Below are 142,987 nucleotides of genomic sequence, written 5' to 3' on the forward strand. Positions count from 1 at the left end.
CATGCCACATCATATATGACATATCCCTTGGAGAACACTTTAATGTCTTTTAATCCTATTTGGCATATTTGACATCTTCTTTGGAGATGGTCTAAGAGCATCTCCAATAGAGATGTCAAAAAATAAATGTCAAATGTTAATTTGATGGTAACATGGCAATGTCAGTTTTTCTCTTTTTCCAATCGATATATTTTTTTTGTTATAAATGATATTTGTTGGACCTATTTTAAAAATAAATCAATTAAAATAAACTTTCAAGTTCTATAATTGGTGCATAAATGAGATCCATACAATAAAAAATTAAAAATTATTTGACATCACATTTTCTCATATGTCAATCCATATAGGATTGACATATCTGTTGAAGGTTACCCCTGACTTCAAATTTGATTACATGATTTTCCACTTAAGATTTGACATTAGAGATGATCTAATTCTCAAATTAATGTAGTGACAATCTGACAGAAGGTGGATTTGGAAAAGGCTCAGATATTGTGCTAGCAAGATTTACCTCGCTTATTGTGCTTTTGATTATTTATAATGTTAATGAGAGAAACGTTTAAACGACCCAAACTATACAAGAGAAAATTTTCTCTCACTTATAGTGCAATAATAATTGCTATGAGATGCACTTACTGGCGTGTGGAGATGAGAGCGATGAGAGAAAATCCAGTCAAAAGAATTTGCACTAGACAATGTTTGTGGTGGGATGAACGAGCAATTTGGCTTGCAAAGACAACTATATAATTAAGCAAGGTATTTTAGACATTTTCTATCCTCCGCCTCTATCATTCAATTGTTCATATCTCTCTTTCTATTTTAGCAACCAAATAATGAAAGGGTGGTGCTATTCACACATATTTTTTAATCTATCACGCATTCTTCTGAATTTTTAACCGTTGAATTAATGAATTGAAAATGATTAAATGATAGAAATTAATTGTATTCCCACAAGGCATGCCTGGGCGGCCTTAGAGGCGGGGCGGCAACAGTTTCGCCTTTGTTTTGTGGGAGTATGCGGAAACTCACCTAGGCTTCGTTAGGGCACGCCTAAGCGGCCGAGGAGTGCTTGAGGCATTTGACTGGGCGTTCTCAGGACCCTTCAGTGATCCAAAATCTTGCTTGAAAATTGAAATTTTCTGGGAAACGTCTTCTCTGGTTCTGTTTGCAGAAGCGTCTTCGCAAGAAGACGACCGCGCGAAGATAAAGAAGGGTTTTTTAATTAATTTATTTATTTATAAAGACTTGGCCCAAAATGACAGCTCCAAATCTTTTTTTTTTTAAATGACTTGACCCAAGACGATGTCGTTTTGGCCAAGTCTTTTTATTTTTTATTTTATTTTATTTATAATCATAGCAGTTCCCCTCCTTCTTCCGTACCCAACACATGATTCTCTCTGCTATATTTCACCCAATCCCTAATTCCTCAAACCTTAAATTCTCAATCTCAATCTCATACCTCAATTTGTTTCAAAATTTTTCCCACCACCATAATTTGTTTCAGAATCATGTAAGCTTTTTAGTACTCTAATCTCAATTTGGTCTGGTCATTTTGATTGCTTGTTTTATTGCTGATTAATTTGTTTTACAAAGCATTATATATTTTTAGGGTTTTTTTTTTTTAACTTTAATCCTTCAAGAAGATTGTAATTTAAAATAATTATGGTGTTATATTATATATTGATTATAATCCCTTGATGTGTCCTTAATTCAAAATAATTAATGAGCATTTTATTTAATGTCTCCCATTAAATATTTAAATTTATTAATATACAAATTTAATTTAACTTTTGACCAAAAAAGAGTTTTTTAATTTATTAATTTTATTTAACATTCTTCAAACTTGAAAAACTCAATTAATGTACCTAAATGTTAGTACCGAAATATGTGTACCGAAATTTATTATATTGAACTAATGTATTTAAATGTTAGTACCGAAATGTATGTACCAAAATATATGCACCAAAATGTATTATATTAAATTAATGTACCTAAATGTGTGTACCGAAATGTATGCACCGAAATGTTAGTACCGAAATGTATTATATTGAATTAATGTACCCAAATGTTTGTATCGAAATGTATATACCGAAATGTGTGTACCTAAATGTATGCACCGAAATGTATTATAATGAATTTAATGTACCTAAATGAAGAAGACAAAGTACATCGAAATATATTGTATAACAAAAATTAGTTTATCTAAATGTTTACAACAAAATATATTACAATAAATGAAATGAAAATGAAAATTATAATGAAATAAAATTAATACATTAAAAATTAGGAAGAAAAAGAGAAATAATTAATAAATGACGTTATTAATGTATCAAGGGACTAAAATTAGATTTTGATCTTACTCATGGTTTTAATCTAAAAGTCATCTTTGCCAAGGATTAAAATGATTTTTTTTGTATTTTTTACATATATTAAAAAAATTTAGGTCCCGTGAGGCTTTACCTCACGCCCCAAGGCTTTCGCCTAGACGGGGCTATCCATGAAACGTCTCACCTATGCAAAACGTTATGAACCCCGCTCTTGGACAGCTATTTTGTTCTTTATTGTAAATAGAGTTGTAAATAATTTCTACATGTATGCAAATAGTTCCTACCGTATATATATCTAGAAATTTCTACATATTTTATACCATTTTAAAACCCACAGCATTTACATATTTTATAGTGTACAAAGATTTCTCTTTCTCATGACGCTTGCTAGGATCTTAACCTTATAGGGATTGAATTGAAGTGATGCCAAACCCAACTACTTTTACCGTCTAGGAGAGGAGAATCACTTACATCATCTTTTTCACCATCTTCTTCACTTTTAAGTTCAGCCTCACTTTTGGCTGGCATCACTATTTGTTCCATATCCATTGGCTCCTCCACGGGGTCCGAAGCCTGCAACAACAATACAGCATAAGCTTCATACCATCCATATATTAGGCCTAAGTGTTTAACTGAAGACAATATTGGTGCGTACTTGTACTTAATAATGGACACTTATAAAACTGAAACATATTAAAACAGCCAAACTATTCAACTAAAAGACATTAAGAAGAAAGCTGCAACATTCCCTTAACTGGTAAATATGAAACGAAAAGCTTCAAAACTGTGGATCTGTGCAAACATAGCAATGAAGAAGAAACAAGCCAGATGAAATTAAGATTATAAATTGAAAAGTGAGTTGTTATTGGTTAAATAAGTCGTCTACCACGTTTTGAAGTGAAATTTATTATTTTTAGAATGAGTGCATGATAATTTTTTAAAGTATCAATGACAATACTTTTCATCGAAAATGGGAAGAAAAAAAATTGAGGTGAGTTTGCACCTACTTTGTGTACAGGAAAACAAGCAATTTTGTACGGTCAAGTTGCCTCTTGTAGATGACTAAGAAAACTCAATACATATTACTTGCTCTCCTCTGGTAGATGAAAAATAAATATTTTTTTAACAATAGCACAATGATAGGCTGGCTATATATAACCATTTCTTCTTCAATATGCTTTTGCAGAACGTGTTTAATTGGCCATATTAAATTAATGTCGACACTCGTGTATCTACCTACCCTTTATCTTTCCTCGACTAAAAACATAAATGGTTGATACTAATTCTCAAACTAATGTAGCAGTGACAGTCTCATAGAACGTGGATTTGGAAAAGTCTCGATATTGTTCTAGTCAGATTTATCTCACAGTGCTTGATTACTTTAACTTCCTCATAACTTATAATGTTCACGAGAGAAATGTTTAAACGACTAAAAGTATAAAAAAAAATAAAATAAAAAATTCACTCACTTAAAAGCGCAATAATAATTGCCGTGAGGTGGGTTACTGGCCTGGGCGATGAGAGAAAATCCAATCAGAAAGAATTTTCCCCAGACAATGCTTGAAGTGGAATGAATGACCAACCTCAATTTGACTTGCAAAGACAACTATATAATTAAGCAAGGGTACTTTAGGTATTTTATATCATCCGCCTCTTTCATTCAATCATTCATATCTTTCTTTCTATTTCAGCAACTAAATAATGAAGCGCTGGTGCTATTTACACATTTTTTTATCTATCACACGTTCTTCTCAATTTATAATCGTCAGATTGAATAAATTGAAAATATTTAAATCATAGAAATTAATTTTCTTATAGCTAATTTTCCAATAATTTTTAGCGTAGCACTGTTAGATTATTTTAATAAAAACAATCAACCAGTTTGAATAAATCAGTATATCTAAGTTGTCCACAAATTGATGGAATGTGATATTCATTCAAGCAATCAATCCGTGAAGTTTTTTGAGTGGCTGGAAAATTATACGTGTTGGAAGATTTTTGGTTTGGGGTATAACAATCTATAAACATGAGTCTTCTTAACGAGAAATTTTCAGTTGTGACAGGAATACGGATGATACATTACGTGTTTTTATCTAAATGGTGAAATTTTTTAATTTTTAAGTTATTAACCTTTTAACACACATATTCCACTATTTATATAGGAACACGTGATGTACGATCTCGTATGACGGACACACTGAAAAATCCTTCCTTCTTAACCTTTGGCTGGTGAGTCGTGACTACAATCAATAACAGAGTGACATCACCAAGGTTACGTCATCCGGTAATAATGGTCTCTTCACGTGGAAATGGATGAACTTTCATTTAACGGACATAAATAATTGGGGGCCATGAGGCCAATAATTGTAGAACAGAGGCATACAGTATACTGCACCATCAGTGAGTTGTTGAATATTTAGTTTGTGGGTTAAGGCTTACTGGCTTAGGTACGAAAGTTGAAATGCTTCAGGAGGAAGAAAGAATGCTTCAACGTACATGGAAACTATTTGTTTTTAGACTTTATTTGCCCCATATTTGTGCACAATGTGCAAGTGCAAATAAGTTTTTTGGATACAATAAAATCTGAAACTATCAAAGTTAAACCAAACACAAAAAGAGAGAGACAGATATATACACGTATGTTTAGACCATCTCCAACCCTGGGCTAAAAGCCAAATTACCCCCCAAATTATCCCCCCAAACACTCTCCAACCCATGCTAAAATTTTAGGCTAAATGCCAAATGCTATTTCTGGGCCAAATACCCCCCAGCTTTCCCCCCGGGCTAAATGCGAAATGTTTATCGGAATTTAAATTTTTTTAGATTAAAATGTTCATAAAATTAATTTACAATAATCTACATATTTATTTTTTAAAAAAAAATTGATTTAAGAAAAAAATTTAGGCTAATTCCATTCTTTAATAATTCCGGGCTAAAATTTTAAGGTAGAAGGGTTGGAGCAGAAAAGATGTTTCTGGGCTAAAAGCTAAATTTTCCGGGCTAAAAAATTTGGCTTTTAACCCAAGGGTTGGAGATGGTCTTAGAAACTAAATAGTTTCTAGACTTTTGTCATGTTGATATTGTATAGAATATCAGAACTTGAATGTGAATAAACATAAATACGTGCAGACGAATCCGACCGGCAGCTCGATAGAGCCGATCGGTCTCCTCTTATCGGAGAGCGCACTTTCATTCTTTTAAGCCTAACCAACTTGTTGCCCATGTCAGATCCTCTAGACTTGAGGTTTTGCTTTCCATCATATCGGTCACCCAATACGGCAGACTAATAGGATCGTTCTAGATTTTTCCTTTCCCAATTTACAACGATGAATTAAATTGAGTATATTGTGGTGTGAACATGAAAATTCATGAAACTTATAAGACAAATGCATGTGTATAAAATAGTATTTGTATTAATGAATGTTTACTTGTTTGGAATTGTTATGCTTTAAAAAAAAAGTAGCTTATTAAAATTTTTGAAACATCATGTGCTTGGTAAAATTAAAAAAAAAAAATATATATATATATATATTTTATATATTGTTTTTTATGAAAAAATACTTTCAATGATAGTAGAAAATCATATAAAAGCAAAAACAGGATCTACCATGATTCTAAAAAAAAAAATTTCTTCAAATGGGTGTTTTAATATAGGCATCTCAGTTTTGAAATTCTTAGATTTAACATCCATATCTTTTAGACTTTTAATCAAACATTATTATCTAATTTTTAATACCAAAATTACATATATTTGGTTTACCAATCAAATGACAAATCAATATCACCTAAATCCTAAAATCTAGGAGATATATTATCCGATAATTCATTTCAAACGATACTTTTCATTACTCAAATAAAAAAGATCATTAAAATTATAAAAATACAACTAACATCCTATTAAACATAACGTACCAATTATGGACATGATATATGAATGCACATATGTATTAAACATAACGTACCAATAACTTGGTACATAACTGGTACATTATATAATCTTAAGTTTGGTACATATTAATATTTTGGTACATTGCAGATGACTAATTTTGGTACGTTATGTGATTCTTGTTTTAGTATGTACCAAGGTATTGATACAATGTGTTAACCTAACTTTGGTACGTACAATCTAGTGGTATGTTATGACCCTTAAAAAAATAGAGAATTTTTCATATTAAAACTTTGTACTGAAAATTACTTATATCAAATTCTTAACAATTAATTATTAGGATAATGACTCAATCAAAATTTTCAAACTTATTTTCTTTCCACGAATTTAGGGATTTTATATTTGATCAGTTTCAATATAAATAACTCTTATTTTCATTTTTTTTTGTTTTCTTTAAAATTTACTTAAAATGATGAGTTGGAAATTAAAAAAGGGAACTTTAACGAAAAGCACCAAGTACTGTTCACTTTAACGAAAAACCACATTTTTACACTAAAAAGTCAATCCTGGTACTATTCACTTTACCCTTTATTTTGTCCTTATCATTAAAACTCAAAGTTTTCAAACCCTTTTCATTAGTTTTCCTATTAAAAAATGACATGGATAAAGATGGAAGCACCTTAATCAAAATACAAAGCGTTTTAATAAAAAGTTGAAAACCCACAAATGTTTAATTAATAAGATGTAGAATTGGAGCGCTTTTATCCAATTAATCATTTTTCTAAACATAGTAATCAGTGCTCATTTAATAAGCTTTTCAAATGACAAGGAGACCCCCACATATTTTACAAAATTGCAATATTTGCAAATACATTATTGTCTTTGGCAATTATTATATCACATTAAGAGCATCTCCAATGGGAGTTCCTAAGTAGGAACTCCCACCAATACCCTTGAGGACTCATTTAGGAGCTTTAGAGGAATATTCGAGTTCCTAAAAGAATATTTTCTACAATGAAAATTCCTTATAGTATAATCCCTAAATATAGGGACTAAAATATTAACAAATTATTATTCATTTCATTGAAATTTTGTAACCATTGATAAAAATAAAAAACCATCTCTACCATTGATTTTTCAAGAATTAAAAAAAAAAGGCAAATGAGAAGTTGCCCCACTTGGGTGAGTTCAAAAAACAAGGTAAAAAATATTAAAAACAACACCATTCCCACTCAAAATTAATATAGGGTCCATTATTTGAGTCCTTATATGTAGTTCTCATATTTGAAAATTCTTTGAAGGTATCTAGCGAGTCCTTATATATTGAGATACTTTGAGGACTTCAATTTCGCCCCGTTAGAATGACCCTATATTTAGGGACTATACGGTTGTAGGGACTCCATTTGGGATTTCCATTGGAGATGCTCTAAGTACCATATCTTTTTAAGCCATTTAACGTATTAACAACATTTTATATAAAAGTTTACCAAATACTAAGACATTGTTTTTTTTTTTAAAGCACTTTTACAAAAAAAAAGTTTATCAAATACCCAACAACTTTATTTTACAACTGTTTTTTCTCATAGCACATCAGAATCAAATTTTTTTTTTTATTTTAAACACAACAATACCAAATTAGCCCTAACTAAACCACTTTGTTTTCAGAGAGGTGGTTTTCACTCACTAAAATTTTGATAACTCAATCTTTCAGGTGCCCCTCTGCATATCCCAATTACATATACAAATGAAATGAAGAGATGTGCGATAAAACTCGACTATGTTTTGGTAACTAGGTAGAGTGTTAACCTCACGTCGGAAAATTAAGAAACCTTTCGTGTTATATATACTTATGAGAAAAGTTTGTCCACATATACAGTTATCTTTTGCAATGGGCTACCTGCAGTGAAATTTAAACAACTCTTTTGACATTATACTCCCAAGAAATCAAGCAGAGACCAGGGCAATCAATATAGTTGGATAGACATGCATGCACAAATCATAAAACAAACCGTACAGCTCTTAGTAGCGACAGGGTTTACAAATATCTACAACACAAACATATCCCACTGTAGAACAACCAGACAAACAATGTAGGATGTAGTGACAGAAAGTGGATTTGGAAGAGTCTCCACATTATTTGTGTACATAAAGACCCCACGGAGACCTTCCATTATTTGTAATTATAAAGATTTTAGATCCAGTGTCACATCTGAAAAGAAAAAAAAATCCCGCACCCCATGTGAGATCATCTTTAGTGGGATCCAAACTTCTTTCCTTGAGTAGAACTCACACTTACATTTCCGAAACTGTAAAAAATGAAATGAAAATATAGAAAAATAAAATGTAAATATAGTTTTTGTATTTATGACCCTGCCACATGTTTTAACTTCTCTACAGGATGTCGAGTATATAGATTTACGACATTATATATTTCATGTAAGTCGAAACAAGAGAAAAGCGGGCGGCTATGGAGTTTTTAAATCTAGGGTTTTGATAATGAAGGGAGAGAACGGCTATGTGTGCTCCTTCTTAGATTTGAAGCTTCCAATCAAAATATGCAATAGACAAAATAAAATTCTACTGAAAGTTAAAATAACAGGTAATGTTAGAGCATCTTTAAAGGAGATATCAAAATCTTAGGTGGAATGTCACCGTTCACATTTGACGTCAAAAGTCTCTCCAACCAAAATGTTATTTGCTGACTGAATTTGAAGACTTTGTGATTTGGAGTCAAATGTGACACCAATGTCAAATTTAGTTTAATGATGGGTCCCTTATTCCATTAGCATTCAACCAATACAAATTTTGCGTCAATATTTTTTTAATAATTACAATCATTTAAAGTTCTATTTAAATAATAAAATAATATTTCACAATTCAGTTGGAAATGTACAAAAATTGACATAAGGCTTCATATTGCTACATTAGCCCTCAATTGCAATTTGACATTTCTTTTTGAGATGGTCTTAGGAAGACTAAATTTGAAGACTAAATTTGCAAATTAAATAATGTCATCAATAAGAATGAGTACGTTTATCAACGCTTAAGTAATAAACCAATTGTCATTTGGTACTACGGTCTAGTGGTATTCCTCTTCACTTATAAATGAGAGGCCTTAGGTTCGATTCTCGCCAAAAGCCAATTTAAACCACATTATTGCTAGTCCATTGTGAGGCTAAACTCATCCCTCCCCCTTAGTGTAAATAATATCGTTTGTTAAAAAAAAAAGTAATAAATCAATCATCAACTTTCATGTTCTTTAGTTTCTGAAATTTTGTCTGCAAATTTAATCTCTCTAGCATTACTCTAACCATCTAATATACATTTCATTATAAATTCCAATTTCCAACGACCATTCAAACATTATCTCTATACTAAAACCCAAGCAAAAAAACATTGTTCATTAACAGTGCACGGGCGGAAATGCCCTTCTATTCCTTAGTGTTCTGATTTTTTTTTACCAATTTATCCTTACACTAACAATTTTCAACAAGAAATACCCTTTGATTCTTTTGTACTCTGATTTTTTTTTTACCATTTTACCCTTTCATTCCACGCGTCTAGTTTTCCTTTTGCTTCAGTCGTGCATGCCCTCCAACTGGATCTCTGGAATTTTCCTTTGGTTTCTATCACCCATCCAATCTATCTGACTCACCATTACACACCTCCCTCCCACGCCTCATTCACTCAACGTTCACTTCTCTCTCTACCCAACTCGGACTCTCCAATTTCCCAACACTGTCACTCTTTCTCATCTCCCAACGTTCAAACCAAAAAGCTGAAGACGGTTACCTGAATTAAATGAAAATTAAAATATAATGAATTTACTCTTAACCATAGTTTTTTTTTCCAAGAATCAGAAAAACCTTAAAATATCATGAGTGATCTTTGAAAAAGGTTGCTTCTTGAATATTTTTATTTATGTCCTTTAGGTCTTTTGAATGGACTTCCTATAATCTAAATAAAGCTAAATTGAATATCTGTTTTTGTATACTGTATTTGCTTTGTTAAATTAGTTTTTTTGTTGAAAATTGTTATTTGGTTTTGTAGATCAAAGGGGTCAAGGCGGTGGAGGAGTGGGTTAATGGTTTTGTATTCTTCTTGATAATTGTATGTGTTTATGCGCTCATGATATTGTGAGACTGATTAAATGCATAGTATGCTTTTCAACATTATTACATGCTTCGGTTTTTTTGGAACTCATAGATAATTAGCTTTTCTATATTTGTTGATGCATTGAGTAGCTTATTTGATTTTAGTTTTCCTATGCCGGTGAATATGTTATTTACTACATTCTCGGCCTTAATATTATTTTAAAAAAAAATATTTGGGTGAATTAATAATAAATAAAAAACTGAGCGCAGAAATTTAGGAAATAACAACGAGTGTCAATCTACAACTTATATTATTAATTGTATGTAAAAATTGATTAAAAAACTATGAATGTTGTTTGTACCATACTTGACCAATCCCGAAACTACCGAACACCGGCCAACGCTATACTGTCAAGGACCCAGAAGAGTTCCCCTCCGACCAGGAGGCCAATCACTACTCGACACGTGTCAAGATTAGAAGCCAATCAGAGCGCAGCACGTGTCGACATCAAGAACCAATCATAACATGACACATGTCAATGTGACAAAGCTACAAGTTTTTCTATAAATAGGGGTCATTCCCCCACAATATTGGCTAATGCCATTTGTGTTAAATCATTCACAAGAACTCACTAAATTGAGAGCTTGATCCTTTGTACTTGTGTAAGCCCTTCACTACTAATAAGAACTCCTCTACTCCGTGGACGTAGCCAATATGGGTGAACCACGTACATCCTGTGTTTGCTTCTCTGTCTCTATTCATTTACGTACTTATCCTCACTAGTGACCGAAGCAACCAAGCGAAGGTCACAAAACCTGACACTTTCTGTTGTACCAAAGTCTTCGCTGATTTTGTGCATCAACATTTGGCGCCGTCTGTGGGAAACGACACTTATTCCTACTCTCTTCAGCTGTGTCAAGCTGGTTTCTATCATTCGTACACTTTCTTTTGACCAGGCATCCCTCTCCAGCATGGGAAGCGAAGGAAGCCACAGCACACAGAATGACACCCCCCTTGCACATAGTGCGAAACAACGAAAGAAGGAAGGAAAACGAGTTCTTCTTCAAGCTAAAGTCGATGAGTTGGAAGCTCAGAACAACAAGATGGCAATGAGGAATGAGGTCCTCCAGGAGCAATATGAGAAGCTCTTCGAGACACTCCACGAAGCTAGGCAAGCTCAGACACGCGAGCTTGTTGCCCCCGTGGAAGTCAACCATCAACTGGGTGCCCTCCAACATGGAGGGTCACATGCATTCGACATAGATATCCCTGATAGGGAACAGATTACCCCTCGACTTGATAATCAACATGAGGCTTCTCTTAACCCAGTTGCTTCGACCCGAACCATGAGAAGTGGAGGGAGACACCTCTTTGCTGAAGGGGCAGAAGGATCGAAAGCCGTCTTTCGCGATTGTCGGGATTTCCTGAAGCAACGTCGAGAGAATTCCATCCATATAAGCTCAAAGATTAATGACCCAAGGATTTCTGAGAGACTCGGTCCCCTGCCACGGCCCAAGCCGACCACCAATTTGGGGAAGGGGCAACAAGTCCCAGAGAGACATGAGGGTACAGGGGACTCAGAGGTGTTCCGACAGACATACCCTGGAAGCCAGTACAGCGAGTCCAGGGAAAAATCACATGCCCTTGATCAAACCTTCCTAATTCCAAAAGGAGATGGAGATTTACGAAAGAAAGCTCCAGTGACACATAACTCCGCTCAGGACCCCCTTGTCCTACAACTTCTTGAGGAAGTAAACAAGTTGAAGGCTGAACGTCAGGCTGAAATACCTGACTGGAACCAACCCAGGCCTGGCCCTCTTACAAGGAGGATCCTCAACACCCCCCTTCAAGCAAAGACAAAGTAAAAGCTTGGCTTGCAACTTTATACTGGAAAAGAGGACCCGATTGAGCACCTTAACCTCTTTGAGTCCACCATGGCATACCGGATGCACACCGACGAAGAGCGATGTCTTCTCTTCCCCTCCACCCTCTCTGGTGGAGCTCTAAATTGGTATTGTCGTCTTACACCTGAGACGGTAGACTCATTTGAGGAATTGAGGAAACTATTTGTTTCCCAACACATTTTCCAAACCGATCGCTTGCACTCTGCAGATGACCTGTACACTATCCGCCAGAAGCCAGACGAGTCATTACGTATGTATGCTGGCCGCTTCAGCCATGAATACTCCCGGTGTGCCGAGGCAGACGACAAGACTGCCCTCAAAGCCTTCACGGCAGGCCTACGTGATTGTTTCTTTAAATACATGATCAATGCCAATACTTGGAAGACTTACTCTGAGGTGATGGCGCAGGCTTATAACCATGCCTCCGCCGAGGCAAAGACATATCAGGAGAAACCCCCTACAACCATCCTTTATCAACAAGTGGGAGGTGGAAGCCAGACTCACCTAAATGAGAAGACCTCGACTTCCCAAACAGCAGTGGCACCTCCCCATGCCTTGCATAATGCTTCACCGAATCAACAGACATATCAATTTCAAGGCAAGAGGAAGGATTTCCATCCTCACCACTCTCATTTCAGTAAAAAGAGTAAGGGACACTATCCCGATAACCAAGGGTATCGCCACAATAACGCTCGCCCCCAGGCAGTCAATGCAGTGGGTCAAACCCGCGTCAAGATACCCCCTACCCCAAGGTATGAGACATACACGCCCTTGAATGCCACATGCGCGGCCATTTACCCCAGCATAGCTCACCTGATACCAAAGCCAAAGCCGAGGCACCCAGATTACACGCCCCCGAATAACGCGGGCACGTTTTGTTGCTACCATGAGCATAACGGCCATGATAGCGAGAAATGTATCATCCTCCGTGATCGTATTGAAGCTTTGGCACGAGAAGGAAAAATTGATCAATTCCTTCTTCACCCTCAAAGGGATAACCGTAACCAACGCCAGGTGAATGTCATATATTCCATAAGCGGCGGCACACCCATATCTGAATCTTCCAATAGGGCCATGAAAAACAGTGAACGAAGTCTGAGGCCTGGTCACCAAGTGTTTCACGTGGAAGACATCAGGGGAGGGAAGTATCAAAAGCCTAACTGGGATCCGATATGTTTCTACCCTGAGGAAGAAAGAGGCATCATCTACCCTCATAACGACCCATTGATCGTGGAGGCTCACATAGCCAACTTTGATGTTCGACGAATCCTCGTAGACACAGGGGCTTCGGTCAATATCATGTTTGCCGAAGCTTTCAGGGCACTCAGTGTAGCTGAACACTTGCTCGATCGCTCGATTTCTCCTCTGATAAGCTTCTCCGGTGATATCGTGCAACCCTTAGGGAGCATACATTTACCCTTTACTATTGGTACAGGCCCTTACACGGCTACCATTACCACTAACTTCCTAGTGGTTGACTGCCCAACGGCATACAATGTCATCTTTGGGCGCACAGGCATCAATGATCTCAAGGCTATGGTATCCACGCATATGCTGTTGATGAAATTTCCAACCCCCCATGGCAACGGCTACATCAGAGGAGATCAGCTTAGTGCACGATCATGTTACAACACTTCAGTCAAACAACAACACCTGCCTGTCCCCAAGGAGACTCTCTTTATACATAACCAAGTCGTAAAGACCAGTCCAGATGAATCCAACTCGGGTCTTCAGGATGGCAACAGTCAACCCGACGACCCTCGAGATGACTCATTCACCCAGCAAGCACAACCCGCTGAAGAGTTAGAGAAGATCTCTATCTCCAAATACCATCCAGACCGCATGGTGAATATTGGCACCACATTGTCACCACCCCTTCGGTTAGCATTGATATCTTTTTTGAAAGAGAACACTGAAGTCTTCGCCTGGTCATACGAGGACATGCCAGGCATCTCTCCCGATGTCATCTGTCATCGTTTGAGTATTGACCCCAAGATCAAGCCGGTGAGACAGAAGCGAAGATCTTATGACGCTGAACGATACGAGGCAATGAAAGCAGAAGTTGAAAAACTCAAAGGCATAGGCTTTGTCCGCGAAGTCAATTACCCGACATGGGTAGCAAATGTGGTCCTTGTTAGGAAAAATCCGACCAAAGAAAGTCTTTTGCTTCAAAAGGTCTTGTGGAGGATGTGTGTTGACTACACCGACCTAAACAAAGGGTGTCCGAAAGATAGTTTCCCTCTTCCTCTTATTGACAGGCTTATAGACTCTACGGCAGGGTGTGAGCTCTTGAGCTTTATGGACGCTTATTCAGGATACAACCAAATCCTCATGAACCCCTCAGACCAAGAACACACGGCCTTCACTACTGACAGGGGACTATATTGCTATAAAGTCATGCCTTTCGGCCTAAAGAATGCAGGAGCAACTTATCAGAGACTGGTCAATTCAATGTTCGCCGAACAAATTGGGAGGAACATGGAAGTTTACGTTGATGATATGCTAGTCAAAAGCAAACATGCTGACCAACACATCACCAACCTATCTGAAACTTTCACCATTCTAAAGAGGTATCGAATGAGGTTGAACCCCAACAAATGTGCCTTCGGCGTGGGCTCTGGCAAATTCTTAGGCTTCATGATTAGCCAACGAGGCATTGAAGCTAACCCTGAAAAGATCAAAGCAATCCTCGACATGAAAGAGCCAATAACTTCAAAAGACATCCAAAGCCTTACTGGCAAGGTGGCAGCCTTAACCAGATTCATCTCTAAGGCCACAGACAGATGTGCTCCTTTCTTCAAAGCACTCAAGGGAAATAAGAAGTACATTACATGGACGGAGGAATGTGCCAAGGCATTCAGGAACCTCAAAGAGTACATGAGTAAAGCCCCTCTGCTCTCCAAACCAGAAGTTGGTGACACTCTCATCATCTATCTATCGGTTTCGGCTTCAGCAGTCAGTTCTGTTCTTATTCGAATGGACAGTGGTGTCGAACGGCCCGTCTACTACGCTAGCAAGGCCCTACAAGATGCGGAGACACGGTACTCTAACATTGAGAAATTGGCTCTGGCATTGGTCATGTCTGCTCGAAAACTCCGCCCTTACTTCCAAGCGCACTCCATCATCGTGCTTACCAATTATCCTCTTCGACAGATACTCCAAAGTCCTGACACTTCAGGGCCAATGATCAAATGGGCAATAGCGTTGGGTGAGTTTGACATCTCCTACCAACCAAAGCCAGCTGAGAAGGGCCAAGCAGTGGCAGACTTCATTGCCGACTTCACATATCCGGTTGACATTGCTTCTACACCTGAAGCAGTGGCTTCATTACCCTCGGAAGCTCAGAAAGTAGAATCAACGACCTCAGCATGGAGTCTGTATGTTGATGGCTCATCCAACCAACAGGGCTGTGGAGCGGGACTAGTCTTGACTACGCCCGACAAAGTAGCAATGGAGTATGCTCTTCGTTTCAAATTCAAGGCATCAAACAATGAGGCCGAGTATGAAGCCCTTCTAGCAGGATTACGTTTGGCCAAACACCTCGGGGTTAAACAAATTGATATTTTCAGTGACTCCCAATTAGTGGTCAACCAGGTTACCAACAACTTTGATGCTAAGGACAGCTCCATGGCAGCATATCTTGCGCAAACACAACTTTTGCTCAAGCACTTCCACTACCAGATCACCCAAGTTCCTCGAGCGGCAAACAGTCATGCAGACGCCCTGGCTCGCCTCGCCTCAGCTGTGGAAGACAAGATTGGAAGAAAAATTCATGTCGAACTGTTGGCAACACCAAGCACCATGGCCGCAGAAGTATGCAACTTACAACAGGGGGATAGTTGGATCACCCCGATCTATAATTTCCTTGCTCATGGCACCCTCCCAAATGATAAAGTCCAGGCTAAGCAAATTCGATACAAGTCTACCCGCTACCTGATCATCAATGATCAACTCTATAAGCGAGGTTTTAGCCTGCCATACTTAAGGTGTCTTACGCCTGCCGAGGTGGAAATCGTCCTTCGGGAAATACATGAGGGAGTCTGTGGAGATCATGCTGGATCTCGGTCCCTAGCACACAAGACTTTTCGCCAAGGATATTACTGGCCAACACTCCACCAGGATGCCATCAAAGTATCCCGCTCATGTGACAAATGTCAACGATATGCGGCTATTCCTCATTCCCCTCCAGAGCCTCTTACTCCTATGATCAGCCCTTGGCCCTTCGCCCAGTGGGGACTTGATTTGATCGGCCCAATGCCGGCAGGGAAGGGCAAAGTCTGTTACGCAGTCGTTGCAGTGGACTACTTCACAAAGTGGGCCGAAGTAGAACCCTTGGCAACCATTACTGAGGCAAAGATAGAAGACTTCGTGTGGAAGAACATCCTTTGTAGATTCGGCATTCCCAATGCGATAGTCACTGACAATGGGCGACAGTTTGACAACAAGAAGTTCAGGTTGTTCTGCTCTAAGTTCAACATCAACTTATGCTTTGCCTCTCCAGCTCATCCCCAGTCTAATGGACAAGTTGAGGCCATCAACAAAATAATCAAGCGCACTTTGAAAACCAGCTTGGACAAAGCTAAAGGCTGTTGGCCAGAATTTGTACCCCAAGTTCTTTGGTCATATCGCACTTCATATCGGACTTCAACAGGAGAAACTCCATTCTCACTTGCCTTTGGCACAGAGGCGGTTGTCCCTGTTGAGCTCGAGCAAGCAACATTCCGAGTCCAGAACTACATTCAAAGTGAAAATGACAAACAACTCACCCTCAACTTGGATTTAGTCGAGGAACACAGAAACCAAGCTCACTTGAGGAATGTCGCCTACAAGCAGCGCATCTCCAACTATTATGACTCTAGGGTCAAGCCTCGTTCTTTCAAAATAGGAGACTGGGTCTTAAAGAAAAGATTACTCTGCGACAGAGTCCCGAGTGAAGGCACACTTAGTCCAAACTGGGATGGACCGTATGAAGTCATTGGCATCAGTCGCCCTGGCTCTTACACACTTAGAAGCTCCGATGGCAAGACCTTTGGCCATCCATGGAACGCTGATCACTTGAAGTACTACTACAAATAGACTCACGATGTACAAGTGTTAAGCTATAGCCGTTCGGCATCCTATGTAATGAAGGCCATTTGGCAATGAATTCAATAAAGAGGTAATTTAGCCAACTCAGCCCTCACTCTTTTACATTCATAGCAAGCGATGCCGGAACCCTTCTCAATCAGAAAGCAATATGTCTTCCACAGTCACTACAAAACAAGCAAATGAAGACCGTGTCAAGCGCCAAAAAAAAAAAAAAAAAAAAAAAAAAAAAAAAAAAAAAAACAACTTCATCCGAAAAGCTTCACCTCCAAAGCTTCACCCACAAAGCTTCACCTAAAAAGCTTCACCCAAAAAGCTTCACCATCAAAGCTTCACCCACAAAGCTTCACCTAAAAAGCTTCACCCAAAAAGCTTCACCATCAAAGCTTCACCTAAAAAGCTTCACCCAAAAAGCTTCACCTAAAAAGCTTCACCCAAAAAGCTTCACCATCAAAGCTTCACCTAAAAAAGCTTCACCCAAAAAGCTTCACCCGAAAAGCTTCACCTAAAAAGCTTCACCCAAAAAGCTTCACCCGAAAAGCTTCACCTAAAAAGCTTCACCCACAAAGCTTCACCTAAAAAGCTTCACCCAACAAGCTTCACCCGAAAAGCTTCACCTCCAAAGCTTCACCCACAAAGCTTCAACACCAAAGCTTCACCTACAAAGCTTCAACACAAAACATTGCTCCAAATAAACAAATTTTGTTCACAAAACCCAAGATGCCCTTGAACTTGTACAAAAACACTTGGGTAAACATAAACATTTTTTGTTTTACACCCACAAGGGCCCAAAATTTTCCTTCTTATTTATTCACTTATCTATGTTCCCAAACATATTATAATAGATCCAACAACAAGCCAAAGTCCCAAATTTCATAATGGACAAAAGTACAAGCAATTCATCAATAATGAAGGTGCTACAAAAATTGGAATCTGCCCCAAAATAGAAATCCAACCCAAGAGACTTTTTCTCTCTCTCCCTCTTCCGCCTCCTTTCATCTATCAAATTTCTGCAACCTCTGCTCTTCTCCAATGGAGCTGAATTTTGGACACCCTATAGTTCTTGAGCATATGAACAACTTTCAAGAAGGAACCATTTCTGTTTGAGCGACGGAAATTAAAGTGTTGAAGCTCCAAACATGATAGTCGGCTTCTTGCAGATTTCGAAGCTGTTGTGATGTTTCGAAGATCTGGAAATATTTAACCGTTAGTTCATCCTGAATTTTTGATATGTTATGAAAGAGTCGATGAGGAACAACTTCAATGAAGAAAGCATACCGATCTGAACAAGAGAAAATGGAGTTTCGAAGCTCACAACAAATCTGACGGGTTGACAGACAAATAATAACCAGTCATTCATCATACCTGAATTTCTTGAGTTATACAGCTCCGAGGGATCTCAAATTTGGATATGTTGTAGTTCACAAGCTGAGGAACAACTTCAATGAAGAAAGCATACCGATCTGAACAAGAGAAAATGGAGTTTCGAAGCTCACAACAAATCTGACGGGTTGACAGAAAAATAATAACCAGTCATTCATCATACCTGAGTTTCTTGAGTTATACAGCTCCGAGGGATCTCAAATTTGGATATGTTGTAGTTCACAAGCTGAGGAACAACTTCAATGAAGAAAGCATACCGATCTGAACAAGAGAAAATGGAGTTTCGAAGCTCACAACAAATCTGACGGGTTGACAGAAAAATGATAAACAGTCACTCATCATACCTGGATTTCTGGAGTTGTACTGCTCCGATGGCTCTCCAATTTGGATATGTTGTAGTTAAGGAATTAACGAACAACTTTCATGAAGACAACTTTGTGATTCGACCTACAGATGATGGTGTTATGTTGAAAAACAATTCCGGTTGTTAGGGGAAATGAAAAACAATTCCACCAAAGAAACATCATTATGATGTTTCATCATTATGGTGTTTTCATCATTATGATGCTTTCATCATTGTGATGCTTCCATCATTGTGATGCTTCCATTATGATGTTAATGCACCAACGGTTACACCTTCTGCAATTCCACTTATTCGGGCCTAGCAACCTTCATAAACAAAATATATGAAGAAAAAGTCCGGGGCTACCACTTAGAAAACAAAAGAATGAAGTTTTGGTACTTACGACATGGACTATTAGCAAGACACCTCATTCGTCAACTCCCTCGACTAGAGACTTGGGGGACTCCCACCATATGCTACTACGCCTTGGTACTCAAAAGTTCGTGACTACTCAGTGACTTGGATTTTTCAAGTCTCCAACCGAGAAGTTTTCCTCACTCGGGAAATTAAGGGAACACTACCTCAAACTACATGCTTCACTCACAAAGCTTCAACAATACAGGTTTCAACAAAAGCAAAAATTCAAAGAACTTTATGAAGAAGGCTTTGGTGTATTTAACACAATATGTTGAAATGAAGCAAAGCTTATTTATTAATATTTTCGATAAGCCACAAATATGTACATATACATGAGTCAAAATAAACAAACAAAAGGGAGCCTTCACAAAGGCTGCTTAGGGGAAGTCTCAGCAGTCGGTAGAGCCCCAGAAAGAGAAAGCACCGGAGGGTGGTTATCCGGAGCCTCAGTACTTGACAAAACCCCAGAAGGAGGAGGCATTGGAGGTTCATCATTTGAAGCTTCATTACCAGGTACAACCCTAGAGGACGAAGGCAATAAATGCCTTTGGAACAAACCCACAAACCGCTGATGATCAAGTAAAACCTTACCATCAGATTCCTTCATCTGGTCAAGCTTCCTCTTCATGTTTGTAGCATAGTCATGGGCGAGCCGGTGCAACTGCTTATTCTCATGCTTGAGCCCTCTAATCTCCTGTTTGAGACTCATCACTTCAGCAGCCAATGATTCAACTTGGCGGGTTCTAGCAAATAGGCGTTGGGCCATATTAGACACAGAACCTGCACACTGAACACTAAGAGCCAGAGAGTCCTTAACAGCCAACTCATCAGACCGTTTGGAAAGTAGTCTATTATCTTTGGGAGTGAGAAGGTTCCTGGCCACCACTGCAGCGGTCATATCATTCTTCATCACAGAATCCCCAACGGTAAGAGGACCAGTAGGGGATATGAAGGATGGGCGCCATATGTTGTCTGGAGAAGGCGTGGCTGTCTCTTCTCCAAGGTTCAAGTCAAAACGACGGTCGGAGGGTCCAGACATTTTCAAATGTGTTGAAGAAGGAAGAGGTCAGACAAATCAAGATCTTAGAAGTGCAAGAAATGAGCTTCTACTGGTAGAGATTCAAGTGTGCTGTGGAACTTAATGCCAGCCTCTATAAAAATCTGCACTCGACGGAGCTTCAGAAATCGAAGAGGCGTTTGCTTTCTCAAAAGCTGGGCTGCTCAGAGACCACGAGGGCCGATCTCAGAAATCGAAGAGGCGTTTGCTTTCTCAAAAGCTGGGCTGCTCAGAGACCACGAGGGCCGATCTCAGAAATCGAAGAGGCGTTTGCTTTCTCAAAAGCTGGGCTGCTCAGAGACCACGAGGGCCGATCTCAGAAATCGAAGAAGCACCTGCTTTTTCAGCCTCGTCAGCACCTGTCACATGCACACTCAGCTTTGCGGAAATTACGGGCAATCTGTCGAAGATTTCTGGTGAAGTAGAAAGCACGTGAATCTTACTGTTCAATCACCGCTCTCCATATGCACCATCAACTCCTCGGGTACCACATATAACTTTGTCAAAGATCTCTGACAAAGTTTAGGCACGAGAATTTCGAAGTTCCAGCTACCCTACTATTACCCATAAGGGTAAAGGAACAGCACCACTGCTTGACAACTGGAAAGTCCCTATGTGTGTCGACCTCCGGGTTTTGCGGCAAGACAAGTTGGCAAGAACGTCCAACCTTTACTCACATTCGAGAAAAGACTCCCAACATAATTACTTTCTAAAAAACCGGAGTAGCACCGCTTTCCGAATCTCGAGAGTCAGATCCTCGACGGGATTGCTTGTTCGAAAACCGAAGAGGCACAACTCTCAGAACTTCGAGAGCCAGATTTCCTTAGATAAAGCTTGTCTGTAATCTTCACACGTAACATCAGCTTTCCAGATACCACATACCATTTTTTCAAAGTGCTCTGACAAAATTAAAACACGTGAAGTTGGCAGCTCCCACTACATTGCTGTGACCAAGAAGGGTAAAGGAATAGCATTACTACTTGTTATTGGGAAATCCCTATATACATTGACCTCCCTCCTCAACGGAAAGGCAAACCTGCAAAAATGCTCAACCCTTTCTCGCGTTCGAAAAGGCACCCTCAACATAACCTCTCGAAATACTCAGCTTTATTTCCCCCCGATAATACCTCAGCAAATAAGCCACACCAAGAACAAGAGTATCTCATATCATCAGGGTCGAAAGCAAGAGTATCCCATATCATGCTTTCTCCCTGTCTTTGTCTTTGTCCTTGTCCACACCTGCAGGACAAGGAGAAAGAGAGCAGTCAGTCGGAACCTGAAATCAAACCTCCAATTTGGAACTGACTGCCTGGAGCCTTTGCCTGGTTGCTTACTTAGCATTGCTCTCGAGTACTCATCCTCAACTGCTGTCAAGGTCACGAATTCCACCGGCAAATACCTCATGACAGTTGATCAGATATTAGCTCTTTACACTGAAGCTGCCAAGCGTGGATGAGTCACTATGAAGGAATGTTCTGAAGGACCATTTAAATGCAAAGGTTGTACACCACTTCTGCCATGCAAAAGATTGAAGCAGAAGGTTCAACGGTGAGCTGAAACAGATCACTACAGCACGACACCTTTCCATACCACATTCATTATTCCGTCAACAACAAAAGTATCCCATATCATCAAGGTCGAACGTACTCTAGATTTGATGGACTTGTTTTGACCCTCAAATTTTTGAGTCGGCCTTATACTCTGAAGGGCACCAGAAAACCCTCCAGCACAGTTCAAGAATAAGCCTGTGGAAAGTTACTTCTTCAAAAGCAAAAGTATCTCATATCATCTCTTATCCATTTGCTTCTCCTTATCCTGGCAGTTGAATGAGAGACAAGGAGAAGGAGAACAATCAACCGGAAGCCGAAGTCAAACCTCTGATCCTGGGTTGCTTACTTGGAAGTTTGACTGCTTACCTTGTCTGTCACCTCTTTCGGCAGATCTCCTAGCTCGGCGACTTGGGGGACTCCTACTATAGGGTTTGTATCACACTTGACTAAGCCCGAAACTACAACTAAGCTTCAAGTGAAATTGATACATTACCTTGTGCGTCAACATCAGCTAAGTACACCATTCCCGGATGGAGGAAAGGTACTTCCAGAGAAGGGCAGATGAAGATCAGACCACACTTCGGTACTTAGAAGTTTCGTGATTACTCAAGGGATTGGATCTTGCAAGTCCCCAACCGAGGAGTTTCCCTCACTCGGGAACTTAGGGGAGCACTGTTTGTACCATACTTGACCAATCCCGAAACTACCGAACACCGGCCAACGCTATACTGTCAAGGACCCAGAAGAGTTCCCCTCCGACCAGGAGGCCAATCACTACTCGACACGTGTCAAGATTAGAAGCCAATCAGAGCGCAGCACGTGTCGACATCAAGAACCAATCATAACATGACACATGTCAATGTGACAAAGCTACAAGTTTTTCTATAAATAGGGGTCATTCCCCCACAATATTGGCTAATGCCATTTGTGTTAAATCATTCACAAGAACTCACTAAATTGAGAGCTTGATCCTTTGTACTTGTGTAAGCCCTTCACTACTAATAAGAACTCCTCTACTCCGTGGACGTAGCCAATCTGGGTGAACCACGTACATCCTGTGTTTGCTTCTCTGTCTCTATTCATTTACGTACTTATCCTCACTAGTGACCGAAGCAACCAAGCGAAGGTCACAAAACCTGACACTTTCTGTTGTACCAAAGTCTTCGCTGATTTTGTGCATCAACAAATGTATCAATACATATGAGTCATCAACTTTTACCAAATAAATAACTTAAGTTACAACTAAGAATGTGAGTAAATTTTGGTATGAGTGTTATACAAGTGTTGTTTTATAACAACTGTATGTAAGTTTATTCTACTCGAGATTATAACATGAAAAACTCCACAAAATAAGATTGCAGTAGTTGCAGCTCCGCCATCATTTCTGAACAATTAGGTAAAAATCTATCTTCTCTGCAAATTTTTTTTTAACAATGAACCGATGAATGCACAAAAAAGTATAGTATGATTTGATTTTTGTGCTAGATTTACTAAGTCAATTACCTACTTTGCAACAACTTTTTTCTTGCCTTCTTGATTGACAGGTACGGATGCATGCATTGTACTTATATTTTGTGGTTTAATTATCCTCTTTGAAATTTCTATCAAGATATTCATTTTTCTTGCGTTTTAAAGTTGAAAAGTGTAGTTTTTGGAGTGAAAATAATTTCATGTACAAGTCACTTGTTTTTCATTTTTTCAGTTTGTGTTTGTTCATGTTAGATGCTTAAAGAAGCACTTCTATATTTTTTTAAGGGAGCATTTGGACTTTGATAAAAACTTCAAACATGTTTTAAATAAAAACATTTCTAGCAAAAACGCTTAAATGTATAAGTGCTTTTTACAGAAGAGCTTTCAAATGACTCATAAGCCCTTTGTTTCATTGCAATTGAAGATTTGGTTTTGGATTTCAGGTCAAGCTCTCTGAGTATATTGAGAATAAGTATGTGATTCTTTATTTTTACGCATTCGATGTCACATTTGTTTGTCCTATAGGTAATCATGTTTTCACAATCAGCATTTCTGAGTTGTACATGTTTTGTGTAAATATTTTTACATATATATGCACAAAGCTTACAACACATTTAGTTCCTTATTCTAATAGTTATATACAATACTTATAATCCATTCCACATTCCCACGACAACGTGCAAGCTATCTATATATACGAATTTGATAAGCAATGTCCATTATCTAAAATTTGGGACTGATCACAAAAAAGGGTTGTTACTTTTTATAATAGGAACGTAGAGGAACAATGGAATCAACTTTCATTTTCCAACGACTGACTCCAACTTTGTTGTTTTGTTCTCAATTTTAATCTGTTATCTACTTGAATCCATTTTTCTAAGCCTAATGACTCTGTTGTTTTGTTCTCAATTTTAGATAGAGAAACTTTTATTTGAAACACCGTTTGTCCATTTATGCATTTGTTTTTTCAAGTTAACAATTCTGCAAAATGAGGGTTTATATTTCACTTTTTAACCACTTTAGACCAAATTTGTTTAAGCATAATTCAATTGATTGGTTTGAATATAAATAATTTGTAAAACTTGGATTCATATGGTATTTTAGGTTTAAGGCCACAACTCAAACCACACATATGTTCAGTTATCTCATTGTTATCATCCATAGTTCAAACCACAAATAATATAAAATTTGACATAAACTTTACATGTTTGATTAATAATGCCTAATGTTTTCGTCAATGTAGGACTTGGTGCGCCAACAGTTTTCAACTGCGTGAGTCATTTTTCTAACTTTCTGTTACTCCTTTTATTGTTCTGATGTTTAGCAAGAGGATCCTTCTAATAAATCCAACTGTCATTTGTTCACATTAACTTCTATTTTTCCAATTTATAACAGATAAATGAAAAAGCTCCATGTGAGAAGAAAGAAGGAGGAACAAAGTGAAGAAACAAACCCATTAGATTAAAGGAAGTTCAACTCTACTCATTGTTTCTTATTGTAGATAGGGTTGTAATTAGATTTCCACATATATAAACGTAGTATGGATTATCATATATATATATATAATTTGCAACATATTTTATACAGTTTCTCCGTAGCATCGCGCGGGCACTCTTGCTAATAAAAAACTAAAATCTTCAAGAAATGAAAAATACATAAATTGAAAAGACAAAAACCAAAAAGATGTAGGTTGGTATATAAGAAGTAAAAAATAAACAAGTAGATTTTGTTTTATATATTTATGAGGAGAGCGTTTAGTCAAATTGAATTAATTTTTTCTGTCTGACCTTATATTTTTCCATGGCTATAAACATATTTGCAGCAGAAAAGTAATGCATGACTTTAATGCAGTATCTGAACATGGAAAACTATTATCATGTGGACCTCCAATACATAAATATATATATTTTTTATATAAATGATTTTGGAACTTTTTTTTTTTCTGCACATTTTTTTTTTAATTTTGTTTCTCCTCTTCTGATTCGTCCAAAGATTAGAATAATAAAACATAAACAGGCAATGAAAGAAAAGGGATGCGTAGAAGTCACTTTTCTTTCTTTCTTCAGCCTAAAGTCTGCCTCGAAATTCTGGACTGTATGAGTTTTTTCACTCTTTTACACATGATACGGTTTCGACCCAATCTTTATCTCCCTGGTGTACCTAGGTAATCGATGCTATCGTCGTTTAAATTTATGTTTCCATCAAAATTGTCGTCTTTTCTCTTGCTATTGATTTCGCTTGTTAAACAAAAAAAAAAAAAAAAAAAAAAAGAAAAAAAAAAGAGGAAGTTTCAAGTAACTAAGGCCGCTGCTTCCAGTAAAACTGTCTTCGTTTCCCTTGCTATTTATCATTTATATATAATCATAGAAGCTTGCCTCGGTCCGGCTTAGAAAATCTCGCAGGTACATTATTTTGTGCTCTTCAATGGCTTTTAAGTGTTCCTTGCCATGGTGAAGTGGGCCTATAGAGACTACTTGAGGTCTCATTCCCCTGACTTATCTTTCTTACTAAATTACAAACTATATTTATAGAACGGAAAACCTAATAAAATTTAATTCATATAGGCTAGGCCAAAAACCAAAATAATTAAATAACTATAAAATACTTAGATGAGTAGTTGTTATGCGGAGGTTTATAGATAAAAACTTGCCCAAAGAAATGGATGTTAGAGAGGTAAAAAGTCATATTTACCCTTGATTGAGGGAGAAATGGGCTAACGCACTTGACCAATTTGAATAGAATTGTGAATGTAATGTTGAAAAAAAAATTAAGGGTGAAAATTGGCAAAGTAATACAAGTTGAGGAGATAAATCAGCGAAAATCTTTTTATCTAATAATGAATTTAACTTCACTGGTATAGAAGGCAGGCAATAGAGTTTGAACTTGGATGTAAATCGTGTCCCTTCAACCTCCCCAATGGAGTGTTCAGCAGCCGGACAATCAACTCACAGTTATAGCAAATGAAGCAATTGACTCAGAAGCCAATGGAAGTGACTAAGCCAACTGAAGGTGCTTTGATGAGTGAGCCAACTGGAAGAGAAATGCAGAATAAGCAACACAAAAATGTAGTTGGGGATGATTCGGAGTCTGACGGGGCTATCACCCCTCCTTCTCAACGTTTTGAAGTTAATTATGGCGATTTGGTTACTAATGTTTGCCAGCATTCCTCTCCTAATTCTTTCGATCTTCAAGAAGGTGCTAAAATTTGTGATATTGTTAATGAAGACGGAATGAATTTAGTTCTTTCAAAATCGCAAACAACAAAGATGCGGAAAAAGATTAGAGATGGGAATATTTCTAAAGAAGTCAGGGAACCGTACCCAACGGCTTGATTATGACATTTCTTTTTTGGAATGTCCGATGAACTATCATTAACACTCTAAAAAAATTATCATTGACTCATTTACGATACGAAAAATAAGTATAAGAGGAAGTGCATTGTAACATATTTTAGAATGCTAGTAACATTGGTGTCTAATTTTTAGAAGCTTGCTTATGCTTTCCACAACACTTTCCTTCCGCCACATCTTCCGTGAAGCAAACGTTATTGCGGAAGCTGTTGGAATGCATGCAAGTCATATATTTTGTTAAAATGCATGCATGAAATAAACATGTTGGATGACTAGTGAAGTTAGGCTAGTCAACATTCTTTGTGTAAATTAGGCAAGTTAGGCAAGTTAGGAAATTAGGCAAGTTAGACAAGTTAGGCAAGTTAGGCTTATGTTATCTTTCTTTTCCTATATAATGTTTCATCTTGTAATTGTTTTGATATGAAATACACATCAAAAATTCAACAGAAGCTTTGGCGGTGGCAGGGCATTCGGTTCCTGACGATCAGCTATGGTTCCATTGTTGTTTTCCATCTCAGGCGAGATCTTGATGGCTTTGGGGCTTGGCTTTCTTTTGTTGCCCTTGCGTCTTCTCCTTGTTACTTTTATTTTCGTCTTAAAAAACAATTCACAAATATACGAGTATTGGGTTGGTCTGTCATGGCCTACAATTCATGTCCAATAAAGCCCATTTCTCAATGATGAATCACATTCTAAGCTAAAAAAAAAGGTAATTAATGAAATCAGAACAAAATTCAATTAAGTAGGAATGGATGAGCAAAGGTAAGAGCGATTTTCGGTCAGATCGGATCGGAAACAAGCATTCCAATGCCAATTCAAAAAGGTTTTGGAATAAATTATTAGTTTCAATTTAGAAATTTTGAATTATTGTAATTTATCGAAAATTTCTAAATCGGTTTTATCTCAAAATTTTTATGAGCATACTTTGGATCTACTACATTTTGCAAGACTTTGAAAACTTTTAAACTTTTATGTTTTTACCATTCAATATTTTATTGGAATTTTGTGATATTTGTAGGATCTTACTTGAGTGTATGACATAAATTTATGGGTAATGCTAGGAAAACTAAAATCTTAAACCAAATTTGCTAATCAAATAATGGGTCACCAATATAAAATAAGCACGTTAATCAACGTTTAAGTAATCTAAATATCAACAATCATATTATTTAATTTACAAATTTAGTATAAAATATTTAATTTCCTTCACATTATCCTAAAGCTTTATTAGACAACATTTTAAATACAAATAGTATGATTAAATATAGAAAAAATGAAATAAAATTATATTTAAATATAACAATAAACATGAGAAAACAAATTTAATAAAAATTTCAATCGAATGGTGCATTACAATTTACACCCAAGGCCTTCGAAATTGTTCGGACTCGAACAAAAAATTTCGATTCGAATTGAAATTTCTAATCCAATTTTTTCCCTAGCCACGTGTGGGTCACGCCGATGTTTGTGACTAGGGACCCGGTGACTGCCATCCGGGAAACCGTTACCTTCCTTCCCGACAAAATGAGACACGCTCCTCCTCCTTCCCTCCAATTCCTCGCCGCTGCCGCCACCAACTCCGCCGTCACCGCCATGTCTTCGCGCCCTCCTGTACTCTCTCTCTCTCCCTCTCTTTAATTTAAAAAATGGCTCTGAAACTTTCAACTAACCATTGCTCTCTCTTTCACAGTACCGAGGTGGTCGAAACCCGTGGCAGAGAGGCTTCTCCAACCGCCCCTACTCAGGCGGCGGTAGAAGCAACTACGTTACCGGAGACTCCCACTTCCGATCAGTCCGCGACGCCAATCTAGGGTCCCGGCAAGGCGATTCCGGACCCTTCCCCAACCAAACCTCCTATCGTCGGACTCCGCCGCCGTCTTTCGATCTCAACTACTTCCGCGGTCCTCCGCAGCTCGATCACAATCAACCGTACCGGCCGAATCAGCAATTTCGGCCTCCCCATCAGTTTCGCCCCCCTCAGCAGTTTCGGCCGCCGCAGCAATTCCGGCCTCGGCCGAAACCCTTGGACTATAGGAACTGGGAATTTGCCAAAACGACGCCGTCCCCTACTTGTGGTAATCGACCATATTCACAAATTAATCGGAGGTTATTTGGTTTAAGCTTAGTTTTTGAATTTATGGTTCTCGTGTTGGCAGAGAGGTTTACGGTGTTGTCATATAATATACTGGCTGATTACTTGGCAAACGATCACCGGAGTAAGCTATACTATCACATACCTCATCATATGATGGACTGGCAGTGGAGAAAGCGAAATTTGATTTTCGAGCTCGGGTTGTGGTCACCCGACATAATGTGCCTTCAGGTCTTGATTTTTATGTGCAATATGCAGTAACATTCTGTTAATTTTGTATAGTTCAGGGAGGATATCGAATGTTGGGGCGGTTGTGTTTGAAATGTCTTTATTTTGTGCCTTGCTTTTTTATGCGCTTGACCGACCTTTTGATTGCAGGAAGTTGATAAATTTGAGGACCTTGAGGAGGAGTTTAAGCTTAAAGGGTACATCGGCATTTGGAAGGTGTGCTAAGAAATGCTTATGTTGCTGTTTTGCTAACGCAAGAACATTCACATCATATGTTAATATTTCCCTGTTTACATGTTTTGGTATTATATAGAGGCTCGATTGTGTAACCGACACCTTTTTGAGCATCAATAGAAAATATTTTTAGTGCAGTTGACTAGATAGGATAGAAACAAAGATTAAAGAACATGAACTGTCCAGAAAAAAGACAGGGTCTTAAGGAGATTGGTAGATGGATAACATCCAATGGGTGGTTATATTGTGCGAGAAATACCGTTAACTGTTATTACTTCAAATTAGCTCATAAACAGTAACTGTAAGAGGATGCGTGTTACCCTTAATTCTACCAAATAAGAGAGGGTGCATGTTATTAGGGGAAGGATGCCATTTTTTCGTTTTCTCATTGCATGCAGATAGGTTTGCTATACTAGTAAAGGCCAGGAAACGAGATTAGTTGGGCCAACTTTCAGCAACTCAAAAAGTTCTCTGTTTGATAATGTCAGTTCATCAAGTTGTTTATTTGCCAAAAGAAAAAATACTTGTTCATGGATGGTGGAACGGTAACAATGTTTTGGTTTGTACAGATGAGGACTGGTAATCCAGTTGATGGATGTGCAATTTTTTGGCGATCATCAAGGTAGAATATGTCTAGTTTTTACGTTTTAGATATCCTTGATTTATGAACACTGAGCAGTCATTCATCCAATTTACTATGGGGGTGTGATACCCAAACACCCCATTTTACTTCTCACACACCTTTTTAATTTTGGGCCGTTGGATCGGATGAATTGAAAAAGATCAACGTACATAAATTATCAAAGGGTGTGTGGATAGCACACCCCTTTACTATGCTGCTTATGCTCGGGAAGAAGTTTATTTACTTACTATGAATATCATCTGTATAGGTGAATATGCGTCTGTACTAGCTAAAAATAAAAAGTAGTTTGCGCTGATATTTCAGTTCTTATCTTACCCCATTCTTTGATTTAACCCCTTTTTGCACTACTTTAAGTATTTTGTTCGGGATTTCTTTGTTACTAATTTGTTTTAACATGTATTCATCTTTTCAGACTTAACGTGCTGGTATCTTATGTGTTGAGCAAATTGATTTGGTACTGATGTCTACCTTAATTACCTTTATAGATTCAAGTTGGTCCATGAGGAATCCATCGAGTTCAATAAGCTTGGACTTCGGGATAATGTTGCTCAAATATGCGTGCTGGAGGTACTCTGAATATTTATATCTTGAAACTTCCATGTAATAACCAGCACTAATTCTGATTGTTCAAAATCGGTTTGTCATTTTTTCTTTTGTTTGATATGCTTTCGTACAAATATTATTAGTTTCTTTGTTAACAGTCAATACGTCAGAATAGCACCAAAAATGTTGCAGCTCTACCAACAAGGTAAAGTAAGAATCTTTAAAGAACTTACCTTCATTCATCATACACACACACACCCCGCACGCATGCTGTCATTAGGATGCCTCATACAGGTTTGATTAATATTTGGATGAACGTACTAGTTTTAACAGTAGAAGACGGTTCTGTCTTTTCTATGAAGATTTTATAACTGAATTGCTTTCATATCTGTAGCTCAACAGGTACTAATAAAGTTGTCATTTGTAACATTCATGTGCTTTACAATCCTAGACGGGGAGAAATTAAGCTTGGCCAGGTAGTGGACCATTGTACTCTCTCTCTCTCTCTCTCCCCCTCTCCCTGTATATAAGGACCGGCGATAAAAAGTGTTTGGCCGATATATAGAACTAACTGCCTGAGTGGTGTGGAATCCATCACAAACTTTAACTTCTGTGATGCTAAAGTTTTCATTCAGCCGTTTTCCTGTATCTTTCCTTTGAACAGGTCAGGGTTCTTTTGGATAGGGCTCATGCTGTTTCCAAAATCTGGAATGATGCTCCAATTGTTCTTTGTGGGGATTTCAATTGTACACCTAAGGTTTGCATTTACCACTTGAAGGATATTTATTGCACCGTTGGAGTTCTCTTTTTTGTTTTATCGTGGCAGTAACACTTATTTATTTATTTATTTTTTGTCAGAGTCCGTTATACAACTTTATTTCAGAACAGAAGGTAAGCTCATTTCTTCTCAATTTTGGACCTCCTTGCAGTTGTAAATTACAAATATATCTTGCATCATACTTTGCAGTTAGATTTGTCTGGAGTTGACAGAGATAAGGTATCTGGACAAGCTTCAGCTCAAATTTATGCACCAAGGTTATATGATCATAATTATGGGTAAGGTTTGTAGGAGTTGACTAGCGGGTACAATTATATTTGAGAGTACTGCTTGTAGTTTGATTTGAAAACGTGACAAAATATTGTAGGGCTGGGCCTGCTAGTCATATAGCTCAAGGTCCACCAATTGTAGATGGGAGGGAAGCTGGACTGAACTCGGGCAATCAGTCATTGGATATCCAGAACCCAAATAATCCAGAAAGTAGTGCAGAGAGTGTTCCATTAGTGAACAACTTGTCTCAGCCTCAAGGTACTGACATCCCAGACGTTTTTGATAAGTCTTGCCCCAATGTGCATTTTGGAAAAGATGACGGTTCCAAAGATGTTGACGTGAACCAAGAAACTAAGCAGAACTCTTTAGATGTCTCTGAGGTTGAAACTGGATCAGCATTCCATGTGACTGAGATGGGATACAAAGAAAAAGTGGATTTCACCTCTAATTCAAATCTTGGATTATCAAGCAGACATTTGAATTCAGATGTTTCCCTAGAGAAAGAAAGGATGAACTGTGATATCCATAAACATCTCTCTACGAGGGACAATGATTCTATTAGGGAAGGGATTGATCCAGATTCTGCGGTTCCTATCGACTCAGAAGTTCCTTTATCTAAGCTATCTAACCAGGCTTCCATTACCGATGCTACTAAAGGCTCTTCATTGGAAAACTTAGGGCATATGTCTTCCAATCCAGTTTCTGGTGTCGAGGAGGAAAGGCCTTCAGCCTCATATCAAGTGGACATATCATGTCCATCTGCTAGTGCTGACCTTGAATTGCAGAAAAATATGGAAAAGTTATCTCTTAGTGTGCTAGATGAAGCCATTCCGGCAGATGAAAATATAGCTGAAGATGATAAAACGTTTATATCTGCGTTACACGATACGGAAGATGCCTTTCCATCTGATTTTACTTCTGTTACTCCTCCCAACTCAGCATTTTCAGCATCACCCAATGCGGAGAGAACCTATTATGATCCATCACTATGGACTCCAATGGAAATAGAAACTGCCACAGGCAATGCGGAACACACTCTTTTAGAACATCCTCTGAAGCTTAAGAGCACATATACTGAAGTTGAGGTAGTCATATCGTCTAATATCCTTATCGAAGGTTATCTAGAGCATTGCTGTTTGATCTGCAAATTGGGGGTTTACTCATTTTGGTTTCATCTTTGCAGGATTGTTCTGGCACCAGAGATTCAAGTGGGGAGCCCCTGGTGACCAGTTATAATAAATTATTCTTGGGCACGGTTGATTACATCTGGTAAATTTTCTATGGTTCTGATTTTCCTTGTGCATTTCCTGTCATCCTATTCTGCTTATCAGATTTTAAGTTGAGAACTCATTTAGTAATTACACATCTGTTTTAATAAAGTTCGTCTGCCACTCTCTTGTCTGATAATTTATTTTCTTATTCTGAGCCTGCGGAATAGGTCGAGACCTATTAATGCTTCTTGTAATTTTCTTTCTTAAATATCAGGCGTTCCGAAGGTCTGCAGACTGTCAGGGTGCTTGCTCCTATTCCGAAGCAAGCTATGCAGTGGACTTCAGGGTTCCCAACCAAGGTATGGGTTTTCTACTGAACAGAGAACGATATCTATTTACTAGTTTAGGGAAAGCAAAATGGAATGAATTAAATTATGATTATGAGAGTAGACTTTTCACTGAAGCAATGTATGATAAACGACATTGATTAATCCTGGTTGAATGAAAGAACTTGAGAGACATATTTCTGAGGCATAATTTTTCGGGACGGTTTTGCAGAAATGGGGTAGTGATCATATTGCATTGGCTTCTGAGTTGGCATTCATCAACAATTCTGACCAATCATCATAAGAGCAACACAGAAGTCCGCCGCAGTATAGCCCTCGACAACAGGGGATTGCAATCGGAGAAATTGCGGGAACGGCTGTCAAACTCGTTGAGCTTCTAGTCACAGGTTCTGCAGCAACCTCCTGTATATACTTTTGATCTGGATGGTACTCAGTTCTACAGTTGCTATCTAGGAAATTAGAATTGAACCGTCTGGCACTCGGCACTCGTCACTCGGCACTCGGCACTCGGCACTTGTCACTCGTCACCTGTATCAACGGTTCGGATGAGAGACGGGTGAAATTTGGTGCCAATTGTTTTAAAATTCACCTCACCTCACCGGCTTACCCTAAAAATTGGTTATGCCCGTCACATTAGACACGAGGAAGAAAATAATTTTTACCGTTTATGTGAAAATTCTTAACTCCGCCCTTAGTGTTTGTTATTTTTTATTCTAAGTTAATTTGTAAAAGTTTGAAAGTAGGGCAATTAGCTAAATAATTCACTTTGCCATTTGGTTGCTGAGATGAACGAAATCAAATATTGAGATATCAATGACATATTGTCCATATATCAACAACATAATGATGATATAATGGTAACATGCTAAAAATGGATCATTTAAGCAACTAAATTTCAAGAGTCGATCATGAGTCAAAAAGCCTTGAAAGAATTCGTACTTTGGACATGTTCATATTTTCCTTTGAATACGTTCTTGCTTTTGGAAAGAGACTTGCATGTAACAAAACGTTATGGTACTAGTGTACCGTGGACGTGTGGTAAAAAAGCAAGGTGGTCGTTGTATATCGTAAAAAGTACAACAATCATTCGATGACAGAGACTTTTACCAGTTCACATGCGAGTAACTTTTCATGAAGTAATAACCAGGGTTTGGTTTTGTTTTTTTTCTTGGCCAAATTCGGGTTTTGCTTCGATCTACCATACAACAAGGAATTTGGTTAAAAACACGAAAAAATTCCAAGAAAAGGGGAGAGATTTTGATCATAATTTAGTAACAATCCCTGTGTTATGTGAATCTCTAAGAACAAGAGAATTACTACAAAAAAAAAAAATCATAAAAAAACAAGGGAGAAATTGTTTTTCATAACTCAAAACACCTAAAATCTCTCTTACCTATTTATTGTACTTTAGAATATAAATAAAAGCAAAATTAGTTTTGTGATTTTATCAAGTGACAATTAATTTTTTGATGGGACTAAATTACAAGATCACGTGTTGTTATCTGTTAGTACCATATTATATTGGGCCTCGTTACTTTGGCTTCCAGACATTGAGCCCATGATCTATGTAAAAGGGGATGAGCCCTTAGTCTTTAAAAGGGACTCCTCACCCTCACAATCCTCAAGCCTCGCATCCCCAAACAGAAGCTCTCATATTCAGAGCAAAGCTCTCTCAAACTCTCTTTTTCTCTGAGGGACTCTCCCTCACACTTGTAATATATACATACAGTTACAGAGAAATACAATCAACATCAGTGTGGACGTAAGCCAAACATTGGGGTGAACCACGATACATTTTGTGTTCTTTACTTTCTTGCAGATTCACGGTTGGATTTACGTTGTTCCAAGACCCTCCGGTTTTGTGCATCAACATTTGGCGCCGTCTGTGGGAATCGACACGAAAAGCTATGTCGGTTCTCTTTCATTTTTTTCATCTCACCACCGTGAAACCTCACCACAATATCCACCGTGAATCTGCAAAAACCCAGAACCTCCCTCATTGGGCTGTTCCAGAAAAACCTTCGCAGATATCTCTCTCATCAACCACTCTCCCTCTCTAAAGAATCCGAAAAGATACTCTCTTGCCAACTTCTTGTTGCGCTTGAAGACGGCCACGTTTGGCCTCTATATTATCATCTTCTTCTTCCTCTTCCTCCCTTCCTCAACCGCCAATCCCGACGGCTAAAGGGACACCGCCAATGGCCGCTGCCGCCACTATTCCTCTGCTGCAGTTCGTCCTTGCCAAAACCTTCTAGGCTAAGCTCCACTCCAATAGGCTCCGGCCCATCAAACAGAGATGAAGGTTTGGGCTGTCTACGATTACATGCTCCTCTTTTAATGGCAGAGAGCCTGATTCTGTCGACATCGGTGTGAAAAGCATGGAGCGTTTGCTGGAAGAGAAGCGGTGCGTCGAGATTTCTGCTGGGATTGCCTTAGGAGAATTCACTGTGGAGAAATATGGTTTTCCATCTCAATTGAAGAGTGGTTTGTCGAAGGTTAGTGTTCCTATGGAGATACTAGATTTCTTATTCAGTTGGGCTAATGCACCTGAAGACTATCCAAAAAAATTCCAGAGGCAAAAGGAGCTATCCGTGCCATTCGAAGTGAGGCCTTTTTCATCCCATTATTTGAGCTTTACCTCGCATATGGTGGAATTTACAGGCTGAAATTTGGACCAAATTCCTTTTTTATAGTTTCTGATCCAGCGATTGCCAAACATATATTAAGGGAGAATTCAAAGGCTTATTCAAAAGGAATCTTGGCTGAAATTCTAGAATTTGTCAGGGGGACTGGTCTCATTCCAGCTGACGGTGAAATATGGCGCAGATGGCGACGTGCTATAGTTCATGCACTGCATAAATATACGAAGCTCGCTCTTCGATGCGATCGCAAATCGATCAACCAGATGATGCCGTCTTATTTGGCGTTTACTGACAAAGAGAAGCTGATCGGGGATAAGACCAATGGAAGCCAGATCCCATTCTCAATCATGCATTTATTCTCCAGGTTGTCGCATTTGTCCAACAAAAGAAAAAGAAAGGCCCTCAAACAGCTCAACCACTCCTACAAAAGTGAAAAGAAAAAGCAAAAGCAAGTCTGCAGGTGAGTATGTCTAGAGGTGGAGAGACAGATAGAGGTGCGGTGGAAAAAAAGAAAGTAAAAGCAAAAGCAAAATCAAAAGCTTAAATTCCCTTCAATTGTGCAGATGTTATCCCACTATCCAACCATCTGCCATACCCACCTTCTGCAGCAGCTTTTTTGAATGTTGTGATTTACCTTTCTTATCTTTTGTAGACATCTGTATAAACCCACCAGAGTGTAATCATAAATAAAGAAATAAGGCAGCATGCCAAAAAAAAAAAAGGGCAAGCCCAAATTAATGGGTTGGATTGTTATGTGGAGAGCGAAGGCCCATATGCCCAAAAGAGCCAGACCCTATGACTTTAAATTCCAAACTTCATCCCTCCACTTAAGGTTCACCCTTTATTACCACCAACCAGATAATCAAAAGTACATCCAGTATTCCAAAATTATTCGGTAGCCTGCTGCTATTATCACCAACCAAGTGATCAACAGTACGTCCAGTACTCCAAAATTATTTGGCAGCCTGCCGCCATTATCACCCACTAGGTGATCAAAAGTATGTCCATTACTTCAAAATTATACATGAGCATCACTCATGTCAATCATACATAAACATTCATGAACATCACTCATGTCAATCAGCTTCGAAAGCTTCATTTACAGAGCTCCAGCTTCGAAAGCTTCACCTACAAAGCTTCAGTGCATGGTATACAAAGACCGCCTTCGAATAACCGCCACTTCAGCCCATACATGGATTGAATTTGAAGTCTCCAGCCAACAGACTCTATTGACTAAAGACTTGTAGGACTACACTATGTACCAAATATTGGGCTTCCGTAACTAGGCCTCATGAAAAATACTTGGGGGACTTAGCCCATTATTTATGTACTGAGAAGCGAACTCTTATTCTATAAAAGGGACTTCCTCACTTTCATTAGAGAGCACTCATAAAAAATACTTGGGGGACTTAGCCCATTATTTATGTACTGAGGAGCGAGCCCTTATTCTATAAAAGAGACTTCATCACCATCATTAGAGAGCATCGCCGCCTGCTGAGCAACCGCCTCGCCGAGAGCATCAACTCTAGCCCATCATTCATGTATTGAGGAGCGAGCCCTTATTATATAAAATAGACTCCCTCACCTTCAACGCCACAAGTCGAGACAACCAAGGCAACATAAGCCACATGCCGAGCAGCCTCGCAACATGTGCTACTTCTAGTTGAGCATCATTTCACATTGAACACCGCCTCATATCGAGTATCAGTTCTAGACGACATTTAATTACTTCGGCCCACACATGGACTGAATTTCAAGTCTCCAGCCAAAAGACTCTTTTGACTGAAGACTTGGGGGACTACTGTTAGTACCATATTATATTGGGCCTCGTTACTTGAGCTTCCATACATTGAGCCCATGATCTATGTAAAAGGGGAGGAGCCCTTAGTCTATAAAAGGGACTCCTCACCCTCACAATCCTCAAGCCTTACATCCCCAAACAGAGGCTTTCATATTCAGAGCAAAGCTCTCTCAAACTCTCTCTTTCTCTGGGGGACTCCCCCTCACACTTGTAATCCATACATACAGTTATAGAGAAATACAATCAACATCAGTGTGGACGTAGCCCAAATATTGGGGTGAACCACGATACATTTTGTTTTCTTTACTTTCTTGCAGATTTACGGTCGGATTTACGTTGTTCCAAGACCCTCCGGTTTTGTGCATCAACATTATCAATTTATTATGTATTAACGTGAATTTATGTTTTAGCAAAATAATGACTCAATTTAGCCAGACAATCATAGCACATGTATTTATTTATTTAATATCATAATTTATGTCATTAACATATCAGTTGTGTCTGACTTGTAATATATTATACACCATAAATTTTTTATAACAAAAATATGAATTCGTAACAACACGTTGCAGTGAGACAAACATGTTCGAAAACTTATAAATGATATTTTAATATATATCAGTGTATTGGTGTATATAGTCATACTATGCACCAAGATCTTTTATCAATAAACTTAATTCATTATATCTTTGACCGCATATTTAATCATGCTCGAACACATATTATCACGTGATGTGACCTTTCTTGTGAGCAGGCCTAGTTCTTCGCAAATGTTAAACAGGTCAAGCCTTCGAAGTAGTTTGTATTTGGTAACCTATTTGTATTTGGTAACCTATCATATTGTTTGTTTGTTTAAAGTCTCAATCTACTTCTTGTTTTTTATATTTATTTATTTAATTATTATTATTATTTAATTTTATTTAAAATTTTAAGTTTTGAAGAAACATTTAAGTTTTTAACTGTGTGATTCTGAATCATATTATTTTAGTTGCAAACCAACGAGTCAACCCAAACACAAGACACGCAACAACATTTAAAAATCATTTTCTTTGTCCCGACTCTGCCTCCTCCTCGCTCATAAACTCACGTGACTCCGAAAGCAGAAGAAAACCATTTGGTTTTCTCAGGCAAAAATCCAACACTTCTCATCAGATTTGCAATTTCAGGTCAGTTTTCTCATCTGGGTTTTCTCAGAATTCAATTTTCTCATCTGGGTCGCATGCAATGCTTTCAATCTATTCGTTTTTAGCTTCATTTTTTGTATAAATTGTAAAAAATGCCTGCTTTTTGTACAGAATCATAAAAAAGGTATGTGCTTTCTGGTTATTTTGCAGGGGTTTTTAAGTCCTTTGAGCTGCATTTGCTGTTTTCTGTCGTTAAATTTCTTGTAAGATTGATAATCCTGAGAAAATCTAATTCCTGAAACCCCCAAATATACCAGAATGTCCCTAGGAATATCCAGTCCCTAGAATCTTTGACTCCTCAACCCGAAATGTTGTTTGAATTCGGTTTTGAGGAAAGAGGATTCGTACTTCTTTAAAGCTACTGTTCCATTGAGATCAGGGGTCCCATATCTCTTCGAATTTTTGGAAAAATGTCACCTTCCAATCTAAACGCACCTTTAATCCCTTCATCATCGGTGTCCTCGGCCTCATTGAAGCTTCCCGATTTCAAACAGTCCGTGAAATTGAAGTATGTAAAGCTCGGATACCATTACCTTATCACCCATGGAATGTACCTGTTTTTATCCCCTCTTTTTGTTCTCACCGTGGCACAGCTGTCTACATTCTCACTCCAAGACCTCCATGACCTTTGGGATCACCTCAGGTTCAATCTCATATCCGTTGTCCTTTGCTCGACTCTTTTGGTCTTCTTATTGACCCTTTTTTTCTTTACTCGTCCACGGCCTGTTTATCTTGTTGATTTCTCGTGCTACAAGCCGGAGGATGCGCGAAAGGTCACGAGGCAGATATTCATGAACTGTTCCCATTCGATAGGAACATTCACTGAGGAAAACCTCGCGTTTCAACGCAAAATTCTTGAGAGGTCGGGTCTTGGGGAGTCAACCTACCTCCCTGAAGCTGTTATACAGGTGCCTCCCAATCCATGTATGGCAGAGGCGAGAAAAGAAGCTGAGATGGTAATGTTTGGTGCCCTTGATCAGCTATTTGAAAAAACTTGCATTAAACCGAAAGATATTGGTATTTTGATTGTGAATTGTAGCTTGTTTAATCCAACACCGTCTTTGTCAGCTATGATTATCAATCATTACAGGCTGCGAGGGAATATTATTAGTTATAACCTTGGTGGGATGGGATGTAGTGCCGGTTTGATCTCAATTGATCTTGCTAAAGATCTTCTTCGAGTCCACCCGAATACCTATGCTTTGGTCATTAGCATGGAAAACATCACATTGAATTGGTATTTCGGGAATGATAGATCGATGCTTGTCTCAAACTGCTTGTTTAGAATGGGAGGAGCTGCAATTTTGCTTTCGAACAAATGGTCAGACAGACGTCGATCCAAGTATCAGTTGGTGCACACTGTTCGGACCCACAAAGGTTCGGATGACAAGTGCTTCTCTTGTGTTACCCAACAAGAGGATTTCGCCGGGAAAATTGGAGTTTCTTTGTCAAAGGATCTCATGGCGGTTGCTGGGGATGCTTTGAAGACCAACATCACTACCTTGGGTCCTCTTGTATTACCTATGTCCGAACAGTTGCTCTTCTTTGCCACGCTTGTTGGGAGAAAACTTTTGAAGATGAAAGTGAAGCCTTACATCCCGGATTTCAAGTTGGCTTTTGAGCATTTCTGCATTCATGCGGGAGGAAGAGCTGTGCTAGATGAATTGGAGAAAAACTTGCAGCTTTCGGACCACCACATGGAGCCTTCGAGAATGACACTTTACAGATTTGGCAACACTTCAAGTAGCTCACTTTGGTACGAACTTGCTTATACAGAAGCCAAGGGGAGGATGAAGAAAGGAGACCGAACTTGGCAGATAGCGTTCGGGTCCGGGTTCAAGTGCAACAGTGCAGTTTGGAAGGCTTTGAGAACTGTGAATCCAGCAAAGGAGAAGAATCCATGGATGGATGAGATCCACCAGTTCCCGGTGGATGTTCCAAAGGTCTCAGCTATCTGATTCCCGTCGACTTTTCCCTGTTCCTCAAGAAATCTGTTAGGGTAGTTGGTTTTCTTGTTCCAAATCGTTTTCTATGTATTTCATCATGTTTTCTCTAGTATGGTTTTTGTTGTAGTGAAGTGTTTGGCTTTAGTTATGAGATGGATGCTGTTAGACTGGTGATTTACAGTGGGATCGTTGACTTAACTAATGTGCTTGTGTCCTTAATTAATGGAGATTTGGGTTTGTAATCGTTTTAAGTAATTTGACAAAATTACCTTCAAAATATCTTTTTTTTCAATTCATTTTTTTGAAGCAGACGAGTTCAACAAAAGCTAAACAACATCGACATCTCTCCAGTGCAACTCTATCACTCAATCCTTATCCAATACCACAAAAGGAAAACGCATATGTTTTTGGCAAAATGACACAAATGTAAAGTTTAGTTATTTTTTTTCTTAAAATAATAAAAGCCCCATTAACTCTCCCTCATTCCAATGGTCTTATAAATTTGAGCTCCAAGCCATATATACATGATTTAACTCTTTGTTTGATTCAGTACAACAATATTGACCTAAAACATAGCTAAAAAAACACTAATGAGGGAGATATACGCTTTGTTGATGCACAAAATCGGAGGTCTTGGAACAACGTAAATCCGACCGTGAATCTACAAGAAAGTAAATAACACAAGATGTATCGTAGTTCACCCCAAGATTTAGGCTACGTCCACACTGATATTGTATTTCTCTGAGAGTATTGTGAAGGAGAGGGAGAGAGGGAGAGAGAGCTTCCTTATGTGAGGATGAGCTTCTCTCAATATGAGAGAGGATGTGAGGCCTTGAGAGCGGGTGAGAAGGCCTAGGAATTGGTCTCCCCTAATTGTGAGGGTGAGGAGTCATTTTATAGAATAAGGGCTCATCACTTATTACATATCTACCCCTTCTTTTATTACATAATTACATTTAAGTCCCCCGAGTATTTGTACGAGATCTAAATACGGAGGCCCTAAGTATGGTATAAACACGCTTAAACACACAATGGTATAGATCTGCTCGATGAAATGCCTCATAAAAAACATTAGGAAAAAAGTTAAGTTGAAGCCGGTTTAGAAAAGCTCAGAACCTCAACTTAAGGACACTCGCTATTACAGTTCAGAGTGGTTCCACTACAGAAGAAAAGAATGGAAAAAATACATTCTCTGATTGTTCCAAATCGAACAATCTGTCAATCCGCAAAGGACATTATCAATGAACAAAATGAATCTCGAAATGTACAGGAGTTCCATTTTTTCTGCGAGGAGTTGACAAAAGTGCGAACCCACAAGGATACTAGTCCTTGGTGGACTTGTTGATGAGAGACTTGTGAATGTGAGGGATCACGCCACCACCGGCTATTGTACCTTTGATCAGGGTGTCGAGTTCTTCATCACCCCGAATTGCAAGCTGCAAGTGCCTGGGTGTAATACGCTTCACCTTTAAATCTTTGCTTGCATTGCCTGCCAGCTCCAAGACTTCTGCGGTTAGATATTCCAAGATAGCGGCAGAGTACACAGCAGCTGTTGCACCAACTCTTCCATTCGCTTGAACCCTTGTCTTCAAGAGACGGTGAATTCGACCAACAGGGAACTGCAGGAATATGCATTCATGAATGAGCAACAGGAATACAATGGGTATTTGTATACCAAGAAACCAAATAAAATCCACTGTCAACCGGAACACTTTTAAGAACTACAAAAACATCTAAAAAAGAACATAAATCATCAACACGTGGGCAAACGTCTATGATATACTCACGCCTCCAAGAATTTCACGAGCCTATACTTGAACCCAAATTATCATCTAATCATATTGTAGTCATTAATTATTAAGTGAAAGAATGCAAACTGCCATCTGCCATTGGAGAACAAGGAGAACGAACAGCCATCTCAACTGACTATTTATGCATCTCAACCAGGGTCTGAAACTATCTATTACCACACTAATAACCTCAGCAAAATAAGATTGGAATCGTTCACAAAAACAATTTATGGGACTCTTCCTTCGACATAATTATTTAGGCAGACCTTTGAAGGCAGATTCCAAGCAAGTAGTCACAATTTATTAGGTTCTGTTCCATTGGGTATTATGCCAACAGCTCTGCCTGCTGTCATGCCTCACCAGCATATTACGACGTCGAAGCAAATTACAGGAAAGTAAGAAACAACACAATGGACCAATGTTCCAATTGTAGAGATCAACATAACGAGGACTTTTTCTATTCGGTGAGAAATTTCACCTTATCAAGTTGGAAGAACCTATCTTGAACTCATTGTAGGACTACAAATTTCTGAAACAACTGCATTGCATGCCATGCCCTGTTGCTTAACAGAAAACTAAACTAACTCACTCCAAGAAATAGTACTGTAAATTGTCCGTGAGGCATCTCAACGCACAAAACGATCGAACGAAAACAAGCTTGAGACAGACAATCCATATTCCGAAGAAGACAGCATATATCTTAAATCGTTATACCAAAAGACTGCATAGCTCATTCCACGTAACAACGTGGATTATGAAGAACGGGGAACATTTGATGTTTATCTGCCTACACTCGATAGTCGGTGTATTCTAAACTATAGAAACAACAATTACTTTAACACCAAACAAACAAATCATATTTGATCACAATTAACCATATATCCCATCAAGCGCACTTAGCAGAGAGGTCTTTGAACTAGTGAGCTCTAAAATTACGAAAATCTCCATGACCCATATATAAAATCTCAATTAATTTAGATTTTCCGATCCAAATTTCAAATTCTAAGGACTGAAACAAAATGGCTATCAAACGCCCCTAAAGTAACAATCCAAAAAAATAAATAAAAAAATAAAAAAATATTGGTCTTTACAAGCAAACCCCATGAATCAAAACGCAGAAAGATTTAAAATTCACCGAAAATAAAGAACCGTACCCCCTAAAATTCGATAAAAGGAAATTTAGCCACGAAGAAAAAAAGGAAAAAAACGAAAGAAACCGAAGTGAAAACGCACCTGAAGGCCAGCACGAGAGGAACGAGAGATGGGTTTCTTCTTGTCCTTGTCTTTATCCTTGTTGATTGCTGAGGGGCCTTTCCCCATTATCAAACCCTTTGCTCCTTTACCCGACATTTTCTCGGGAAAATTGAATCCAACTGAGAAAATCGCCAAAGTTTTGCTTTCGACTCGGCGAAACGCAACCGCACAGAGAATTTGCAGAGGGGCGTCCAGAAAGGTCGAATCCTTCTTGGCTTAGAGAGGGAGAATATTTATAGGTAGGCTTTGCCGCTTAAAATACCCGCCGAATTTTTGTTAATTACGGAAAAAACCACTTTGCTTACTGGTTCTTTAGCTTTATTGTATTTGGATTTGGATTGGGTCTTTTTGTCTTTTGGAAGTTATGTTACGTCGGTTAATTCGAGTTTCAAAAATGTCCACTAGTATCCCCAGCCAAGCCAACAGGATCCTCTCTAGATTTTTTTTTTGTTAAGGATCATGAGAACCTGTGAATTATGTTTTTTTATTGTAAATTATGTTATTAGTTTTTGTCAAAGATAATACTTGGTACTTCCCGGGAAGTACCCAACTTTGCTGACCATATTATGTGACCCAATAGAATTATACCACCTGTTCATTTTATACTCCTCCAGACTATTGCAATCCTCATAACCAAACACCAACTCTCACTTTTGAACCTGTAACCAAGCACCCATCTTCTTCTTCCCCTTTCCTATGCCATGGCAGAGCTGGCCACCCCATCCGCTTCTTCAACCTCTCCTACGTCGACCCTACCCACCCACATCTCCCTTCCAACCTCTTGGTCGGCCCAACCCCAAATCCCTAATATTCTTTTATGTGGAACCTGCCCACATCCCCCTTCAACATCTCGGTCGGCCCCACCCCAAATCCCTCGTGTTCTTTTCTGTGGAAGCCATGGGAGCACCTCTGCACCTGCCCACTTACTGGTCGCGACTCGCCACCATCTTCCTCTTTTTGCTGCCAAGGTCGCATCTGGAAAGAAGAGGATGGATTGAAGGCGGGGTCCACGAGGTCGGTTAGAAGAGGAGTGGTGAGTGGGGTTGATAGAGAAGGGAGGTCGGAGGAGGAGACGTGGATGTGGTAGCCGGAGGAGAGAAGTAGGTAGGGGTGAGATATCGACCGCCGACGACAGCGAAGGAGAGCAAAGGTCGGCAAAGGTTGGTGAGGGAGAAAGAACATGTTTGATACTAGAATATTTTGATTGTTTGGAACCAGTTTTACTAAAGTTTAAGTAGAACACGTGTCTTTATTTGATTGTTCCACATAGGATGGTCAGTATAAACGGTCCTGAATGGTGAGGATCCAAGTATTGTCCAATACTGTTTGTGTTTAATTTTAAATAAAAATATTTAAAATGATATTTTACTACACGATGTACGATAAATAAACACGATTCACAAATTTTTGAAATTCTCACAAAAGAATCCGATCGATGCATATAAATTATAGATTGCAATTTTGTTGCCCCCCAAGTAATTAAATATCGTTAAATTATTTTAAATTTTGAGATTTATATATTAAATAAATTAAATCAAACGATAATCAATAGAGTAGTGAAACATACTACCAAAGGATTTATTAAAAAAATGTAAATTAGGTGTTTAAGATGAATATTTTACATTCCTTCATTGGAAGTTTTTCGGCCAACTAAAAATGTAAAATACACATCTTAAATTCTACGGCATTTTTAAAGATACCGTAGAATTTCCCCTTCAGTTAAATCCTGCAATGGAAAAATTACACTTTGATCATTAATTACTGTCATGAATAAACACAAAACCAAACTAAATGACAAGAGAAAAGTGATATAAATTGCAAAATTGCGAAGGGATAGAAAATTGAAAAGTGATATATAAATGACAGCAGCTTTAAAATCACCTACTAATTTTCCTATGAGTAATACTAGAGATACCAACTATTTAGATCAAATTTTGTAAATCATATGACTTGATGGTTGATAATTAAATTATTAATTAAATATTGATTATGCGATTTTTATTACACTAATAATGTTGGTTGTTACAACGCGGACATCTTGTTACATTTGGATTATGTAATATATAATTAATTAACCTTAGAGTAGGCGCAAAGCAAATAATAGAAGGATCTAATGATAATTATCATTTTCTCCAATTTGTATATGGCAAAATTATCCAAGTCTTCAGACTCTCTAGAAAGACACCATTAGAAGTAAAGTTCAACTACACACTAACCACAAGATGAAAAGTGTACCCACACGCAAAGCAAACAAACCAAATGACCTTCCATCCTCAAAGTTTCTAGAAAATCAAAGGATTCCGTCCAAATGGAAAATTTTGAATTGATCGTTAACTTTCACCAAGAAATTCAAACCCAAAGTCCCACTTCTCTCTCTCTCTCTCTCTCTCTCTCTCTCTCTCTCTCTCTCTCTTCCATGGCAGCGGATCACAATTATAATTCTCACTTTGTTAGTTTTGTGAATCGATATATCAATTTGACTGCAATTTGATTAGGGTTAAGAACTCCAGATTTGTTATAACTAACCCAATTTTCTATTACTACAAGTAAGGTATTGGCACCTACGTACATTGACTTAGAACTTGGTGACTCGATCTATATACGTACTGGACAAAACTAAGCTGCAAAAGATACTACATATCATGCATGCATTAGGACTGAGCTTTATATTCTTGTGCCTTCTACAACAATTAATTAGATCCTCAACAGACCACCTAATCGTTTCCCTACTAATTAATCCCCTGTCTAATTATCATAATTACGTGTTCAAAACAGCTCACGGCCCCAAACGAAAGTCATAAAGTTAAATGTCAACGGTGGTATAAAGAAAAAGGCAGAAAAGAAAATAAGATCATTGGATGTGTTCACTACTTACTGTTGAAATTCGATGTTAACGAATGTAGCGGAAGAGTTGGCGATTGCAGCAAATGCAGTAGTAGAGAGAACTATGGTAGCATCACTTCTTGAAGGTCGGGACACCGAAGAGAGTGCACGATCCACAATCTTTACCTGAATCGTGTTCCCTGGAACGCAGGTTCCTCGCACGGGAGCGCTTATGCACCTCACCTGATATTGCCTTCCACAAGCTGCACCGTTGTCCCAAATTCCCTCGCCAACGGACGCGAACAGATTGCCCGGAGGAAACTGCCCCTGGTCGCTTCCACCGCAGGCGGTAGCTGTATGCATGGAAGGTATTAATTAGTATCGATATGTTAACAGAGACAAAATTGTTATTTTAGACACACAAATTTGATAGACTATCTAAGAGTGTGTCTTAGCATTGTATTTAGGATCCACTGCATAAGAGAGTGAATAATCTTTTGTATATGTATGTGTTAATAGCATTAGAGTCGTCCAGGGTCTAAATTCTGAAAGTAATGAAATGCTAAAGAGAGTATCTCAAAAATTATGAGCAAATGAACTTACGGATATCCGAAAGCCATTTAAAAAAAAAATATTGTGATGATATAAAAATTCCAGATTATGGCTGCATATGTTGTCAGGTAAACATTATTTGCCCGACGGAATTTGAATAGTCGTCGGGCAAACGTTCGTGCGACGACCTTATTTTGCCCTACGAAATTCTTTCGTACAGTTTTTTTTGTAGCGTATAAGAGTAAAACTCATGCAGAACTTACGTAAATAAGGGGGCCTATACTGAGCGGCAGTGCCAACATCAGCCTGAGAGGAATGAATGAGCGCTGCTGAGAAGAAGAACAGAAGCAGGTATGGAAGAGAACTCTGAGGCTTAGACATTCCTGATCAATAAATTAAGGAAAACAAATGTGAGGGGACTAGTTAAATATAAGACATAATTATTATAAATTAACAATATTATACGTCTGGTGAGAATAATGCTGCTTAGGTAGGGAAAGAGATTATTTCCAGATCACTTCCACCAAGGTCACCGGATGTGATTCAGGTTTTTGAAATTTTATCCAACGGCCCCCTGTTTTGGGCCATAAAAAGCTATAATAATTCTTGATCGTTGGATAAAATTTCAAAGGTCTGGATCACTTGATCCGGTGACCTTAGTGGAAGAGATCTGGAAATGATCTATTTTCCTTAGATAGTTAATCGCAAATTATTATTTTTATATAGTAATTTGAAAGGACTCATTCAAAGTCAAAGTTTTCAAAATTAGATTAATTTGTTTGTGTAGTTTTTTTGTTAGCTCAGCGTATAGGACACCAATAACGGTTTGGAGTTCAGTTTGAAAATGTATAACCTGGTTAAGCAAGTAAATACAGCAGAAAGTGAAAACACAAACACTGGTAAAAACAAAAATGGCAGAAAGCAAGAAATACTGATTAGTTAATGATTAAAATCGAATTAGTTTCAACTAATTAGTTTGCTATAGTACTTGAGGAGGGCAGAGAAGGACCGGAGTTTAATGGTTTGGTTGGGATTAATTATAAATAAAGAAGTGCAGCAAGTAGGATTTTTAACTTTACAGTTGTTAACCTTCTGTGGAAGAGTCCAAGAGGTGAGACACGAACCCAATCTAGGCTCTCAATCACATAAAAATAATAATAGAAAATTAGAAATCTCAGCCATCCATCCCCTACCCACCACTTACCCAACATTGAGGGATTTGTAGAGAGGGAGAAAGACGTCATGGCAATGGTGAACTGGTGTACCGGTTTTATTGTAATCTCTCTCGTAAATAGGATGCCTATATGTAAAAGATGGTGGTAGCATTACCTGGTAAGTATGTGATCAGCGAGAAGAATAGGGCACTGAAGAATGATCGAGTGCAGAACAAATTAACAAAACTGGTCGACTAATAAAATTAGAAGATGGAGGACGGAAATACAAATGTATCATAGTGATATGATCATATATACTTGTTGCCGACAAGCAAAGGCAATTCATTTGAATTCCACACGAAACGTCAAACGTTTCCCTTGCAAGGGAGTTAAACATGGACGTTTCCCCATTAAAACGTAACTTACTCATTAATTCCTATCTAATTTGTACGCGTCTAAATCCAAATCCAGTTCTCCATATTTTACGTCCCTCACTTATTAATAATAACGCTTGTATTGTAAAAATATATATAGAGACATTTTCTCCCGATATAACAAATGGACTTAATTTTTTACTCATCATGATCCTACGCAAGCAATTGCTGCTGTCCTGAGGACCGCTATGGATGGTTCGCTGCTGGGATTAATTGCCCATGGCATCAAGAGTCTATCTGCAACTGTGACATACGTAAGGTTTAGTTATATGCCGCGTCTTTGTGATGGTGTTGACAGTATTTAGCAAAGTTTGCCTTTTTAATTAGTTAGTAACGATTAGTTTGGTTTGAAAATCCTCCTGGTATCATGTTCTCGTACAAAACTCATTTACCTAAGCGAGTTCATCTTAATAAAGCTATCATTTCTATTCCAAAATTTTTTACTCTTCGTGTCAATACTTACATATGCATGCTCTCTAAGTAAATCTCAACTATTTTTAAGCCTCTTTTTTATCATGATATTTTAAGCTTAAAATGAAAATAAAAATTAGTCTCCCCACCAACCTCATCAACCAGACACCATACTAGCTTTTACTTATTTGCACAAGAAGAAGAGCCAATTAAAGATTTAGTTAGATGATGAGGCGATATTATACTATATATTTTACCCTATTCTTAGTATTAATTTATTGCTTATTTTGGTAGAATTTTGATACTTTGTTATATATTTTCAATGTAGGACATTCGACTTCCTCTGAAGCAAAAAGTGATCAAACGGATGAATTTTGGAGTGATTCCAATTGGAGGATGTTTGTGAGTCTTTCAAGATGATTGTATCAAAATTCCAGATTTTTCTACCAAGCCGTTTGACTTTGGCGATGAAATAAAGACCCAGCGTGCAGTTTTCCCAGATTAATGTTTCTGGACGTTTTGGGCATTTTGAAGGTTAAGATGGCATATTTTGAGGAAGATTCATTCTGAGGATTTGTAGGGGACGTCTCCAGCTTTCAAAAGAGACCTTTTAGGACCAAATCGGAGTTGATTGGGTCAGTCAAAAGTCTGATTTTCTGAGAACTATGAATTGTAGTTTAAATAGGAAACCTTTTATTTTCTATTTTATCATGTAATTATGTTTCCTAGTTTTATTTTCAAGGTGTTTTCTATCCTTATTTTTAATAATATTTCGTTGTGTGATTGGTAGTAACTAAATTCCGTTTGCTAGGGCGAGGTCACGAGCCTTAGCATGAATATGTAGTTTTTATTTAATTGCTTATGATATTATACATGCATACTTTGAATTATTAATCACTGTGCTTTAAACTGTCTCTATATCTTAATGCTTAGCTACCATTAGGATGTTTAGATAAGTAATCGGATGCAATTCGGTTGGAATACCACCAGGGAATTGAGTATTGCTTCTTGTGATTGATAGTTGTAAGTTCACCTAGGATGAATACCACGTCTTAGGGGTTGCATAGTTTTTCAAAGGGTTTTCACAAAATGTAATGAGTCATGCATGTTTATATTTGATCTGAATACCACAGACGGATTACATGTTTAATATACTTTCTAGCTTAAATACCATGAGTAGAATATGCATTAGGAAAACCTAATCTTCAAAGTTGCATTGGTAATTCATAAGTAATTGATAAATCTACATAGGATTGTTAAGAGGACAGCGGAACTCTAGGTTTTTACAACTTGGTTTTCAAAACATTTTCTTTTGTTTTCTTTACTTTGTCAATTTATTTAATTGTTTAATTTAAAATTCGTTTTTAATATTTTAGGTCATTAAATCAACCTCTTCTAAACTTTGTTTTCAAATAATTAATTAAGATTTGATTTTAACATAAATTATTCATTCAATCCCTACAGAAAACGACCTTACTTGAGCCGTTTATACTACAACTACCTTACCTGAGCCGTTTATACTACAACTACCTTGTTCTCTTACAAGTGTTTTCAAGTGTTTTTATCCCTACTTTTGCAGGTGGTAAAATCCCTATCATGAGATTAAATTGTATAAGTAAAATGGAACACTCCTAATCACGACTCTATAAGATGTCAATCACATACAATCCTTCTCACTCATTTAAATGAAGAAATGTCTCCTAACTCTAAACTTCTTCCTTCTAATTCACAATTTTACATTCTACCGTGAAAGATATAAAATACTTTGAAATAGACATTTTACATTACGTGCATCCTAATCAAACGACTTATATCTAACACAAAGCACTATTACAAACGAACAAATAACTAACAAGAACGGTTTGTTTCCAACATACTTGCCTTTAACGATGGAACATCATTGATATAATTGAGTCCCAATTTCACAATCAAATTTAACCAAAAGAATACATAAATATAAGGCAAGAAAATTTTCCCGAAAATCACAAACCAAACCAAAAAAATCCTGATCTCATACCGAAAAATTCTCAAACCGATAATACTGAAATTTTTTGATCCATACCGAACCGATCCCGAACCTTTTGGTATGGGAATTGGAATTACATATTCAATGGTTCGGAAATCCTGAACCGAACCAATGTGTATATCTATTTTGGTTGCATGCATGTTGAATGTTGAATTTAAGCAATTTGAGAGTAGACTGTATTAAAAATAAAAGTATGAAATTAAGTAGTTTGGAACTTTAGAACGTCAATTTGACTTGGTAAGAATGATTTGGTATTTCAATTGGTAAGAAATTTCAAATTGGCAATAGGTAAAAAGCCTAAATTTCAATTGATATGAAGTTTGGTAACAAAATTTTAAGCCTAATGCCCAAATTTTATCCCACAACCCAAAACTCTCAAATTTATGCCCAAAAGCCGAAAAGCTCAAAACCCAAAACACAATCCCAATCCATCCCGAAATACCCAAAACATTTCGGGAATCCTGAAAATTGGGAATAACGAAATATCGGTTCGGGATTGGTGGATTGGTCTTCAAATTCTCGTCTTGAAAATTTTTGGTTTAAGATTCGGGATCCATTTTCGATTTGGGATCCCATACCGAACCACTCCTACATAAATATTCCCAACTCCTAGTTAGTTGACAAAACACTAAAAAATTGTGTTTAGATTAATAAAACCAACGTCCACATAGCAATAACAATAAAAGAGGACAACATTAGTGTTTTTCAACGGAAATACAAATTCTTATGTAGTATAACTTAAATTAGCAGTAAAGGTGGTGGCTCTCAAATTTGACAACTTCAAATCTATTTTTAATGAATTAATAAACACTTTTTTATCATTTTATTAAGTTTTTTGTTCTAAAAATATTTATTATAATTATGAAAAGAATAATAATAAATAATTGACATATAAGAACAAAACTTTAACAATACCAACGTACCGGCTTTTAAATTTAAATTTATGTTTAAAATTTGATATTTCCTCTAGAGTTGTTTTAAGTTGTCTTGATATCTTAAGAGTAAAGGGATTAAGTTGCTGGAGGGCCAATTAATTATCTATCCTATTATTACGAGAACCCTCCTTGTCAACTTTTGTCCCATTTTTTTCTTATTTTACCCTCACTTTTGATACACAAAACTTACATAATGAGGGCAAAATAGTAATTGTCACAGCCCGTCCCGAAATATTATATTTCTATGAGTGAGATTACTTATTTACCCTTGGACGTTTTGTGTGGTTATGTGGGTGAAGTTTTATTTGGACAAATTCTAAATTTTTCCTAAGTTTTGGAACACTTAGGACTCAAAGTGTTTTCTTTGGTTGGTTGGTGACCCACGTGGACCTCACACACACACACACAAACTCTCCCTCTCTCCCGTGCCTTCTCTATCTCCTCCATCTCGGATTTTTCAGAAAATCTGTACAAAACGTACGGACGAACTTGGAACCAACCATTTCACGCACGGATCGACGTCAAGAAGGTGAGATTCGAACTCCTTGCAAGTCTCTGAGTTCATATATACCATTTTTAGATCTTGAAACCCTCAAAATCCTGAGAAACCATAACCCCATATTTCATGCACTAATTAATGCGGGGTTTTTAGGAAATTTTAAGCTTATAGGGAGCTTTAGATCATCTCCACAAAGCTCAGAAAAGAAAAACCAAGCGATTTGGACGTCGGGAACTGGAGATTGGCGAGTTCGAAAATGTGGCTAGATTATCGAAGCTTTTCCGGCGAGATCCTGTGAACTTTAGGTTCTAAAATTGGTAAGATTTTGTTCTACTTGTTATAAGGATCAATTTGGTTCAATTTCATGGAAATTGGTTAAGAAATGAAAGAGAAATGAAGGTTTTTCTAATTTCCAGAAACCGGCAACGCAGAGGAATCCGGCGAACCAAGGAAGAAGGAGGAGAATATTCCGTCAACTTTGACGGAATATTTTGACGCCGTCAGGTAAAACTAACGGATTCTGTTACTTTTTAACGGAATATTCCTAATGGCGTAACGGTTACCGTTAGTGTGCTTGGCATGTGCCTGCGCGTGAGCCGCGCGTTTGGCTGTGCCTTGGCCGGCGCGTGGGACGTTGGAAAAGTTTTCTAAAAATATGAAGATGTTCGTGAGATTGTGTAGATCACGTTGGTATATTCATACATGTGCTTTAAACGTGATCTACACAATAACTGAATAAACGTTGGTATATTAGCTAGTATTAGTTATGTGCTTTAAATTAACGTTTATTCAGTTATTTCGCATATATGTGAGACCTATCCAGAAGACGAGCGCAGTTAAGGGCGACTCGGGGGTTACGACCCTTCAACATACCAATGAGTGGGCTTTTGGTTTTCAGTATATATTTATATACTTGATATTTTCCCAGAAAATGTGTTTAAATGAAAGTATGCTTTGAAAATGCCATGCCTATTGAATTATGCTTAAACGATGAGTTGAATTGTTTGCATATATATATTGTTTATACCGTACTTAGGGCATTCGTATTTAGATCTCGTATAAATACTTGGGGGACTTAAATATAATTATGTAATAAAGGAATGGGCAAATATGTAATAAGTGAGGATCCCTTATTCTATAAAAGGACCCCTCACCCTCACAATTAGGGAGAGCCTCACTCTCACCTTCGGAGGCCATTTCTTAAGCCTTCTCACCCCTCTCAAAGCCTCACCCTCATTGCAGAGGCTCTCACACTCTCTCCCTCACAATCCTATCAGAAATACAATAATCAGTGTGGACGTAGCCCAAACATTGGGGTGAATCACGATACATCTTGTATTATTTACTTTCTTGCAGATTCACGGTCGGATTTACGTTGTTCCAAGACCCCTCCGGTTTTGTGCATCAACATTTGGCGCCGTCTGTGGGAAACGATACAAAAAGTTGTGTCGGTTCTCTCTCAATTCTTCATCTCACCACCGTGAACCTGCAGAAACCCAAAAACACAAACATTCCCAACTCACCAAGTCCCTGACACAGAGATATATTTCTTTGAGCTCCAGACCTGGCAAACTCTCAACTACGTCCAATGGAGGGAGAAGATTCCAAATAAGCCAAAAACAAAACGACAGTGACGGCTTTATACCAAGCCTTAACCTCCAAGGACGTTGATGTCGTCCACCTTCTCCTCGCACCCTACCTCGAGTGGTGGTTCTATGGCCCCCCAACTCACCAGCATCTGAACCGCCTACCCACCGATGCACCACCGTATGACTCATCGTTCAAATTCGTCCCTCTCTCGATCATTGCATTTGGATCAATGGTGCTGGCTGAAGGATACGACGATGTTCGTTCCATTTCGTGGGTGTATGCGTGGATCTTCACTGATAGGATTATTACCCAGGTCAAGGAATACTACAATACGTCCGTCACGATCACCCGGTTATCCTCACTGCATATTAGATCACAACTGGGGAATTGCCAATATGTCTGGCAGAGTAAGCTCTCGGATAACAAGTCTGTGTCTGGCCTCGTTTTGGCGCTATTAGTTATGCTGCGTTAATTATCGTTTGAACTCGCCGATCTGGGCGAGGATGAAGATGATGACGTGTCCGTCTATTCCAACTCGACTGCTTCCGTTGCGGTGAAGATCGTGCAACCCACTCTCCTTCAGCCAGGCGTCGTGATATACGATGGGGTCTGCCATCTCTGTCATGGAGGGATGAAGTGGGTGATCAAAGCTGACAAGTACAGAAAAGATCAAATTCTATTGCGTTCAATCGGAGACTGCTGAGCCTTACCTAAGATTATGTGGTCTGGATCGAGAGGATTTTCCTCGTCGATTCTTGTTTGTCGAAGACCTCGGGCTTTACCACCAAGGCTCTACTGGGTTTTACCACTAAAATCCAGCTCGTTCTGACCATCATCAAAGAGGGCCTGAAGACCGACCTTGAGAGGTACCATAAGATGAAGGGCAAGTTGGTCGGAGTCTCGGAGGAGACCACCACGGGCTATCAAGAAATTATATCAAATGCAGGCCAGCGGTGCTCTCTCATTCCCCGCCATCTATGTCAACGACTCTGTTACCAAGAGCAAGGTGTTGGAGGTTAGGGACTTTATCACTATGCAATGGAAGTGACAGCTGAACTACACTCAACTTTTGCTAGGGTTTTTGCGCTCCTCACCCATGTTGTAAACCTGCAATACAACAAAAAAAGAAAAAAGCAAAACAGAAAATGAAAAGAAAAAGTAAAGCAAGTCTGCAAAAGCAATAGCAAGTCTGCCAGAGAGGGTGGAGGTGGAGAGACAGAGACGCAGTGGAAAGAAATCAAGAAAAACAAAAGATACCTTGCAAAGCAACATGGGTGGACAGAGAATGAGCGGGGACATCAAGAAAAGCAGAAACAAAAGCAGAAAGCAAAAGCAAGGAATAAACACCCAACCAGAATGATGTGATTTGCTTTTCTTGTTTGTGTATGATGTGATTTATTTTTCTTATCTTTCGGAGACATCTGTATAAACCCCATCAGAGGGTAATAATAATAAAAAAAAGGGGCAAAACCCAAAATAAATGGGCTGGAATGTTGTGTGGAGAACGAAGGCCCATAAGCCCAAAATAGCACAAACCAGGCGACCAAAAGTACGCCCAGTATTACAAAAAATTATTCGGCACCCCGTCGCTATTACCACCAACCAGGTGATCAAAAGTATGCCCAGTACTCCAAAATTATTCGGCAACTTGCCGTTATTACCACCAACTAGGTGATCAAAAGTACGCCCAGTACTTCAAATTATACATGAGCATTACTCATGTCAATCATACATAAACATTCATGAGCATCACTCATATCAATCATACATAAACATTCATGAGCATCACTCATGTCAACATTCATGAGCATCACTTATGTCAACATCCATGAGCATCACTCATGTCAATCAGCTTCAAAAGCTTCATTTACATAGCTTTAGCTTCAAAAGCTTCATTTACAAAAGCTCTAGCTTCAAAAGCTTCATTTACAGAGCTACAACTTCAAAAGCTTTATTTACAAAAGCTCTAGCTTCGAAAGCTTCATTTACAGAGCTCTAGCTTCAAAAGCTTCATTTACAAAAGCTCTAGCTTCAAAAGCTTCATTTACAGAGCTACAACTTCAAAAGCTTCATTTACAAAAGCTCTAGCTTCGAAAGCTTCATTTACAGAGCTCTAGCTTCAAAAGCTTCACTTGTAAAGCTTCACCTACAAAGCTTCAGTGCAGGGTATACAAATACCGCCTCCGAACAACCACCACTTCGGCCCATACATGGATTCAATTTGAAGTCTCCAGCCAACAGACTCTATTAACAGAAAACTTGGGGGACTACATTATGTACCATATATTGGGCCTCAACTGGGCCTCATGAAAAATACTTGGGGGACTTAGCCCATTATTTATGTATTGAGGAGCGAACCCTTATTTTATAAAATGGACTCCCTTACTTTCATTAGAGAGCATCCATTATTCATGTACTGAGAAGCGAGCCCTTATTTTATAAAAGGGACTCCCTCACCTTTATTAGAGAGCATCGCCGCCAGCTGAGCAACTGTCTCGCTGCGAGCATCACTCCTAACCCATTATTCATGTACTGAGGAGCGAGCCCTTATTCTATAAAAGGGACTCCTTCACCATCATTAGAAAGCATCCCTACCTACTGAGCAACCGCCTCGCCGCGAGCATCAACTCTAGCCCATCATTTATGTATTGAGGAGCGAGCCCTTATTCTATAAAAGGGACTCCCTCACCTTCAACACCACAAGCCGAGCCAACCAAGGCAACATAAGCCACAAGCAGAGCAGCCTCGCAACATGTGCTACTTCTAGTTGAGCATCATTTCACTTTAAGCACCACCTCATATCAAGTATCAATTCAAGACGACATCTAGTTACTTCGGCCTACACATGGACTGAATTTCAAGTCTCCGGCCAAAAGACTCTCTTGACTGAAGAATTGGGGGACTACTGTTTATACCATACTTAGGGCCTTCGTATTTAGATCTCGTATAAATACTTGGGGGACTTAAATGTAATTATGTAATAAAGGAATGGGCAAATATGTAATAAGGGATGAGCCCTTATTCTATAAAATGACCCATCACCCTCACAATTAGGGAGAGCCTTACTCTCACCCTCGGATGTCATTTCTTAAGCCTTCTCACCCCTCTCAAAGCCTCACCCTCATTATAGAGGCTCTCACACTCTCTCCCTCACAATCCTCTCAGAAATACAATAATCAGTGTGGACGTAGCCCAAACATTGGGGTGAACCACGATACATCTTGTGTTATTTACTTTCTTGCAAATTCACGGTCGGATTTACGTTGTTCCAAGACCCTTCCAGTTTTGTGCATCAACATATATAATTGTGGTGTTGTGGACGCTCAGGTAAGTATCAGGTGAGTTATGTTTTGTTATGTGAATTATCGATAATGTGATATGTGATTGAGCAACTTTGAGCTCATAAACTTGCACCTATGGTGATTGTGATTTAGCCAGAGATATGACACATGCCTGTATATAATGTCACCTCCCGCACCATATGCTCACTTTGGATCCAATTTAGGTGCATAGTCTTGTCGTACATACCATCATAGGTGACTAGCGATTTATCGCCCAGCTATCATGAGAGCGTAGTATTGTGCATAATTATATTACACCCAGTCTTATCGTATAGACCCTTTTAGTGGTTCCGACTTATGTGCAGTGTAGTGCCGTATAGGTCATTGTAGTGACTCCGGCTAGATTGACTAATGAGCTATGAATTCAGCCGTACAGACTTTTATAGGGGTTCCGACTAATATGTTATTTTCCATAAATTTATTCTCACCTGAATTACTTATTCTGTTTATATCTTGGCATGACATACTTAGGAATATGGTTATGTGAAGCATGATTTGAATTGAGATAATTATATATATTTATGCATATGTTTATATTCTATTTCTGGGAAAAATTTATACATGTTTTACGGCGAGGGGTTAGAGCATTTTAATGATGAAATGGTTTTGAAAAAAATTTGTTTTTGCTCACTCACATTTTCTGTTTTGCGCCTCTCCAAGTTTTAGGTAGACTTGCTGTTGGTGGTGTACGAGGATTTCAGCGGTTATGACTTAATAAAATATTTGTAGGACATCTTTTGATACTGTATAATGAGTACTTGTCCTACTGGACTGCACCTAGACTTTCTATGCTCTGATTAGGAGTATTTACTCTTGTATCTCACTCATAACACTTCCTGTTTATTAGTGCACTTTAGTAGCTTTCGGTTTTTATTTATTCGTATATTTCTTATCTTTATTGCTTCCGCACTGTGCACATGGCTACGTCACTCTCACGTGACGGCCAGCATGCCTCAATCTCGGTCAGGGTGTGTCAGTAATTTTGTATCTTTTGAGAAAATGACAATCATATACCTATTTTTCCTATTTTACCCTCACTTTTGATACACAATATTTACATAAAGAGGACAAAACAGTAATTATAAAAATATGCACTTATTAAGAGAAATTATTCCACCATTATTTTTTCATACTCTAATTATGTAATATTAAGATAAAATATGCACTTATTAAGAGAAATTATTTCACCATTATTTTTTTGTACTCTTTTTAAAATTTTTAAAACTAATTACACTCCTTAATAAAAAAATAAAAAAACAAAATGAAATTATTCACACATACAGAATGTGCTCATTGGCTAGTTATTAATTAAAAACCTTTCTAATTTTTGGAGATATTATGCTTTGGCCCCACTTATATTTTGTGGTGTATTTTGGCCACTACTATACTATTGCCTATAAAGTACAAGTTTAAAATTAAAATTTTATTTTATTTTTTATTTTTATTTTTAAAAACGAACGCTTAAATCTTAAAATTTAAATTTACATGTAATAATAAATATTTATTCCTTATACTTTGGACTTTTCCACCACGTGGTACAAATATTCCATATGTTTTGGACTTTTCCAGAAAGATACTCTCCAAACATATGCTTCTTGTGTCTCCTCCGAATCCTCTGTTCACTTCTTGTTGATTTTTACTTCCATTCCACCAGCTTCTTCTTCTTCTTCCGTCCCCGCCCTGTTCTTCTGCAACTTTTCTCGTGTCTCATGTGACGCATTCCGACAATTTTTACCCTTCAAAATCCCTTCTTTTTACAAACTCAGCCCTTAGATGCTTTGAATTTGGGTAGCTGGGTTTGAGTTTTTCTGCAAGTGAGCTCTCGGATTCAGCTCGTTTCTTGAAATTCATTGAATTTGGGTAACTGGATTTACGTTTTTTCAGATGGGTGCTGCTTCTGTTGGGTACCCTTTTGGAATCACATCCCATTGCCATGGAAAGTTTGGGGCTTTTCCTCACAAAGCGGGGTTCTTTGGCTCTAATTTTCCACTGCATGTGGAATTTCCAGGACATAAATTGTACCCAAGTTCCGTTTTTGCCCCTGCATCCAAGGTAATCTCAGTCACCTCCCTTCTTATCTAGTTTACATGCTGCAGAAACTGAGGATAAAACAGGAAGAAAAAAGGTTAGAAATTGAAGACTGTATTTGTGGTTGCAGAATAAGCAAATCTATGATTTGTTTGAATTGTTAAATTTTGTGTAAATTTGTAAGGTGCTTGTAAATTTATTGATTTTAGTAATTAGACTCTTGAGTTGAGTGAGTGGAAGTTTATTTTTTTATTATCATTATTTTTAATTTGTCAATAAAGGTCGTACCCAGTGCACAAGGCTCCCGCTTTACGCAGGGTCTGAGAGAGGTGAATGTCGGCTAGCCTTACCCCATTTATGGAGAGGCTGCTCCCAAGTCTCGAACCCGAGACCTACTGCTCATGGGCGAAGGCACTTGCCATCGCACCAAGTGCGACCTCTTTTAATTTGTCAATAATTTTAGAAAATATTTGTTTTGAAAATAGAAAATGGTTTATTGGTGAATGAGAACTTGTTTCTAGGATGCTGAGAGACAGATACGGCAAAGTAGTGATTAATACTAAGTAGCTTGAAATGGTTTGGAGTTAAAATGGCAATTCTAAAGTATTGATTACCCGAAAACCTGAATCTTATTATCACAATTATTATCAAGTGTTTTGATCTCAGCCACCTCACAGTTTATTGTCAATTCTTGTGCTAACATTATAAAACACTGTGCCAAAAACATAAGGTGACAGACAGTCTATGGAGAGTCCTGTTAGCATTTCTCTTACTTTTTAGGTTAATTTAAAGTCTAGATCATGAGGCATATGATTTCGTATTTTCACACTAAGCACACAGCTTGATCTGAATTGATGAATCTATTAAAAAGATGGAATTTTATTTTGTCCGCAGTTACATAGGCAGCAATGTGTGTTGTTTTCTCAATGCAGGAATTTGCAAGTCGGATATGTTCTCTACCTGATGATGATGAGTGGTTCTTGGAAGAAGTCTTAACCCCGATTCTTGATTCAGTTGAAAATCCTATCCACCTGAAGAACTTGTCTGTTGAAGTTAGTTCCGAGGCATTTAAATACTTATCTTTGTGTGCTTACACTTCAGTTCCCAACTTCTTTACTCATCGCAGAACGATCAGTGCAGGAACTGAAACAGTTATCTGATGAAATCCGTTCAGAGTTATCATCTATAATGTTGAGAACACGAAAGTCTTTCAGAGCCAGTTTGGCAGTGGTGGAGTTGACGATTGCAATACACCGTGTTTTTCATGCTCCCTTGGACAAGATAATTTGGGATGTCGTAGAACAAGTAAGATCATAAATACATACCTTTCCCTTTGAAGTAATGGTTAATTCTAAGAGTGGCGGTTGAGGTTATGGATAACTTTTGATACTGTTTACATTAGGGTGTTCATAGTTCATACCAGAAAGAACACATATAAACAGAACTCAAAGAAATCATTCATGGGTAGTTTCGCTGCACATTTATACATTGTCATTGTATGATATAAATTTTGAAAGATTTCTCTTATTCTGGCAGACATATGCACATAAAATACTTACAGGAAGGCGGGGCCTCGTACATACAGCTCGACGAAATAATGGTTTTTCTAGTCCTTCATCTCGACCTGAGAGTAAATATGATCCATTCAGGCCAGGGCATGGGTGCAGTAGCATTTCTGCTGGACTGGGTAACGTCTACTTCCAGTATGCTTCTTTTTCATTTCTCCTGTGATGAAACCACTGTCTTCGGAAAAAGTTCATGTTTTAATTCAACATAACTTGCAACACCCTTCTCTGGATATTTGTAACTGTATATGCTGCTTTAGAGCCGATGGCATGCTGCTAGTAATAGTATATGGTCTTTCCTCTGAGCATTCTTTATTATGATGTAAAAGCAATTGTTTCGAGTTTGGCCAGCTAAATTGGATTTAAAACAGTATCATTTTTAACTGGACTGCTATTATAATATTTACAGGCATGGCAGTTGCACGGGATATTAAAGGAAAGCGGGAACGTATTGTTTCTGTCATCAGCAATGGGACAACGATGGCCGGTCAGGTCTATGAGGCGATGGGTAATGCAGGTTATTTGGACTCAAATATGGTAGTTATTTTAAATGACAGCCGGCACTCTTTACACCCAAAGACTGAGGAGGGCCCGAAGACAGCTATTAGTGCTCTGTCGAGTACCCTAAGCAAGCTTCAGTCAAGTAAATCCTTTCGCAGGTTTAGAGAAGCTGCTAAGGTATTTCCGTGGTTTTTATTATCCTACCTCTAGGACTGGAAGATTTCGAGACATTAAAATTTGTTCAAGTATTTTCTTAGAACTTAGATATACTGGATTTGTTTAAATGAGAGATATCTTTATAGAAGAATTTATATAACTTTCGGCAATTTTTTAGACAATCTGAGAATAGAAAATTTATTCAGTTTTGTGTGGCATTCATCTGAGAGGACGTAGTGGGCTTTGGGTATTTGGAGAATATCAAACATTTTCTGTTGCTATGAGCATTATCAAGATTTTGTGCCTTGTGCCTTTTGTTCTATGAAGTATTTATTTTTCTTCCCCCTTTTTTTCAGGGCGTTACTAAAAGAATTGGAGGAGGCATGCATGAATTGGCAGCTAAAGTTGATGAGTATGCACGTGGTATGGTCGGTCCACCAGGATCAACTCTTTTCGAAGAGCTCGGATTGTATTACATTGGCCCTGTTGATGGACACAATGTTGAAGACTTGATTTGCGTTCTACAAGAAGTGGCATCTCTGAATTCAATGGGTCCTGTTTTGGTTCATGTGCTAACGGAGGAAAATCGGGAAGTTGAAAACAACCCAAAGAGTGGGGTACAAGGTATGTTACCTCTCATCTCCTCCTCTGATGTTCATTTCATATTCTGTGCAAAATTCTGCCGTAAATTTAAGGATTCATGAGTTGACTTGCAAGTGGGCAAACTCAGCCCAATATACTTTGGTTTTATATATCTCATCTGAGGCTTGGCCTTGGTTCAGGCCTTTAGCGAGTATACGAATTTGCCGACTACAAAGATCATTTCTCATTTGGCAGAGGATGAAAAGCCATGTGTAATTTGGTCTGACATATATGTTATTTTACACTTCCCAAACCTGCAGGTTTGAGTAATTCTGATGATTTACGGTCCAAAATTCACCATAGAACTTATAGCGACTGCTTTGTGGAGGCTTTAGTGATGGAGGCAGAGGAGGACAAAGATATTGTGACTGTTCATGCAGGAATGCATATGGAAACAGCATTTCAACTGTTTCGTGAAAGATTTCCTGACAAATTTTTTGATGTGGGAATGGCTGAGCAACATGCAGTTACTTTTTCTGCTGGTTTGGCATGTGGAGGACTAAAGCCATTTTGCATAATCCCGTCTGCATTTCTACAAAGAGCTTATGATCAGGTAGTAATTATATTTTAATTAATTGTGGAATAAATAATTTAATGATATAATAACAATACGATGATAATGTATCTAAAGTTTATCTTCTCATGGCCTGTTTAGGTAGTTCATGACGTAGATCGGCAAAGAATTCCAGTGCGTTTTGTCATTACAAGTGCAGGGTTGGTAGGATCTGATGGTCCCATGCAGTGTGGAGCGTTTGATATAACATTTATGTCATGCTTACCAAACATGATCGTCATGGCACCATCTGATGAGGATGAGCTTGCCAACATGGTGGCCACTGCAGCCTACATCGATGATCGTCCAGTTTGCTTCCGATATCCAAGGGGCGCCATTGTTGGGATGGACCATTCCGTATGCAGTGGAACCCCCATTGAGGTAATTCTGCTTCATTGCTTAAAAATAAGTATTTACCGTCATTAATCATTACGGATAAGTATATAAACTTGGTACCATTTAATAGAGAGGGATTTAATTTCTTATGCGTTTAATTTTGACTTCTTTGCGCCACTGCGTTTAATTTGACTTCTTTGTGCTGCTGAGCAGATTGGAAAGGGGAAAATTCTTGCGGAGGGGAAAGATGTGGCATTGCTTGGATACGGATCAATGGTTCAGAACTGCCTCAAGGCTCGGTCTCTTCTTTCAACGCTGGGCATTGATGTAACAGTTGCTGATGCAAGGTTCTGCAAGCCCTTAGATGTCAAGCTTCTTAGGCAGCTTTGTCGGAACCATTCATATCTGATCACAGTTGAGGAAGGATCTATTGGAGGATTTGGATCCCATGTTGCACAGTTCATTTGTCTCGACGGACAGCTTGATGGAAACATCAAGGTAATCTTTCTTTTTTTCAGTTCAATGTTGATTGTCAATGGCACATTATATGTTCAGACATTGTTCCTCATTTTGTTTCTCTGCCTGAAATCGACATTCCAGTGGCGACCAATTGTTTTACCGGACAACTACATTGAGCATGCATCCCCAAATGAGCAGCTAGCTATTGCTGGACTAACCGGACACCACATAGCAGCAACGGCGTTAACTCTGCTTGGCCGAATTCGTGATGCCCTTCAGTTAATGTGCTAGGCATCTGCTATTCTCTGCCCTTTCACCGAGGCTACGTTTCTGAGCGGAAAAATGAATACAGATCAAAGCTCAAGTAGCATTAATTCGACCGAAACGTACCGAAAATATAACCGTATCAATTTGTATAGAGGGTGCTTGTATGCAAGTATATGATCATTAATGTACAGCAGCACAATAGAAATTTTAAAAGTTAAAAAGTTCTTCCGCCCTGCTAAATATTTTAACCAGAAATTTAAATTTTTAATACCATGTTGTTATATATAGTGCAGTAAATTAACGATTTGAATTTACATTTTAACATATCTGAGGGAATATAATGGTGAAACGTTTTGGGTGTTACCGTAACACTACATGTATGATGGTGAAACGTTCCGGTGTTACCGTAACACTACATGTGGTGTTATCAGTCTATTCTTGTTTTTGGCGTCTCTATCCAATTTGAATGCGTTTCTTAACTATCAATATTCTTTGATTTAAACATTTTTAGTTTTTTATTGAAGTTCCTAACATTAATGGAATAATGTATTTTTATGTAGGTTATATATATTTTTAAATTAAAAATGAAATTTGTAATTATTTATATTAATGAGATTTTAAATAAAAACCGTAATTTATGGGATTAAAAATATTAAAGATGAATGATATTCTCCAATGTATTGTGTGTGTATATACACACACACATGGGCACGTTCATCAAAATTAACCAAACAATTATTGTACCAAAACATGAGTATATTTTTCAAAAACACACAAAAAAAAATATTAAGCTTAATAACATTATTAAATTTCTTTTATTAAACTTGACATTGATACATTTTCAAATCAATGAAATAGAATGTACTCATATAAGTTTAAAAACCGGACTAGAGAAAAGATTGAATGAATTTTATATAAAACATGGGTGCATTTTATATTTAAAAAAAAGGGTACATTTTTCATATAACAAATTGGTATATTTAAGAATGGGTACATATCAGATTAAAAAATTGAATTTTTTTTGTAAAAATTTAATGGGTACAAACTTATTCTAATTTTATTTTTTATATTTTGGAAATGTTTGAATTGAAAATTAATTAGGAGTTTAAGAAGAGTGTGAGTATTAAAACTCTAAATCAATTACTAATTTTTATTATAAAAAAATTATGTAACTTACATGTAATTCATTAATATATTAGTGATAAGGACTTTGATCAAAATCTAAAAAATGATAAGGTTTTAGTCAATAAACATTAGAAATTAGTGATCTGATACTAATTTTTCCTTTATTTTATAACATGTTGATTAGGGTACCGAAGATATTCCACTTAAACTGGTTAACAACCAATCCCTCTTATAACATGTGGGTACGATGAGGGTGTTTCACTTAAACTCGTCCATAAACAATCTTACATGCGGATTAGTGTATAGCGAGGATGTTCCACTTGATCTCAGCCGGTAAAGCCATTTCTAGTAACAAGATCACAGAATATAGGTCAACGAAACTTAAGAAAGTGTGATCAAATTGTCCCAAAAAAGAGCTATTTTAGACGCGTTTGTTACAAAGGAGGAATCGAAATGAGCGATTCACAAGCATTTTAAGAGTTCCATGAATGTGGTAACGTCTGCCTGCAAACGTATTGGTAAAGAAGGTAGACCTAACACGTGTCATGCTTTTATTTTTATGAAAATAAAACGTTAGTTCTTGAAATTCAATTTTCTTTACTTAAAATCCAACATAATTTGATTTTGGCTTAAATGTCAAAATGGTCCTTGTGTTTTAGTCCTTAGGTCAATTTAGTCTCCGTGTTTCAATTTGGTCAATTCGGTCATCGTGTTTATCTCTGTTAACCAAATAAGGACATTCCATCTAATCTCTACTAACAATTTCATAATTCATTATAAACTTATTCAAAAAACTATCTATTTGATTTTAAAATTAAATTAAATTAAAATTAAAAGAAAAATTAGTCTCATCCCAACTCCCCGACCCCCTCCCTAACGTTTTCTCCTCTCCCTATTTTCTTGCCCCCCCCCCCCCTCTCTATGTTCTATGTCACAACCTTAATAATTTTTCAGATTAAAAGTTTATCTCTTATATGTGTTATTTCTCATTAATTTGTTTTTTCGGTAAATTTAAATTTAAATAAAGAGAAAAGGTAATATATGACTCTATCAAATGCGGTATGTTTCTTGATTAGATAGTTGAAAGTGAGATGATCGGGGTTAATTTTCTTGAGACTACGATGATGGAATTAGTGTGGTGACAAGTGGGGTCGAGGTGGATTTATTGACACTTCGTTGAGTTGCCTGCGTGTATGGCTAATGTAGGGGTTCGGGTCAGGAACAAGGCAGATGGCATGGTGGGTTTGTTTAAATTTCATTTTGAAAATATATTTCTTTCTATTTTAATTGAAAAATATTTTTCTATAATAGGTTATAATATTTTTATGAATTTTTTAAGAGCAATTGAATGAAATGTTCTTAATTAGTTAAAAGAGACCAACACAAGGATAAAATTGGCCAAATAACTATAACATATGGGCCATTTTGATATTTAAGCCTTTAATTTTTTGACTAATATCCAGTGATTAGGCTCCACCTAGGAAAATTTCTTAATTAAGTTTGACTTTACACAATTTGTATTTTCTAGATGCCTAAAATACCCCTAATTACTTATTTGTTATCTACAATTAATTATATGGATATTATGTGAATTAATGTCATGAAATATTTTTCAAACTATGCAAATTGAAACATGAAATGCCTCTGTGAGTCTTCATGGCCCCTCGGAAGAGGTGGATAACAGTAACTTGCCACCAGTTGTCTCCCTTTAAAAAAAAAGAAAAGAAAAACATGAAATTAACGATTCTAGTCTTCGCATAAAATTTAAGTAAAACTAATGAAAATTGGTATTAATGCTATTGGTCTTCGCATAAAATTTAAGCAAAATTAATGAAAAGGGTTTGAAAACTTTGAGTTTTAACAATAAGGACAAAATAAAGGGTAAAGTGAATAGTACCAAGTTGATTTTTTAATATAAAAATGTGGTTTTTTGTTAAAAAAAACAGTACCGAAGCTTTTCATTAAAGTTCCCTAAAATTTAAGCTAGTATTAGTAAGGCTACTTTAACTACCCCATGCATATTACTCTTACCCCATGCATATTACTCTTAGCCTTCCACATCTATACCATTTCATTGATGTTTTTCTATAGAATATTGTAATACAAAGCCATCGACCTTGCGTCTTAGACTTGGAGGGAATGGGGTGCATATATTAAATGAATCTTGGGGATGGACGAAAAACACAAATATCATTTTTACGTTTATGATTTTTGCATTCAGTTTTTTCCGAAAGGATAAAACTAATCACGTGAACAGTTACAATCGTTCTTAAAGATAAACATGAACGGCTTTAACTGCTCCATTACGCCATTATATATATGGCAGTCATATCATAAACCAAACAACAATTCCATCGCTTCATTTTCATACTTCACAGAGAAACAGCACAACTAATTCGCCAAGAATCCAAGTTCGAGTGTAAGAACTTGGGTTAGATAGTTGTATCCTGCAAGATAGACGTCCATTGAACTGCTGCACTGGTGTAGGGACGAATTTTTGTCTTAGGAGATTGCTTATGCAAGTCTCTATCTTCAAAGAACAAGTTAGTGATTTGTGATTTTATATGCAATTTCATTAAGTGTTTATATTTTGATATATCGTATCTGTTGTTGAATTTTTCATTCGAAATAAACTGTGCAAATTGTTATATATTATATACTTGACATTTGATTAGTCGTAACAACATATATAATAAGGAGTAGGTAAATTATTTTAGTGTACCCACTTGCATATATAATAAGGAGTAAGTAAATTCCTGTAATGGGTAAATTAATTTATATGAAAAACGATTCCATTAAAAAATATTGAATGAAAAGGAATAATATTAGATCGTAGTATTAAGTAGTTATCGTATGAATTTTTTGAAACCATTAATTTGTCTTACCTTAACTATGTTAAGTTTTCTATCTAAAAGAATGTTATTTTCGACTTTTGACCTCATTTTTCACAAGTTTTTTCATTTATTTATTTATTATTGAGTAGTGTTATATCTACCCCAATGTCTTATTTCTCTACCCACCTAATATTTACACCTATCATAAAAAATTAAAAAATACATAAACTCTTTTTTCACCCACTATTATTTCCAAAATAACCCTACGTATTTCTTCTTCAAATTTTCCTTGCTTTGAAAAATTATTATAATTAAAAAAAAAAACATCATTACCCAAGAACTCCAAATATCACCACCAGCAGCAACCCCCTCCCCAAAGTAATCCCACAACCATGACACCCCCAAATCCTCAGCCAAGGCACCACCACACCCCAACACCCTGCGCCCTTCCTTGTGTGAAGCTTCATCACATCTTCCACAACATGCACTTTATTGTGAGACTCGAGGCTTTGCTCTATCATGTTCGAATTCCCCCTCCTCCTGATAAATTTTCGAATTTCCTTCCCCAGGAAAGCTTGTGAGGTGGGGTTTATGATATGTATTTCCTTTTTCATATTTATGATATTTTAGGTTTTATTTGTTAAGATATCTAATAATTATGTGCCAAAACATGATTGGTTGGTTTTTAAGTCTTTGAAGGTCATTTTCTATTAGGATAAATTTGGCAATAAAATTATAAGTTCAAAGTGGGTGAGGAAATAAGACATCGGAGTAGGCTTAACAACACTCTTATTATTTTAGTACAAGGATATATGTACACTTGGGGTGGGTGATAAATTGGTTTTCAACTTTTGACTTCCTTTTTATAAGTTCTATACTTATCTTTTGGTACGAAAAAAATATGCCATGTGCGTTTCATAAACTTATGGTGAACTACTAAAAAAATTACATTAAGATCACTAACATGGAGCAAGTGGCCCTTTACCATAGTGGTGGAAGGGTGTTGAGCCCTTAGATGACACCGGGAGTTCAAACCCCGTTGATGACTAATCAAACATCTAATCTAACAAAATCTATTGTTTGACAAAAAAAAAAAAAGATCACTAACATGGAGTTAAACTAATTACAAGCTTTGAGAATTCAACATGGTCAATCATGTTCATTAAAAAAAGGGGAGTTGAAATGTCCAAAATAAACCATGAAAATAAGTCAAGGGCCTTGCAAATGACTTATTTTGAATGAAAAACTTAACAGAGTTAGAGTGAGATAACAAACTAATGATTTTTTACTCTAAAAAGTCAATCTTGGTATTATTCACTTACAACACATTTTTGTCATTTTCGTTAAAACTAGTTTTCAAACCATTTTCATTAGTTTTCCTTAAAATTTTAGTTTTATAACAAATTTAAAAAATGTGTATAAATTCATATGACATTTCAAAAAAAATTCATGTTGTATATGGCAATGCATTAGTATGTTGGGAAAATTAAAAAACAAATACTGAAAAAACGTTAGCATCATTAGTTTGCTTTTAATGCCTTCTTTGGAGCCAATTCATGTGTGGGTAAGAAACAGTTTAGAAGGAATGTGGCATAAGTTGTAAACTGCCACGTAAGAATTAAATTTTTTGGCGGTTTATTTGAATTTTGGATTTTTGTTGGATGTTCATACATAATGAGTTGTAAGCAAGGTATTAAATATCGGTAATATTGGAAATATCGATGGAAATATCGGGATAATATCGATATCGATAAAAATTACATGGAAACCACGGAAATTGTAAGAAAAACTTGGAAATTTTTATTGAAACTTTGCAAGATGTTTATTTAGTCAATTATCTATTAGTTTATCACAAAAAAATTGGAAGGAAATGCATTGCATGATGGATTTAACATTATCAAGTTGATTATATAGTGAGCTGACAAACATTGTGAGTGTAGAAAATATGTAGTAATTAATGAAAGAAGTCTAAACACACCATAATAATTTATATATAATGAATTAGTATAATATTTTACACTTTATACATTGCATGGTAAGATACATGAGTGACTTAGTACCGTATAGAGTTCTTATGAGGTTCAAATTTTTCACTATCTTCATCATCTCTATGTGTAGAGTGAGTGTATTGTGAAGAGTAGTTATCAAAAGATAAATCCCCAAAATAGTTTTGCATGTAATTGTTAACATGCCACCCATATGGATCCGAGATTGGTTGACGTTGTCCATAAGCAAAATCATTTGAAGATTGAGTCTCGGATTGTTTCCATGAGTCGCTCGATTCCATTCCAACAGGAATGAGATATGAAGGGTAGGGAAATAGTTGGTTATGAGTATTACCTAATATTAATAAATAATAATCCAATTTGATAATAAAATAATAAATAACATTTTTTTTTGGAAGTAGAAGATTTTGATTCAGAAATAGTAAAATTGGCAGTATGAAACCACTCCACACGGTTTTGAACTTTGGCAGTATCAAACCACTCCACCTTTTTGTCTTGTCAATGGTTTTTTCACACACACACACACACACCTTTTTTCTCACACACGCACACTCGCAACACACACACACACACACGCAGACCCTCAGTCTCTCCATCCTCAGTCTCTCGATCGATCATTCTCCATCTTTCTTCCCTCAGTCTCTCCTTGTTTCTTCTTCGGTTCTCCCCCCATCTCTTCTCTGCAACTCACCTTCCCAGAGCCTATCCTTCTCTCTCAATCTCTCCACCTTCAGTCTCTCGATCGATCCTTCTCCATCCTTCTCCCTCAGTCTCTCCTTGTTTCTTCTTTGGTTCTCCCCCCCATTTCTTCTTCGGCTGCCGTTGCGATGATGACGGAGGATCCTCGGCGATATTATGGCTAATATCGCGATATTATCGATATAAGCGATATTATTACGATAATTAAGTGTAAACGTTGAAAATATCGCTATGTAAAAATAACGATATTATCGGCGATATTTCGCCGATAATATCGATATTTAATACATTGGTTGTAAGAGCCTATTTGTAATGAACTCTTTATCTTTCTAACTTTTGTTTATCCTTAACAATAGGTTGCTTATACCTACAACCGAAATGAAAATCGAGCATTTCGAAATTCAAAATTGCTGAATCTCGTCTAAGTCATCATTTGTCCAAACCATATCACATCATACATGGGTTTTTTTTTAATTTTTTTATACAATGATATATTTACAATAAGGGGTGGGTGAATAAATTGGTATCATACTTATCATTCGCGAAAGTCAAATCTAAAACTTGTCACTTAACAATGAAGAGGACTACTTCTAGACTGTAATACTAGTGGTATGGGCCTCATTTGATAGCTTGCATAAGGGACTGGATAGTATTAATAATACGGACTTAGTTGTTTGGTGCCCTTATGTGCGAAACAACAACTGGATAAAACAATTCGACCCCACCAATTTAATACACCTCACACCCACTTGCTTATCCTCTCCAAAACATCGGTACAATTAATCGGTAGGAAACAAGCCAATAGAAACATGCTCGCTTGCTCTCTCTGTCCTTCTCTTGCGAATTTGGCTTGGACATCGTTCGCAAATCTCCTTCCCTCTCTTTCCTCGTCCCTCTCTCACCTCTCGCGGTCTCCATTGTTCAATCAGTGTCTCAACCCCAAATATTAGGTAGGATTAGTCATGCTTGACTATGTAGTCAATAGACTCAGTACCATCCAATGCATATATTGGTCCATTCGATTAAAATAGCCAGTACAATTTCGACATACCAAATGAAGTCTAAGTGGCATATCATAGCATATATTTATTTATCAATTTGTATAAGGGGTGGGGGAATATAAAGTCTTTTTGGTATCATTGCACCATAGCCTAGTCCATTGGCTGCAGTTGCATCCTTTGATATAAACCACCCCTTCCCACTTAAATTAAATTACCCAAAATGCTGTAGTGTAGAACATCTAACACTAATCAAGTATATTCTTCAAAAATTAGGTTAAGTGAGTGACACATCCACCATGACTAATTACTATATTAAGCAATACACCCGAAAAATCAAGGACCACAAGATTCCGAAACCAATTACTATTAGGAATTGGCTTAAAATATAGTAGTTCCACTTTGTATAAGTTAGGGAGCATTATTGTGTCAGATTATGAATTCCAACCACACATTCTAATAAAAATCTACTTGTTCATTGGCTTAAGTTCACAATTTAACAAAACTGTAAATATATGCACCATGTATTAAACAAATATTGGTTAAGTTGAGACAATATTCAAGCAACGTTACACAAGCTGTCAGTTGGGTAGGAAAAATCTTTGTAGATTGGCATGCTTATATTGCTCATACAGTCAGTAAAAAGTAAATTCAAAACACCAACTCAGCTCACCTCACCCACATGGCCATGATCACAACTCAACCGATTCACAACTCATTACTTCAATTGCAAATCTCCTAGGTCTGGACTTCTAATCTCTTAGGAGTTGTAAATTAAATATAACTATTAAAGTTATTGTAAAATCATTGTATCATGACATGAATCTAAATCACGCTCAAACCTAAATCTGTTTAATCATTAAATTTGACAAACGGTTGATTCAAGTTGCCTAATATAAAAATATTAGTTAAATTAGAAACAATAGCTGTTAGACGTAACACAAGTTGTGCCAATCGAGTAGGCACTTAAAGAATTTCCATCCATCCAAAGAAGACAAAGGCAAGGGTAGGGACAAGAAAATTGCCCAAAACACACTAAATGTGGCTCTAGCGGCCCAAAAAACAGAAGGCAATTGCTGGGCTCCACTAAGCTCGTTGGACCGTTGAATTTCCTACGGTAAACAAATACTGAAATTTGATCGTTGTGGTACTTGATGCATTTGATTTTCAAAGAATATGAAGATCAACAATCAGTATTAATCCAGCTAAAAAAATATAAAATAAAAAATAAAAAAATGAGTTTATTTATTTATTTAATAAGTACACAACTTTATTTAATAGGTGCAAACATCTACTTAATAGGTACGCAACTTTATCTAATAGGTGCAAACATCTATTTAATAGGTGCAAACATCTACTTTATTTAAAAAAATGAGTTTATTTCTTTGTTCCCTACACCACGACTCGTTATTCAAAGCACATTCTGAAACGAACAATCTTTATTTAATAGGTGCAAACATCTAGTTGATGCAGGTGGAGAATAAGGCTAACAAAGCATAAAAAAATTAAAAAATATATTTTTTAAGGAAATTATTATTAACACTTCAAAAATCTTATTTTACACTCATTTACAAATGTATTTTTCTTTCTAATTATAGAAAATTTAAAGTACCATATGACAATTACTTTTCAAAATGAATAATAAGAATTGCCTTGTCCTTGCCCTTACTCTTGCAATTCTCAAACGAGTGGAATTGTTATTAGAGTTAGTAAACTAGGAAAGAGATCATCTTTTGATCTTTTCCACCAAGGTTACCAGATCAAGTGATTCGGACCTTTGAAATCTCATCTAACGATAAAAAATTATTATAACTTTTAAAGAATCAAAACAAATAGGTTGTTGAATGAAATTTCAAAGATCTGGATCATTTGATCCAGTGGTCTTAGTGGAAGAAATCCGAAGAGAATCTCTTTCTAGTAAACTGAACCCAATAGACGAGCTCAGCCACGTGGCAATGAGTCATGACTCAACCGATTTGCTGAGGCAAGGCTGTGTGACATGTTTAGTGGCGAAGATCAACCCCATGGGCCGTGTTTTCTTTTTGGTAATATAATAACAGATTTCATAAGTGAAAGCGTCACAGGTTGCAGATTGTTAGGTAGAAAGGAAAGAAAATGACAAAAGCCCCGTTACTCAAACCGTGATTATTTAAGCCGGTGAATGAATGACAAGAGAGTATTCGGTGCCACCGTCACATTAACTAATAAATATAAAGGCTGGAGCCATGAGTCAATGAGTGAGATATAATATAAGCAGTGAGAATGCTTTATATGTGTGTGGGCAGATTGGACACGTGGTCCCGACCGAAGTTTTTTTAGAGAATAACTTTAAAAGTTACTCAATGACACTGGTATGTTAGCCGTTAATTTGACTTCCGCAACTATTTAATTTTTTATTTTAAATATCAATCTTTCATTTTACGCACCATTCATTGCTACGTACCAATATTATCATGTTTTTAATTTAGGCTCACCTCAAAATTATTGAATCCAACTACAACATGTATTTTTGTTGATTCTCTTGTTTATATTGATTTCTTTTTTATAGGGGTGTTGAAAGTGAACTTGCATGTTCATATCAATCGTCACACCCACTGAGTGGTTGCCATTTTGTATAAAGTTAAAGCTGAGCCGTGCTATATTTAGAGCATTGAGGCTTCGTCACTAGCTAGGATGTCTATATTTAAGAAAAAGAAAGGCACTGAATGTAATAGGATAATATAATAATGAGATTTGTTGAGGTTTTATGTTCTACTTTGACTTTGAGTATTGTGATTATTAACATTTTTCGTTACAAATTTCCTCTAACAACATTTGTTGTTTTGCGAATTTTAAATAAGTTAACAAGTTTTAGAACTGAATGATTTCTTGTAGATGTGACTCCTAAAGACTAAAACATAGACAATTTCAACAATAAAACTGCATATTCTAGGGTAGCCCTGCGAATGATTGAACACCTTCACACTACCACCAATTTGGTGAACATATGCCAGTTCAAAAATTATTTAGTAGTAAATAAGCTAGCACTGCGTATTTATCTCCAATCCCAGTGTTGTTGTTTTAGGTTCTTCATCGGCTCTTTTCACTCCCTCTACCTCCAACTTTTTTCACATATTTGGAACACGAGATAGATCCATTGTACCATATTGTGTGGTCGACACTCGGACACGACAACTTTGTTCACGTAATTGGCAGCTTTCCTATCTTTCTCTCTCTCTTTTAGACGATAGTTTTAGAAAGGATGTGTTTCCATTTTTGTGAAATAATGTCCTCCTTAACATTAAAAGAAACTCTTTTAACATAGATAGTGTATTCATGACAAAGTATACTACTATGCTATCGAACTTTTTCACCAACTTTGATGAACTAAATGAGCAAATCCGAACATATACTAACATATCATCTTATTCATAAATTTAGCCGATGTAATTATCCTAGCACAAAAAAATTAACATATCATTTATGAACAAATTGAGTTTGGCCTAATATCCCTTTTCTTAAGTATAAAAATTCTATAATTCAAACGGCAAGAAAAAAAATCCTAGCCGTTAGAGAGATTTTTTTTTTGTTGATTTCAGCTTTTGTTCTTAGGATTGGCGGCAATTTTTCTCGATCCTTCTTTTTTCTTTCATGTTTTTAGTAAGGTGGCTATCTCGTTTTGTCGAGGAGAGCTTTTGTAGCGGTTTTGACTTACTGCTTAACCCCGGATTTTAGAGAGACAACTTTTGTTCAAATCAAAGGTGGTGATTTTGTGATTTATGCGCTTGGTAATGAATATGCGGAGGAAGCTCAATGTTTGTTGGAGGTGACTCATAGCAGGAGAGTGAACTTTGTTGTTGTTGTTGTTGTGGTTTCGTTGTCTGTTTACCTGACAAAGGACTATGAGGACATCTTCGTTATGTCTCATAATAGGGCTTCTTTGCCGAATGAGCTGTCTTTTGCAAGTTTATCAATGCAAGCTTTTGTCCTCGTGAGCGTATCTTTCCGTTTGGTTCAATGTGCTTATGTGAGGTTATGTTTTGTATTATATTTCTGGTGCATTTGTAATCATGAAATTAAACTCTTGATAAAAAAAATATTAAAATTGCACCAAAAATAAAACACAAATCTCAATACAGTTGTAGGAGAAAAACTTGTGTGGGGCTTGGTTTGCCACTGGATTTTGCTGAGTGACACTAATCCACTCAAAACTCACAAAGTGGCAAGTCCTAAATATAATCTTTATCATTTTTTATATTTAAGAAAATCATAATTATTTTTCCCACTAATTAATATACACCATGAGATCAATCTAACGGTTAACTTTTACCTGTTTCCCCCTTTTTTTTCTTCCCTAATATTCCCTGGTGTGTGTTTTGCTGAACTCTTCACTTTCTCTGATCTCCCACTTCTCCCTCTCTCCCAGTTTTTCCTCTGGCTTTTCTTAAAAAGAAATTCTGAACATTAAAAAAAATCACTTTCTCCAACTTTTATCATAGGAAGTAATTAAGAATCTGTAAGTTTATTTATTTATACAATAGCTGATTTGATCATGTGAACTTAACATAAGTAACCCATATATATACAGGCATATTAGGGTTAATTTTTTATTTGTTTTAGTTAATATGTTAGTCTAATATTAGGGTTCATATGTTACCCATTAGTCCCAATTCCCACTCTCTTGGCTGGTTCAAGAGCTCTGCACGTTAAGGAAAGCATGGCCTGCGCAGTTTAAAGCAGTAGCATCTGATAGCGTGATACGTAGAAATGATCGTTTAGCAACTGAACAAAGTGTGAATATCCGTACACTTTAAGCCGCCTTACTTCAGCTAGTGAATAAAGATGGGGAAATGAAAAAAAAAAAAAAAGGGCAGAGAGAAAGAAGTGAAGAGTCCAGCAAAACACAAACGGATGGAATATTTGGGAAGAAAAAAGGGGAACATAATAAAAAGTTAACCATTTAATTGATTGTATATTAATTAGTAAGAAAAATAATGATGAGAATCTTAAATATAAAATAATGATAAAAGATTTAGATGAGTTTTGAGTGAATCGTAGTGTCACTCAGTAAGGCCATCTCCAATCCAAGACTGGCCAAAGGGATCGTTTTAGCCTTCTGGTCCTTTAAGAAATTAATATTTTAATGAACTGTGCATGACTATATTTCTTACCATTTCCAATCGAGGGTCAAAGAGCTATAAGGCTCGTTTTAGTCCTGTCACAAAAAACCATCTCCAACCGAGGACCAAAAGGTCATATGGCAAAATATAAACATTAATCCTTGCAAAAGATTAAAATTAAAAAAAAAACCTGGTGCTAGATTAAATATTCAATTTAATCCTTTGAGTGTACTTTTATCAAAATTTACATTTAATTTTTGTTATTTAATGTGTATTTTTATTTAATCTCTCCATATTAAATTTTAATTTTATTAATATGCACATATTTAGTTTTTTTTTAATTAGAAATGAATGTAAATGAGAAAATATTAAAAAAAATTTGTGATACAAAAATATTTAAGTGCATAAGTGTTCAGAAATGATTGTGCCAAAAAATATAAAATTGATTTTTTTGTACCGAAATATTTGTACCTACATGATTGTACCGAAATATATTATAATGAACCTAAATGTATGTACCGAAATGTATTATATTGAATTAATGTACTTAAATGTCAATACCGAAATGTATGTACCTAAATGTCAATACCGAAAATGTATGTACCTAAATGTATTTACCGAAATATAATAATTGAATTAATGTACCTAAAAGTCGATATTCAAATGTGTGTACCAAAGTGTACGTAACGAAATACATTATATTGACCGAAATGCATTATATTGAATCAATGTAACTACATGTTTGTACCATGGATATACCAAAATATTCAAATGTATTAATATACCTAAATAAAGAACATACAAAATTGTTATCGGAATATATATTATAAAAAAATTAGTTGCCTAAATGTAGACATTAAAATATATTATGATGAATGAAATAAAAATTAAATTTAAATGTAATTAATACATTAAAATAAAAATAAAAGGATAAAACAAAACATCAAAATACAACTAATAAATGATATGATTAAATGTGCTAGGGACTAAAATTGGATTTTAATCTTACATATGGTTATAATCTAAAACTCATCTTTTTTAAGGATTAAAATGAAGTTTTCTATATAATTTATTATTTAAATTTAAAAACTACAACAACTTAAATTAAATGTAATATAATTAAATATTTAAAATAAATTGTGAAAACACTTACTTCGTCGCTTTCATGTCTACTTGCCACGATTAACAGTTGTATGTTAAATTAATTTTTTAATTTAAGTGTCCAATCACTAGTACAACTTAGTTTGAGATTTGTCCCAAACTTACATTTATAAATGCACGTTTACCATCTCTAATAGGAAGCTTAGATTTGTCCCACATCAGGGGAGAATTGAGCAAGCAAAAGCTTGCATGTGTGGCACCCATTATATTTGTCCCACATCAGCTGTGGGAGAGGTTTGAGCAATCAAATATGCTTATAAAAGCAACATCCCCATATAGAACCAATCACCTTTCTGGGCCTTAATTAAATATTCTTTTTAAATTTTTGGCCAAAAAAAAAATTGTAAAAATAAAAATTAAAAAATAACGGCTAGTTGACGTCAGCTAGCTATTGAGATTCAAAATTTTTAGCCCCGCCCGGGGTTGCCTGGCTGGCTCATATGGGCCGCCCGGTTGGCCCTTTGGCTTTTTTTTGTCTAGTGGGGTCCACGAGCCCTTTGGCCTGGCCCTTGGTTGGAGATGGTTTTAGGCCTATTTTCGATCATCTGAACCTTTCGGTTGGAGATAGCCTATAATCCAGTGCCAAGCTAAGCTTTACACAAGTTTTTCTCTAGTTGTAGAGTTGTTATAAGTAACAACTCATTAAAAATCCAAAACTTTCCTATATTGACATCATTTTTTCTTCTTTTGTTGGGCATTTAAAGTGATTTATTATTCCAAACTTCCTATATACAAATGTAAGTAGGTTAGTTTAGTACCATAAACACTTGAGATTTTTCGTGTTTTCACAAAACTCAAGGGGCTATGTGAAAATAAATTAAAACTTCATGGGTGTTAATGTAATTTCCAGAACATGAAGGATTTTGTGAAAAATTCAAAAAACCATAAGGGATATTTGTAATATTAACCGGTTACGGTATAGTCATATTTGTAATAGTAACACAAACATTTAAGTTGAGACGACTTGGCTATTGGTACTATAATATCGTTCTTTATTAAAAATCTTAAATTTGGATCTCGAAAATAACAAGATTGATCCAAATTATTAGCCAACTCCTCACTGAAAGTCGGTGTACAGTGTACACAGTTAACTCAAATCCTAGGACGCGTGAGACATCCAAAACAAAAAGCAAAGAGAGATTATATTCACACATCTCAAATTATTTTTCCTATGCCTTTTTATTTTTTAACATCTACACTCCACTAACACTTGATAGAAAAATATTTAAAAATTAAAAAAATATGAGAAAATTAATTTGAGATGTGTGAATATAATCTCTCAAAACAAAATCGAAACAAAGGGACGAGTGAGACAGCAAAAGTACAGAACACACAGACAAAATGTCGAATGTAAATTAAATTGCATAAACAACGAATCAGGCGCTCCGAACTCGTCGGTCCTCAGCCAATTAGGTTTCTCCACGTACTCGCATCCTACAACTTTAGACCGGGCCCCGCGGAACCCTCCGGCGTCTGATATTTAAGTGTGATGCGCTGCTTCTCCCTCCGCAATTCTCTCCCGCTGCATCGGAGGAGAAACCAGACAGGTTGTTGTTCTAAGGGGTAGAGAGAGAAAGGGGTAGAGAGAGAGAGCGAGAGAGAGAGAGAGAGAGAGAGAGAGAGAGAGAGAGAGAGAAACAGATAAGAGGCTAATAATAAAAACGAAAATTTAAGAGAGATTGAGAGGTAGAAGGGCGAGATTGTCCCTGACCCCTAATCAGAGTCTGTGACCTCCGGCAACCTCCCCTGCCGGAATAACTCTCTCTTCCGGAGCCTGTCGCTTCCGGCATTCCTTGTCTTTTATCATATCCTCTTCATCGGTTGTAGGACTCGGGTTCGTGGGCCCCACCATTCCCTCTTGTTTCATGTTCATGTTGTTTTTTTTCTTCCCATGCATGCATTTGCTTAATTTCGCATGATCAACTCATCATTTGCATTCCAATCCCATGTTGTTTTTGTTGTTGATTTTGATGTTTGTGTTTGTATTATGAAAAGAGAGAAGATTTTTTTTTACCGCATACCAATCTACAATCTACAGTGTATATTAATTAATGCCAAATTAATATTTAGATACCATATGATATTAGTGAATCCAACCAGCCTTACTCTTTATACAACACTTTTGAAGCTTATTTGGAAGTTCAGTTTTATTGTTTTCTTTGACATCATCATTTGTCCTGGCCTTCCTCTTTATACAATGCTTTGGAAGCTGTTTTTGAAAATTCTCTTTTTTGTTTTCTTTCACATTTGTGTCTCTCTCACACACACTCTATAACAATTTGACTGGCCATTACTCATTGCTTGCCAATCAAACAAAACTTGCAGCAGAAATGGCGAACATCAGAAGTCCATTCAAGGGAATAATCCAAGATGTCAAAGGAAGAGCAGCATGCTACAAGGAAGATTGGATTGAAGGAGTTTGTTCCGGTGTCAGGTAAAAATTCTGTAATTTTCATAAGTTTATTGCCCCGTCTGGTAACCATTTTAGTTTTAGTTTTTAGTTCGAGTTTTTTATTTTCCATTTCGTTTGGTTCAGTCTTCTCCATGCATTGCAGGATATTGGCTCCAACTTTCTACATTTTTTTTGCCTCCGCACTTCCGGTCATTGCCTTTGGGGAGCAATTGAGTAGGGATACAGGTATAACATTTGCTGATAAGAACTCAATAATATAGCATTATGTGTTTATAATTTTTTGTTTTCTAGCTAGTTGAGGTTTTTAATGGAGGGAGCCTGAAATTTATGTTTGAGTGATTGTAGATGGAACCCTAAGCACAGTGGAGACATTGGCTTCTACTGCTTTATGCGGTATCATCCAATCACTATTCGGCGGGCAGCCTTTGCTGGTCTTAGGAGTTGCAGAACCAACCGTCATAATGTATAACTATCTGTACACCTTCAGTAAAGGACGGCCGGAGTTGGGGACCAAGCTCTTTCTAGCTTGGACTGGTTGGTACGTGAACATCTGTCCTTATCTATTTTTCCAAGATTTTCGATGTACCTTTTCGCTATGTGTCCGGAAATAGATTTTTGATCTCTTGTTTGCTTACTCTTATGTCACAGGGTTTGTGTCTGGACAGCATTATTGCTGATTCTTCTGGCCATTTTCAATGCATGTACCATCGTTACTAGATTTACTAGGATTGCCGGGGAACTTTTCGGGATGTTGATCTCCGTTCTTTTTATCCAAGAGGCCATCAAGGTTTGTGGCGTTGAGTTTCTTGGAAAAACATAACAAGTTTCGGATCTTTTGAGTTGACTTTAACCCCAAGTAAATGCTTATTTGGCAGGGAGTAATTTCTGAGTTCAGTATTCCGAAAGGTGAAGATCCAAAGCTGGAGGAGTTTCAATTCCAATGGCTCTATGCCAACGGGTTGCTAGCAGTGATTTTCTGCTTCGGTCTGACTTTCACTGCCCTTAAGAGCAGAAAAGCGAGATCATGGTGGTATGGCTCAGGTAATGAAATGCGAGTTTGCGATTCGATCATCTTGTGAAAGATCATTGTACTTAAATGGTTTTGGTTATTCTTATCCTGTCCTTTTTTGGGCGATGGATGCAGGGTGGCTCCGAAGTTTTATTGCAGATTATGGGGTTCCTCTTATGGTCTTGCTGTGGACAGCACTGTCTTATGCTTTACCTGGTAAAGTTCCACATGGAGTTCCCAGGAGGCTTGTTTGTCCGTTTCCCTGGGACTCTAAATCACTCTACCATTGGACAGTCGTCAAGGTATTATTAGATTTAGCGCATGTTGGGTAATCATTTCGTTTTTAGTTTTTGCCTTTGACCTTTAGCTGGAATCAAAGGCTTGATACCGGAATAATAATCCATTTCCCATGCTTAAATTGCAGGATATGCCAAATGTCCCTGTCATGTATATTTTCGCTGCCTTCATACCGGCTGTGATGATAGCAGGTCTATACTTTTTTGATCACAGTGTAGCTTCACAGCTTGCACAACAGAAGGAGTTTAATCTTCAGAAACCATCTGCATACCACTATGACATGTTTCTCTTGGGAGTAACAGTATGTTTTCCAACTTCAAATCTTCTTTTCCTTTTCCTTTTCGTTTGTAATCTATATGTTTATAACTCTGCTGCTACATTTTCAATGCTGCAGACATTGGTTTGTGGGTTGCTTGGACTTCCTCCTTCAAATGGGGTTCTTCCGCAGTCCCCCATGCACACTAAGAGTCTTGCTGTTCTAAGGCGTCAGGTGATCCGAAAGAAGATGGTAAAGAGTGCCAAGGAATGCATGAAACTAAATGCAACCAACTCTGAGATGTTTGGAAGGATGGAAGCTGTGTTCATAGAAATGGACAGGGGATCTCCTCCAAATGTAAGTGCTCAAAGCTTTCCTCCGTCATTTGTTCTATTCCATTGTCAAATCATAGTTTTTATTTCCTTGCAGTCCAAGGAGTTGGAGAACTTAAGGGAGGCTGTGATGAAATCTGATGATGGAGGAGATTTGAAGGGCAAATTTGATCCAGAGAAACACATTGATGCTCATTTGCCTGTTCGGGTTAACGAGCAAAGAGTGAGTAACCTGCTGCAGTCACTCCTTGTGGGAGGCTCAGTATTCGCAATCTTCGTAATAAAAAAGATTCCTACCTCAGTTCTTTGGGGATACTTTGCCTACATGGCGATTGATAGTCTCCCAGGTAATCAGTTCTGGGAGAGGCTCTTGCTACTCTTCATCAGCCCTAAACGACGTTACAAGTAAGTCATTCTAAAAGTTTCAATAAATTGCCATGAATGTTTATGTAGTAGCTTATCAGGATCTCGATTCATCTTCTAATTCTGTCATTTTCTTGGACAGGGTTTTGGAAGCTTCTCATGCTTCGTTCGTGGAGTTAGTACCGTTCAAGTACATAGTTGAATTTACACTCTTCCAACTCGTATACTTCCTGATATGTTTCGGGGTGACATGGATACCTATAGCCGGAATATTGTTCCCACTGCCATTCTTCCTTCTCATCAGCATAAGGGAACATCTGCTACCTAAGTTCTTTCATCCTGCCCATCTTCAAGAACTCGATTCTTGTGAGTGGGAAGAAGTTTCCGGTGCTCCACATGTAAGTCTCTTGTACTTTCTTCCGGCTTGTATGAATGCGTTTAAAGGATTCCAATTCATGGCATTGAAATGTGTGAGCAGGAAAAAGTACCACCCGAACCTGGAAACGATGATGGTACAGATGATTTCTATGATGCTGAGATATTGGATGAGATGACAACAAGCAGAGGAGAGCTGAAGCTCAGAACCAGCTTCAGTAGTGAAGAAAGGTTTTCACATGTAAGAAAAAAAAGCCAATTCATGTCATCCGTCTTTATTTTAATCACTTTTCGATCATTATACACTTTTCCAATCAGTTCAATGATGCATTTCAACGCAAATTTGTGCAGGTGCACCCCGAAGATGTTGCCCGAATTTGACGAAACAGTCTATTACGATCAGAGTATAGATAGATTGACACCTGAGCTTGTCCTTATCTCCTCAGCAGAGGATTGTTAAATTACAGAAAAGAGGACTAAGGATTATGCCTAGCTTGGAAAACAAGTAATATATAGAGAAAATCATGTGCGGATTCCGCGATGTTTTTTGGGCAATTAAGGGACAAAGGGTAGGGAAGAGGAGGGGGATATGTAAAAGTTAACTGGAAGAGTTGAGGGGGATTCAGGAGCAGTTGTAACTCTTGTAAAATTTCACCGAGGAATGTAATTTTTTCCCTTTTTCTTTTAGATTTTCACTTTTTCTTGGTTTTCAATTTTTACACAAGCTTGTAGAATCAGATAAGGTGAAATCATTTATGTTATCTTCTTCTTTTTTCTTTATGTTTGGGATTCCCTATTTAAATTTCCTTCAAGTGAACTGAACCTGGTGAATTTTTTTTTCTTTTCAAATGACTGTATACTTAATTATTAATAATTTTTGTTACATAATTATGATAATAGTTATAGACATGCCATCTGGGGTATAATTTTCTGGCCTTCTGCATCGTTATTTCTCAGAATCACCAGCAAGAACAAGATGATCACCGTCTCTAACAAGCTCTACATCTTCTACTTCAGCTCCGTCTTCGGTTAAAACTTTGGTGGCTGTAAACTGGAATTTCTTGGCACCAAGGTCAAGTAGTTGTTGAAGGGAGTCAGGCAGAAGCACAAGCTTTGCAGCAGTTTGGCCTTTTTTCGGGCAGCTAAGTGTCACTCTGGCCGGATAGCTGTTCCTACTCGTGCTCCTTGCCAAACTGCCTGTAGATGCGACAATGTCTCTATCTTTCTCACCTGCATGTTTTCAAATTCACCTTGTCAAAACTGTTCATCACCTAGTGTTCGAAAAATTAATGTACGGTGAAAGGCCTCCATTTCTAGTAGGTCGAGTAATGATGCACTCGGGGCTTTTTTACTCATGATTTTCTGGGGATCCCTATGAAACAGTATGTGAGTGCTTTTCGAATAGAAAAATAAGAACAGGAAATTATAGCATCTTACTAAGAATTTACAGAGAAAATTGAAGATATATGCTTACCAGTATTAGTATTGGCAGCTGACATGAAACCAAACAGTGAATTGCGAAAGATTTTATCCATTCTACGAGTATTTTCTGATGTCATATCTGAGTAAGATGGCCTGCCATCCCGTGCGTAGGGAGGTAATGTAGGCTCACTCCTGAACTTCCCAGGGCGTGATGGTATCAGATCCTTTGGCATAGGAACAACAGTTGGTTTCTTGGTTGGTTTATTACTCTCCCATTTGTGCTGAAACAGTTCCATTATTTCTTCATGTCCCTGATGCTCTGCCAAAGCCCTAGGAGTCCATCCATAGCCATCCGGCTTGTCAGCCTCAGCTCCTTGTTCCAAGAGGAACTTAACCATCTCTACATTTCCTTCACATACCGCCGTGTGAAGCGCTGCAGTCCCATTGCTCTTGGGCAGTGTTACATCACCGTTATACGTGACAATGTCTTTAAGCAGCTCCAAGTTGTTTTGCTCAACAGCAGCACAAGCAAAATTTCCCACATTGCCAGAATTTATCTTCGCTCCGTTGTCTAAGAGAAGTTTAATCAAAGACTCATGCTTCCCTGATATTGCTTCCCATATAGGAACATTTCCTTCCGAATCTGCATGCAAAGTAATGAACAATTGGTTCAGCGTAATGTTCTCACACCATATTTCATATAAAAGTTCACCTAAATAGAAGCATAGCACACCAGACTGTCTGACAAGAGAACATGTCCATACCTTGTATATTGGGATCTGCTTCATACTCTAGGAGTAAAAGGGCGCAGTGTTCATTTCCATTAGATGCTGCAATGTGCTGTTGAAACAAAAAGGAAAAAAACACACACAAAGTAAGCACCAAAGTCGCAAATTCAAAGGCTATAGGGGACAAAATGGTGTCTGTTTGCGCATATAAAGATAGGGTATGCGCACCATAGCTGTTCGTCCATTATTGTCCATCTCGTTTGGATCTGAACCCCTCCTGAGCAACCGATGCAGCAACAAATCATCACCTCTCTGTGCAGCAAAGCATAAACTAAGAGGCAGATCCATTTTACCGCTAGCCAGCACATGCTCTATGTCCCTCAAAATTCCTTCTGCCAGCGGATTCTTCATTTCTTTCAAATGCTGCATCAACAACATATATGCACATGCATAAGAAAGACTGCAAAAAACTGTTATCGAAATGCTGATTCCCAAATATTAAAGACTACCAAAAAATGACTAAAGTAACTTACATACCTTAAGAAAATTGTTCATGATTATCGTTCCATCTCCAACATTTGCTTGAACAAGATTTAAGAAAGCTGTACGGTTCAAACGCAGAAGCTGGGAGAGTCCTTTCGTCCTAACTGTGACCATTTGAGGCCTGTAACAAAGCACACCTATTTCACCAACAACGTCTCCTGTCTTTGCTTCATGAACAACCTGCAGTCATTCAACAAGAAGTCCATTAGTCATAGACAAAGCACCAAGTTTATGTTTTAGAAGACACGTTGAACAAAGATTATCCTTAAACTTGCCGGTGTTGCTCCATTCCTATGCATAATAAGTTCCTGTTAGCAAGTTGCAGGAATCAGAAGCTAGTTTTCCAAATAAAAAACCGAAGAGTAAAAGAAAGGCAATAGGTGCCTTGTGATTCAAGCGCAAAGAGTGAGTCGCGTGAATGCTGTGTTTCTGATTCTTACCACAGAGCCAGTAGCCACGATATACATGTCAGTGGGTGCTTCATTCTGCAAGATTACATCTTCTTTTGGAGGAAAATATTCAGCCTTCATCTCGGAGACCTTAAAATTCAACCACGAAAATAGAAGTTAAACAAAATTGGCTTCTTACATATAAGATTGCAGAAGAAACTAGAATGACATTGCGGTGTATCAAACACCGCCAATTAGTACAAAATAGTGTTATCTTAATAATTACCAATTGGAAAAGGAGGTCTCTTGATACACCCTGGAACAAGTAGACACTATCAACGAGTGGATAGAAGAGATAGTGAGAGATGCTACATCGAATGGCTTTAGGGAGCGCATCGAGAGCCTCTTGCTGCTGCAGCCCTTCTGAATTCGTTCTGTACTTCAAACACAAATGAGCAAGCATCTGCTCGTGCAGGTGATCAGGTATTTGGTTCCTATGTGCAAAACTTGTCGCAGCTTGAATACTATCTCTCTACAGTCCAAAAAACAAGCCCAAAAAAACAGGAAACCAAAACATGAAAACCACTATTACTTGCACACTTGTCAGAACAACGAAGTTAATAGCTACAATTCTTAAGTTAAAATTTACATAATTTAGTAGTAAGAATTATAATATTAGTGTGAAAACAAAGAATTGAACTTACAAATTGTCTAGTTCGAGCAGTTCCATGGACAATCAAGTTGGTCATGTTTCCGATCAGGTAAGCTTGCAACCCAACATTGAAGAGCATATAGAAGATATTGAATGTCATCTCCTGTGAATTTACAGGATGAAAATCACCATAGCCGGTGGTTGTTAGGGTGATTATGGACCAGTACATTGAGGTCACGTACCGGTCCCATAAACTCAATTGTTGAAAGTTTTCTACGATAAGCCCAAACCATGTCCTTCTTGGGTTAGGATAATGCACAGCAAGGAAATAGAAGAAGCAGCCGGCGCAATGAACTGTGAGGAGAGTAACCTATAAGCACATCAAAAGCCTGATGATCATGATTATACACATCAGTTATATTAGACAATCAGCTCTCTCTATTAAAAAAAATGACCAGATATTAGTCGAAAAGTACTCACGAAAATAAGTTTGCAGTATCGAACCCAAAAGTAGCTATAGTTCCTGTCCTTCTCCAATCTAGAATATCAGAGAAAATGTAAAATAACATGAGAGCTTAATGATCAGATCCTGTAATGAACATGAAAAATATAATCTGCATTGCCTTTGGATTAAGCTGACTTCGAACTGAATTCAGTTCGGAATTCATAAATAAATGCATATATATAATAAGACTGCTGTGAAGGGAACTTCCATTTATGTAATTTGTACCTGGAAATCATTGCACTGAATCTTCGGAGACGCCAAAAGCGGAGGATATTGAAGTATCCATAAGTCTCCAGAGGAGGAGGCAGAACACGCTGAGCAAGTTCCCAAGGGATTGTGGAGATGATGTCAAAGGCCAGCCAGGTTTTGGCATATCTCAGAGCAATGATCTTGTGGTTGTCAATGAGGAGATAAGTAGTTTTATCAAGGTAGGCTATAAAGAATGTCAATACAATGTCGATAGCGAAAAGTGCATTGACAACATTATCAGCTATGGCAAGAGGTCCTTTTGCTCTGTCCAAGAATCCAAATTCAAAGGGACACACCCAAGCAGTGTAGAAAACCAGCAATATAAGAAATGACTGCCAAAGTCTGCAAATTAATTAAAAACCAAGACCAAATGTTATACTTGAATTATGTTTTTTTTTTGTTTTTTTTGGTAGGACGATATTCTAAATTGAGAAGGGATCAAACTCAAGTGCAAAGTATATAGCTTGACCAACTGACGTAACTCACATTACGCAATTATTAATTAAACCAATAATGGAGCTACAATTAGAAAATTAAAGTCCCCAAAATAAAACAAAACAAAAAAAACCCATGAACGATTGAAACATCATTAAAAGAAGAACCAAACTGGGCAATAAATTGTTTGTGATCTTATGCCGCCATACATGTGCACAAACACCACCAAAGATATTCAAATACATTCTAAATTTAAAACTTGCCACATGCAATTCATATCGAATCAAAATAAATCACCCCAATTGAGAACACGCACTGACATGCAAAACCAACCAGAAAAAATCGACAAATTTCTCGAGAGATTGATTATCACTTGTAATAATAATTAAATGGGGAGATGATAAAGCGGTGGAGCTTGTGTTTGGGACGGTTTCGAGCAGTGGCACCAAGAGACGGCAAAATGCCATTACTGAGGCTAAACTGGCTGGCATGGCTGCTGTCTTCCCTCGACATTTGTTCCGCCTTCTCCTGTTCTACTCCGCCATACCCCTGCCCGCATATTAACATCGACATTGACATTGATCCCTTCCTCATCATTACCACTCCGATCAGCAGGCATCATCTTCCATGTTTCTCTCTCTAGAAACTCACTTTTCCTGTCTTTCTCTCTCTCTCTCTCTCTCTCTCTCTCTAAGATTTAACGCAAAAGTTCTCCTCCTTGGTGTCAGCAATGTTGGACAAAAGTGAAGACCCACCACCGAAAGAAAAAGAGAGAAGCAAAGGAAGGAAGCTGCTAGCTCACTCTCCCTGCCCCTCTCTCTCTCTCTCTCGCTTTCTCTGTGATTTGTATTCTCTTTTTCCCGGACGTTACGTGAAGGGAGAGACTCTTGTGTGTTGTAGTGTGTACAAACGTTACACTACGCCGGCTCAAGGACCAATACAGATCAAAGGCCAACTTTGATGATGTGGTGGTGCGTGAAACAGTGTGAGACAAAACCTAACTACTCAACCATAATTAGGAATTTTCAAACGACTTGGATTGTCTGCCCTCCAATTTTGGTACCCTCTCCGTGCCCTCCTGTTTTTGTAATCACGGTAAAGCCACGCCAACATTTTATATTACTATTTCTTTTTGTTTTATTATTTTTATAAAAAAATAATATAAAATATTAACGTGGCTTAACCGTGACCGCACAAAATAAGAGGACATGGAAGGGCACCACAACTAGGAGGGCAGACAATCCAAGTCCATTTTCAAATTCATATCCTAATTATCATTAGACTATTCCGTAGTACTAACAGTAATTATGGATTGAATCTAAACTAATTCATCGTACATTTACTGATTTACATACCACTACTATGTTTCACACGTTTCTTTGTCATTGTCTATAACGAATGGGTAATTTTTTGATGTGAACGCTATAGTGCCACATGTATTATATGTAATATTATGATATAATTTTGTTGTGAATCTATATTATAACACGTGGCTTAATAACATTATATGACCTCTCAATTGAAGCTCCACGTCTAAGCTTTCATTTGATAACAACTAAAAACTTTTTGAAAGAAAACCTTAACATCTTAGTTTTAGATATATGGAGTGACAGTGAACGAATGGTCCTCTCATCAATATGGAGATTATGTGTAAACAAATTACATTCTAAAACATATATTCTTTATAGTTACCCTAGTTTGGGCCTGCGCTTTGCCTCCTATTTCTAAACGGGTAGTGCTATCTACACATTAATTTTTACTTCTCACACACTCCTCTCAATTTTCGACTGTCGAATCGAATGAATTGAAGAAGATCAATAACAGAAAATTAACATGATTGTATAAAAGGTAAAAATGAATGTGTGGATAACACTATTCTTCTTAAAAACTATTATGCAATTGGCACAATTTCATGTTATTTCATACTTTGTGGTACAATTTGTGGCCCCCTTATTTTGGTTCATGGTTTCGGCCGTGGCTTCTTGCCAATTTTTTTTTTTTGAAAAAAAAAAGTTACAACGCCAAAACATAGAGTATACGAAATGTAGTTGACCCTTCCAAGGCTAGATAATGCTTGTAAATTTCATGAATTTTGATTTAGTTTGCGGATAATCAAGCACCGAGAAGAAATTCATACAAAAACGACTTATACATTTAACAAAGATCTCCATAATTTAAAATCATATTTACTTTCATATACATATTTATTTTATTTTTTCTGAAATGTATTCATTTACGGTCAAGATTATGGTTATTTTTAAAAATTATAATACTTGCATGAATTAGCAATATTACGTGGCGATATAATCATCACACTAAAAAAAAAAAAAAATTCTTAAATGCGATTGGAGAAGTATATAAATAATACATATAGTTGCTCTACATGTAAAGGAATAAGAATCTGAATTTTGAATGTGAACCAATGCAACGATGGTATGTCAATTTCACCGTTCTTTTTGGTTTAAAGCAGTGATCTTAATTACATCCAGTGATCTTAATTACATGAGCCAGGCAGACATCGAATATGAACGATTTCAAATAAGAAATTGGATTTAAGTTTAACAGATCTAAAGAATGGTTGATTTCAACTTTTCAATTCAAGTACTAAAGAGAAAACACATAGAATCCAAACAAGTGGCTTGGTCTGAAAGAGAAGAATGTGAATAAGTCTTGGTGGTTTGAAAGTATAAAATAAAAAAAAATAAAAAAGAAAGAAAAAAGTACAAGATCATCAGCCTTTGGTTCATCTTGTGTTAGTGTTTCAAAGGCCGTCGTTTGGAAAATTTAATGTTAATAATAAACAAATGAAAGCCCAAAATGACGTAATTTAATCTGTTAAAAAATGACATAATCTTAGACTTGCATAAAACCAGCATCTAAGCGATAATTACCAAGTAGCATATTAGTCCAGCGATGTTTCTCCTCTCAAAATTAGAAATGATAACAAGTTTGAATGCTTCACCGGGTCACATCTTGTGGATAAGAAAACAAAATGAGTAAATAAAAAAGATAATTGTTATTGGCACTCCAAAAATCTTATTCTATACTCCAAACTTTATATATTTGGAAAGAAAAACTACACGAAGAGTGTAGAATGAGATTTTTGGAGCGTAATAATACTTCAACAACAACAACAACAACAACAAAGCCTTTTCCCACTAAGTGGGGTCGGCTATATGAATCCTAGAACGCCATTGCGCTCGGTTTTGTGTCATGTCCTCCGTTAGATCCAAGTACTCTAAGTCTTTTCTTAGAGTCTCTTCCAAAGTTTTCCTAGGTCTTCCTCTACCCCTTCGGCCCTGAACCTCTGTCCCGTAGTCACATCTTCGAACCGGAGCGTCAGTCGGCCTTCTTTGCACATGTCCAAATCACCAGAGCCGATTTTCTCTCATCTTTCCTACAATTTCGGCTACTCCTACTGTACCTCGGATATCCTCATTCCCAATCTTATCCTTTCTCGTGTGCCCACACATCCCACGAAGCATCCTCATCTCCGCTACACCCATTTTGTGTACGTGTTGATGCTTCACCACCCAACATTCTCTGCCATACAACATCGCTGGCCTTATTGACGTCCTATAAAATTTTCCCTTGAGCTTCAGTGGCCTACGACGGTCACACAACACGCCGGATGCACTCTTTCCATCCAGCTCGTATTCTATGGTTGAGATCTCCATCTAATTCTCCGTTCTCTTGCAAGATAGATCATAGGTAACGAAAACGGTCGCTTTTTGTGATCTTCGCTAGATTGCTCCGGTCATTAGTGTGGATAAGTATATAAATGGATAGAGATAGGAAAGTAAACACAAGATGTACGTGGTTCACCCAGATTGGCTACGTCCACGGAATAGAAGAGTTCTCATTAATTGTGAAGGGTTTACACAAGTACATAGGTTCAAGCTCTCCTTTAGTGAGTACGAGTGAATGATTTAGTACAAATGACATTAGGAAATATTGTGGGAGAATGATCTCGTAATCACGAAACTTCTAAGTATCGGAGTGTGGTGTCGTCTTGACTTGCCTTATCTGTCTCATAGGTAGATGTGGCATCTTCTCTGGAAGTACTCTTCCTCCATCCAGGGGTGGTATCTTTAACTGGTGGAGATGCACAAGGTAATGTATCAATTTCACTTGAAGCTTACTTGTAGTTTCAGGCTTGGTCAAGCGCGATACAAACCATGTAGTAGGAGTCCCCCAAGTCGCCGAGCTAGGGGGTCTGCTGAAAGAGGTGACAGACAAGGTAAGCAATCAGAGCTCCGACTGATTGTTCACCTTCTCCCCATCTTGCAGCAGCATGAAGGATAAAGAGAAGAAAAATGAGAAGAGATGATATGAGATACTTTTGCTTTTGAAGAAGTAACTTTCCACAGGCTTATTCTTGAACTGAGATGGAGGGTTTTCTGGTTTCCTCCAGAGTATAAGGCCGACTGAAGAATTTGAGGGTCAAAACAAGTCCATCAAATCTAGAGTACGTTCCACCCTGCTGATATGGGATACTTTTGCTTTTGACAGAGTAATGGATGTATCGGCACGTGTGCTGTTACGCTTGTCTCCACATGCTTCCTTGTATCCTTCGCACTTGCCCTATCTGTTCCTCAAGCAGATGCGGAATCTTCCCTGGAAACATAAGATGTTGAAGATGAGTACTCGAGAGCAATGCCAGGTAAGTAATCAGGTAAGGGGTTCCAGGCAGTCAGTTCCTGGCTGGAAGCTTGATTCCAAGTGCTGACTGATTGCTCTCTTTCTCCTTGTCTTGCAGGTAAAAACAAGGCCAAAAGAAAAAACAGGGAAAAAGCATGATATGGGATACTCTTGCTTTTAACCCTGATGATATGAGATATTCTTGCTCTAGTATAGCTTGTTTGCAGAGGTATTATCGGGGGGAAAGAAAGCTGAATATTTCGAAAGGCTTTGTTGGGAGTGCCCTCTCAGATATGATGAAGGGTTGAGCATTTTTGCAGGTCTGCCTGTCCGTTGGGGATGGAGGTCGACATATATAGGAGTCTCCCTAACAACAAGTAGTAATGCTATTCCTTTACCCTGCTTGGTCATAGCACGGTAGTGGGAGCTGCCAGTTTCACATGTTTTAACTCTGTCAGAGCACTTTGAAAAAGTGGTCTGTGGTATCTGGCTCTCGAGATTCGGAGAACGATGCCTCTTCGATTTTTGAGAAAGCAATCATGTTGGGGGTCTGACTCTCGAGATTCGGAGAGCAGTGTCTCTTCGATTTTTGAGGAAGTAATCATGTTGGGAGTCTGGCTCTCGAGATTCGGAGGGCCGTGCCTCTTCGATTTTGGAGCAAGCAATCTTGTTGGGAGTGTTGTCTCGAATGTGAGTAAAGGTTGGACATGTTTGCTAGTCTACCTTGCCACGAAGCACAAAGGTTGACACATAGGGACTTTCCAATTATCCAGCAATGGTACTGTTCCTTTACCCTCTCTTCGATTTTGAGAAAGTAGTCATGTTGGGAGTCTGGCTCTCGAGATTCGGAGGACGGTGCCTCTTCGATTTTGGAGCAAGCAATCTTGTTGGGACTGTTTTCTCTAATGTGAGTAAAGGTTGGGCATGTTTGCTAGTCTACCTTGCCACGAAGCACAGAGGTTGACACACAGGGACTTTCCAATTATCCAGCAGTGGTACTGTTCCTTTACCCTTGTGGGTAATAATATGGTAGCTAGACCTTCAAAATTTATGTGTCTAAACTTTGTTAGTGCTGTTTCTTTGCTATTCTTTTACCTTTCTTGGTCAGAGCGATGTAGTGGGAGCTGCAAGCTTCACGTGCTCAACTTTGGCAGAGAACTTTGGCAAAGTGATCTGTGGTACCCATGAGTTATTGTTGCGTGTGGGAAGTGGGTGATTGAACAGTAAGATTCATGTGCTTTCTACTTCACCAGAAGTCTTCGACAGAATGCCCATAATTTCTGCAAAGCTGAGTGTGCGTGTGACAGGTGCTGACAAGGCTAGAAAAGTAGGTGCCTCTTTGATTTCTGAGATCGGCCCTCGTGGTCTCTGAGCAGCCCAGCTTTTGAGAAAGCGAGCGCCTCTTCGATTGATTCGGAGAACGGTGCCTCACCGATTTTTGAGAAAGCAATCATGCTGGGGGTCTGGCTCTCGAGATTCGGGGAGCAGTGTCTCTTCGATTTTTGAGAAAGTAATCATGTTGGGAGAGTGGCTCTCGAGATTCGGAGGGCGGTGCCTCTTCGATTTTGGAGCAAGCAATCTTGTTGGGAGTGTTTTCTCGAATGTGAGTAAATGTTGGGCATGTTTGCTAGTCTACCTTGCCACGAAGCACAGAGGTTGACACACAGGGACTTTCCAATTATCCAGCAATGGTACTGTTCCTTTACACTCTCTTCGATTTTTAAGAAAGTAGTCATGTTGGGAGTCTGGCTCTTTAGATTCGGAGGACGGTGCCTCTTCGATTTTGGAGCAAGCAATCTTATTGGGAGTGTTTTCTCGAATGTGAATAAAGGTTGGGCATGTTTGCTAGTCTACCTTGCCACGAAGCACAGAGGTTGACATACATGGACTTTCCAATTATCCAGCAGTGGTACTGTTCCTTTACCCTTGTGGGTAATAATATGGTTGCTAGACCTTCAAAATTTATGGGTCTAAACTTTGTTAGTGCTGTTTCTTTGCTATTCTTTTACCCTTCTTGGTCAGAGCGATGTAGTGGGAGCTGCAAGCTTCACGTGCTCAACTTTGGCAGAGAACTTTGGCAAAGTTATCTGTGGTACCCATGAGCTATTGTTGCGTGTGGGAAGTGGGTGATTGAACAGTAAGATTCATGTGTTTTCTACTTCCCCAGAAATCTTTGACAGAATGCCCATAATTTCCGCAAAGCTGAGTGTGCGTGTGACAGGTGCTGACAAGGCTGGAAAAGTAGGTGCCTCTTCGATTTCTGAGATCGGCCCTCGTGGTCTCTAGGGAGCCCAGCTTTTGAGAAAGTGAGCGCCTCTTCGATTTCTGAGATCGGCCTTCGTGGTCTTTGAGCAGCCCAACTTTTGAGAAAGCAAACGGCTCTTCGATTTCTGAGATCAACCCTCGTGATCTCTAAGCAGCCCAACTTTTGAGAAAGCAAACACCTCTTCGATTTCTGAGCAGGCGCCTCTTTGATTTCTGAAGCTCCGTCGAGTGCAGATTTTTATAGGGGCTGGCATTAAGTTCCAAAGCACACTTGAATCTCCACCAGTAGAAGCTTCATTCTTGCACTTCTAAGATCTTGATTTGTCCGACCTCTTCTCTCTTCAACACCTTTGAAAATGTCTGGCCCCTCCGACCGTCGTTTTGACTTGAACCTTGTTGAAGAGGCAGCCCCGCCTTCTCCAGACAACATATGGCGCCCATCCTTCGTCTCCCCAACTGGTCCTCTTACCGTTGGGGATTCCATGATGAAGAATGATATGACCGCTGCGGTGGTGGCCAGGAACCTTCTCACTCCCAAAGATAACAGACTACTTTCCAAACGGTCTGATGAGTTAGCTGTTAAGGATTTGCTGGCTCTCAGTGTTCAGTGTGCAGGTTCTGTGTCTAATATGGCACAACGCCTATTTGCTCGAACCCGCCAAGTTGAATCATTGGCGGCTGAAGTGATGAGTCTCAAACAGGAGATTAGAGGGCTCAAGCATGAGAATAAACAGTTGCACCGGCTCGCACATGACTATGCTACAAACATGAAGAGGAAGCTTGACCAGATGAAGGAAACTGATGGTCAGGTTTTACTTGATCATCAGAGATTTGTGGGTTTGTTCCAAAGGAATTTATTGCCTTCGTCTTCTGGGGCTGTACCGCGTAATGAAGCTCCAAATGATCAACCTCTGATGCCTCCTCCTTCTAGGGTTCTGTCCAGTACTGAGGCTCCAAATGATCCCCCTCCGGTGCCTTCTCTTTCTGGGGCTCTACCGACTGCTGAGACTTCTCCTAAGCAACCTTTGTGAAGGCTCCCTCTTGTGTGTTTATTTTGACTCATGTATATGTACATATTTGTAGCTTATCGGGGATATCAATAAATAAGCTTTCCTTCATTTCAACGTATTGTGTTAAATACACCAAAGCCTTCTTCGCTAAGTTCTTTGAATTTTCTTTTGTTGAAGCTTGTATGTTGAAGCTTTCTAAGTGGAGCATGTAGGTTGGGGTAGTGTTCCCTTAATTTCCCGAGTGAGGAAAACTTCTTGGTTGGAGACTTGGAAAATCCAAGTCACTGAGTGGGATCGGCTATATGAATCTTAGAACGCCATTGTGCTCGATCCTGTGTCATGTCCTTCGTTAGATCCAAGTACGCTAAGTCTTTTCTTAGAGTCTCTTCCAAAGTTTTCCTAGGTCTTCCTCTACCCCTTCGGCCCTGAACCTCTGTCCCATAGTCGCATCTTCTAATCGGAGCGTCAGTAGGCCTTCTTTGCACATGTCCAAACCACCGTAACCGATTTTCTCTCATCTTTCCTTCAATTTCGGCTACTCCTACTTTACCCCGGATATCCTCATTCCTAATCTTATCCTTTCTCGTGTGCCCACACATCCAACGAAGCATCCTCATCTCCGCTACACCCATTTTGTGTACGTGTTGATGTTTCACCGCCCAACATTCTGTGCCATACAGCATTGCCGGCCTTATTGCCGTCCTATAAAATTTTCCCTTGAGCTTCAGTGGCATACGGCGGTCACACAACACGCCGGATGCACTCTTCCACTTCATCCATCCAGCTTGTATTCTATGGTTGAGATCTCCATCTAATTCTCCGTTCTTTTGCAAGATAGATCCTAGGTAACGAAAACGGTCGCTCTTTGGTATTTCTTGATCTCCGATCCTCACCCCTAACTCGTTTTGGCCTCCATTTGCACTGAACTTGCGAAATGGGTGTAGCGGAGATGAGGATGCTTCGTTGGATAACATAAAGGGAAAGGTAAACAAGCAACACAAAAACCAGCGCGTGTGCTTTAAATTTGAATTTGGGATGTATTGGTGACCATAGAAAAATTTGTTATGTATGCGATGTCTAAGTTTCAACTGAGAAAGATATCCCGTCTTCGATTGCAAAAGGTAAGGAAGCAGGGAAATCATCTTCACATCCACCTTTATAAGAAAGAAAAAACAACGGAAACCATGATCGGGATAAAAAATGGGCATGATCAAGGGGATCATTGCTGTTGTTTTTCGGACTTCATTTTTGTAACATGAATCATGTCTTGTGTGGTTGTAGAGTTGGTACCCCATTTTGTGGGGTAAACTTTGTATTTTGGTAAGGGTGGTACTTTTGATGAAGTTGTTATGTTATTTGAAACTTTTGGTGATCTTATTTTGGTACTAATATATTATTATTAAACTCAATAATTGTTGAGTTGTGCAGGTATCAACAACTAGCTAGATTATAGATCAATAAAAGACAAGACTCCTTAATTTGAAGGCAACACTAAGTTACTAACTCACATGATAAACAATTAAATTATACAAGAAAATTACATATCCCTGTTGCACTTTGGGGGGGGGGGGGAGGGAATTGCATATCACAATTGGCCTGCCAAGTTACTAACTCACATGATAAACAATTAAATTATACAAGAAAATTACATATCCCTGTTGCACTTGGGGGGGGGGGGGGGGAATTGCATATCACAATTGGCCCCCATTTTTTAGCTGGAAAATTAATCTTAGAAAAAGGTATCATTCACATAGGGAATCCTACAATTCATAACTAAAAAGACCATTATACCCTTAGATTTAAGGGAAAAGATAATATATTTGACGAAATGATCATTTGTGCAACGCAGAGTTAAGTTGGAAGATGAGAGAAACTAATATAAGAGTGTAGAGACAAAAATTAAACATGGAGTAAAGTTCAGATAACTTTGCTACGGCGCACCCTTAATATTATGGAGATTGAATTTAAGACCTGCATGCGTAATCCAACAATCAAATAACAATAATATTTTTATTTTTGAAACCAAAGCAATATTATTCAACAAAATAATGTGTTAACACATATGCATGTTGGAGATGAAACTACAAACAAAGAACAACTTCCTCCTGTCCTCCATCACATGCTAACAATATTTATTCAAAATTTATTATGAAAGAAAATCAATGTACTTGTGCCGGAAAAAGCTCAATAGTAGCAATGGCATACATGACCAGAGCTAATTTTTTTGCAAAAGCCTCTTTTCTCGCGATCTGCAATGCAGAATTTCCAGCACTTTCTATCTTTTTCAGGGTTGTCATCTTCACCAGGCGCACATTTTACTAGCTCGGGATATTATATATCACGGCACCTTCAATACATACACACACAAAAAAGACACGAGTTAGGAAAATGACCCGAGCAAAATAAAACACAAGATTAAAAAAATATTACAAATCAATTAAAAATTTGAATCCTGGATTCAACTACATGAAATAAAACCATAAAATAGTTAATACTGTTGTGAATAGAATTATTCATTAGGAATGCGATTGTGTAAACTTAAAGTAAATCTCAATAGGATTTGAAGATCAAATTTTCATAGGTTTGCGTTACTTGCAAGGCAAGAAAACCCATGATTAGTAAAAATAAAGGTATAAAGCCAATGGTGAGGACACAATTCTCATATACCTGAGCCATTTTTTCTCTCAGTTTTCTCCTCTCTCTAACCCACTTCTAAAATAGATTCATAGGACGTCACCAGCACAATGTGTCCCTGCGAGAAGGAGAGGATCCCTGAAGGAAACCCCGCAAAAGCTTTTCACCTTTTTCAGCAACATCCAAGTAATTCAAAACCATAATCTATTTGGTTTCAATTTAATTTATGTCATTAATACTATAATTATGATTCTGCTTAATGTTCATTTTATATGTTGATGAATATGTGTGAGACTATAAAAAAAATGACGGGATTCCAAAGCCCTAAATTGCAGAAGTTGCGACTTCAAGTTGCTCAAGCAGTTGAGACACGCCAGTCCCCAGCCCAGGTTGCATGATGTGGCGTTTGACATGTCTTTTTCTTCCCAAAACTTGACCGCCCCCTCCTTGTCTCGTGCAGTCATGAGGGCTATGATCCCATGCCACCGAGAGATAGAGACCTTTAGAATGGAGACCTTTCAGCATATGAAATTCGTATTAAACCGGGAAAATTTCAGATGATAGATAGAAGTAGATATTGCATCATCTTAAGAATATAATTACTCCAAAATAGGACGACGGTAAGGTTCTAAAAGACGCTAGGTGCTAGTCGGGAGGTGGGTTGAGACCTAACACTTAGGCGGTTATGAAGCAATATAACATAATGAAAACATGAGGAATAAGCATATAATGGCATATAATGTGTGCTTATCTAAGTATTTAACAAGTCTCTTACAATTTATTAAAAATAAATAAAATAAAAAATGAAAGTTATCTAATTTTTAGAATATGCGGAGATTTCTTGCATGTATAGTTTGAGTTGTTTAAACCTTTTTTCTCTTTAAACTTTTTTTTTTTACATGTATTACTGGGGGGACTTTGCACCTGTGCCTTGTCTCTTGTTTTGTAGGGGCCTCTCCCTCTGGTTGTTTAATGAAGATGGTTTTCTGATAAAACAAAAAAAAACAAAAAAAGTATCAGCTACTTTTTTTTATAGTCAAGGAAAGATAAGGGTAGGTACATGTGAATCATGACATTAATTTAACATGGCCAATTAAAAACGTTCTGCAAAATCATATTGAAGTAAAAATGGTTATATATAGCCAGCCTATCATTGTGCTATCGTCAAAGAAAATTTACTTTTCGTCGATCAGAGGAGAGCAAGTAATATGTATTGAGTTTTCTTAGTCGTCTACAAGAAGCAAGTTAACCGTGCAAACTTGTTTGTTTTCAATTAACCACTTTGGCCAAATATATGGATGGTATCAAGCTTATGGTGTGATTGTGTGTTGCAGGCTTCGGACCCGTGGAGGAGCCAATGGATTTGGAAAAAATTGAATTGGTCGGAGATGGTGAAGAAGATGACGTAAGTGATTCTCATCTCCGAAGTCATCTGGCGGGATTTTTTTTTTTTTTTTTTCGTGCTAAAGTTTGCTCCAAGTATCAGTGGAATGTGTGCTTAGTGAAATATTTGAATTAATGCAGATGATTATCTCAGGCGGTAAAATATTAGGAATCGATGAAGCTCAAAATGACATAGAAAACCCCTACGATCCAGTCCTCGAGGCGTTGCGTAACTCGTCTCCCCTGTGCCTTTTCAACCCCAACGATCCATTCCTCGAGGCCCACTTCACCATGGCCTGGGACACTTATTAAAAGCCATGGAAGAGCACAAAATAAGGTACCTGCGAGATTTTCTATGTAGAACCAGGGTAAGCTTCTTTGATTATATACAAATGATAGAGGACCAAGAGGGAAGGTTGCGAGCTTCTTATGCAGAACCCATTGAGTTTGACAGTTATGACTTTGTAAGAATTGTTTTAGTGGATGCCGCTTTCGTCATTGAGTTCTTATTGAGGTACTATTTCGTAGAATTACAAGGTGAAGCTGAGTGCATATTTAACAAGCCAATGATGGTGTGGGATGTGCGTCCAGACTTGGTGTTGCTTGAAAATCAGCTGCCATTCTTCATTCTTCAGGTTCTTTTCTGTTAGACCAAGTCTTAGTCTGCGTACGGTTTCAAGAGTTCGTGATCAAGTCAAACTGTTATCCAACAAGAGTTAGTTTAGTTTAAAACTCTTCCAAATATTTATTTCCGTGTAAATCAAAGTTTGATCTTTCTGTTGTATTTTTGAATTTCAAATTGCCTTGTAAATAGGGATTTCGATTCCCTGATGTAATCTGGAATGCAGTATAAATACATGCAGCCCATCACTGATTGGGTTATGCAATTGAAGAGAAACCTTGAGTGTTCTTAAGATTTACATGGTATACGAGCCCTAGCAGTCTAACGACACAGATCCCTTTTTTTTTTTTTCCATGGCCGATTCTAGCAACGGTGCTGCAACCCAAACCACCATTTCCAACCCCACAAATCCCACCATGAACCCCTTCGCTTCCTTGACCTCAGTTGTGAATATTAAGCTGGATCGTACCAATTATCCTCTATGGTTGGCTCAGATTTTACCTGTTCTCAAGAGTCGGGAACTGATGGGTTACGTCGATGGGACCATTATTTTCTCTCCCAAGCAGCTTCCTGGAAGTACAAATACCAATCCTGTGTACACAACATGGGTGCAGTACGACCAAATGATACTCAGCTGGATTAATGGCTCTCTCACGCCGTCTGTGCTCTCGGTCGTGGCTAGCAAGAGGACCTCTCGTGCTACCTGGGAGGCTCTTGAGCAACGTTATGCCTCTACGTCTCAGAATCGCATCTTGTTTCTACGGAATGAACTTATACAAACAAAAAAAGGTGATTTGTCGATTGCTGATTATCTTGATAAGATGAATGCTATTTCTGATAACCTTGCCCTAGCTGGCAAACCTGTGGATGATGATGAACTTGTCCAGATTATTTTGAACAATCTTGGGCCTGCTTATGAGATGACAGTGAACGCTGCTCAGGCACGTGATACTCCAATCACGTACCCTACGCTTGAGGCGCTCTTACTGACAACAGAGAGAAGGATGACTGAGCAAGCCGCTCCACTCATGGAGGCTGCTCCTGTTAATGCGTTTGTCACTGCCAGAGGTCGTGGTGGACGACTTCGTGGAAATGGACGAGGAATGGTTCCGGCTGATCGTGGTCGTGCTGCTGGAAACCAGCGAGGTGTTAATCCCCGCAACAATCATTACAACAACAATGTGAGACCTAATTTTGCATGCAATGGTGAAAAGTTCAATAGTGCAGGTGAAAGGATTACATGCCAAATTTGTGGAAAACAAGGGCATCCTGCTCTAGATTGCTACCAGAGAATGAATACGGCGTATGAAGGAAGGATCCCCGCCAAGAACCTCACTGCCATGGCCACATCTTACACTTTTCAACACAGCTTTTTCGTCTTTACGTCATCTGCCTTCATTACTTGAAATATCCTACCTTTCTTTTGTAAGCGAAATCGATAGCAAGGGAAAAGAAGTTTGACAAAATATGTTCTTCTGGGGTAGAAGTACAACATTTTGTTGATCTGATAAGAAATCTCTACCTACCGTTGAAATCAAAACCTAGAGAGGTACCTAAAACCACAGCCGTACCTAAAGCCACTGCCATACCCAACGCCACAGCCACAGTTGTACCTCAAGCCACAGCCGTACCCAACTTGACAGTACTCCAGGTTGAAGTCAAGTTTAGGGTACGAAAAGACAGCAGCGATTTATTTGACATAAAATTCTCCAACGGGATCCTAGAAATGTTGAATTGTGGCCAAGTGGCCATCACCTTTCCTAATAAACAAACCAAAAGAAAAAAAAGTGAAAGGCATCATGATTATGTTTGTTGAAAAGAAAAAAGGAAAGTCATGATGATGTTTGTAAAGTAATCATTATGTCTTTACTTTGGTTTTGTTTATTAGTTGTTTTAGGATGGATGAATGTTAGCATACGGAAGTGAGAAAGAGAGAGGAAGGAGTGTGCACCATTTTCTGTTTTAGTAGTCCATCTTTGAGAGAGCAAAGAGAGCTGCAGAGAGCAGAAAACTGAGAGCATAAAAGAAGAAGAAGGTACTCTTCTTTTTTGTTAGCAATCATCCATCATAGTTATTGTTGTAATAGCTTTGAGCTACATGTATAGAGAAGAAATTATTCATTATATTTCTTTCTCTATTTGTTTCTGTGGTGTGTGAGAGCTATTGGGTGTATTGGGTTATTTGGGTTGTGAGATTGCCAACACTTTGTAAACTCCCATTTGGTTGATAGTGGATTATTGAGTGAGCTCCTACTGCTCTGAGGACATACTCCAATTACACTGACTGTTGAGGAACCTCGTTAAAATCTTGGTGTCTTTAATATTTTGTTCTTGCATTTCATTTGATATATTTCCTGTGGGTTATCAAGAGTTGGTTCCATAAGGTTTGGTGCTATCCTAGCACAACAATTGGTATCAGAGCACTGGTTGCTCTTGGGTACTGTCTAGTTGCCAAAGATGTCAGACGGGCAAGATGAGAATCCTTTTGGAAGCAGCTCCGGGTTTGCAAGAACTACGGTGCAAAATGCAAAGTTCGAAGTGGAAAAGTTTGATGGCACAAACAACTTCGGGATGTGGCAATGTGAGGCCAACGATGTGTTGGCTCAACAAGATCTACTTGCCGCTTTGGGAGAGAAGCCAGAAGCTATGTCGAAGCCAGAATGGGAGAAATTAAATTTATGGGCTTGCTCTTCAATTCGGTTGTGCCTTGCAAAAACTCAGAAGTATTTTGTGATGCGGGAGACGGTAGCAAGTGTGTTGTGGAAAAAATTGGAAGACAAGTATATGACGAAGAGTGCAGAGAACCGGCTACACTTGAAGAAAAAGCTCTACCGCTTTCAATACAAAGAAGGTACAAAAATGATTAGACACCTTGATGCTTTTAATAAGTTGATTGCCGACTTGTTAAATTTAGATGAGGATATTAAGGATGAAGATAAGGCCTTAATATTATTGAATTCCTTGCCGGACTCTTATGAGCATTTTGTTACCACTATTATGCATGGTAAAGAAACTGTGAAATTTGAAGATGTGTCAAATGCCTTGATGAATTATGAAATGAGGCATAGAGATAAAAATCATGATAGTACCTCTGAAGCTTTATTTGTTAGAGGTAGATCATCGGAGAGGAAGTCATCTTCTAGTAGGGAAAAATCACAGTCTCGACCTAGAGGAAACTCTAAATGTAGAAAACCTTTGGAAAGGGATGAATGTGCCTTTTGTCGTAATAAAGGCCATTGGAAGAAAGATTGCCCTAAATTGAATACCAAAGGCAAAGAAAGTTCTGAAGCTAATGTTGCTGAGGTTGAAACAGATTTTTTTGATTTTGCTTTAACCACTTCCTCATCATTTGATTGTGCTACTAAGTGGGTGTTGGATACGGGTTGTACTCATCATATGACTCCTCACAAGGATTGGTTTTCAAGCTTAAAAGAGTTTGATGGTGGTGTTGTGTTCATGAGAGATGACAATCCTTGCACAACAAAAGGAATTGGTACAGTTCGTTTAAAGTTGCATGATGGCATGGTTAAAGAGTTAACAGGTGTTCGGTATGTACCGAATTTGAAGAAAAATCTTATTTCTTTAGGTACTTTGGAATCCAAGGGCTTCAGGTTTCATTCAGATTGACAGACATTGAAAGTTACTTATGGTGCACTTGTTGTGATGAAAGCTCCTCGATGTGGCCATTTGTATTTATTGCAAGGAAGCACTGTGACGGGTGAAGCATCTGTAGTCTCTGAAAATATAGGCACATCTGATTCAGATACTACTAGACTGTGGCATATGAGATTAGGCCATGCCGGTGAGAAAGCTCTACAAGGGCTTGTGAAACAAGGTCTTTTAAAAGGTGCCACAACTTGTAAGCTTGATTTCTGCAAGCATTGTGTCTTGGGGAAGCAAACTAGAGTGAAGTTTGGTACTGATGTACATCAGACGAAGGGCATTCTTGATTATGTGCATTCGGATGTTTAGGGTCCTACAAAGACTCCCTCTTTGAGTGGTAGACATTGGTTCGTGACCTTTGTTGATGATTATTCAAGAAGGTCTTGGGTCTACACTATGAAGCACAAGAGTGAAGTGTTAAGCATTTTCTTGGGTTGGAAGAAAATGGTTGAGAACCAGACTGGGAGAAAGATTAAGATTTTGAGATCGGATAATGGTGGTGAATACACATCCGACCCTTTCTTTAAAGTTTGCAAAGAGGAAGGAATTGTGAGACATTTTAGTGTTCGGGGAACTCCACAACAAAATGGAGTTGCAGAAAGATTGAATCGAACCTTGCTTGAGAATGTTAGATGTATGTTGTCTCAGTCGGGTTTAAGCAAGTCATTTTGGGCAGAAGCAGTTAATTATGCATGTCACATCATCAACCGGTTACCCTCAGCTGCTGTTCAGGGTAAGACACCAATGGAGGTATGGACTGGAAAACCTTCTTCTGATTATGACTATATCCGTATTTTTGGTTCACCTGCTTATTTTCATGTGACTGAAAATAAACTTGATCCTAGAGCCAAAAAGGCTATCTTTCTTGGTTTTAGTAGTGGTGTCAAAGGTTACAGGTTGTGGTGCCCAGAGATGAAAAAACTTGTAATCAGCAGAGATGTGACATTTGATGAAGAAAGTATGTACAAAGTCTCTAAGAAGAATGTGAAAGATGTCCAACAGGTGGAGCTTGAGAAAGTTGCCTCTGGTACTTCAAATCCTATTTCCGCTGATGTCGAAGCCACTACAAGTGAAGAAGTTGGAGACCATGAGGATTTTGAAGAAGTTGAACTTGAAGATTCTATTCAAGTTGAAGAGCAAGTTTCACCTCAAGAGTCTATTGCCAAGAACAGAGGAAAGAGACAAATTACCAAGCCAGCTCGGTATAATGATTATGTTGCTTTTGCTCTTCCTATTATCACTGAAGAGATTCCATCCAATTTTGAGGAAGCTATTGAGAGTGAGGAGAAGAATAGGTGGTGTAATGCCATGGGTGATGAGATGAATTCTCTCTTGAAGAACAAGAATTGGGAGTTAGCTAAATTGCCTAAGGGCAAGAAAGCTATCGGTTGCAAATGGGTGTATGCCAAGAAGGAAGATGCTGATGAGAAAAGCAATGTGAGATTCAAAACAAGATTAGTTGCTAAAAGGTATGCACAAAAGGAGGGCATTGACTACAATGAAATCTTTTCTCCGGTTGTGAAACACTCCTCAATTCGCATTATGTTAGCTCTTGTTGCACAGTATAATCTTGAGCTTGTGCAACTTGATGTGAAGACGGCTTTCCTACATGGTGATTTGAATGAAGAGATTTATATGTGTCAACCGGATGAGTATATAGTGAAAGGGAAGGAGAATTTGTTTTGCAAATTGAAGAAATCACTTTATGGCTTGAAGCAATCTCCAAGGCAATGGTATTTGAGGTTTGATAAATTTATGAGAGGCCAAAATTATTCTAGAAGTCAATATGATCATTGTGTGTACTTCAAGAAGTTGCAAGATGGGTCTTTCATTTATTTGTTGATATATGTTGATGATATGTTGATTGCCTCAAAGAATGTTGAAGAGATTGAAAAATTGAAGAAGCAAATGAAGAATGAGTTTGAGATGAAGGATCTTGGTGAAGCGAAGAAGATCCTTGGCATGGAGATCACTAGAGATAGAGAGAAGAGTTTGGTCAGTTTGAATCAAAGACAATACCTTGAGAAGTTGATTCGGAAGTTTGGAGTTCATGATTCAACCAAACCGGTTAGTACCCCTTTGGCTCCTCATTTTAAATTGAGTTCTCTACAATGTCCTAAAAATGATAAAGAGAAGCTGCAAATGAAAAGTATACCATATGCAAATTTGGTTGGTAGTTTGATGTATGCAATGGTATGCTCTAGACCGGATATTGCTCATGCAGTTGGCATGGTGAGTCGATATATGCATAATCCAGGTAAAGAGCATTGGCAAGCAACTAAGTGGATATTGAGGTATCTCCATGGTACTCGAGATGTTGGTTTATGCTTTGAGAGGGATGACTCTGGTATTGGTCATTTTGCAGTTGGTTATGTTGATTCAGATTATGCAGGTGATCTGGATGGAAGGAAGTCTACTACATGCTATGTGTTTACTATGGCTAAAGGACCAGTTTGTTGGAGGTCCATTTTGCAGTCGTCTGTTGCCTTGTCTACTACAGAGGCTGAATATATGGCAGTTGCTGAAGCTATAAAAGAGGCCATTTGGATACATGGGCTGATTAGAGATTTGGGGGTTGATCAGAAGCAGGTGGAGGTACATTGTGATAGTCAGCGTGCCATTTATTTGGCTAAGTATCAGGTTCATCATGCGAGGACCAAGCACATAGATGTGCGTTATCACTTTGTTCGTGAAATTGTTGGTGAAGGGGAAATCATTCTCCAGAAGATTCCAACTAAATACAACCCCGCTGATATGTTGACTAAGGTTGTTGGTGTAGCCAAGTTTGTTCACTGTTTGAACTTGGCTCACATTATGCCTATATAAAGAAGGCGTTGAGCAGTAGGAGTTTTTTGGAGCATTTGGCTTGGCATGAATTGTTCTCTTGCTAGTGTTTGGGAGTGATTTTTTGGGTCAATTGTGTTGGTTGGCTTATCATGGCGTTTTCGGAACTTGGCCAAGGTGGAGATTGTTGAATTGTGGCCAAGTGGCTATCACCTTTCCTAATAAACAAACCAAAAGAAAAAAAAGTGAAAGGCATCATGATTATGTTTGTTGAAAAGAAAAAAAGGAAAGTCATGATGATGTTTGTAAAGTAATCATTATGTCTTTACTTTGGTTTTGTTTATTAGTTGTTTTAGGATGGATGAATGTTAGCATACGGAAGTGAGAAAGAGAGAGGAAGGAGTGTGCACCATTTTCTGTTTTAGTAGTCCATCTTTGAGAGAGCAAAGAGAGCTGCAGAGAGCAGAAAAGAAGAAGAAGGTACTCTTCTTTTTGGTTAGCAATCATCCATCATAGTTATTGTTGTAATAGCTTTGAGCTACATGTATAGAGAAGAAATTATTCATTATATTTTTTTCTCTATTTGTTTCTGTGGTGTGTGAGAGCTATTGGGTGTATTGGGTTATTTGGGTTGTGAGATTGCCAACACTTTGTAAACTCCCATTTGGTTGATAGTGGATTATTGGGTGAGCTCCTACTGCTCCGAGGACGTACTCCAATTACACTGACTGTTGAGGAACCTCGTTAAAATCTTGGTGTCTTTAATATTTTGTTCTTGCATTTCATTTGATATATTTCCTGTGGGTTATCAAGAGTTGGTTCCATAAGGTTTGGTGCTATCCTAGCACAACAAGAAATTCCAAGGTTAACAATAGACGATACCACAAATGGGAAACTCAGAAATCTCGTTGTTTTGAACAATGCCATTGCAAAGAGGAGAATTACCTATCTAATTATATTTTCCTCATGAAGCGTCTGATGAAAACCCCAGAGGGGATACCAAGAAGATATCTTGTTTGTGAAGATCTGAACAAGTACTATATTGATGGTCATTGTAAATCCCTTACGACTGGGGTTTTTGTTAGCAAATTTTGATGGTACAAATGGAAGACAACTTTGAGAAAATATTATTTTGACTCGCCTTGGTCCATTATTTCTGTTGTTGCTGCTGTTATTCTCCTCGTACTCACTTTCATACAAACTCTGTGCTCTGTTAAATCTACTGCTTAAGCATCAACGACCGCAAGGCTCTCCTCCGCTGTATCCTTACAAGTCTAGCCTAGTCTTTGAGAGAGTACAGAGTTTGCCTTAGCAATCTCAAGTTTCCTTCAAGTGAGTGTAATAAATGTTCCAACAAAATATAAAGTATTCAAGAGTGTGATTTTATAATTGATAGGGAAGCAGTGGCTATTTGTAATGATTTTCATTGAAGCGTGCGTTGTAAATAAAGGGAGGTGATTTCTGCAGACCCTTTTGTCCTCTGCACTTCTATATTTTCATCAGGCCTTAGATTCAATCAATAATCACTTTCCTAAATTAATGCGTACGTAGCTTCTGATGTTGTACCAATTTGATGTTCATGGACCTATGCTTATGTCTTTGTATGTTTAAAGAAAAAGAAGAGCAATTGTATCATGTTTGTTGTTTTTTTGCCACACCAAGTGAACATTTCTATTAAAATGTTGCTTTAAGCATCACTCGCAAGGATATGGAATTGCTTGTTCAAAAATGTAACTGTTGAAACTCAAAGCTTGACAGGGACGAGGTTAACAAACCTTATTAATCCGAGGGAAGTAATTGTTCCGAAGAAATCCCTTTACTGATCTTGGTAAACACATCAATGCATAACGCAGATGTGGAAGGCAATGGTTGAAACAACACTCCTTCAATCTCCATGCTCTCTACTTTCTATTGTTGCGGTTGCTGCAGTCCTTGTGATCACTTCCATTCAAACAGTGTGTCTAATCGCCTTCTTTTGACATCACCTGTTATCATTAATGGATTCTAGTTTGTTCATGACCACGGAAATGATAACTGTTCATCATTTCATCTGTGCACAACCCTTGACATTTGCAGATGACCAATTTCACATATTCAAGCAATCATCTGTCTATTGTCGAGTGATGTTAAGAACTCCTAGAACTTACTGAGTTAAACCCATCGTAGTTGCTGCAGCAACTTCTCCAATTCTTGCTAGTCTCTCTACAGCAGTCCCAACTTCGATGAATTCTTCACTGGTCAATGTATCACATAAATAGCCTCTGAGATTTGAGCTCACATTGTAAGACAATCATTGCTTAAACACGAAATCCGTGTACCAAAAAATGAGTTTCCTCTATACGTAACCACTCTGGCCTCAGCCCCTACACACCATATATGGCCTTGCAGTTGCAAAGCTCCTTTCACCCCTGCTGTTTCCCACACAAACTTGAAAATCCCAAGAGCCCTGTCCAACTGCCTCACCCCACTCCATACCACATCCGAAGTCACAATCCTTCCCATGCACAAGCAGAAATCATTCTCACTACCACAGCTATAAACCCCACCGCGTACATCCACTTCAATATCTCTAACATGCCCATAGAGCTAATATAACATAAGTGCGAACAAGCACTTGGATGAATAACCCAGTGTCTTCGTCAACTTCTTCTGCACTAGGCTTTCTTGATGCCGAACTTCCTTGTGTCCTGTACTTGTATCAGTCAGCACATCCTTGACTTGAGAAAGCCCCTCTTTCGTGACCTCAAGCTTTGCTACGGAAACGAGCAACTCCCTTTCATTTTTCAACCAATCAATGAGGTCGTTGAACATTTCAAGAACATCTTCCCATTTTTGCAAACCAGAAGAGTCAATAACTTTTGCAGGCGAAAGGCTTGTCCATGAAGAGAAGTCGTGCTCACATGAAACGGACGTGGATGTGTCAGCCAAGAACTTTAGACCGCTAGAAACTATCTGCTGTCCCATCTTTGTCCCTTTGCTTGGGCAACGATAATCTAAATAATCCAGCTCGGATTTCAATCCATTGAGTACCTCCCCAAGCGCGACAGTCCTTATGTGGGGTTGTGCAACCTGTGGGGATATTTTGACACGCACTGTCCTACTGGGGAGAGTGATTTCCCAATCACGGGCTCCCTTTCACTAGGTGTACCGAAACACACAAACGGGTTATAGATTATACCTCCTGACAATGCCACCACATGATTCTTCAGCACTTTCTGTACCAATGGAGCTCCAGTAAAGACCCTGGCAAGTGACTTGAAAGTAAGCATTCTGCGTTCAACATGGTCGACGGTCGTCGATGATAATCGAACCATCACTGAAATTAACAAACCTTCCATCGATCAAACCGACATTTTTCAACAATTGGGTTAATTTCGTCAACTTCCGGAATGCATTCTGATGTCACTGTGGTGTCAAAAGGCTCTTCACCAAACTCCTTCAAAGCAATGATACAGCAGCGCATTCAAATACTAAGCTCCGTTTCGCTTAGCCATTAGAAGCTTTTCGCCGTATATAACCTTGTCTATATGTCTACGGGGCATTGTTCGCTAGGGAAAATAAAAATAAAAAAATCCCTCCAAATTTACTCTTCAATTCGGCACGCGGAAACTAAAAATGCAACAAGAAGAGGACCATGACTTGATTGAGACAATACATCAAACAGATGGCGAGCAAGTTTCTTGTCTTCACATAAGACTTAAACAATCAACCATTCGAGATTATTTAATCGCGAATAACGAGGGTAAAGAGGATGACATGGAAACCTTCCCCCTAATCTTTTTGTTGGGTACAGAAATCTTTAGAGATGCATTACACGAGCATTACAATGCATGTAAGAAAAGCCATTTGCAAATCCATGTCGGAGTTTGGAATTAGGGATAATACTCTCAACGTTAGAATTAATGTAAACTGAAGTTTTGTCATCCAAGTTGGAATTGGATCCTCTCCGAGGCAATCCCTCGGGATCCTATTGACCGAATAACATAAACAGTTAGATTTTGATCTACGACTATAAATAGTGAGAGTTCCTTTAAAAGTTATAATAATGTTAGCCAGCAACGAATCATTCCATCCAAGTTCAAACTATTTTGCCTGCCTAATATTAATCTATGGGTAATGTTAGACAAACTAAATTTGTAAAGCAAATTTTGGAGACCAAAAGATATGGAAGTTGATGATTAGTTTGTTACTTAAGTGTTGATAAACCTCATTCATATTAATGACACGTCATTTAATTTGCATTTGCAAGTTTAGTCTCCAAATTTGATATCTTTAGCACTACTCTATCTCTATAGAATCAAGTTAATTATTATATAAAAAAAAATTTCGCCGATTTATCTCCTCAACTTGTATTACTTTGCCAATTTTCACCTTATAATGTTTATTCTACATTACGTTCAAAATTGTATCCAAATTGGTCAGTGTGTGACCCCGATTCTCCCCCAATTAAGGGTAAATATGACTTTTTACCTTTTTAAAATCCATTTTCTCGAGCAAGTTTGATCTATAAACCTGTGCATAACAACGATCCATCTCAGTACAACGAAATGATTTTTTGGTTATCATTTGTGTTGAAAAATATTAGTATTTTATGGTTATTTAATTATTTGGATTTGCTCGTTAGTTTTGATTTTGATCCTAGCCCATCTAAATTAAAGTTTCTTAGGTTTTACATTCTATAAACATAGCTTGTATTTTTAAACCCAAGGCAATATTATTCAACAAATTAATGTGTTACACATATGCATGTTGGAGATGAAACTCCAAACAAGGAACAACCTCCTCCATCACATGCTAACAATTTTTATTCAAAATATAATATGAAATAAATCAATATCCTTGTGTTGAAAGAAGCTCAACAGTAGCAATGGCATACAGGGCCAGAGCTAATCTTTTTGCAGAAACCTCCTTTCTCACAATCTGCAATGCAGAATTCCCTGCACTTTCCATCCTCACATTTTCCTTTTTCTTTTCCTTGCTCGGGGTGATTATTACAGCACCTTGAAGCTTGAGCAATTGAAATCTTGCAAACTGAAATCACAATCAAATTACTAATTAATTAAAAATTGATTAATTATTGAAAAAACATGGAAAATGCAAGGAGGTGACACGAGCAAATAAAAACCAAAATTAAAAAAAATAATATTAGAAATCAATTACTGCAAACCCTAGTACTATCGATAAAATGTTAGGAAAATAAACTAAAAAAAAACCATCCCAAAAGCTTGCATGGATGTTTAGACCATATGAAACTGAAATATATAGTAGGTTATGTGTTTGTTTGATAGTGCTTTGAAATATGTGTTTGTTTGGTAGTGCTTTGAAAATAATTGAAAGCGTTTTTTGTGAAAATATTTTTAGAACCAATCCTTATAGTAAAAATGCAAGTAAATCATGAAAAAACACTTAAAAGTGTTTCCTAGAAGAAACATATAACTGGTGCTTCTTAGTTCTTACATAAAACACTTTAATGCTTTTGAGACCAAAATTTTTTTTCTCTAAAAACGTTTTTAGTCATTTTAAAAGCACATATAAACGAGTCTTATTTTAGTCCTAGAAAGCAAAAAGGCTACCCAAAAATAAATATGATTCAAGATAACTGAAACAGACCTGTGGAGCTTGACAAAAGCACCAACACAAGGAGGAAAGATGTGATTGTAAACCTATTCATCTTTTCTTTGTAAATTTTCACTTCCCTTGTGTATTGCTCTTTCACTTGTTGCGTTGAAAGGTCTGAGAGAATGTGTAATTTATAGAGACTCGAAGACAAGAATGATCTTTGGGTATTAAAGCATAATTAAAATTGCGAGTCCAAGAAATAGGAAAGTCTGATCGTTGGTACATATATAGGTTATGAATATAGCAAAGTATCCGGGCATTGTATTTTATTGGAAATAAATCCCAAGATTTGGAGATATTATTTGAAACAGTACGCGCACAAGATCATCAAAATTTTTTTGAACAAGCTAGGTTACGAATGTATCAATAATTCCAATCATTTATTTTTCTTGGAAATAAATCCAACCATTTAATGACATTATTTGAAACAATACATGCACGAAGGTTTTCATGATCAACAAAATTATTTTATTTTATTTTATTTTTTCCTTAAAAAGAGTACAACTTGTGGCAAGTCACAATTATTTATCCCTTCCGGACCCATAGAGGCTATGGGGAGTTTCACCTGCCCTTGTTCAGGGTCAAAAAGACTCAACAGGTCAGAGCATCAAACCTGGGACCTCCCACATTTTTTTATTTATTGGGGAGCTGCAGTCTGCGCGCTTACCACTGGACCACTTACTGTGGTTGTGATCAACAAAATTATTTGGTTGACAAAAATAAATAAATAAAGTATGCGTCTCTCCATTTTTCAATGAAAAGAATGAGAATTTTAAATACTCATATCCTAGCATAAAATATCGAACTCAAGGTTAGGCTGAAACAGTGAGTATTACATAAAATGCTAGGATGAGAGTATTTAAAAGTATCTATGTTTCAACAAAAAATTTATTGTTTGCTAAAAAAAAAAAAAGAATTTTAAATACTCCCATCCTACCACAAAATTTTAAATACTCCCCTATTCTTCTCCATTCCGTTTCACTGAAACTCTAACCCTAGGAATGGCTGCCTAAACCTTACTCCCTCCAACGAAAGCCTTTTCTCTTTTAAACCCAGACTTTCTTGTTTTTTGCCTTAAATTTTTATTTCAACGTTAAATTCAAATTCTGTGCAAATTAGTCAAGTGCTCTCAATCAAAGGTGAATATGACTTTTTGTCTTTCTAAAATACATTTCCTCAAGTAAGTTTATATATAAACCTCTGCATTACAATGACTCATCTGAGTGCAACGAAATGATTTTTTTGTTATCCTTGGAAGTGTACAACAAACATGAATAGAATAAAGGAAAACTAATGAAAATGGCTTGAAAACTTTGAGTTTTAACGATAATGAAAAAATAAAGGGTAAAGTGAATAGTAACAGAATTGATTTTTTAGTGTAAAAATGTGGTTTTTCGTTAAAGTGAACAGTACCGCGGACTTTTCGTTAAAACTCCTATAAAAGAATGGATAAAGAAAATTTGAAAATCTGACCGAGGGAAAATAATTGGCTATTTTTAAAAACTCAAATGGCTAATAGCAAAATTCAATGAGATAATTGGCTACTTTTACCTCCTTTTATTATTATTTTTTTTTTGCTATAGGGCTTCCGTTTTCTAGAGATCCACATCCTAACATCACAATAACTTTAATTTGGTGGCCCAAAAATAACGACCCAATCCAGAAGCCCTTTCCTCTCACGGTACCCCGATTTAAAACGACGTGTTGGCTCTGGAGTCATCATAGACATAGCCACCAACAACATCGCTGCCGTCAAAAACTCAATTATTATTTGAGAGATCAATAATAATGGATTTTTAATTAAGGGATCATTACTCCAATTTAATTAAAGTTAAAGAACCATTACTACAATTCATTCTTATTTTTTGAAACAAAATCTACTTGTTTATTTTTGGATAACAAAAATATACTTCTTATATACAAACCTACATTTTCTTTATTGTTTTTGTCTTTTCAATTTATGTATTTTTTTTGTTTCTTAATGATTTTAGTTTTTATGTTTGAATGGTCGTTGGATATTGGAATTTATAAGGAAATGTATAGGTTATGGAAACACGTCTTATTTTAACTTTTAGTAGAATTTTGTTTTGTCTCTTGGATGTTTTGACTGAAAGCTTCAAATCCAAGAAGGGGCACACATAGCCGTTCTCTCCCTTCCATATCAAAGCCCTAGATTTAAAAACTCTATAGTCGCCTATCTCTTGTTTCGACTTACGTGAAACATATTCGTTAAGGTAACAATGTTGTAAATCTATCTACACCGTCTTGTATAGAAATAAAAACATGTGGCGGGGGATTTTTTCTTTTTCTTTTTCGGATGTGACACTAGATCTAAAATCTTTAGAATTACAGATAATGGAAGGTCTCCGTGGACAAGGATTGTCTACCCTCCCACTTCTGGTGCCCTCCCGTGCCCTCCTGTTTTATGTGGTTACGGTTAAGTCAAGTTAACATTTTATATTGTTTTTTTATAGAGATAATAAGACAAAAATGAATAGTAATATAAAATGTTGACGTGGCTTAACCGTGACCATACAAACAGAGGACACGGAAGGACACCGGAAGTGGGAGGGCAGACAATCCTTGTCCGGTCTCTGTGGGGTCTTTATGTACACTGGTCAATGTGGAGACTTCCGAATCCACCTTCTGTCACTAGATCCTACATTGTTTGTCTGGTTGTTCTACAGTGGGATTCCTGTTTGTGTTGTAGATATTTGTAAACCCTGTAGCTACTGAGAGCTGTCTACCCAACCATCTATACTGATTGCCCTCATCTCTGCTTGATTTCTTGGAAGTATAATGTCAAAAGAGTTGTAAGAATTTCACCTGCATGTAGCCCATTGCAAAAGACACAACTATATATGTAGACAAACTTTCTCATCAGTTATATAACACGAAAGGTTTCCTAATTTCCCAACGAGAGATTCACACTCCACCAAGTTACCAAAACATAGTCAAGCTTTATCTCACATCTCTTCATTTCATTTATATGTGTAACTGGAATATGTGGAGAGGCACCTGAAAGATTGAGTTATCAAATTTTTAGTGAATGAAAACCACCTCTACTTGAATAAATTATTTATACTGTGATGTGAGAATAAATAGCAATAAAATAAAGTTGTCGAGTGTTTGGTAAACTTTTTTTTTGTAAAAGAGCTTTTAACAAAAAAAAAAAACAGTATTTGAGTGTTTGGTAAACTTTTATATAAATTGTTGTGAATATGTTAAATAACTAAAAAATATATGGTACTTAATATGATATAATAATTGCCAAAGACGATAATGTATGAACAAATATTGTAAAATATGCGGGGGTATTCATTAATACAAATATTGTAAAATGAGTACTGATTACTATGTTTTGAAGAAAAAAAAACACCTTTTTAAAAGTATGGTAGACCTTGCTTCTGTTTTTCTACCGTCACTAACAGTAGTTTTTAAAGAAAGTATTGTTTTTTTGTTTTACCAAACATATATGATATTTCAGATTTTTTTTTAATAAGCCACCTTTTTTTTAATAAAATAAGTTACTTTTTTTTAAAGGAAAACTAACAAAAAGTTCAAAAAACTTTAATTTTAATGAAAAATGACAAATAAAGGTATAGTGAATAGTACCAGAGAAAGGTAAAAATATGTTTTTTCGTTAAAAGTGAACAATATCGAAAATATTTCGTTAAAACTTTTTTTTTTTTTTAAAGCATAACAAATCCAAACATGTTATAAAGTAAGTGGATGTCCACTCAACTCCGCCACTTCATTCCACCACAAAAAAGATGAAGATTCTTTGTTTTTGTTTGTCCATGCTTCTCTTTTGTTTTTTTTTTTTACTAAGTCAAGAGTATCCAAAGGCTTTCTAGGCCGAATGACAGCTAGTGGCAAATCACGGTTATTCATTTTGTCTGGACCTGAAGAGGCTATGGGGAATTTCACTCTGCCCTTGGCTAGGGTCAAGCAAACTCACCAGCTGGGAGCATCGAACATGGGACCTCTCACATTTTTTTGTTTATGGGGAGTTGCAGTCTACGCCCTTACCAATGGGGCACTTGTTGTGGTTGTGATCAACAAAATTATTTGGTTGACAAAAATAAAAATAAAAAGTATGCGTCTCTCCGTTTTTCAATGAAAAAAATGACCGTTAAAATTGACATGTGTCTTACACATGATGGAGTAGGATTCTCTCCCCTCCTATTCTTATCCTCTTCCTTCCCCTCCTCTTGCAAATTATTTTTTTGTCTTCTTCTGGCTATTAAAAAATTAACACAAAATGTTGACGTGGTTTAACCGTAACCGTCAAATAAGAGGGGAGGGGAGGGAGATTAGGAGGGGAGACAATCCTACTCCGCAAGTAAGAGGACAAAAATGTAATGCCATTAACCCTGTCAACTCCACCTCCGGTAATATTTTAAATCCTTTGTTTGGAGTGAAATTATTTTGAGGCTTCGTCGTTGATCATTTGATCTCAAGTGCATTTAATGAGTTTACATGGAATTACATTTTTTTCTCACTTTGAACAGTCTTTCAACAAGCCATGTTGTCCGATAAGTAGGATCACGAGGCATTGCCTCAGAGAGGATCCAATTCCATCCAAGTTCAAACTCTTTCGTCTGCCTAATATTAATCTATGGGTAATTTTAGGCAAACTAAATTTGTAGATCAAATTTTGGAGACCAAAAGATATGGAAGTTGATGGTTGGTTTGTTACTTAAGTGTTGATAAACGTACTTATTCCTATTAATGTCACGTCATTTAATTTGCAAGTTTAGTCTCCAAATTTGATATCTTTAGCACTACTCTATCTCTATAGAATCAAGTTAATTATTATATAAAAAAAAATTCGCCGATTTATCTCCTCAACTTGTATTACTTCGCCAATTTTCACCTTAAATGTTTATTCAACATTACATTCAAGATTGTATCCAAATTGGTCAAGTGTGTGAGCCCGATTCTCCCCCAATTAAGGGTAAATATGACTTTTTACCTTTTAAAAATCCATTTTCTTGAGCAAGTTTGATCTATAAACCTGTTCATAACAACGATCCATCTCAGTGCAACGAAATGATTTTTTGGTTATCATTTATGTTGAAAAATATTAGTATTTTATGGTTATTTAATTATTTGGATTTGCTCGTTAGTTTTGATTTTGATCCTAGCCCATCTAAATTAAAGTTTCTTAGGTTTTACACTCTATGAACATAGTTTATATTTTTAAACCCAAGGCAATATTATTCAACAAATTAATGTGTTACACATATGCATGTTGGAGATGAAACTCCAAACAAGGAACAACCTCCTCCATCACATGCTAACAATTTTTATTCAAAATATAATATGAAATAAATCAATATCCTTGTGTTGAAAGAAGCTCAACAGTAGCAATGGCATACAGGGCCAGAGCTAATCTTTTTGCAGAAACCTCCTTTCTCACAATCTGCAATGCAGAATTCCCTGCACTTTCCATCCTCACATTTTCCTTTTTCTTTTCCTTGCTCGGGGTGATTATTACAGCACCTTGAAGCTTGAGCAATTGAAATCTTGCAAACTGAAATCACAATCAAATTACTAATTAATTAAAAATTGATTAATTAGTGAAAAAACATGGAAAATGCAAGGAGGTGACACGAGCAAATAAAAACCAAAATTAAAAAAAATAATATTAGAAATCAATTACTGCAAACCCTAGTACTATCGATAAAATGTTAGGAAAATAAACTAAAAAAAAACCATCCCAAAAGCTTGCATGGATGTTTAGACCATATGAAACTGAAATATATAGTAGGTTATGTGTTTGTTTGGTAGTGCTTTGAAATATGTGTTTGTTTGGTAGTGCTTTGAAAATAATTGAAAGTGTTTTTTGTGAAAATATTTTTAGAACCAATCATTATAGTAAAAATGCCAAGTAAATCATGAAAAAAAACACTTAAAGTGTTTCCTAGAAGAAACATATAACTGGTGCTTCTTAGTTCTTACATAAAACACTTTAATGCTTTTGAGACCAAATTTTTTTTTCTCTAAAAACATTTTTAGTCATTTTAAAAGCACATATAAACGAATCTTATTTTAGTCCTAGAAAGCAAAAAGGCTACCCAAAAATAAATATGATTGAAGATAACTGAAACAGACCTGTGGAGCTTGACAAAAGCACCAACACAAGGAGGAAAGATGTGATTGTAAACTTATTCATCTTTTCTTTGTAAATTTTCACTTCCCTTGTGTATTGCTTTTTCACTTGTTGCGTTGAAAGGTTTGAGAGAATGTGTAATTTATAGAGACTCGAAGACAAGAATGATCTTTGGGTATTAAAGCATAATTAAAATTGCGAGTCCAAGAAATAGGAAAGTCTGATCGTTGGTACATATATAGGTTATGAATATAGCAAAGTATCCGGGCATTGTATTTTATTGGAAATAAATCCCAAGATTTGGAGATATTATTTGAAACAGTACGCGCACAAGATCATCAAAATTTTTTGAACAAGCTAGGTTACGAATGTATCAATAATTCCAATCATTTATTTTTCTTGGAAATAAATCCAACCATTTAATGACATTATTTGAAACAATACATGCACGAAGGTTTTCATGATCAACAAAATTATTTTATTTTATTTTTTTCTAAAAAGGAGGACAACTTGTGGTAAGTCACAATTATTCATCCCTTCCTGACCCGTAGAGGCTATGGGGAATTTTACCCTGCCCTTGGCCAGGGTCAAGCAGACTCACCAGCTCAAAGCATCGAACCTGGGACCTCCCACATTTTTTTATTTATTTGGGAGCTGCAGTCTGCGCCCTTACCACTAGACCACTTACTGTGGTTGTGATCAACAAAATTATTTGGTTGACAAAAATAAAAATAAAAATAAATAGTATGCGTCTCTGTATTTCAATGAAAAAAATGAGAATTTTAAATACTCCTATCCGAGCATAAAATATCGAACTCAAGGTTAGGCTGAAACATTGAGCATTACATAAAATGCTAAGATGGGAGTATTTAAAAGTATCTATGTTTCAACAAAAAATTTATTGTTTGCTAAAAAAAAAAAAGAATTTTAAATACTCCCATCCTACCACAAAATTTTAAATACTCCCCTATTCTTCTCCATTCCATTTCACTGAAACTCTAACCCTAGGAATGGCTGCCTAAACCTTACTCCCTCCAACGAAAGCCTTTTCTCTTTTAAACCCAGACTTTCTTTGTTTTTTGCCTTAAATTTTTATTTCAACGTTACATTCAAATTCTATGCAAATTAGTCAAGTGCTCTCAATCAAAGGTAAATATGACTTTTTGTCTTTCTAAAATACATTTCCTCAAGCAAGTTTATATATAAACCTCTGCATTACAACGACTCATCTGAACGCAACGAAATGATTTTTTTGTTATCCTTGGAAGTGTACAAACATGAATAGAAGAATGGATAAAGAAAATTTGAAAATCTGACCGAGGGAACATAATTGGCTATTTTTAAAAATTCAAATGTACGATTGGCTAAAAGCAAAATTCAATGAGATAACTGGCTACTTTTACCACATTTTTATTTTATTTTATTTTATATTTTCTGCTATAGGGCCTCCGTTTTCTAGAGATCCACATCCTAACATCGCAATAACTTTAATTTGGTGGCCCAAAAATAACGACCCGATCCAGAAGCCCTTTCCTCTCACGGTGCCCCGATTTAAAACGACGTGTTGGCTCTGGAGTCATCATAGCCATAGCCACCAACAACATCGCTGCCGTAAAAAACTCAATCATTATTTGAGGGATCAATGATAATAGATTTTTATGGAACATTTTTGATGTGGTCCCTAACTTTCAATATTCTTTTATTGAAACCTTGTTAGTTTTTAGTTTTTTATTGAGGTCCCTGACATTAATATAATAATGTAAGTTACTATATTTTTAAATTAAAAATTAAAAATTGAAATTTGTAATTGTTTATATTAATGAGATTTTAAATAAAACCCATAATTTATGGGATTAAAAATAATAAAATATAAATTATACTCTCTATTATATTGTGTGTGTGTACATATATGTATGGGTACATTAACCAAAACATGGATACATTCTCAAATCAACGAAAAAGAATGTACCCATATAAGTTTAAACATGGATTAAAAAATTTGAATGGATTTTATATTTAAAAAAGGATACATTTAAGATTTAAAAAATTGAAAAATTATATGAATGGGTACATTTAAGATTAAAAATTTGAGAATCTTTTTATATATAAAAAAAAAACTAATAGGTACAAACTTAATTTAATTTAATTTTTTTTTATTTTGGAAATGTTTGAATTGAAAATTAATTAGAAGTTTAATAGAGGTGTCAGTATTAAACCCTAAATTAATTACTAATTTTTATATTAAAAATTATATAATAAACATGTAAATTCAGTATCACATTAATGATAAGGACTTGAATCAAAATTTGAGAACTAATAAGGTCTTAGTCAATGAACAGTAAAAATTAGGGACCGTATACTAATTTTTCCGATTTTTAATTGAATGATCATTACTCCAATTTGATTAAAATTAAAGGACCATTACTACAATTCACTCTTATTTTTGGAAACAAAATCTACTTGTTTATTTTTGGGAAACAAAAATCTACTTCTTATATACAAACCTACATTTTCAGATTTTCTTTATTGTTTTTGTCTTTTCAATTTATGTATTTTTTTTGTTTCTTGATGATTTTAGTTTTTATGTTTGAATGGTCGTTGGATATAGGAATTTATAAGGAAAGGTGTTGATGCACAAACCGGAGGTCTTGGAACAACGTAAATCCGACCGTGAATCTGCAAGAAAGTAAATAACACAAGATGTATCATGGTTCACCCCAATGTTTGGGCTACGTCCACACTAATATTGTATTTCTCTGTTTGTGAGAGGATGAGAGGGTGAGAGCTTCTGAGGGTGAGAAAGTTATTCCCATGGCCAAAGAATTGGCCTCCCCTAATGAGGAGAGTGAGAAGTCATTTTATAGAATAAGGGTTCCTCACTTATTACATATTTGCGCCTTCATTTATTACATAATTACATTTGAGTCCCCCGAGTATTTATACAGAGTCTAAATACGGATGCCCTAAGTATGGTATAAACAGTAGTCCCCCAAGTCTTCAGTCAAGAGAGTCTTTTGGCTGGAGAATTGAAATTCAGTCCATGTGTGGGCCAAAGTAACTAGATGTCGTCTAGAACTGATACTCGATATGAGGTGGGGCTCAATCTGAAATGATACTCAACTAGTAGTAGCACATGTTGCGAGGCTGCTCTGCTTGTGGCTTATGTTGCCTTGGATGGCTCGGCTTGTGGCGTTGAAGGTGAGGGAGTCCCTTTTATAAAATAAGGGCTCGCTCCTCAATACATAAATGATGGGCTAGAGTTGATGCTCGCGGTGAGGCGGTTGCTCAATAGGCAGCGATACTCTCTAATGATGGTAAGGGAGTCTCTTTTATAGAATAAGGGATCGCTCCTCAGTACATGAATAATAGGTTAGGAGTGATGCTCGCGGCGAGGCAGTTGCTCAGCTGGCGGCGATGCTCTCTAATAAAGGTGAAGGAGTCCATTTTATAAAATAAGGGTTCGCTCCTCAGTACATGAATAATGGATGCTCTCTAATGAAAGTGAGAGAGTCCCTTTTATAAAATAAGGGTTCGCTCCTCAATACATAAATAATGGGCTAAGTCCCCCAAGTATTTGGAAGGAACAAAATTCGGGATTCATATTTGGGGTTGCTGAATTCAAAAATTGGGGAATTTGGGATTTGATTTTTGTTTCTGGGGATTTTATATGAAATTGGAGTGAGAAAATGTGTGAGGAGAGAGAAAGAGGAGAGAGAGAGTTTAAGAGCAGGGAATCCCACTGAATTTCTCTCTCTGTCACGCCTTTTTATTTTCTGTTTAGTTTTTTCTCTGATGAATCCTTGCTAATTTTGGAAGACAGAAAGAAGGGGAGATGTGACTGGTTTCTTGGGTTTTTGTGATTTTGCAGATTCACGGCGGAGGTGAAAAAATGAAAGAGAACCGACACAACTTTTCGTATCGTTTCCCACATACGACGCCAAATGTTGATGCACAAAACCGGAGGTTTTGGAACAACGTAAATCCGACCGTGAATCTGCAAGAAAGTAAATAACACAAAATGTATTGTGGTTCACCCCAATGTTTGGGCTACGTCCATACTGATATTGTATTTCTCTGTTTGTGAGATGATGAGAGGGTGAGAGCTTCTGAGGGTGAGGGAGCTCTTCCCATGGCCTAAGAATTGGCCTCCCTTAATGAGGAGAGTGAGGGGGAGATGGAAACACGCCTTATTTTAACTTTTAGTAGAATTTTGTTTTGTCTTTTGGATGTTTTGACTGGAAGCTTCAGATCTAAGATGGGGCACACATAGCCGTTCTCTCCCTTCCATATCAAAACCCTGGATTTAAAAACTCTATAGCCGCCTATCTCTTGTTTCGACTTACGTGAAACATATTCGTTAAGGTAACAATATTGTAAATCTATCTACAACGTCTTGTATAGAAATTAAAACATGTGGAGGGGGTTTTTTTTTTTTTTTTCTTTTTCGGATGTGACACTGGATCTAAAATCTTTAGAATTACAGATAATGGAAGGTCTCCGTGGGGTCTTTATGTACACTGGTCAATGTGGAGACTTCCGAATCCACTTTCTGTCACTACATCCTACATTGTTTGTCTGGTTGTTCTACAGTGGGATTCCTGTTTGTGTTGTAGATACTTGTAAACCCTGTTGCTACTGAGAGCTGTCCCGATTGTATTATGATTTGTGCTTGCATGTCTACCCAACTATCTATACTGATTGCCCTCACCTCTGCTTGATTTCTTGGAAGTATAATGTCAAAAGAGCTGTAAGAATTTCACCTGCATGTAGCCCATTGCAAAAGACACAACTATATATGTAGACAAACTTTCTCATCAGTTATAGAACACGAAAGGTTTCCTAATTTCCCAACGAGAGATTCGCACTCCACCAAGTTACCAAAACATAGTCAAGCTTTATCTCACATCTCTTCATTTCATTTATATGTGTAACTGGGATATGTGGAGAGGCACCTGAAAGATTGAGCTATAAAATTTTTAGTGAGTGAAAACCACCTCTACTTGAATAAATTGTTTTTAATGTGATGTGAGAATAAACAGCTATAAAATAAAGTTGTCGAGTGTTTGGTAAACTTTTTTTGTAAAAGAGCTTTTCGAAGGATGTGAAGTTGCTCCAACGGTATGGAATTTTCGAAAAAAACAACCTACAAAAAAAAAAAAAAAAAAAAAAAAAGCTACCACTTCATCTATCAGAGGATCAAAATGATCTGCAGTCCAGCTCCAAAGGAAAACCACAACACCACCGAAGGCATCTGGCATTATTCTTACAAAAGTTTGCTCCATTGTGATTGTTTGTTGCAGGCTTCGGACCTCGCGGAGGAGCCAATGGATTTGGGAGAAATTGAATCGGTAGTAGTGGAAAGTGAGGCTGAAATTAAAAGTGAAGGAGATGGTGAAGAATATGATGTAAGTGATTCTCAACTCCCCAACCAAAGGGAAGTAACCATTCGATGCTCCCGGCCCCTCTGAATTAAACTATTTATGGTTCAAGAATATAATTAACTTTCTCCCCATTATATAAGAGTGCCTGTGTCACTATATGATAATATATAACTTGCAAGCCTCAAATTCTGCCAACAGAGGAAGTCTTGAATATCTGGTAAGCTTTCCTTGCACATATTTGTTTATTATTAAAGTCTTGATTATGAGGAAAACTAGGACTTTAGACGATGTTATAAGGTATAATTATTTGTTTAGACTATTAAATTCTTGCATGCTAAAAATTGAACAAGTAAAGGAAGACAATAATTGGATTTCAAATAGTTGTGAATTGCTCGTCGTCAGGAGATGACTTGGGTGAGATTTAATTTAAATTGTGTTTTTGTATCAATTACATGATTTAGATTGTTTTCGAACATTCAAATACAAATATAGGAATTTTCATTGTGAGTTTGTGGGGTTTGTCTTCTTGCTTCTGCTCATTTTTTGTGTGTGTATACATGGATCCTCTAACTTCAGCCTGGCAGAGAAGAATTGCATAACAATTCAATTACGTTATAAGAAGTTGATCAATTAGGTTCTCTTCAAAAAAGGCTTAAATGTCAAAATGGTCCTTATATTTCATCTTATCGGTCAATTTGTCTCCGTGTTTATCTCTGTTAACCATTTATGGACAATTTGTTAAACATGGGGACCAATTTGGCTAAATTGAAAACATGGGGACCAAATTGACTGATAGAGTAAACACATGGACCAATTTAACATTTAAGCCAAAAAAATATACAAAATCGTTTTACTATTTTCCTTAGATTTTGGATGTAGATTGAATAAATTCCCTTTGATGCTTTGGTTTGAATTGTTGTGTTCATATAATTAAGTTTAAGGTAATTTTAGAATTGGGGTTTTATTCAAATTGCTTTTTACCTTTGTTTTGTTTGAATTCACTGCCTACTTCTGCAAAATGGATTACAACAATAATCGTGTTGCCACTTTGATGCATTAGTTGAACTGATTTGAATGGCTATTGGTTAACTTTATCAACATTTTTATTGAAAATTACCTTCCCCTCACATGTTAGTAAGTTGACATTTGGGATTCCATTTGTCCTTTTGTTGACAACAACCCTCTCCGTAAATAAGAATTTGTTCATGCCTACTCGCACTAGCTAAAGCCTTCATCTGCTGACATCAAATTGCAATTTGTGAGTTGGGATTTTCAATTCTATTAAGCCAAGTCATTCCTAAATCATATTGATAGAGCATTTGTTTTGTTTGCTGTCATGATGCGTGGTGCATAACATTACTATGGATTGTTGGAATTTTACAATTTTATGGAATTGATAGCTTGATTCAGTTACGGTGTGAATAAGATGTTGAATTAATGGCCACAAGTGTCCAAAAAAACTTTCGGCTAATAAACAAACCAAAATAAAAAAAGGTGAAAGACATCATGATGAGGAGGCATCATGATTATGTTTGTTGAAAAGAAAAGTTGATGGTCATGATGATGTTTTTGAATTTTTTATTGGGTGATGATGATGGATGAATGTTAGTATACGGAAGTGAGAAAGAGAGAGGAATGATAGAGCACCATTTTCTGTTTTGTAGTCCATCTTTGAGAGAGCAAAGAGAGCTGCAGAGAGCAGAAAACTGAGAGCAGAAAGAGAAGAAAGAAAGGTGATTTCTTTCTTTGTTGGTACTCACTCAATCAAAGTTGTATTTGTGTATTAGCTTTGAGCTTTGTATAGAGAGGAAATTATTCACTATATTTCCCTCTCTATTTGTTTCTTTGGTGAGTGAGAGTTATTGGGTGTATTGGGTTATTTGGGTTGTGAGATTGCCAACACTTTGTAAACTCTCATTTGGTTGATAGTGGATTATTGGGTGAGCTCCTACTGCTCCGAGGACGTACTCCAGTTACACTGACTGTTGAGGAACCTCGTTAAAATCTTGGTGTTCTTTTATATTTTGTTCTTGCATTTTCATTTGATAAATTTCCTGTGGGTTAGCTTGAGTTGGTTCCAACGGGTTTGGTGCTATCCTAGCACAACAATTGGTATCAGAGCACTGGTTGCTCTTGGGTACTGTCTAGTTGCCAAAGATGTCAGACGGGCAAGATGAAAATCCTTTTGGAAGCAGCTCCGGGTTTGCAAGAACGACGGTGCAAAATGCAAAGTTCGAAGTGGAAAAGTTTGATGGCACAAACAACTTCGGGATGTGGCAATGTGAGGTCAAAGATGTGTTGGCTCAACAAGATCTACTTGCCGCTTTGGGAGAGAAGCCGGAAGCTATGTCGAAGCCGGAATGGGAGAAATTAAATTTGTGGGCTTGCTCTTCAATTCGGTTGTGCCTTGCAAAAACTCAGAAGTATTTTGTGATGCGGGAGACGGTAGCAAGTGTGTTGTGGAAAAAATTGGAAGACAAGTATATGACGAAGAGTGCAGAGAACCGGCTACACTTGAAGAAAAAGCTCTACCGCTTCCAATACAAAGAAGGTACAAAAATGATTAGACACCTTGATGCTTTTAATAAGTTGATTGCCGACTTGTTAAATTTAGATGAGGATATTAAGGATGAAGATAAGGCCTTAATATTGTTGAATTCCTTGCCGGACTCTTATGAGCATTTTGTTACCACTATTATGCATGGTAAAGAAACTGTGAAATTTGAAGATGTGTCAAATGCCTTGATGAATTATGAAATGAGGCATAGAGATAAAAATCATGATAGTACCTCTGAAGCTTTATTTGTTAGAGGTAGATCATCGGAGAGAAGATCATCTTCTAGCAGGAAAAAATCACAGTCTCGACCTAGAGGAAACTCTAAAGGTAGAAAACCTTTAGAAAGGGATGAATGTGCCTTTTGTCATAATAAGGGCCATTGGAAGAAAGATTGTCCTAAGTTGAAGACCAAAGGAAAAGAAAGTTCTGAAGCTAATGTTGCTGAGGTTGAAACAGATTTTTCTGATTTTGCTTTAACCACTTCCTCATCATTTGATTGTGCTACTAAGTGGGTGTTGGATACATGTTGTACTCATCATATGACTCCTCACAAGGATTGGTTTTCAAGCTTGAAAGAGTTTGATGGTGGCGTTGTGTTCATGGGAGATGACAATCCTTGCACAACAAAAGGGATTGGTACAGTTCGGTTGAAGTTGCATGATGGCATGGTTAAAGAGTTGACAGGTGTTCGGTATTTACCGAATTTGAAGAAAAATCTTATTTCTTTGGGTACTTTGGAATCCAAGGGTTTCAGGTTTCATTCAGATGGACAGACATTGAAAGTTACTTATGGTGCACTTGTTGTGATGAAAGCTCCTAGATGTGGCCATTTGTATTTATTGCAGGGAAGCACTGTGACAGGTGAAGCATCTGTAGTTTCTGAAAATATGGGCACATCTGATTCAGATACTACTAGACTGTGGCATATGAGATTAGGCCATGCCGGTGAGAAAGCTCTACAAGGGCTTGTGAAAAAAGGTCTTCTAAAAGGTGCCACGACCTGTAAGCTTGATTTCTGCGAGCATTGTGTCTTGGGGAAGCAAACTAGAGTGAAGTTTGGTACTGCTGTACATCAGACGAAGGGCATTCTTGATTATGTGCATTCGGATGTTTGGGGTCCTACAAAGACTCCCTCTTTGAGTGGTAGACATTGGTTCGTGACCTTTGTTGATGATTATTCAAGAAGGTCTTGGGTTTACACTATGAAGCACAAGAGTGAGGTGTTAAGCATTTTCTTGGGATGGAAGAAAATGGTTGAGAACCAGACTGGGAGAAAGATTAAGATTTTGAGATCGGATAATGGTGGTGAATACACATCCGACCCTTTCTTTAAAGTTTGCAAAGAAGAAGGAATTGTGAGACATTTTAGTGTTCGGGGAACTCCACAACAAAATGGAGTTGCAGAAAGATTGAATCAAACCTTGCTTGAGAAGGTTAGATGTATGTTGTCTCAGTCGGGTTTAAGCAAGTCATTTTGGGCAGAGGTAGTTAATTATGCATGTCACATCATCAACCGGTTACCCTCAGCTGCTATTCAGGGTAAGACACCAATGGAGGTATGGACTGGAAAACCTTATTCTGATTATGATCATATTCGTATTTTTGGTTCACCTGCTTATTTTCATGTAACTGAAAATAAACTTGATCCTAGAGCCAAAAAGGCTATCTTTCTTGGTTTTAGTAGTGGTGTCAAAGGTTACAGGTTGTGGTGTCCAGAGATGAAGAAACTGGTAATTAGTAGAGATGTGACATTTGATGAAGAAAGTATGTACAAAGTCTCTGAGAAGAATGTGAAAGATGTCCAACAGGTGGAGCTTGAGAAAGTTGCCTCTGATACTTCAAATCCTATTTCCGCTGATGTCGAAGCCACTACAAGTGAAGAAGTTGGAGACCATGAGGATGTTGAAGAAGTTGAACTTGAAGAGTCTATTCAAGTTGAAGAGCAAGTTTCACTTCAAGAGTCTATTGCCAAGAACAAAGGAAAGAGACAAATTACCAAGCCAGCTCGGTATAGTGATTATGTTGCTTTTGCTCTTCCTATTATCACTGAAGAGATTCCATCCAATTATGAGGAAGCCATTGAGAGTGAGGAGAAGAAGAGGTGGTGCAATGCCATGGGTGATGAGATGAATTCTCTCTTGAAGAACAAGACTTGGGAGTTAGCGAAATTGCCTAAGGGCAAGAAAGCTATCGGTTGCAAATGGGTGTATGCCAAGAAGGAAGATGCTGATGAGAAAAGCAATGTGAGATTTAAAGCAAGATTAGTTGCTAAAGGGTATGCACAAAAGGAGGGCATTGACTACAATGAAATATTTTCTCCAGTTGTGAAGCACTCCTCAATTCGTATTATGTTAGCTCTTGTTGCACAATATGATCTTGAGCTTGTGCAACTCGATGTGAAGACGGCTTTCCTACATGGTGATTTGAATGAAGAGATCTATATGTGTCAACCGGATGGGTATATAGTGAAAGGGAAGGAAAATTTGTTTTGCAAATTGAAGAAATCACTTTATGGCTTGAAGCAATCTCCAAGGCAATGGTATTTGAGGTTTGATAAATTTATGAGAGGGCAAAATTATTCTAGAAGTCAATATGATCATTGTGTGTACTTCAAGAAGTTGCAAGATGGGTCTTTCATTTATTTATTGATATATGTTGATGATATGTTGATTGCCTCAAAAAATGTTGAAGAGATTGAGAAATTGAAGAAGCAAATGAAGAATGAGTTTGAGATGAAGGATCTTGGTGAAGCGAAGAAGATCCTTGGCATGGAGATCACTAGAGATAGAGATAAGGGTTTGGTCAGTTTGAATCAAAGACAATACCTTGAGAAGTTGATTCGGAAGTTTGGAGTTCATGATTCAACCAAACCGGTTAGTACCCCTTTGGCTCCTCATTTTAAATTGAGTTCTCTACAGTGTCCTAAAACTGATAAAGAGAAGCTGCAAATGAAAAATATACCATATGCAAATTTGGTTGGTAGTTTGATGTATGCAATGGTATGCTCTAGACCGGATATTGCTCATGCAGTTGGCATGGTGAGTCGATATATGCATAATCCAGGTAAAGAACATTGGCAAGCAGCTAAGTGGATATTGAGGTATCTCCATGGTACTCGAGATGTTGGTTTATGCTTTGAGAGAGATGACTCTGGTGTTGGTCATTTTGCAGTTGGTTATGTTGATTCAGATTATGCAGGTGATCTGGATGGAAGGAAGTCTACTACAGGCTATGTGTTTACTATGGCTAAAGGACCAGTTTGTTGGAGGTCCATTTTGCAGTCGTCTGTTGCCTTGTCTACTACAGAGGCTGAATATATGGCAGTTGCTGAAGCTATAAAGGAGGCCATTTGGATACATGGGCTGATTAGAGATTTGGGGGTTGATCAGAAGCAGGTGGAGGTACATTGTGATAGTCAGAGTGCCATTTATTTGGCTAAGTATCAGGTTCATCATGCGAGGACCAAGCACATAGATGTGCGTTATCACTTTGTTCGTGAAATTGTTGGTGAAGGGGAAATCATTCTCCAGAAGATTTCAACTAAAGACAACCCCGCTGATATGTTGACTAAGGTTGTTGGTGTAGCCAAGTTTGTTCACTGTTTGAACTTGGCTCACATTATGCCTATATAAAGAAGGCGTTGAGCAGTAGGAGTTTTGGAGCATTTGGCTCGGCATGAGTTGTTCTCTTGCTAGTGTTCGGGAGTGATGTTGTGTGCTAATTGTGTTGGTTGGCTTATCATGGCGTTTTTCAGAACTTGGCCAAGGTGGAGATTGTTGAATTAATGGCCACAAGTGTCCAAAAAAACTTTCGGCTAATAAACAAACCAAAATAAAAAAAGGTGAAAGACATCATGATGAGGAGGCATCATGATTATGTTTGTTGAAAAGAAAAGTTGATGGTCATGATGATGTTTTTGAATTTTTTATTGGGTGATGATGATGGATGAATGTTAGTATACGGAAGTGAGAAAGAGAGAGGAATGATAGAGCACCATTTTCTGTTTTGTAGTCCATCTTTGAGAGAGCAAAGAGAGCTGCAGAGAGCAGAAAACTGAGAGCAGAAAGAGAAGAAAGAAAGGTGATTTCTTTCTTTGTTGGTACTCACTCAATCAAAGTTGTATTTGTGTATTAGCTTTGAGCTTTGTATAGAGAGGAAATTATTCACTATATTTCCCTCTCTATTTGTTTCTTTGGTGAGTGAGAGTTATTGGGTGTATTGGGTTATTTGGGTTGTGAGATTGCCAACACTTTGTAAACTCTCATTTGGTTGATAGTGGATTATTGGGTGAGCTCCTACTGCTCCGAGGACGTACTCCAGTTACACTGACTGTTGAGGAACCTCGTTAAAATCTTGGTGTTCTTTTATATTTTGTTCTTGCATTTTCATTTGATAAATTTCCTGTGGGTTAGCTTGAGTTGGTTCCAACGGGTTTGGTGCTATCCTAGCACAACATAAGAATGATTTTTACGCAAGTTTTTGTCAAGTTAAATACACCCAAGAGAAAAAAAAAGTTTCTACTTCATCTATCAGAGGATCAGAATGATCTGCAGTCATATTTTCTAACGTTCAGCTCCATAGGAAAACCACACCACCTCCGAAGGCATCTGGCGAGGTTTTTTTATTCTTGCAAAAGTTTGCTCCATGTGATTGTTTGTTGCAGGCTTCGGACCCCGTGGAGGAGCCAATGGATCTGGAAGAAATTGAATCAGTAGGAAATGGTGAAGAATATGATAAAGTTTGTTTATTTTGTGTTTTTTGATTGAGTGTTTGAATCGGTTTCTTTTAGGTAGGATAGTAGAGAAATTGAAAAAGATAACTTGGAGATTGGTTTCTGCTATGCAAATAATGCAGCAGACTTAATTGAATAAGTAGAGTGATTTTTTACACAAGAGTATGGTGCATTTCCATCACCCATACTTTCTACAAAAGGTGATTGACAAGAGGCTTTAACAACCATTAAGCCTTACTACTCCAGATTACATCTTAACCCTTCATTTTGGGGTTAAATGATTTAATCTGGAGTGTACACTTGTCACTCACACACTTACACAAACATTTAAAAACAAAACTAGCCGTTGGAGACTAGAACCCTTCATTTTCTTTCTTCTTCTTCGATGCAGATGACATCCTTTTGCTCGGGAGTATCTTGCTGCCTTCGACTCCCCGACTCCAGGAGCTGGTTAGCTTCCAACACTCCCTTCTAAACTGCTTCTGGGAGTCAATCCGAGCAAACCCCTCAGGTAATTGAATCTCTCATTCGGTAGTGCTTTTGTGAATATGTCTGCGATCTGATCTTCTGTGCTGCAATAGATTAGCTTGATTGTGTTGTCTTGCAATGCTTCTCTGATGAAATGATATCTTCTCTTGATGTGTTTTGTTCTCTGATGAAATACTGGGTTTTTAGTCATGGCAATTGCAGAGGTGTTGTCACACAGAAGTGGTGTGGCTTCAACTTGCAATTCGCCAAAATCTTTAAGTATGAACCTTAGCCAAATGGCTTGAGATGTAGCTTCTGATGCACTCACATACTCTGCCTCGGCTGTGGACAGTGCAACACTTTGTTGCTTCACAGAGGCCCATGAAAAAACCCCTGATCCGAAAGTGAAAGCATAGCCCGATGTGCTTCTACTATCATCCTCACTGCCACCCCAGTCACTGTCACAGAATAGATGACTTTCCCATCTCATATTTGATCCCATAATCAAGAGTTCCTTGTACATATCTTAGCACTCTCTTAGCCGTGCCCATATGTATCTTGCTAGGATTCTGCATAAACCTAGAAAGTAGGCTTGCTGAGAACATCAGATCCGGCCTTGTTGCAGTTAGATACAATAGACTGCCAACAATGCTTTTATAGAGACTAGCATCTGCAGGTTCACTTCCATCCTCCTTCTTGAGCTTCTCATTTGCAATTAAGGGTGTAGAAACTGGTTTGCAACCTTTCAAACCAAACTTTTCAAGCAAAGTTTCAGCATACTTCTTTTGATGAATAAAGATGCTACTTGCTTTTTGAATTACCCCAATGCCAAGAAAATGATGCAAGAGGCCTAGGTCAGTCATCTCGTACCTCTTCATCATTTCTTCCTTGAACTCTTCCATCATTGCAGCATCATTTCCAGTGTAGACAACATCATCCACATAGATTGAGACAATGAGTGTCTTGTTGTTGCTTTCTGTCTTGGTGTAGAGTGTAGCTTCACTAGGACTTTTCTGAAATCCTTTCTCAATGAAATATGAATCAATCTCACTGTACCAAGCTCTTGGAGCTTGTTTTAGGCCATAAAGAGCCTTCCTCAACTTGTACACTTTTTCTGGAAACTCTTGATTTGTGAACCCTTGAGGTTGTTCCACAAACACTTCCTCCTCTAGCACTCCATTTAGAAATGCAGATTTAACATCCAATTGATGCAGCTTCCAACCCTTCTTGGCTGCTAGTGCTATCAAGGTCCTTATGGTGTCTAACCTTGCTACTGGAGCAAAGGTTTCATTGAAGTCTACACCAGGTTTCTGTGAGTAACCTTTGGCCACTAACCTGGCCTTGTTCTTTTGCACAGAACCATCTAGATTTAGCTTCACTTTGTACACCCATTTTACACCAATCACAGGCTTCTCACTTGGTCGATTTACAAGTTCCCAAGTGTCATTCTTTTCTATCATTTCAAGCTCTTCCTTCATTGCTTTCTTCCAAGCTTTGTCTTTCTCAGCTTCTTCATACGTTTCTGGTTCTACTACACAGTAATTACATGTAGCATAAATCTCATCCAGATTTCTCAATCTTACTGGAGTTGAACTAGGAGTTGTTGTCTGTGATTGACTTGATTGTGGACTCATAGTAGCTTGCTGTAGGGTCCCTTGTATGTCACCATTATCTGTGACTTCTTCTTGAACTGAGGTCTCTATAGGCTCCCTTGTTTGCCTTTTGTTTAGGTCAATTTGTAGAGAGACACTGTCCTTTTCCTCTACCATTGTATCCCAGTTCCACATTGAGTCTTCATCAAAGATAACATCCCTTGATAGGATTATCTTTTGAGTCAATACATTATAAACTCTGTATCCTTTCTCACTGGTACCATAGCCTACAAAAACACCCTTGTTACTTGATTTCTCCAACTTGTGCCTTAGTTGATGAGGGATGAGATTGTAGCATACTGAGCCAAACACTCTCAGATGCTTCACAGAAGGCTTCCTTCCACTGAACACTTCAAATGGAGTCTTCTTCTCCAATGCCTTAGTAGGACACCTATTCAATAGATACACTGAGGTGTTCACAGCTTCACCCCAAAATTTATAAGGCATGTTCTTCTTATGCATCATAGACTTAGCCATTTCGACTATAGTCCTATTCTTCCTTTCTGCAATCCCATTCTGTTGTGGTGTATATGCCACAGTGAGTTGCTTCTCCAACCCTACATCTTCACAGAATACATTGAACTCATGTGAGGTGTACTCACCACCCCTATCACTTCTTAGTCTTTTGATTTGGTATCCACTTTGCAATTCCACCATTGCCTTAAACTTCTTGAATATTATGAATACCTCAGACTTGAACCTCATGAAATACACCCAACACATCCGTGAATAATCATCAATGAAGGTTAGGAAATACCTGTTTCCACTGATTGTTGTTGTTCTCATTGGTCCACACACATCTGAGTGAATCAATTCGAGTGGCTTTGTTGCCCTCCAAGCCTTTCCAGCTTCAAATGAATCTCTGTGATGCTTGCCAAACACACACCCTTCACAGATTTCATTGCATTGATCCATTTTTGGTATACCTTGCACCATTTCATCCTTTTGCAGATTTTGTAAGCTTGTCATGTTTAAATGACCAAGTCTCTTGTGCCATAGTTTCATAAAACTTGTCACACTTGCTTTCTTTGCCACTTCTTCTAAGTACTTCAGTACAAATGGAAAGCTTCTGTTTTTCACTTCCACTTTGGTCACCAAGTTTGATAGGGATCTGTCATCATAGATCTCAACCACAGTTCCCCCAAAGAGTAGGAAATAGCCATGCTCCATCATTTGACCCACACTAAGTAGATTCTCATCCAATCCAGGCACTAGCATCACCTCCCTTATACATCTTCTTCCTTTCTTGGTGTTGATAACCAGAGTTCCTCTTCCAGTGGCTTTGACAATGTTTCCATCACCCATTTTCACTTTTCCAGTGAAGTTTGTGTCGATGTCAATAAGTAAAGACTCATGTGCAGTCATGTGGTTGCTGCAGCCACTATCAATGTACCACACTTCATTGTTTCTCTCCATTTTTGCATTGAAAGCACAGAACACATTTGCTTCTTCTTCCACTTGATTTGCACAGTTTACTTATTGCACATTTTTTGATCTGCAGTCCTTCATAATGTGCCCAAACCTGTTGCATTTGTGGCATCTAGGCTTGTCCTTGAACCAACACTCTCCAAGGTGGAATTTATCACAGTGCTTACATTGCTGCTTGGTTCTTGGACCTACATTGGTGTTGCTGCCTTGGTTAGGTCTTGAGTTGTGATACCCTTTTCCTTCCCATTTCTTGCTTTTGCCCTTCCACTGTGGTTTCTGATTGCTTGCACTGGCTTGACTGCTAGATCCAACATTGAGTGTTTGAAAGGCTTTCTCAGGTGCAGAGTCAGCATGCCTCTCGAGCCTTTGATCAAAAGCTCTTAAGGATGCCATCACCTCTTGTACACTGAGTGTTTCAGTGTCTTTGGTTTCTTCTATAACACTCACTATTGAATCATAGGGTTTAGTCAAACTAATCAACAGTTTTTGGACAATTCTTTCATTAGGCAGTTCCTCACCATATGTTTTCATCTTGTTTACAACATCAAACAGCCTAGTGAAGTAGTCTTTTAACAGCTCATTTTCCCTCATTCTTGTATACTCAAAATCTCTTCTAAGGGACTGAAGTTTTACCTTTCTAACTTTGGTGTCTCCTCTGTATTCTTGCTGTAAAACTTCCCAAGCTCCCTTTGCAGTCTCTTCATTTGCTATCCTCGAAAAAATGGTGTCTGAGACAGCACCTTGAATGATTCCAAGTGCTCTAGCATCCTCCATCCGATTCTGCTTCAGTGTTTTGAGTTGTGTTTCTGTGAGATCCTCCTCTAGAGCATCGATCTCCATCTCAGGTAGTTCATACCCATGTTGAACCATATCCCATAGATCATAGGATTTGAAAATGGTTGTCATTCTTATTCTCCAAAAATCATAATTCTCCCCATCAAAGACTGGAGCTTTTAGCTCACTGCTACTGCTGGATCCTTTCATTTCCAGAATTGTTTGTTGATTATTGTTATAGAAGACACTACGTTGGTGCTCCCAAAGATCTTATCTTGCACAGATTACGCCCCGAAAGTTGTAAGATCAATAACAAAGCTCTGAGGCCATGATAAAGTTTGTTTATTTTGTGTTTTTTGATTGAGTGTTTGAATCGGTTTCTTTTAGGTAGGATAGTAGAGAAATTGAAAAAGATAACTTGGAGATTGGTTTCTGCTATGCAAATAATGCAGCAGACTTAATTGAATAAGTAGAGTGATTTTTTACACAAGAGTATGGTGCATTTCCATCACCCATACTTTCTACAAAAGGTGATTGACAAGAGGCTTTAACAACCATTAAGCCTTACTACTCCAGATTACATCTTAACCCTTCATTTTGGGGTTAAATGATTTAATCTGGAGTGTACACTTGTCACTCACACACTTACACAAACATTTAAAAACAAAACTAGCCGTTGGAGACTAGAACCCTTCATTTTCTTTCTTCTTCTTCGATGCAGATGACATCCTTTTGCTCGGGAGTATCTTGCTGCCTTCGACTCCCCGACTCCAGGAGCTGGTTAGCTTCCAACAGAATATGATGTAAGTGATTCTTATCTCCTAGACAGTAAACGTAGGGTTTCGGAGCACTTCAAACTGTAGGCGGGTTCATATGAATATTTAGTAGCAATATTCTGTTAGACTTAATTAACTAAACAAGATTAAACATGAATCACAATCTAATAAGAACCAACCAATATTGTCTATGAGATAACTTAACAAGAATGGCATACCTGCAGAAGTCCCTGATCTAGAAACCATGGTGCTGAACTTTCTCTTCTCTCGCAAATGATCAAGAACTCGACTTACAAATAGGTTTAAGCCCCAATATGAGCGTGTGTTATGTGAGAAGAGAGGTCATCATATATATATATATATATATATACACACACACACACACACACATACACACACATATAGTCATTTCCATAACAGATAGGATTCCCTATTAAAATCCCTATAGGAAATAAATACTTGTCTCCTTGTTCCATAAGAACTGATCTCATGGCGTGTTTACGAAACGAGAATGAGGTAAGTGGAATCGGAATTGCATTCCTTCAAATGCATTCATGTGTTTACTTGTATATACGGAATGAAAACAAAGGTGGGGTCCACCCAAAATGGGGAATTCAATTCCAGATTTGCTTGGAATCCAATTACCAAGATATAGGTGGTAATTGAATTCTATAAGAAAGGGTCCATCAGTAATCAAACTTTTCTTCCTAAAGTGCCCTTTTACTTCTTTTTATATCCCAAAACACCCATGCAGCTTCAACACACTTACTTCTCTCTCAGTGGACTCCTTGCAACTTCTTCTCCAATTTCTCTTCGTTCCGTGACTTGGGACTGGAGCTTTCAAGGTCCATCTTCCTCCTTGCCTTCAATCAACTATTGTTTATCCCAAACCTGATTCATGTCCCTATTCTTATATATTCTCATTTCAACTCTTCGATTCGCTGACTCCATGGTTAAAAACTCATTCATTGCCGCAACTAGGAAACTCAAATTTGGGGTAAAAAAATTAAGGCTGGGACATGGAGGGAGGGAGCATGAAAGGTTCTTCGCAAACGTGGGGTGGGTTGGCAGCAGAGAAAGATATTTTAGAAAGGGGTAGGTCGGCAATACGTCGGCAGCAGAGAACGATGGGGAAATTTTAGAAATGGATAGATTGGGAAAGATGGGGAAGAGAGGGAGAGATCGAGGATCACAAAAAAAATTGGAAAAATGAAAGAATGAGAAGAAGAGTTTCTGGGAAATTGAAGTTGTAGAGTTTCTAGAGGGTTTTTGAAAGCGTGAATGAGAAGAAGAAATACTAATAAATAAATAAATGAAAGATAAAAGTTTAAAAACAATTAGCATAGAAAATAGATTAGTTAAACTAGGGGTATTTTAGTAATCACATTAGTTTCATTCCGTTTCAAGTGAATTAGTAAACAGTTTATATAGATCAATGTCATTCTTACTTTGATTCCAGACAGTTTTAGTAAACAACTTCAACAGTAATCTGATTCTGATTCCACCTCATTCCAATTCCTCCTCAATTCAATTCTTTCTCAATTCAATTCCTCTCAATCTGATTACGGATTAGTAAATGTGCCCTCAATGCTATACAAAATCCTTCTTTGTCAGGGATCATCATTCTTCTTATTAACAAGACTTTTCTTCAAACTGAATATATATAGCCGATCCCAAAACTAATCTACCTCATACTCATATTCTTACATTCTCCCACTTGAGTATGAGAATAGTTTCAAGTACTCAGCTTATTCAATTGTTTTTAGATAGAAGTGATCACTAAGTCTATTAACAAAAGTGCCCAATCACAATCAATTCATATACATCTCAAAATGTAGAACTCTGTAACTTTATTGCAACCATAATGCAAAACATCTTTCAAGAGTTACATACATTCAATTTGTATCTTTAACATTGTGAACTTCATCAATATCAGCAAATAAGTAGCATGAAACATTTATTGGATACAGTTTCTTCTCATTTGGATTATAAATTCAAGCCCCAGCTTTACATCCCCAAACATAAAAATGATCAAAGCTAGGCTTTCTTTCACTCCAGATTTTGAAAGGTGTTAATGAAACTGCTTTACAAGGAACTCGATTCAGTATATAAGTTGTTGTCTTCAATGCTTCTCCCCATATAAATCTAGGCAATTTTGACCTTGTCATCATACTCCTTACCATTCCAATCAAGGTTCTAATTCTCCTCCCTAAAACTCCATTTTGTTGTGGTGTTCCAGGTGTGGTGTATTGAGCCACAATGCATTGTTATTCAAGATAAAGAGCAAAAAGACCCTTGTGTTGTCCAACCTCAGTGTACCTGCCAAAGTACTCCCCTCCTTTATCCGATCTAACAATCTTAATGATCTTTCCTAATTGTTTTTTCACTTCAGTTTTATAAATTTTGAAACAATCAAGGACATATGACTTCTCACTAATTAAATAAGTGTAACAAAATCTTGAGAAGTCATCAATGAAGTTAACAAAATAAGATTTACCACATGGTTTTAATTGGAAAAGGACGATAAATGTCAGTGTGTATAATTTCCAGCAAATCATGACTTCTTTTAGCATCCAATTTCCTAAAATTAGTCATTTTTCCCTTGACACAATTAACACACTCAGTTGCAGTAGCAAAATTCAATTCAGGAATTAACTTAGCTTTGGACAGCTTTAAAACTCTTTCTTTGAATATGTGTCCTAACCTTTTGTGTCAAAGTATGAAGGAATCATCATTGCAGTGCATCCTCTTAGTGCTTATGTTTAAAACTTGTTGGTTATTAGACTCCAAAGTACAATTTAAACACCACAAGTTGTCACTCAAGTATGCAGTTCCCAAAACACAATCTTGGCGGTTCTTTTCAAAAAAATTTAAACACTCAACATCACCTAGAAAAACAAAACCATTTTTGGCAATTTTAGAAGCAGAGATCAAATTACTCCTCATCTTTGCCACATAAAGCACATCATTTAATTTTAGTATAAAACCAGAAGACAATCTTAAGCTTACCATTCCAATAGCTTCTACTGCAACCTTAGTTCCTTCACCTACAAAGATATTATAGTTCTTAAAACCAGTTTGTTTTGATGTCATAAAACCCTCTAAAGAATTTGTAATGTGGACTGAGCAACCAGTATCAAACCACCAAGAATTCACAGGAATTTCAATCAAATTTGACTCGACACAAACATTAACTTGTTCTGCACCCTTACTTTTAAGATAGTCCTGGAAAACTTGATAATCTTTCCTTCAGTGTCTTCTAGTTTTGCGAAAAAACATCTAAGTTTAGCAATATTTTTCGTTTTAACCCTAAGATTGTTAGATCCCTTAATAGAGTCATTTACTTTAGCAGATACATTTGACTTAAAAGAGGTCAGCTTGGTATTGGAATTTTTACCAGAGTGTTCAGAGAATGAATTGATTGCCTTTTTCCCCTTATCTGGTTGCACAAAATTCACCGTTTCTGCATCCTTTCCTCTTTCTTGCTTTTGTCTAGTCTCCTCTTGAACACATTGTGCTATTAGCTCATTGACATCTCATTTATTGTCTTGAGTATTATACGACACCTTTAACTGACTGTATTTGCTTGGAAAAGCTTGAAGGATACCATTTGTTTCTCACCAATGTTGACATCTAGAGAATTCAACTTCTCAGTTGCATTAGTCATTCTCATGATGTGGTCTCTGATGGAACCAGTGCCTTCAATTTTGTATATGGTAAGCATTGCCATGTATTGACTGATTTCTGCCTTTTGAGACTCTTTGAACTTCTTCTCAATTGCTTTCAAATGGTCAATAGCCAATTCATGCTTCTTGATCCCACCTCGAACAATATCAATCATGGCACTTTCAAGTATGGAAAGTGCCACTTTGTTAGCTCTGATCCATCTCTCTGCATCAGCTTTCTCAGCCCTAGTGCTTTGATCAGTCAAAACTGGCTTGGGAATGTCAAGTGCTATGTCAAATTCATTAAGTATCAACAAGAGACCAATCTCTCGTCTCCACTTCTTGTAGTTGCTTCCCCCTGTGAGAATGGAAATGTTAGCCAAGTTCATAGTTCTTAATGATATTGCAAATGCTGTAGAAGTCATGAAATCACAAAAATGAACTTATTAGTTCCTGATTTCATTTCAACATCCTTTTGCACATCATGACTTTAATCACAAACTCATATAGTCTTAACAACAATTTGTTGATAAGCATATATAGAATAAATGATATAACAAGAACTCAGTCAACATGCTGCAGTAATCATGTATCCTCAGACACAGGATGAATTAATGGTGTCTCATACATGTGATATATAATGAACAGATTCAAAAGTTATCAAAGTTAAATCAAAATCCAAAATTTGTATTCAAAACTGATATCCTTAATATGTTTATCACTGCAGCAATTCTCTGTAGCAATTTATTAATACAAACTGCAGCAGCAAAGCATTTTCATATGCACTAAAACATACACAGGTATTTGAGAAAATCAAAAGCAATTAACATACCTTTTAATCACTGATTTCAATTTCACGAAGAGAATAGCGGAAGCGATTTAGAATTTGAAAACAGAAGGTTTTATTGCTTAAAGGAAAAACCCAGATCGTTATTCATGAAGAGAATTAAAACTAACTCTAATATGCGAAAACCCTCATTCGGCAATGGTTTAGGGGTTCCAAGGGTCAAATTTTCAGTTTAATCTTATAAAGCCGTTATTTTGTCGTTTTCCTCCACCGTTTCTTTTACAATCACCAGAACCAGACTTCGATTCTCCATGAGGGCAAGAGTTAATTTTTTTTTATTTTTTTATTATTAGAATGAAAACACAAACGTTTGATCTAAACTCATGTTTATATGTCTTGTGGCTCTGATACCACATGTTAGACTTAATTAACTAAACAAGATTAAACATGAAGCACAATCTAATATAAGAACCAACCAATATTGTCTATGAGATAACTTAAGAAGAATGGCATACCTGTAGAAGTCCCTGAACTAGAAGCCATGGTGCCGAACTTTCAGTGAACCTTCTCTTCTCTCGCAGATAATCAAGAACTCGACTTACAAATAGGTTTAAGTCCCAATATGAGCGTGTGTTCTATGAGAAGAGAGGCCACCATATATATACATATAGTCTTTTCCATAACAGATAGGATTCCCTATTAAAATCCCTATAGGAAACAAATACTTGTTTCTTTGTTCCATAAGAACTGATCTCAATGCAGTACAAAATCCTTCTTTGTCAAGGATCAGCATTCCTCTTATTAACAAGACTTTTCTATCAAACTGAATACATATAGCCGATCCCAAAACTACTCTACCTCATACTCATATTCTTACATATTCGACAAGAACTCCGAAGGCATCTGATGGGGTTTTTTTTGTTTCTTTCTTACAAAAGTTTGCTCCAAGTATCTTAGTTGAATGTGTGCCTAATGAAATATTTGAATCAATGCAGATAACGATCTCAGGAGGTAAAATGGAAGGAGTCCATGAAGCTCCACATTACATAGAAAACCCCAAGGATCCATTACAAGAGGAGTTGGATAACTTGTCAACCCTGTCCCCTTCGCGGTGTATCTATAGAGTTCCTAATCGACTGCGGCGGGTAAATGAGAAAGCATATACACCTCAAGTAGTCTCTATAGGCCCACTTCACCATGGCAAGGAACATTTAAAAGCCATGGAAGAACACAAAAAAAGGTACCTGCGACATTTTCTAAGCCGAACCGGGGAAAGGGTAAGCTTCTCTGATTATATACAAATGATAAAGGACCAAGAGGGAAGGTTGCGAGGTTCTTATGCAGAACCCATTGAGTTTGGCAGTGATCAATTCGTAAGAATTGTTTTAGTCGATGCCGCCTTCGTCATTGAGTTCTTATTGAGGTGCCGTGACTCACATTGTGAAGGTGATGATTACATATTTAACAACCCTATGATGAGATGGGATGTGCGTCCAGATTTGGGGTTGCTTGAAAACCAGCTGCCATTCTTCATTCTTCAGGTTCTTTTTAACACACTTTCTTCTTCTGCACATCCACGGCCTTCGTTACTCGAAATTTCCTACTACTTTTTTGTAAGCCAAGTTGTTAGAAAGGGAAAAGAAGAGGCTTTTTATGAAAAATATTATACTGAAGTAGAAGTACAACATTTTGTTGATCTGATAAGAATTCTATACCGACCGTTGAAATCAAAAACTAGAAGGGAACTTAAAACGACAGCCGTACCCAATGCGGCAGAGCTACTCCAGGCTGGAGTCAAGTTTAGGGTCGGAAAAGGCAGCAATATATTTGACATAAAATTCTCGGATGGTATCCTCGAAATTCCGACGTTAATAGTAGCCGATACCACAGATCTGGCAATCAGAAATCTCCTTGCTTTTGAACAATGCCATAAGAGAGAGGAGGATTGCCTAACTAGTTATGTTTTCCTCATGAAGCGTCTCGCGAAAACCCCAAAGGATGTGGAATTGCTTGTTGAGCATGGAATTATTGAAAATT

The 142,987-nt window shown here is 37.5% G+C and overlaps 9 protein-coding genes, 3 long non-coding RNA genes and 3 pseudogenes across 17 annotated transcripts; 8 read left to right on the top strand and 7 right to left on the bottom strand.

Moving 5' to 3' along the window:
- Positions 1-3,937, bottom strand: part of LOC126605767 (UPF0481 protein At3g47200-like) — a 7,267-nt pseudogene extending 3,330 nt beyond the window's left edge.
- A 24,306-nt stretch (positions 3,938-28,243) lies between these two features.
- Positions 28,244-34,030, top strand: LOC126605764 (carbon catabolite repressor protein 4 homolog 6). The gene is made up of 15 exons (XM_050273199.1): positions 28,244-28,478; positions 28,558-28,942; positions 29,024-29,190; positions 29,338-29,403; positions 29,991-30,043; positions 30,550-30,631; positions 30,766-30,812; positions 31,002-31,083; positions 31,272-31,364; positions 31,466-31,498; positions 31,575-31,663; positions 31,753-32,740; positions 32,839-32,924; positions 33,141-33,225; positions 33,425-34,030. Exons 1-15 carry the CDS (start codon positions 28,329-28,331, stop codon positions 33,494-33,496), a joined length of 2,478 nt encoding a protein of 825 aa, XP_050129156.1. The 5' UTR covers positions 28,244-28,328; the 3' UTR covers positions 33,497-34,030.
- A 4,628-nt stretch (positions 34,031-38,658) lies between these two features.
- LOC126605766 (3-ketoacyl-CoA synthase 11-like) lies at positions 38,659-41,028 on the top strand. The gene is made up of 2 exons (XM_050273202.1): positions 38,659-38,822; positions 38,991-41,028. Exon 2 carries the CDS (start codon positions 39,251-39,253, stop codon positions 40,796-40,798), a length of 1,548 nt encoding a protein of 515 aa, XP_050129159.1. The 5' UTR covers positions 38,659-38,822; positions 38,991-39,250; the 3' UTR covers positions 40,799-41,028.
- A 795-nt stretch (positions 41,029-41,823) lies between these two features.
- LOC126605773 (probable histone H2A variant 3) lies at positions 41,824-44,219 on the bottom strand. The gene is made up of 2 exons (XM_050273208.1): positions 43,810-44,219; positions 41,824-42,405 (listed from the first exon to the last, which is right to left on the bottom strand). Exons 1-2 carry the CDS (start codon positions 43,924-43,926, stop codon positions 42,109-42,111), a joined length of 414 nt encoding a protein of 137 aa, XP_050129165.1. The 5' UTR covers positions 43,927-44,219; the 3' UTR covers positions 41,824-42,108.
- Positions 44,203-45,201, top strand: LOC126605776 (uncharacterized). The gene is made up of 2 exons (XR_007617040.1): positions 44,203-44,308; positions 44,374-45,201. It is a non-coding gene; the product is annotated as an uncharacterized LOC126605776 (long non-coding RNA).
- Positions 45,202-45,379: 178 nt separating this feature from the next.
- Positions 45,380-48,646, bottom strand: LOC126605771 (EG45-like domain containing protein). 2 transcript variants are annotated; one of them, XM_050273207.1, is made up of 4 exons: positions 48,535-48,646; positions 47,469-47,588; positions 46,706-47,006; positions 45,380-45,556 (listed from the first exon to the last, which is right to left on the bottom strand). In XM_050273207.1, exons 2-4 carry the CDS (start codon positions 47,584-47,586, stop codon positions 45,550-45,552), a joined length of 426 nt encoding a protein of 141 aa, XP_050129164.1. In that variant the 5' UTR covers positions 47,587-47,588; positions 48,535-48,646; the 3' UTR covers positions 45,380-45,549. The 2 variants fall into 2 exon arrangements, with proteins under 2 accessions (XP_050129164.1, XP_050129163.1); XM_050273206.1 differs by having other exon boundaries at positions 48,410-48,618.
- Positions 48,647-48,845: 199 nt separating this feature from the next.
- LOC126605775 (uncharacterized) lies at positions 48,846-50,002 on the top strand. Its single transcript, XR_007617039.1, has 2 exons — positions 48,846-49,047; positions 49,533-50,002. It is a non-coding gene; the product is annotated as an uncharacterized LOC126605775 (long non-coding RNA).
- A 9,170-nt stretch (positions 50,003-59,172) lies between these two features.
- On the top strand, positions 59,173-64,342 carry LOC126605765 (probable 1-deoxy-D-xylulose-5-phosphate synthase, chloroplastic). Its single transcript, XM_050273200.1, has 10 exons — positions 59,173-59,647; positions 60,556-60,675; positions 60,764-60,928; positions 61,160-61,310; positions 61,598-61,866; positions 62,202-62,469; positions 62,748-63,040; positions 63,143-63,421; positions 63,590-63,874; positions 63,977-64,342. Exons 1-10 carry the CDS (start codon positions 59,480-59,482, stop codon positions 64,124-64,126), a joined length of 2,148 nt encoding a protein of 715 aa, XP_050129157.1. The 5' UTR covers positions 59,173-59,479; the 3' UTR covers positions 64,127-64,342.
- A 15,295-nt stretch (positions 64,343-79,637) lies between these two features.
- LOC126601228 (probable boron transporter 6) lies at positions 79,638-83,849 on the top strand. Of its 4 annotated transcripts, XM_050267907.1 has the most exons (13): positions 79,664-79,858; positions 80,350-80,458; positions 80,580-80,662; positions 80,783-80,975; positions 81,086-81,224; positions 81,313-81,478; positions 81,582-81,748; positions 81,871-82,044; positions 82,138-82,356; positions 82,429-82,736; positions 82,837-83,092; positions 83,173-83,310; positions 83,421-83,849. In XM_050267907.1, the coding sequence occupies exons 2-13, from the start codon at positions 80,355-80,357 to the stop codon at positions 83,448-83,450; spliced, it is 1,977 nt and encodes a 658-aa protein (XP_050123864.1). In that variant the 5' UTR covers positions 79,664-79,858; positions 80,350-80,354; the 3' UTR covers positions 83,451-83,849. The 4 variants fall into 4 exon arrangements, with proteins under 4 accessions (XP_050123863.1, XP_050123862.1, XP_050123861.1 ...); XM_050267906.1 differs by having other exon boundaries at positions 79,638-79,858; positions 80,353-80,458; positions 80,561-80,662; positions 82,138-82,736; XM_050267905.1 differs by having other exon boundaries at positions 79,639-79,858; positions 80,561-80,662; positions 82,138-82,736.
- A 66-nt stretch (positions 83,850-83,915) lies between these two features.
- On the bottom strand, positions 83,916-88,818 carry LOC126601227 (potassium channel AKT1-like). The gene is made up of 12 exons (XM_050267903.1): positions 88,366-88,818; positions 87,534-87,899; positions 87,284-87,341; positions 86,856-87,173; positions 86,438-86,683; positions 86,203-86,301; positions 86,038-86,070; positions 85,757-85,942; positions 85,448-85,642; positions 85,256-85,331; positions 84,544-85,134; positions 83,916-84,299 (listed from the first exon to the last, which is right to left on the bottom strand). The coding sequence occupies exons 1-12, from the start codon at positions 88,587-88,589 to the stop codon at positions 84,016-84,018; spliced, it is 2,676 nt and encodes an 891-aa protein (XP_050123860.1). The 5' UTR covers positions 88,590-88,818; the 3' UTR covers positions 83,916-84,015.
- Positions 88,819-91,576: 2,758 nt separating this feature from the next.
- Positions 91,577-96,829, bottom strand: LOC126601470 (uncharacterized). The gene is made up of 2 exons (XR_007615747.1): positions 94,587-96,829; positions 91,577-93,672 (listed from the first exon to the last, which is right to left on the bottom strand). It is a non-coding gene; the product is annotated as an uncharacterized LOC126601470 (long non-coding RNA).
- A 1,762-nt stretch (positions 96,830-98,591) lies between these two features.
- LOC126605160 (uncharacterized) lies at positions 98,592-100,366 on the top strand. Its single transcript, XM_050272523.1, has 3 exons — positions 98,592-98,728; positions 99,877-99,947; positions 100,067-100,366. Exons 1-3 carry the CDS (start codon positions 98,653-98,655, stop codon positions 100,235-100,237), a joined length of 318 nt encoding a protein of 105 aa, XP_050128480.1. The 5' UTR covers positions 98,592-98,652; the 3' UTR covers positions 100,238-100,366.
- An 8,345-nt stretch (positions 100,367-108,711) lies between these two features.
- On the bottom strand, positions 108,712-110,907 carry LOC126605158 (uncharacterized; annotated as a pseudogene).
- A 20,221-nt stretch (positions 110,908-131,128) lies between these two features.
- The window catches only part of LOC126605157 (UPF0481 protein At3g47200-like), a 19,361-nt pseudogene continuing 7,502 nt past the window's right edge, over positions 131,129-142,987 (top strand).
- Positions 138,754-141,607, bottom strand: LOC126605159 (uncharacterized). Of its 2 annotated transcripts, none has more exons than XR_007616858.1 (2): positions 139,896-140,977; positions 138,754-138,817 (listed from the first exon to the last, which is right to left on the bottom strand). XR_007616858.1 is itself a non-coding variant. In XM_050272522.1 (2 exons), the coding sequence occupies exon 2, from the start codon at positions 140,550-140,552 to the stop codon at positions 140,067-140,069; it is 486 nt and encodes a 161-aa protein (XP_050128479.1). In that variant the 5' UTR covers positions 140,553-140,556; positions 140,996-141,607; the 3' UTR covers positions 138,815-140,066. The 2 variants fall into 2 exon arrangements, 1 of the variants encoding a protein (XP_050128479.1); XM_050272522.1 differs by adding an exon at positions 140,996-141,607 and having other exon boundaries at positions 138,815-140,556.

This window comes from Malus sylvestris, chromosome 15 (assembly GCF_916048215.2).
Source record: "Malus sylvestris chromosome 15, drMalSylv7.2, whole genome shotgun sequence".
Taxonomy (NCBI): domain Eukaryota; kingdom Viridiplantae; phylum Streptophyta; class Magnoliopsida; order Rosales; family Rosaceae; genus Malus; species Malus sylvestris.

What these genes read in the sequence shown, in the direction of transcription:
- LOC126601228 (XM_050267904.1), top strand. Translation starts at nt 80,355, where the DNA reads ATGGCGAACATCAGAAGTCCATTCAAGGGAATAATCCAAGATGTCAAA. An exon ending in GCAATTGAGTAGGGATACAG is followed by an intron (nt 80,663 to 80,782) that starts GTATAACATTTG and finishes GAGTGATTGTAG; the next exon opens with ATGGAACCCTAAGCACAGTG. An exon ending in AGCCCTAAACGACGTTACAA is followed by an intron (nt 82,737 to 82,836) that starts GTAAGTCATTCT and finishes TTTCTTGGACAG; the next exon opens with GGTTTTGGAAGCTTCTCATG.
- LOC126605765 (XM_050273200.1), top strand. Translation starts at nt 59,480, where the DNA reads ATGGGTGCTGCTTCTGTTGGGTACCCTTTTGGAATCACATCCCATTGC. An exon ending in TAGCATTTCTGCTGGACTGG is followed by an intron (nt 61,311 to 61,597) that starts GTAACGTCTACT and finishes TAATATTTACAG; the next exon opens with GCATGGCAGTTGCACGGGAT. An exon ending in GGTTTAGAGAAGCTGCTAAG is followed by an intron (nt 61,867 to 62,201) that starts GTATTTCCGTGG and finishes CCTTTTTTTCAG; the next exon opens with GGCGTTACTAAAAGAATTGG.
- LOC126605764 (XM_050273199.1), top strand. Translation starts at nt 28,329, where the DNA reads ATGTTTGTGACTAGGGACCCGGTGACTGCCATCCGGGAAACCGTTACC. An exon ending in CTCAAATATGCGTGCTGGAG is followed by an intron (nt 30,632 to 30,765) that starts GTACTCTGAATA and finishes CTTTGTTAACAG; the next exon opens with TCAATACGTCAGAATAGCAC. An exon ending in GCACATATACTGAAGTTGAG is followed by an intron (nt 32,741 to 32,838) that starts GTAGTCATATCG and finishes TCATCTTTGCAG; the next exon opens with GATTGTTCTGGCACCAGAGA.
- LOC126605773 (XM_050273208.1), bottom strand. Translation starts at nt 43,926, where the DNA reads ATGTCGGGTAAAGGAGCAAAGGGTTTGATAATGGGGAAAGGCCCCTCA. An exon ending in CCTCTCGTGCTGGCCTTCAG is followed by an intron (nt 42,406 to 43,809) that starts GTGCGTTTTCAC and finishes ATATTCCTGCAG; the next exon opens with TTCCCTGTTGGTCGAATTCA.
- LOC126605766 (XM_050273202.1), top strand. Translation starts at nt 39,251, where the DNA reads ATGTCACCTTCCAATCTAAACGCACCTTTAATCCCTTCATCATCGGTG.
- LOC126601227 (XM_050267903.1), bottom strand. Translation starts at nt 88,589, where the DNA reads ATGATGAGGAAGGGATCAATGTCAATGTCGATGTTAATATGCGGGCAG. An exon ending in TCGTGGCTACTGGCTCTGTG is followed by an intron (nt 86,071 to 86,202) that starts GTAAGAATCAGA and finishes ACTTGCTAACAG; the next exon opens with GAACTTATTATGCATAGGAA. An exon ending in AGCAGATCCCAATATACAAG is followed by an intron (nt 85,135 to 85,255) that starts GTATGGACATGT and finishes CTTTGCATGCAG; the next exon opens with ATTCGGAAGGAAATGTTCCT.
- LOC126605160 (XM_050272523.1), top strand. Translation starts at nt 98,653, where the DNA reads ATGTGTCCCTGCGAGAAGGAGAGGATCCCTGAAGGAAACCCCGCAAAA. An exon ending in CCTTTTTCAGCAACATCCAA is followed by an intron (nt 98,729 to 99,876) that starts GTAATTCAAAAC and finishes TGTGTGTTGCAG; the next exon opens with GCTTCGGACCCGTGGAGGAG. An exon ending in GAGATGGTGAAGAAGATGAC is followed by an intron (nt 99,948 to 100,066) that starts GTAAGTGATTCT and finishes GAATTAATGCAG; the next exon opens with ATGATTATCTCAGGCGGTAA.
- LOC126605159 (XM_050272522.1), bottom strand. Translation starts at nt 140,552, where the DNA reads ATGAACTTGGCTAACATTTCCATTCTCACAGGGGGAAGCAACTACAAG.
- LOC126605771 (XM_050273206.1), bottom strand. Translation starts at nt 48,449, where the DNA reads ATGACGTCTTTCTCCCTCTCTACAAATCCCTCAATGTTGG. An exon ending in TACAAATCCCTCAATGTTGG is followed by an intron (nt 47,589 to 48,409) that starts GTAAGTGGTGGG and finishes TTTATTGATCAG; the next exon opens with GAATGTCTAAGCCTCAGAGT. An exon ending in GTATAGGCCCCCTTATTTAC is followed by an intron (nt 47,007 to 47,468) that starts GTAAGTTCTGCA and finishes CCATGCATACAG; the next exon opens with CTACCGCCTGCGGTGGAAGC.